Source organism: Aquarana catesbeiana, linkage group LG01 (genome assembly GCF_042186555.1).
Source record: "Aquarana catesbeiana isolate 2022-GZ linkage group LG01, ASM4218655v1, whole genome shotgun sequence".
Lineage (NCBI taxonomy): Eukaryota > Metazoa > Chordata > Amphibia > Anura > Ranidae > Aquarana > Aquarana catesbeiana.
In genome coordinates, this window is record NC_133324.1 from 777,355,368 (window position 1) to 777,499,546 (window position 144,179).

A 144,179-nucleotide genomic window follows, 5' to 3' on the forward strand; every position below is an offset into this window, starting at 1 on the left:
TTAAATCTTTATGCTGCTAGCAGTAGTAAATAGATAGGAAGGCATATTATATTTACTTTTTTTACATCTCTGTCTTATTTCCTGGTTCCCATGCCTAGGCAAATGATGTCATACATTCCAGGGGTCTTCAGGAGGGGAGGAGGGGATTTCTCAGCTAAGCACACCCTCTTGCCTTCATGTCTGAGCTAAGGGCAGATGGATACCAGGAAGTAAAAGCTACATGAATAATTTGAAGGAAGAAAAAATAATCATAAAAACCTGACTGAGTTCAACCTCAATATGAAAAAGTGTAATGTATCCCTAAATAGATATATGTATGTAAGAGACCCAGCAAAATAGCCTCACACATGTAACAATTAAGGAAAATAACTTTATTGAACAACTAGAACCTACAGCATACAAAAACCTACTATCTAACTAATAAAATCATAATTGGCCATTTATTAAAGACCCAACCATGCCAGCTGCGGTGAAATTGTTTAAGCACCCCCCCAAAAAAAAGGGGGAACAATATTGTGTAATTAAAAAAGTACATAGGTATGTACAGTATACCCAAAAGAAGAGGAATGCCACTCTAGACAAGAGTTCCATGGAACACACGCCCTATTGAGGCAAACAGGTGCAGACTCTGCGATGGATCAAAGAGCAAGAAAAAATCCTGGACGGACACCGATACGACACATTTATTGTGAGATATAAAATCCAAAACAGTCAGTCCATGCTTTGCAGAGGCAATAGCAATACGTGTTTCACACCGTAAGTTAGTGCTTAATCATAGCTATGATTAAGCACTGTTTTGGATTTTATATATCCTGGATGCTTTGGTAGGATGTGTTCAGGGACCAACTTGTGGCTGGATGTCATTCAAAGTTCATTAAGGAATCCTCTATTAGAATTTAGAGTGAGACCAACTCAAATATAAACAGTGTTGATGGGCCACTACATGTGGCGGAATGGCAATTATAACCAACCCCCATATAAGCAGCGTGGATCCAGAGTGAATGTTTACAGTTGTTACATGTAAAATACAGTATTTTCTATGTTCTGTACAAGTTAGCTCCAGTTATTGTTCATGTTATGATATACTCAGAAGCCCGGATATGTTTTATGGAAGACTGAATGTATTAAATAAACACTCTACCTCCCAGAATACAAAACACAGCAAAATATCATAGTACAGTAATAGCATAGGCATACATTTAGAAACTAAGGATCATGGATAAATTATACTAGGCACATGGGAGAAATGTGTGATCTGCACACCATAGATTACTTACATTTGAGCCTAGGACTGGGATTGATTTCTGGAACAGGTGCATCCAAACTACTAGCTCCTGTGCAGAGCCTGGTGAGCCTCAAGAACACAGCACTCAGCCTGGAAAGTCTCTGAAAACCTCCATGTAATCCATGCAATTAAGGGAGAAAGGCTGGTGCCATGGAAGTTGTCTAAAACATCGTTTGATTATAGCATGTGAACAACAGTCAAAAAACAACGCGTTTAGGCCTTAATCATGGGGATCATGAGCCATGATTAAGGCCTGATGGCTGAAACACGTTAGATTTTTTTTATTGTTGTTCACATGCTACAGTAAAACTATGTTTAAGCCAACTTCCATGGCACCAGCCTTTCTCCCTTTTTTGCATGGGATTGATTTCTACAGCCAACATACAACAGAAATTTTAAAATTATCAAAATCTATGCAGTGCAGAGGTCTGTCTAATTTAACTTTGTTCTTTTACTTGGTAACTACAGTTCATGAACATAAGAATAGATGGGGATATGAACTAACCAGTAACCAACCTAATATGCTTATTTTTTCTGGATAGCCAACCTGTAGTTACTGACCCAATCTGACTATAAATCTGATGCTTTTCCTATCGATCACCTGTAAAGAGGATGCCAAAATACCTACCCAACCTCACAGAAACAGGGTTAGCCCATTCAGGTGAAGAAAACAGTTTTTTTTTCTGAAAGACTATTATAGCCTCACATTTAAATTTGTTAACCTAAAATGAACGTATAGCCAAAATTTTGTTTCATTTTGGATAGAGTAGAGTAGGGTTAAAACGCCAGTCAAGTTTGTGTCCCCATTGGGGAAGTTGACACCCTCTATTTGTCATGGTGACCAACTTTCACTGAGACAGAAAGCACTGGGAGGTTGAAATTTTTCAGTTGTTACCAAGACACTTGTTGCTGTGACAGCTGTCAATGAGGGAAATATCTTTTTCTCACTTTGGAGAGATTTGCTCACTTTCTTTTGCATCTCCAGGGCAAAAAGTGAGGTGAAATCTCCCCAATGTTACAAAGACAGTAGAATATAAACTGGCAAGGGTTTTAACTTTTTCCCACTCATCCAAAACGGAAAAACAAATTTGACTTTACATGCACTATAAAACCCAACTCTGATTACTCGGTCATGCTACACTGTACCCAAACCAATTTTTTTAATTTTTATCTTTTTTTCTCACAAACATAGCTTTCTTTTGGTGGTATTTAATCACCGCTGTTTTTTTTATTAAGCGAAAAAAGAGAGAAATTTTTGAAAAAAAACACTTTTTTTTAGTTTCTATTGTAACATTTTGCAAATAAGTAATTTTTCTTCATAAATTTGGGACAAAATGTATACTGCTACATATCTTTAGTAAAAATAACCCAAATTAGTGTATATTATTTGGTCTCTGTGAAAGTTATAGAATCTACAAGCTATGGTGCAAATCATTGAAAAATGATCACATCTGATCACACCTGATGTACTGAAGGCCTATCTCATTTCTTGAGGCCCTAACAAGCCAGGAAAGTACAAATACCCCCCAAATTACCCCTTTTTGGAAAGCAGACATTCCAATGTATTTAGTAAGAGGCATGATGGGCTTTTTGAAGTTGTAATTTTTTTCCACAATTCTTGGAATTTTTTTTATCACACAATTGTCATAATAACAAGTTATTTCTCTCACACAGCACATGCATACTTGCAATGACACCCCAAAATACATTCTGCTACTCCTGAGTATAGTGATACCACATGTGTGAGATTTTTACACAGCCTGGCCACATACAGAGGTTTAACATCCAACTAGCACCATCTGGCTTTTTACGAACATAAATTGCACATCTCATTTGATGACAACCTATCACACTTTTGAAGGCCCTGGAGCACCAGGTCAATGGAAATGTCCACAAAATGATCCCATTTTGGAAAGCTAACACCCCAACGTATAATCTATGAGGCATAAAGAGTCTTTTGAACTGTTCATTTTTTTCCAGTAGTTTTTGGAATATGTGGGAAAAAAATGAAAACGCATTTTTTTAACACAAAGTTGTCCATTTATAAGATATTTCCAACACATAGCATGTACATAGCAAAACTGACACCCCAAAATACATTCTGCTACTCCTCCCGAGTATGGCGATACCACATGTGTGAGACTTTTACACAGCCTGGCCACATAGAGAGGCCCAACATTGAAGTAGCACCGTCAGGCGTTCTACATGCATAAATTACACATCTCATTTCTCAACCACCTATTACAGTTTTGAAGACCCTGGAGCACCAGGACAATCTAAATGCCCACAATATGACCCCTATTTGGAAATCTAACACCCCATTGTATAATCTATGAGGCATAATGAGTCTTTTGAACGGTTCATTTTTTTCCAGATGTTTTTGGAAACTGTGGGAAAAAAATTAAAACGCATTTTTTTTTACACAAAGTTGTCCATTTATAAGATATGTCCAACACACAGCATGTACATAGCAAAAAGGACACCCCAAAATACATTCTGCTACTCCTCCTGAGTATGGCGATACCAAATGTGTGAGACTTTTACATAGCCTGGCTACATACAGAGGCCCAACATCCAAGTAGCACTGTCAGTTGTTCTAGAAGCATACATTACACACAGAAATTCCTGCCAACCTATCACATTGTTGAAGGCCCTTCATATTTCTAACACATAGCATGTACTGTACATACCAATTACAAACCAAAATACATTCTGCTGAGTAAAGGGTGGATGTACACATCTTTCCTATCCCTCGACTTCACAGCCAACACTTCCTCGTTCCTCAAGCTTGTCGATTCCCCCCTTTGAATGGTTGTGGTGACAAGACGCTGTGGGAAGCCCTTTCGGTTTTTCCTTGTTGTACCACAGGCCAAAGTTTTTTTTTAGATTTAGGTGGTGGAGAAGAGGCAAACTAGTGTAATAGTTGTCCATGTAAATATGATATCCCTTTTGGAGGAGTGGGAATGCCAACTCCCAAACAATTTTTCCACTTATTCCCATGTACGAGGGACAGTCAGGGGGCTGGAGCTGGGAATCTTTGCCTTCGTACACGCGGAATGAGTGCACATAACCGGTGGCGCTTTCACAGAGCTTGTTAAGCTTCAGGCCGTACCTTGCCTTTTACTGGGGATAGATTTAGGTGGTGGAGAAGAGGCAAACTAGTGTAATAGTTGTCCATGTAAATATGATACCCCTTTTGGAGGAGTGGGAATGCCAACTCCCAAACAATTTTTCCACTTATTCCCATGTACGAGGGACACTCAGGGGGCTGGAGCTGGGAATCTTTGCCTTCGTACACGCGGAATGAGTGCACATAACCGGTGGCGCTTTCACAGAGCTTGTTAAGCTTTAAGCCGTACCTTGCCTTTTACTGGGGATATATTGATTGATTCCCAGCCAGCCTGTGAAATGCACCAGGGATTCGTCCACAGATATGTTTTTGTCAGGGATATAAAGTTAGGCAAACGTCCCGGAAAAAAATTAATTAGGGGCTAACTTTATATAGTTTGTCAAAGTTTGGGTGATTTCGGGGGGGGGCACTGTGAGTTGTCACTGAAATGCAGGTAGCGCATTATAATTTCGTATCGGGACCTGGACACGGCCGATGAAAAAATTGGCATATGGTGGATGGGTTTGGTCGACCAATACTTATGCATTTCATTTTTTTTGTAAGCCCCATGTAGGCCTAAAAACAATTTAAGTTCCACCACTGTTAGGGGGTCTCCATTCAAAAGAGCGGGCATAGCTGGAGCTGGGGTTGGTTGCAATGAATTGTTTGGGCAAAGAGATTGGTTTGGTCCATGATGCCTTGAATCAATTCATCAGGGAAAAATAAATTTAAAGAATCCATTTGGGAAAAACCTGCAGTGTTAACCTGCACACCTGGCTGTGCTGTAAAAGGGGGGATCGTGGCTGACCCTGTGGTAGAAGGCAGCCACAATGGGTTTGCCAAGGCATCTGGAAGCTGGGTTTGGGCCCTAATTCTTTGGCGTGCACTTGTACTGGGCCTTTCCTCCTGGGGTCTAGCAGCACTTGTACTGGGCCCCTCCTCCTGGGGTCTACCGCCATTGGCACTGCTGGTAGCTGCCTGGTGTTCAGACCGTCGTCTTTTTGGATGGAGTGCTTCCTCCTCTGATTCGGATCCTGATGTGCTGCCTTCAGGGGGCTCATATTCCGAACCAGAATCGGAATCAGAACTGAGAGGGGAGAGCTCCCCGTTGCTCTCATCGGTCAGACTGAGTTTTTGGTATGCCTCTTCTGGGGTGTACAGCTTTCTGGACATAGTGGCTGACTGGCTGTATGTACCTTGGTGGCAGGGACCCTGGTGGCAGGTGGTGGGGTGACGGGTACTCTGGTGAGGTGACAGGTATTATGGTGGCAGGTACTCTGGTGGCAGGTGGTGAGGTGGCGGGTACTCTGCTGACAGGTACTCTGGTGGCAGGTGGTGAGGTGGTGGGTGCTCAGGTGAGGTGGCGGGCACTCTGGTGGCAGGTATCTGGTGGCAGGTGGTGAGGTGGCAGGTACTCTAGTGGCAGGTACTCTGGTGGCAGGTACTCTGGTGGCCGGTGGTGAGGTGGCGGGTACTCTGGTGGCAGGTACTCTGGTGGCAGGTGGTGAGGTGGCAAGTACTCTGGTGGCAGGTACTCTGGTGGCAGGTGGTGAGGTGGCGGGTAATCCTGATGGACAGGTACTCCTGATGGACAGGTACTCTAGATGAGAGGTACTAAATGACAGGTACTAGATGACAGGTACTCTTTATTTAAGGGGGGCAATCTGGGCACAGTAGTACATATGTGTATAGTACAATGTGTAACTCACTGTTAGGTGATCTCCTGCTCACACTGGATCGGTGTGTGAAGAGGAGAACCCAGCAACAGTGGTTACACACAGTGTTCTGGTTACATTAGTGACCGGCTGTGATTGGAGAAAGCCGGTCACGTGGTAAAGAGCCATTTCATTGGCTATACTGATTGGGGCTGAGCTGTATCCAAGGGAAAAGTCTCAGCCCCGATCGCCACTCTGCGTGCCACTGGAGGCACGCGCGGGCACCGTGCATGCCGCTTCATAATGCCGCTCTGCATAGTGACAGGTCTGCCGCTCCCGAAGCTCCGCTGCCTACCACCCGCTTCCACTGCTGCTCCAATGCCCCCATCAGGGAATGGCTGTGTCCCGAGGGACACGACAGAACCACCCCAGGGGCCCGCAGTAGCGGCGGAAAGCCGAGGCCGTCATATGACGCCCACCCAGGATGGGAGCTCCCATCTGTGGGCGTCATTTGACTATGGCTGGGTATTGAAGCGGTTAAGCACTTCAGCCCCAGAAGATTTGGCTGCTTAATGACCAGACCATTTTTTGTGATACAGCACTGCGTCGATTTAACTGATAATTGCGCGGTTGTGCGACACTGTACCCAAACAAAATTGACGTCCTTTTTTTCCCACAAATAGAGCTTTCTTTTGGTGATATTTGATAATCTGCGTTTTTTATTTTTTGCGCTATAAACAAAAAAAGAGCGACAATAAAAAAAAACACAATATTTTCAACTTTTTGCTATAATAAATATCCCCAATTTTTTTTAAAAAAGCTAATTTTTTCCTCAGTTTAGGCTGATATGTATTCTTCTACATATTTTTGGTAATAAAAATCTCAATAAGCGTATATTGATTGGTTTGTGCAAAAGTTTTAGCGTCTACAAAACTTTGGGAAAGATTTATGGCTTTTTATATGGCATTTTTATTATTATTATTTTCATACTAGTAATGGCAGTGATCTGCGATTTTTATCAGGACTACAACATTATGGCAGACAGACCGGATACTTTTGACACATTTTTGGGACCATTGACATTTATTCAACGATCAGTGCTAAAAAAAATGCACTGATTACTGTGTAAATGCCACTGGCAGGGAAGAAGTTAACACTAGGGGGCAATCAAGGGGTTAACTGTGTTCCCTTGTGTGTGTTCTAACTGTGGGGGGGGGTGGGAGTTACTGGAGGAAATGACAGATCATTGTTTCTAGCTAGTAGGAGCAGACGATCTGTCTCTCATCTCCTTACAGAACAGGGATTTGTGTGTTTACACACACATGTCCCTGTTCTGGCTCTCGTGCCCACGATTGTGCATGGCCAGCAGTAATCCCGACCACCAGCCACACGCATTGGCACCCCCTCAGTGCAGCGGGTGCGTGCCTGCTATCCCCGCGTAAAGGGCCGCCGCACAGCTACGGTGGCTCGTGAGAACGTGCCGACCTGCCGCAGTATAATGACAGCAGCTGGTTGGCAAGCTGTTAATCTGGTGTTCATATTGCTTAGCCAGTATGGACTGCAGGGATTCTAATTGGCCAGTACCATCACATGGACGGTTCTGAGCAATCAGAAGCCATCTAGCTTATACTGTCAGTACTGCGAGGGGAGGAAAGAAACCCGCCAGGATTTCAAATCCCTGGATTGGTGAAGTCGATTTTTGAGTGTTAATTTCTGACATTTCTCACTTATTAATGAATTCATGGTAGAAATGTCAAAATAGTAGAAATGTCAAATAAGTGGAAGAAGTCAATACTGATTAAAGAAAAAAAAAAAACACTGATGTTGTTGTTTTTGACAGAATCATTTTACAGAGTGTTAAACCTGGTCTGGATTCATTAACCACTTCCGGACTGCCGCACGCCGATATACGTCCTTACTTTGAAGGAGGATATCATTGTTATGGCAGCAGCTAGCTGCCATAACCCCGGTATCCTCTTGTTCGGCCGGCGGTCCGCTTCACGATAAAAGTGGTCTCTGCTGTGGATTCGCTGTGAGATCACTTTCATTGGTGGCGGGAGAGGGGCGCCCCTCCCGCTGCAGTACGGTGCCCTCTGCCGCTTACCGGAGCCGTCGGCAGCAGCAGAGGCGATCGGGTCCTTCTACCGGCTGGACATGGAGATGAGTGAGGGGAAGGTGGCCCCCACCCATCTCCATGACATTGCAGGGTGGAAGTGACGTCAAAATGTCACTTGCGCCCATAGCTCTTAAAGGGACAATTTTTTAATTATTTTTTTATATGACAAATTACTTTTTTTAATTGCAATTTGGTGTAAATATGAGATCTGAGGTCTTTTTGACCCCAGATCTCATATTTAAGAGGTCCTGCCATGCTTATTTTTCTATTACAAGGGATTTTTACATTCCTTGTAATAGGAATAAAAGTGACACATTTTTTTTTTTAAACAGTGTAAAAATAAAAATAAAAGGTAAAATAAATAAGAAAAAAAAATTCCTGCTGAGCTTGCGTGCAGAAGCGAACGCATACGTGAGTAGCGCCCACATATGAAAACGGGGTTCAAACTACACATGTGAGGTATCGTCGCGATCAAAAGAGCGAGAGTAATAATTCTATGCCTAAACCTCCTCTGTAACTCAAAACATGCAACCTGTAGAATTTTTTTAACGTAGCCAATGAGATTTTTAAGTGTAAAAGTTTGTCGCCATTCCACAAGCAGGCGCAATTTTGAAGCGCGACATGTTGGGTATCAATTTACTCGGCGTAACATTATCTTTCACAATATAAAAAGAAATTGGGCTAGCTTTACTGTTGTCTTATTTTTTAATTCAAAAAGGTGTATTTTTTCCAAAAAAAAGTGCGCTTGTAAGACCGTTGCACCAATACGGTGTGACAGAAAGTATTACCATGGCCGCCATTTTATTCTCTAGGGCAGTGATGGTGAACCTTGGCACCCCAGATGTTTTGGAACTACATTTTCCATGATGCTCATGTACTCTGCAGTGTAGTGGAGCATCATGGGAAATGTAGTTCCAAAACATCTGGGGTGCCAAGGTTCGCCATCACTGCTCTAGGGTGTTAGAAAAAATGTATAATGTTTGGGGGTTATAAGTAATTTTCTAGCAAAAAAAACTGTTTTTAACTTGTAAACAACGCATCTAAAAAAGAGGCTCGGTCCTTAAGTGGTTAAAATACAGTATCCCTAAATGTGTTGTTTTCTCAGATAAGCAATGTAAGTACCTGCATTTGAGTCAGCCTCTTGGAGTCCCTGTAGAGCAGAGCTCAGACTAAGGGTGGGGGAAGCATGGAACAAGTCTGTTGTCTTGAATTCCAAAGAAAGTGCTAATATAAGGAGAGAGCAGAGTGAAAGAGAAAGGAGCTTATCAGTTTGCTGCTTTTCCTTTCACCATCTTGTCACAGGGTGGTAGTGGGGTGGAGACCTACAGCAGAAAAGAATCAGGTCTCTTGGCCTTCTAGACAGGGCTGTGCTTTAGGGCAAGGCTCTGTAAATCTGGATCCAAAATATTAATCCTGTGGCAGGGAAAACAGCTCCTTTATATAAATTTTATCAGCATATTTAGCTTAAGTTTGCCTGGAATTCAGCTATCAAACATGCCATATTCATACCTTAATAGTTACATTGGAAAAATACAAATAGAATAAAAAATAATTAGCATGCAAGGTGCACTGAACATATATGTTTTATATGATTTAGCACAAATTTCAGTCTGGCATTAGTAAATAGCTGGCAATAGATGCATTTAAAATTGATAATATTGCTATATTTTTACAGCTGAGACTGATTTATTTTAATGTTTGCTGTTACATTCCTTTTTATTTCCATTACAACTGAATTATGTTCAGGATTTCCAGTTCATACTTATGCAGAGCTCATTAATATTTGCTTCCTAAATCCATGCTACAAGAATGAAAAGATGTTTCAAAGTTGTGGGATTTGCACTTGACACAAATCACACCAAAGATGGACAAAATATGTCTGGCATCTTTATTACATGGATTATTATCATGAACATAGTTGACATTGCCAAATTAATTTCACTTAAGGCAGTAAAGTGGTCTTGAACTCTAGTACTGTAGGTGAAAAGCTTACGCATTATCAGCTAAAATATTCATGCCTTACTATTGTACTTCTTTAGAGCTATTACAATTAAGCAACATGTCACATATAAATAACAAATGCTTCAGTTACCGGAATTGCTGTAAATAAAACAAAAAAAAAATTCAACTGAGCTTACGGTAGTTCTAAAGGTTTAAACAATCAAACATATATTTTTTGCCATCATGCACATAAAGGACTGACTCATTAAAGACAACAATATAACTTTCCACAACAATATATTGATTTGAATCATTGCTATACACAAGCACAATTTTAATCTAAATTAACCATAACATTAATGTACTATAGTTTTATGACATCTACATCCCTTACTATGAAAAAATGTAAACTCCTGTTCTCTTTCTTCAAAACAATATCCATATAGACAGAAGGGACTGTTCACTTAATAAAGTGAATCATTACTTTTGCAAGTGTATGTTCACTGGGCTTAGCAGATGATCCAAAGCCATGTTATTTAACATTATCAGTCATGGTTGGATGATGGAAAGGAAAACATCTTTTAATAACTTAGCTCAGTGAACACTTTGTCAAGTTAACAGTCTATTTTCCCTTAGTTAAGCAATCCCAATGATTTGAATTTCTACTCATGTGTATACTGTCCCCTCTTTCTCATCACATCATAGTTGAGTAGGTCTGGGTCAACTAAGAGAACTCAGCTACCATGATACCATTATGACAATAGGAGTCCCCCTTTGGCTTTATGTAAACTGTGTAAACTGTGTGTGTCTTCTGTCAATCAGCATCATGTAGTAGGAGTGACACAGAAACATAATTTTAGAATTGCCAGGAAAATAGGATGAACCCAATAGATCATCATATTGTTTTCTTTATACTCAATTTTGTTAGACTGAAATTAAGTTTTATTTTGTTTCTTTATATTATGGTCAGGACTAAAAGCTACAAAACACTTAGTTATGTGACTATATGATGTTGCATATGAATATGAATATGCTGTAGGGGTGCTGTAGGGGTGCTTTAGGCTCTTCTGTCTCCTTACCACATGCTGTAAAAACCCTGATCAAACCCTCCATTCAAGGTTTTAGTCAGGCGGCGCAAGCTAAACTTAGGAACTGCCGTCTCTTTAGCTTCAGGAGGTCAGGGTGTTCTGGTGCACAGAGAGTACAGTATGTGACCAGCTGGTGTGTAAAATCACCAAGACAGCTTTAAAGTGTATAAGCAGTAGGGATGAGCTTCGAGTCGAACGTAAATTCGACTCGAACATCGGCCGTTTGACAGTTCGTCAAATTACGAACATTATGGGCCATTCGCGCCAAATTCAAGTGGCACGTCACGGCCCATAATTCACTGCGGCATCGCAGTGCATTGCTGACTGATGATTGGCCAAGCATGCACTATGACCCGCATGCTTTGGCCAATCATAGTGCGGTAAGAAAGGAGAGCCATAATTGGCCAAAAGCAGGGTGGCTTTGGCCAATTATGCCTCAGGGGATTTAGTACACGCCCCACACTATATAAGGCCATCTGGAATCCGGCCTTGTGTAGTGTGTTCCGGCGTGCTGAGAGAGAGAGAGACAGAGAGACAGTGTCATTTCATTTGAGTTAGATAGAGCAGGCAGGCGAGTCAGTTAGCTGCAGTCAGTGTATTTAGTATATATATGCATCCCAGGTGCTGTATATATATATATATATATATATATATATATATATATATATATATATATATATATATATATATACTGTATTTAGTTTAGCTAGATCCATTCCTGTTATTCTCTTCCTAATATACTTACAGGCGGGCAGCTGCAGTATTTTCAGTCAGTGTACTGTATCTTGTGCACAGTGTGCAACTAAAGCTAATTGCAGACAATTGCTGGTGTTCTCTTCCTAATAATACCACAGGCAGGCAGCTGCAGTATTTTCAGTCAGTGTACTGTATCCTGTGCACAGTGTGCAGCTAAAGCTAACTGCAGACAATTGCTGGTGTTCTCTTCCTAATAATACCACAGGCAGGCAGCTGCAGGATTTTCAGTCAGTGTACTGTATCCTGTGCACAGTGTGCAACCAAAGCTAACTGCAGACAATTGCTGATGTTCTCTTCCTAATAACACCTCAGGCGGGCAGCTGCAGTATTTTCAGTCAGTGTACTGTATCCTGTGCACAGTGTGCAACTAAATATAACTGCAGACAATTGCTGGTATTCTCTTCCTAATAATACCACAGGCAGGCAGCTGCAGTATTTTCAGTCAGTGTACTGTATTCTATGCACAGTGGGCAACTTAAAGCGGAGTTCCACACAAAAATGGAACTCCCGCTTTTCGGAACCCTCCCCCCCTCTGGTGTCACATTTGGCACCTTTCAGGGGGGAGGGGGGTGCAGATACCTGTCTAAGACGGGAGTCTGTCCACGGGAGTCTATGCCTCTTCCTGTCCCTCCACGCTGTCTCCTGGGAAACACACAGGTCCCAGGAGATAGCGGGGACCAGTTACGATGCGCAGCACGACTCGCGCATATGCAGTAGGGAACGGGAAGTGAAGCCGCAATGCTTCACTTCCTGATTCCCTCACCTAGGATGGCGACGGCAGCTGCCAGGAATCGAGCGGGTTATCGGCGTCGGCTGCCGACATCGCTGGACCCTGGGACAGGTAAGTGGCCATGTATTAAAAGTCAGCAGTTGCAGTATTTGTAGCTGCTGGCTTTTAATATTTTTTTTTTAGTTGATGTAGGTGGACTCCCTCTTTAAGCTAACTGCAGACAATTGCTGGTGTTCTCTTCCTAATAATACCACAGGCAGGCAGTTGATTCAGCTAGCTGCAGTATATTAGTGTACTGTATACTGGGCACAGTGTGCAGCTAAAGCTCACTACAGGCAATTCCTGTTGTTTTCTTCCTAATAATACTACAGGCAGGCAGGCGATTCAGCTAGCTGCAGTATAATCAGTATATACAGTGGGGACGGAAAGTATTCAGACCCCCGTAAAATTTTCACTCTTTGTTATATTGCAGCCATTTGCTAAAATCATTTAAGTTTGTTTGTTTCCTCATTAATGTACACACAGCACCCCATATTGACAGAAAAACACAGAATTGTTAACATTTTTGCAGATTAATAAAAAAATTAAAAAATGAATTAAATAAAAAAGAAAAACTGAAATATCACATGGTCCTAAGTATTCAGACCCTTTGCTGTGACACTCATATAATTAACTGAGGTGCTGCCCATTTCTTCTGATCATCCTTGAGATGGCTCTACACCTTCATTTGAGTCCAGCTGTGTTTGATTATACTGATTGGACTTGATTAGAAAAGCCACACACCTGTCTATATAAGACCTTACAGCTCACAGTGCATGTCAGAGCAAATGAGAATCATGAGGTCAAACGAACTGCCTGAAGAGCTCAGAGACAGAATTGTGGCCAAGGTTACAAAAAAAAATTCTGCTACACTTAAGGTTCCTAAGAGCACAGTGGCCTCCATAATCCTTTAATGGAAGACGTTTGGGGCGACCAGAACCCTTCCTAGAGCTGGCCGTCCGGCCAAACTTAGCTATCGGGGGAGAAGAGCCTTGGTGAGAGAGGTAAAGAAGAACCCAAAGATCACTGTGGCTGAGCTCCAGAGATGCAGTCGGGAGATGGGAGAAAGTTGTAGAAAGTCAACCATCACTGCAGCCCTCCACCAGTCAGGGCTTCATGGCAGAGTGGCCCAACAGAAGCCTCTCCTCAGTGCAAGACACATGAAAGCCAGCATGGAGTTTGCTAAAAAACACCTGAAGGACTCTAAGATGGTGAGAAATAAGATTCTCTGGTCTGATGAGACCAAGATAGAATATTTTGGCCTTAATTCTAAGTGGTATATGTGGAGAAAATCAGGCACTGCTCATCACCTGTCCATTACAGTCCCAACAGTGAAGCATGGTGGTGGCAGCATCATGCTGTGGGGGTGTTTTTCAGCTGCAGGCTCAGGATGACTGGTTGCAATTGAGGGAAATATGAATGCAGCCAAGTACAGGGAAATCCTGGATGAAAACCTTCTCCAGAGTGCTCAGGACCTCAGACTGGGCGGAAGGTTTACCTTCCAACAAGAAAATGACCCTAAGCACACAGCTAAAATAAGGAAGGAGGGGCTTCACAACAACTCCGTGACTGTTCTTGAATGGCCCAGCCAGAGCCCTGACTTAAACCCAATTGAGCATCTCTGGAGAGACCTAAAAATGGCTGTACACCAACGTTTACCAGAACTGGACAGAACTGGAGAGGATCTGCAAGGGGGAATGGCAGAGGATACCCAAATCCAGGTGTGAAAAACTTGTTGCATCTTTCCCAAAGAGGCACATGGCTGTATTAGATCAAAAGGGTGCTTCTACTAAATACTGAGCAAAGGGTCTGAATACTTAGGACCATGTGATATTTCAGTTTTTCTTTTTTAATAAATCTGCAAAAATGTCAACAATTCTGTGTTTTTCTGTCAATATGGGGTGCTGTGTGTACATTAATGAGGAAAAAAAATGAACTAATGATTTTAGTGAATGGCTGCAATATAACAAAGAGTGAAAAATTTAAGGGGGTCTGAATAGTTTCCGTCCCCACTGTATATACATCCTAGCTTTGTGCAGCTACATCTCACTGCAGGTCATTCCTTGTGTACATATTCCAATACATCAAAGACAGTATGTCTGCAAGGCCAACAAGGAGAGGCAGACAGTCACAGGCCAATAAAAGAGGGCAGCAGGCTCTGTGTTTAGAGCAAACAGTGCTGGTCGCGGACACAGTGCATCCTCATCAGCACGTGGCCACGGGGCACGCTTGTCCTTTTTCTCAGCAGCTGGCCGTGTTGAGCCACAACATGCCGAAGAGTTGGTAGGGTGGATGACCAAGCCATCCTCATCCTCCTCATCCTCTGTCACCCAGGCTACCTTGGCTGCCAATGCAGGTGCCAAAGCAGCCTATTCCTTGGACTCAAGGTCATCATCAGTTACTCCTTCCCTAGCCCCACCAGGGGAGTCCCCCGAACTGCTCGACCACAGTGTCGGGTACATGCTGCAGGAGGATGCGCAGCATTTTGAAGGCTCCGATGATGGTACCCAGCTTGAGGAAGGCAGTAACATGAGCCCAGAGAGAGAGATTGCCCAAGAAGGACAACAAACTGGCAGTCATGTTCCCCAGCTGCAGCATACTGCCAGGTTTGCTCCAGTGACGAGGAGGGAGGGGATGATGAGCTCACTGACTCTACGGTACACCAATGTCCAATTCTAGCAGGCAGATTTCCCTGCCCCAGTTGCTCCACCGGCGAAAGAAGTTCACTCCCAGCCATCTACATGCCCAGTGGTTGAATGCTAGCTTGGCAAAATTGCTAGCACTTTAACAGCTGCCTTTTCAGTTGGTAGACTCTGCCCCTTTCCGTGAGTTTGTGAAATGTGCGGTACTTCAGTGGCAGGTTCCCAAACACCACTTTTTTCACGGAAGGCGATTCCGGCTCTCTATCAGCATGTGGAAGGCAATGTCCATGCCTCGCTGGACAGGGCAGTCAGCGGTAAGGTGCATATTACCGCTGACTCATGGTCCAGCAGGCATGGACAGGGATGATACCTATCTTTCACCGCGCACTGTGTGACTCTGCTGGCAGCTGGGAAGGATGCAGGACAATGTACAGTAGTGTTGGAGGTTGTTCCGCCACACGCCTCCAAAATTCTACTAGTGGTGATTCTGCCACACCTCTCTCCTCCACCCCTTCCTCTTCTTCTTCCTCCATGGCTTCTTCCTGTGCTGATTTGTCCTCGGAACCAGTGGTGCTCTGTAGGCATTCAAGGGGCTACGCAAGCATGCAGGCAAAAAGGTGCCATGCGGTGCTTGAGCTGGTGTGCTTGGGGGAGAGGAGCCACACTGGGGCAGAGATTCTGTCAGCTCTGCAGGGGCAGGCTCAGAGTTGGCTGACACCACACCAGCTTAACCCAGGAATGATGGTTTGCGACAATGGCACCAATCTCCTCTCCGCCCTCCGACAGGGACAACTGACCCATGTGCCCTGTTTGGCTCACATCCTTAACTTGGTGGTGCAGCGGTTCTTGGGCAGGTACCCGGGCTTACAGGATGTCCTGAGGCAGGCCAGGAAAGTCTGTGTGCATTTCTGCCAGTCATATAATGCCAGTGCTCGGCTGGCTGACCTCCAAAAGGAATTTAACCTGCCCAAGATCCGCCTAATCTGTGACATACCCACCAGGTGGAACTCAACGTTGGCCATGCTGCAGTGGCTGCACACGCAGCAGAGGGCCATCAATGAGTACCTGTGTGACTATGGCACCAGAACAGGGTCAGGGGAGCTTGTTTTTTTTTCCCAAGCCAGTGGGCCATGATCAGGGATGCATGCACTGTCCTGTCACCATTTGAGGAGGCCACGAGGATGGTGAGAAGTGACAGTGCATGCATCAGTGACACTGTCCCTCTTGTCCACCTGTTGGAGCACACGCTGCATGGAATAATTGATAGGGAAATTGAGGGAGAACAGAGACAGGAAAAGGAGGACTTCCTTACCTTTCAAGGCCCCTGTCACGGAACGCCCCACACTCCGCTTGAGTGCTTCCGTCATATACCGCTTCCTAAGTTCTGGAACACGAGTCCAATGGATCTGGCCATAGGAACCCCAAGAACTAGACAACACCAGTCTTGGAGTACATCAGAACTGTCTTTTATTTTTAGATTTCACAGACCTTTATACAGCAGGGATGACTGAAAGCTAACCTAATTAACATGAGCTAATTTACTACAAAATGTACCCAGACCAGATGACAGTCTTGTAGGCACCGGGCTTCACACATTAATATAAACACAATAGCTGGAGCTAATTACAACTAACAATACAAACAACAATCTCCCCCCTCCTCAGCCCAGACCATTCGTCTATTAGCCAGTGCTGGTGGCTAATGTGATCAGCTCTCTCAATTAACATAAACAACAATGGGTGAAAAGACTCTTAGAGCCACACTAAACACATTATAGCAGAATTGATGACATTAGCATTTAACAGTACGAGTCCCAATGGTATAAATCAGTCACCATTCTAATATGGCATATAAAGGGTTCCAGAGTCTGTGTGTTTTGGGGGGACATGGAGCTGAATCCATAGTAACATCAACCCCAGGGTCCCCAGGCATACAGCTCACAGAGAGCACCATTCCCCCAAATGCTAGGGCCCATAATCGGTGGGCAACAGGCTTGCATACAGTCCTCTCCAACAGCCTCCGTCCCGGCCAGGTCCGTGACATTTCTCCCCTTTCGGCAGGAGACTAACACAGGAGGAGACCCCAGACGGGTTGACTCCGAAGTTAGTAAACAGCTCCAGTCCTCTACTGCCTGTACCCACACCGTACCCCAAATAAATTATTCCAAACAGAGTATCACTCACCCAGCCAACCTCTGTGTCATGCTGTTGGGGATCGGGGCCCACTGCCCAGCATCCCTGGGGTATACAGGTGGAGACTGAAGTCCCATCCACCTTCACAGGAAATCCATCCTCTGTTAGTTGAGGGCAGAGTCCAGCAGTCCTCGGCCCTGTTGCCAGCCCTTCTGCTGGAAACTCCACACCATCTGTTCCGGCTAACTGTTGGAGAGGGAGGCCGACTGCCCCGCCTCCCTGGAACTCTGTAGTTGTTGCTGGTGCTGGGCAGAGGTTGGTAGCACTCTGCCCTGTTGCCAGCACTTCTGCTGGGGACTCCGCATCCTCTGCTCCAGCTAACTGTTGGGGCAGGCAGCTGGCTTCCTCCCCTCCCAAACTGTGTAGCTGCCATTGGGGAGGTGAGCCGGCTGCTTCCTTTTCCATTCCCTCATCTGGCTGCTGGGACGACATGTCGATGGTACTGTCTCCCAGGTACACGGATCTTTGCTGGGGAGGAAAGCCCACTTCCTCCACCCTGGCCAACTGTTGGGGAGGGACAACACACACCTCCTCTCCCTTCTCCCCCTGTATCTGCTGCTGGGAAGTGATTGCCATCTTCTCACCCTGAGCCTCCACAATTGCTGCAGATGTGGGGCAGAGGTCTTGGACCCTCTGTCCGGTTGCCAGCACTTCTGCTGGAGAAGTTTGTTTTAACTCCATAGATGCTGCTGGCAGAAAATCACATGTCCCTGTCAGTGTTGTGGGAGAAAGGCCGACTACCTCTTCTCTCAGGAATGCCGAAGCCACTGTTGGTGCTGGGCAGAACACAGTGAACTTTGGCCCTGATAGCAGCTCTTCTGCTGGAGGCTCATCAGGTTGTTCTTCCTCAGCAGAAAAGTCTATCAAATCCCATGTCTCTGCAACTGATGTCGGGGAATAGGGGTTCACCATCTCCTGTCCATGGAACCCAGAAGATGTTATCATTTCTGGACAGAGGTTAGCAGAGCTCTGCCCTGTTGTCAGCACTTCAGGTTTGGGGACGGCAATCTCCGGATTTTCCACTGCCGATTCTCTGGCAAGCTGCTGACCTTGTTCTAGCAGTTTCCTGTATGCCCTTTCCAGATGCTGTTCCTTCCTTAGCAAATGGTCCAGATCAGGTTTGAGCTCTGAGACCCCTGCAAGACCGAGCATAGACTCTCTATAGTCTCTCATGTCCTCAAAGTCAGGTTCCCCTTCATCGCCAAACATAAAAAGATCTGTAAGGTTCTCCCACAGCAATCCAGGGCCGCCAAAGTCATATCCCTCCGGAGAGCATTCTGTTGTCTCCCCTAAATATCCCTCCTCTGCGTGCCATTGCAGAGCCCGATATCGATTGTCCAGCTCTATCTCCTGCTGGACCAACCTGTCCAACTCAGTCACCCATTGCTCCTGGGGCTGCTCTCCCAGGAATGCCATCCGCAATGCCCGTTGGTCACTGGCCCGTTGCTCTTGGGTTGGAAAGCACTTGCCCTGTTTTATACCAGCGAGATGGAGGGCTGCAATCCAGAGCTCCACCCGAATCAGCTGCCTGAGCTCCAGGTATTCATCCTCAGACACAGTCCAGGTGTACGTTGAAAGGATGATCCGCAGCAGCCCCGGGAATTCTGATGCCAGGTCCATATCTCCGCTGGGGTGACTGAAGTCTGCTATGCTGATCTTGGATCCAGTTGGAGGTTTGGATGTCCCAGACTTCAGACTTCAGGAAGCTTTCCCGCTGCTTGCCACCAATGTCACGGAACGCCCCACACTCCGCTTGAGTGCTTCCGTCATATACCGCTTCCTAAGTTCTGGAACACGAGTCCAATGGATCTGGCCATAGGAACCCCAAGAACTAGACAACACCAGTCTTGGAGTACATCAGAACTGTCTTTTATTTTTAGATTTCACAGACCTTTATACAGCAGGGATGACTGAAAGCTAACCTAATTAACATGAGCTAATTTACTACAAAATGTACCCAGACCAGATGACAGTCTTGTAGGCACCGGGCTTCACACATTAATATAAACACAATAGCTGGAGCTAATTACAACTAACAATACAAACAACAATCTCCCCCCTCCTCAGCCCAGACCATTCGTCTATTAGCCAGTGCTGGTGGCTAATGTGATCAGCTCTCTCAATTAACATAAACAACAATGGGTGAAAAGACTCTTAGAGCCACACTAAACACATTATAGCAGAATTGATGACATTAGCATTTAACAGTACGAGTCCCAATGGTATAAATCAGTCACCATTCTAATATGGCATATAAAGGGTTCCAGAGTCTGTGTGTTTTGGGGGGACATGGAGCTGAATCCATAGTAACATCAACCCCAGGGTCCCCAGGCATACAGCTCACAGAGAGCACCATTCCCCCAAATGCTAGGGCCCATAATCGGTGGGCAACAGGCTTGCATACAGTCCTCTCCAACAGCCTCCGTCCCGGCCAGGTCCGTGACAGCCCCCTTTATCCAGACAGTGTTCCTGCATTCCCACCGATCACACAGGAAGAGGATGAGGAGGAGGAGGATTGTGTCAGCACAGAGGTGGAGCCTGGCACTCAGCATCAGCAGCAGTCTTCAAGGGATCATTTACAGTCCGAAGAAACCCATGGACTTGTACCTGACTGGGAGGTGGTGGCTGCGGATCATGTCGTCCTTAGTGACCCAGAGGACTCCGGACCGAATGCCTCAGCAAACCTACGCAGTATGGCCTCCCTGATCCTGCAAAGCCTGTGGAAGGATCCTCGTATTTGTGGTATCAAGGAGAGGGATCATTACAGGCTGGCAACCCTCCTTTATCCACATTACAAGGGTAAGGTTGCGGACCTTATCTTGCCGTTGCAGAGGGAGCAGTGAATGAAACATCTTTAGGAGGCCTTGCAGAAAGGTTTGTGCAATGCGTTTCCAGAGCCTGGGAGGTTACAATTTCCTGGTCCTCCTGGACAACGTGTTGCTGAGGCTTCGGTCAGTCACAGAAGGAGCGGTGGAAAAGGTGGCCGTCTGACCGATGCGTTCAGACAAATTTTTAGTCCGCAGCCCCAAGGTATGATCGTTTCCAGCAACCATCGCCAGCGTCTGATTCACATGGTGCAGGAATACCTAGGGGCAAGATTAGACTTGGACACCTTTCCCACCGAAAATCCTTTGGGTTACTGGGTCTTGAAGATGGATCACTGGCCAGAGCTTGCACAGTATGCAATTGAGCTACTGGCCTGTCCTGCATCCAACGTTCTTTCGGAATGCACATTCAGTGCTGCTGGAGGCTTTGTATACCGATCACAGGGTGTGCCTGTCCACCAAATCGGTCGATTGGCTGACCTTCATAAAAATGAATCAATCTTGGATCACCAGCTACCAAGCACCTGATGCTGATGTAACCGAATAATTTTTTTTTAATGTGAGATCCCTTCAAGACTGCCTATGCTGATGCTGAGTGACTATCCTGTTATGCTGAGTGACTATCCTCTTCCTCCTCAATGTTCATGCTGATAGCTTGTAAGAACATTTTTGGTTCTGGGCACCGCCACCAGTGGCTAAGGCCCAATTTTTCTGCCCCTGTTTAGCAGGGGCGTGTAATTACAGTTTTGGTGCAATACTTTGCAGCAGGGCTCATTCCTGTGCTCCAACTAGAGTATCTGTGAGGGGTTGCAGTATTGTGGCACCAGCTGCAGTGCCTAAGGTCCAATTTTCAGCCCCTGTTTAACAGGAGCGTGTAATTACAATTTCTGATGTAATACTTTGCAGCAGGGCTCATTCCTGCACTACAACTAGAGTATCTGTGAGGGGTTGCAGTGTTGTGGAACCAGCACCAGTGCCTTAGGCCCAATTTCTCAGCCCCTGTTTAACAGGGGCATGTAATTACAATTCTTGATCTAATATTTCACAGCAGGGCCCATTCCTGCACCCACCAAGAGTAACTGTGAGGCCTTACAGTGTTGTGGCAACACCACCACACCGTCCACCACCAAAGGCCCAATTTTTCTGAGCCTGTTCAACAGGGGCATGTAATTACTATTCTTGATCTAATATTTCACAGCAGGGCCCATTGCTGTGCCCACCAAGAGTAACTGTGAGGGTTTACAGTGTTGTGGCAACACCAACACCTAAGGCTCAAATTTCTGCAGAGTATATAGGGCAGGCCCCTACTTTCAAACATCCAACTTACAAATGACTCCTACTTGCAAAACGGAAGGAGTCAACAGGAAGTGAGAGGAAATCTACCTCTAGGAAGGGAAATTCTCTCCTTGTTTCACTAAAAACCCCAAATTTTCAAAATCCAAGATTTTTTGGCTGGAGCTATACCAAAAAAATGTAACAGTTCAAAATTACAAACAGATTCTACTTAAGAACAAACCTACAGTCCCTGTCTTGTTTGCACCACCTGTATACTGCTGTTCAGAGTATATAGGGCCTGGGGGCCCCACGCCTTTCCTTTTTGTTATTTGGGTGCCCTTTGGGGTTCCCCGTAATATCCATACAAGACCCAAAGGGGCTGGTAATGGGCTGGGGGGTTCTCAATGGTTTTCATCTATATTGCCGTGACCAGACATGACATTAAAGCCGCAAGCAGTTTCAAATGACTTTTTTTCCTTTAGAAATGTCATTTTGAGCAGGGACTGTTCTAAACACGGGAAACACGCACCACTTTATGGGCATACTATAGACACCCCCCCAGGCACGATATTTAAAGGAATATTTCACTTTTATTTTTTCACTTTACCCACTTGACCACTGGGCACTTAAACCCCCTTCCTAACCAGACCAATTTTCAGCTTTCGGTGCTCTCACACTTTGAATGACAATTACTCAGTCATACAATACTGTACCCATATGAAATTTTTGTCCTTTTTTTTTCACACAAATAGAGCTTTCTTTTGGTGGTATTTAATCACCGTTGGGTTTTTTATTTTTTGCGCTATAAAAGAAAAAAGACTGAAAATTTGGTAAAAAAATGAATTTTTCTTTGTTTCTGTTATAAAATTTAGCAAATTAGTAATTTTTCTTCGTAAATTTTGGCCAAAATTTTTACTGCTACATATCTTTGGTAAAAATAAGTACAACTTGGTGTATATTATTTGGTCTTTGTGAATGTTAGAGAGTCCAAATGCTATGGTGCCAATATCTGAAAATTGATCACACCTGAAGTACTGACGGCCTATCTAATTTCTTGAGACCCTAACATGCCAGAAAAGTACAAATACCCCCCAAATGAACCCTATTTGGAAAGAAGACATTCCAAGGTATTTAGAAAGATGCATGGTGAGTTTTTTTGAAATTGTCATCTTTTCCCACAATTCTTTGCAAAATCAAGATTTTTTTTTCTTTTTTTTTTCACAAAATTGTCATATTAGAAGGTTATTTCTCGGGGGGGCGTGGCCAGCGCGGCATGTGAGCAGACGCTTAGTCACAGAGCTCCCACAGTTACCCTGAATTGATCCGGTTTCCAGCACTAATTCCGACCCAAAAGCTACTTACCAGCCCTGGGAAAGCCCCGCTACATTCCACACTTGCTCCGGTCCGTGCAGAGGGTATGATGACCCGAGGACAGAAGGGAGAAGGATCGAGGATGGATCAGCAAAATGGCGCTGCTCCGCCATCAGCACAGAAGCGTGGCGCTGATAAAACGAAAGAGGCACAGAACAAACAGCAGAAAAGCCTGAAGGACGGCTCCGCTGAACACCCTAAGGACATGAGGTACTATACCCAGAAACTTAATGATAAATCCGGCCTGCTGGCAGCTCAGTCTCACTGTGATTTTGGTATACACAATGATCCTGATGAGGAGGAGGGGGAGAGAACACAGGGGGCAGGCACCATTATAACACAGGAAGACATTAACAGCGGTGTAGCTGAGGAGCCTGATGAATGTGAGGAGGAGGAGGGGGGTGAACAGCCTACACTTGCAGCTATACTGAGAGCGGTGAACAAATGCACAGCCTCTGTCAATAACTTGCAGGCACGATTTGGGGGCTTAAAAGAGGAGGTTAGTCTCCTTAGACAAGACATCCAGAAGATCCGAGAACGGACCACTGCAGCAGAAAGCAGAATAAGTGAAATAGAGGATAAGCTTCCCCATATGATCAGAGAATCCCAAGCTACCACACGATTAGCAAGAGCCACTGACACACGTGCTGAGGATTTTGAAAACCGCCTCAGACGCAATAACGTGCGCATTGTGGGATTTCCTGAGAAAGCAGAGGGCCGTGATCCCACGCAGTTTATAGAACAATGGATGACGGATGTGTTTGGCAAGGATGCCTTTACCCACCTATATGCTGTGGAATGGGCGCACAGAGTACCCACCAGTCCCCTCCCCCCAGGGCGTCCCACAAAGGTTTGTCATTTACTTTGACATGTTGGAGTCCTGGATTACAAAGCAAGTGGGCCCTTCTACGTGTTGAGCTGTTACAGGTGCCTAACCTGGCTCAGAAGAGGCCCCCATGTTTGTTTGACGCACCGTTGTGCGTCTTGGGTTTTTCTTCTTCTATACAGATTTACTCCGGAACTGTAAAGCTAAGTTGTCATGCGGGTGAAGACATGGCCTTTTTTCTCTCCCTCAAGATACTCACTTATCCAGCATTCCCACCCAGATGTCACATAGCAGCCCCCCTACCTCCTTCCTGTGAACAGGGGAGGAGTAAGCAGTGGGTTACTTATACCAACCATTTTTTGTTCAATCCGAGATGACAACAGTAACTGTGCTTTCATGGAACGTCAGAGGGTTACATGACCCCCTGAAGAGGACAATGGTATCATCGTTACTTCGGAAACATCTCCCGGCTATCTGCGCCTTGCAGGAGACCCACCTCACCAAGGACTCATTGTCTTGTATTGGTTTTCGTTGGGTGGGTAAGGCATACCATTCCACTCATACCTCATACTCTCGTGGTGTGAGTGTGTTGGTGAATAGCTCCATAGAATATGAGGAGCTAGGCTCCGAAATTGATCAAGAAGGGAGATATGTGTTCCTTTTGTGTAGGTTATCTACTCCTAAATGTATATTAGCCTTTGTGTATGTGCCTCCTCCGTATAACAACCAAGTAGTGAGAGCCCTGCTAGCATACCAAGTTAAATATCCTGAGGTTCCACTGTATGCCTTCGGGGACTTCAATAACTACACTGATCCATTTCTAGACAAGCACCCACCAGCAGCGAGTGGGCGGGGTGGGGGCCGTACAGCACTCAGTAGGTTTATGGAGGAGGTGGGATGGAAAGACCCTTGGAGAGCAGGGAATCCAGAGGTGCGTCAGTTCTCCTGTTTCTCCAAGGGCCACTCCTCTCTATCAAGGATAGACCTTTGCCTGTGTTCGGGGGTAGCGGACCGATACATCTTGAAAGTGACATATGCTATTAGAAGTGCATCTGATCATTCACCACTGATTGTGACCCTAGAGGTGCGTCCTCCTTCCACGACGGCTAAGGCTCCGTGGAAGATGAATGCATTTTGGCTGAATCTCTTCCCTTTCCATGAGCAAATAGAACTCCATATTGCAGAGTACTGGCGGATTCATGCCAATGAAGCTTCATCTGCTTTATCCTGGGAGGCCTTTAAGGCCGTCCTTCGAAGCATTTTTATCGCTGAAATCCAAGCAGTTAAAAGGAAAACACATGCTCAGAGGGAGGGAATAGAACATATGGCAGAGGAATTAGAGGGACGATTTATTGCTGATCCAACCCAAGCTAATAAAGATGCATGGCTTTCGGCACAAGAGGCGCTATATAAGGTCACATCATCTACAGCGGAGAGAAAGAGGTTTTTTCAAAAAACTGCACACTATGAGGAGGGAGAGCACACTGGTCGCCTGTTAGCAACTATTGCCCACTCCCATCAGACCTCTCCTTCGATTGGAGCACTACGCTCTCACCGGGGAGGACTAACCAATAGCCCAGACCAGATCCTAGCAGAATTGGTGAGATTCTACTCCTCCTTATACCAATCTAAACAAACACACTCACAGGACTTGCTCACTGAATACTTAGATGAAATCCAGCTGCCCGGTTTATCTGAGGCATCTCGTACTGAGTTGGATGACCCTATCACTATTGATGAACTACAGGTGGCAACCAGTTTGTTCCCCAACTCTAAAGCTCCGGGGGACGATGGGCTCCCCATTGAAGTTTACAAACAATATGGGGAATGTATACTTCCACACCTGCTGAAGGTATTTAATGCAGCAAAACAAAGTGGCGACCTCCCCCAGTCAATGACCAGAGCAAGCATAGTCCTGATATTAAAGCCCAACAAAGACCCACTGGACCCGGGATCGTATCGACCGATCTCGCTTTTACAAACTGATGTGAAGATTCTCGCCACTGGCGTTGCGTCTGAACAAAGTCATATCCACCATAATACATTCAGACCAATCCGGCTTCATGCCCCAGAAATCGACTGCGATAAATTTGTGCAGACTTTTTCTCAATATCCAATCCCAGTCAGATAATAGGGGTGATAGAGCCCTGCTTTCCCTGGACGCCCATAAGGCGTTTGATAGCGTCGAATGGGACTACCTATGGGCAGTAATGAGGAAGTCTGGGATTGGAGATAACTACATTAAATGGGTACAATTATTATACTCTTCCCCGGTGGCAGTTATTAGAGAGGGGGGACGGATTTCCGCACCCTTCAATTTATACAGAGATACGAGACAGGGCTGCCCCCTGTCTCCCCTCTTATTTGCCTTGGCCATAGAGCCTTTAGCTTCTATGATACGCAGTAACCCCTTAATACAGGGGTTTCGATACGGAGATGTCCAGGAGAAAGTTATCATGTATGTTGATGACACCATGCTGCTTCTTGGAGATACATCAGCGTCATTGTCGGAGGCAATGAGAGTCATTGGCCGATTCGGGCAGTACTCGGGTCTAGTTATCAATTGGACCAAGTCCTCCCTGCTATTGTTAGATCGTGAGCTATCCTCCTCTCAAAACAGTATACTGGACATCCCAGTATCGACGTCTCTTAAGTACTTAGGCATACAAGTCACTCCCCGTGTGTTAGAATATGTTAACTTAAACCTAACCCCTCTTATTAATCGTTGTGAGCGGGTCAAAGTATGGAGCAAATTGAAGCTATCACAAGTAGGTAGGATCAATCTAATAAAAATGATCCTTATGCCCCAATTCTTATATATACTCCACAACTCCCCAATGGTCATTACTTTAAAAAAGTTCAGAATTATTAACTCACTCTTCCGATCATTTATATGGCTATCAAAACCACCCAGAATTAAACTTGAGCAACTCCAGCGTCCCAAGGACGACGGTGGCCTAGCGCTGCCTAATCCTTGGGTATATTATTTAGCCGCCCAGTTACAACACATTGCTAGAGTTCTGAGGCCTACACAGGAAATAGAATTAAATCTGCGGGACTCCTCGACCCAGCTACTTCGCTTCACAGTCATGTGTGGGGCCCTGGATGGGCTGGAGGCGCTGCAATATAACAAATCCAACAAATTTTTTCCAACTTATGCTCTTATGCAAAAGACTTGGAACAAGGCCAGGATGCTACAGAAAGTACAAGGGTATACTAAATATAGCCCAATTTGGGAAAATAATCACTACATGGAAATAGCAAAAATACCATATGGAGTGAAATGGAAGCGGTACGGGGTATCACACATGACACATATATTTCAAGATAGCAAGCTGAGATCCTTTTTGGAGCTCAGGGAGGCCGCTCTCCATGAACTTCTATTACCAACAACTTAAACATGCGATAGATGCCCAGGGAGGTCCAGATATTTGGACTCTAGAACTCGCACCCGTCTTTAACTTCATCCTTGAAATAAATACATATAAAGGGTTCATATCGGACTGCTACGCTATGCTTCTGAATTTGGTTCTGGGGGACTCGCCATTGAAGGTTATGGTCAGGTGGGAGCAGGATGTTGGCACATTTGAGGAGGAACAGTGGGACGAGGCTCTGCAGGCGGTCCCCTTGTGCTCATTGAATGCTGCTCAAAAACTGTCCCAGTTGTATATACTTTCCAGGGTACATTATACACCGGCTAGACTTGTCCGTATGGGGGTTGGTACAGATCCCACATGTATAAGATGTCGCAGAGACCACGGAGATCTTATTCATCTCCTCTGGAGATGCCCCAAACTCCATTTATATTGGAAAACTGTACTGGATACCATTAATATGGTCTTCCAGGTACAGATACCATTAGACCCCAAACCATGCCTGTTAGGGATAATAGATGACTTATTGACAGGAGACATCCTTAAGCAAGCCATCAACAGAACTTTGTTTCAGGCACGTATGCTAATTCTTAGACATTGGAAATCTGAAGACCCTCCTACAAAGCAGGAGTGGATCATACAAATGGGGAACACTATCCGCTTGGAAAAAATTATCTTTCAACACAGGGGAACATCAAAAAAATGTGAGAAACTTTGGGCACAGTGGCTGGAGGTCCCTGGACTTGCGCCAGTAGAACTAGTGATTGACCATTTATTTTAGAGAATCTGTTAATTGTGCTGTTGCAAACAAATAAGAATAAGCGATTGTATTGTGTTTTACTGAAGATATAGGTGCGCAGGTGGTGGAGTAATGGGAGGGATTAAACATTCTAATATGATTTACTGGAAAAGTATGGGGGAGAAGTGATGCAATATTTATTGTCTTCATGTCTGATTGTACCGCCATTTTGTATACTGACATATGTGTTCCGGAACTGTATCTTTGCTGAAATAAAAACCTTTTTGTTTGAGAAACAAAAAAAAAAAAAGGTTATTTCTCACACACAGCATATGCATACAACAAATTACACCCCAAAATACATTCTGCTATTACTCCCGAGTATGGTGATACCACATGTGTGAGACTTTTACACAGCGTAGCCACATACAGAGGTCCAACATGCACGGAGCACCTCCAGGCTTTCTGGAGGACCCAGGCCAATTCTTATATTTCTCTCCTACATGTAAAAATTTATTTGCTAGAAAATTACATAGAACCCCAAAACATTATATATATTTTTTTTAGCAAAGACCCTAGAGAATACAATGGCAGTTGTTGCAACTTTTTATCTCGCATGGTATTTGCGCAGTAATTTTTCGAACGAGTTTTTTTGGGAAAAAAAAACAGTTTTGTGCTTTAAAAAAAAATAAAACAGTAAAGTTAGCCCAATGTTTTTGCATAATGTGAAAGATGAAGTTACGCCGAGTAAATAGATACCTAACATGTCACCTTTCAAAATTGCACACTCTCATGGAATGGTGCCAAACGTCGTTACTTAAAAATCTCCATAGGTGACGCTTTAAAAATTTTTATTGGTTACTTTATTTATTTTAGTTTGATACTTTTTCCCCCCAAAAAAAATGTTTGATCACTTTTATTTCTATTACAAGGAATGTAAACATCCTTGTAATAGGAATATGGCATGACAGGTCCTCTTTACAGTGAGATATGGGGTCAATAAGACCTCACATCTCACCTCTAGGCTGGGAAGCCTGAAATAAAAAAAAAAAAAAAAACGATCTTGGCTTCGATCGTAGCGGTGAGTCGGTAGAAGCACCGGAGGGTGGCGGGAAGGGGGGGCGCCCCCTCTTGCCTCCCATAACAACGATCAAGCAGTGGAACAGCTGCTATGATCATTCTTATGGTATAGGAAATTGCTGGCTGAAAAAGCTGATATCTGAATGATGCCTGTAGCTGCACCCATCATTCAGATATCCCCGCTCAAAGTCAAGGACGTCATATGACTGTGGGCGGGAACTGGTTAAAAATTGCGGAGTATTGCGGTGTATTGCAGAGTATTGCGGAGTAGTGCAGGGTATATTGCTGGGTATATTGCAGAGTATTGCTGGGCATATTACAGAGTATTGCGGGGTATATTGCAGAGTAGTGCCGGGTATATTGCAGAGTAGTGCCGTGTATATTGCAGAGTAGTGCGGGGTATAATGCAGAGTATTGCGGGGTATTATGCAGAGTATTGCGGGGTATTATGCAGAGTATTGCAGGGTATTATGCAGAGTATTGCAGGGTATAATGCAGAGTATTGCGGGGTATAATGCAGAGTATTGCGGGGTATTATGCAGAGTATTGCGGGGTATTATGCAGAGTATTGCGGGGTATATTGCAGGGATGGCTGAGCATGGAGGGATGGATGGATGTGACTGCAATTGTCACTGAGCACCGCTGTGGGCACTACACATGCAGCCCACAGCGGTGCTGCCATCCCACGGACGTCCACCCAGAACTAGCCGACCGTGCTGCAGCCGTCTTCCGGCTATGGCCCGGTCGGCAAGTGGTTAAGCATCATTAAAATCACTGCTCCCGAAAAAAAACGTCCGTTTTTAAAACTTCTTTTTGCATTGATACATGTACCCTGGGGCAGGACCCGGGTCCCCAAACCCTATTAAGGACAATAACTTGGATATTAGCCTTTAAAATTTGCACTTTTGATTTCCCAAGTTCGCGTCCCATAGACTTAATGGGGTTCGAAAGTTTGCGTGAACTTTCGGTCCGTTCGATTGTTCTGATGCGAACCGAACCGGGGGGGGGGGTGTTCGGCTCATCCCTAATAAGCAGTAATTAAGCTATAAAAGTTCTTAAAGTCTATAATATGCATAAAATCCATATTTCATAGCGCTTAATGGGTATAGCTTAATTTATCGGCAGCCGGCAGAATCCATCGCTCATCTCCATCCTGCAGGCACCGCAAGGCAACCGCTGGAAGATGAAATAGATGGATATGGATGCCCTGTAAGAACCAGGAAGTACACACCAGCCAGGGCTTGCATAACCTTCCTGATTTCTACAGGGCGTCCATATCCATGACAGAGATGAGCGGCGGATACTGCCAATTTTTGATGAGCGATTTCACACCTTGTATCTTGTGAGTGCTTTTAACTGTTGTGAAAAAACTGTTTTATAATAATACTGCATATAGGTGGCACTTACCCCTTTCTTCACTTTGTCTCTTTAGCTTGTAGTTATCAAAGAATTATTTTGTATATATAAGCAACCCATATAAAACACCAGTTTAAAAACGTATAAACTTTAAACATGGAAATATTGACCCAAAAGTTTCTCTTTAAGGCTGGGTTAACACTGAAGCACAGAGCGGCTCACAGCAGGGGTCCGGTGTGTCCCTGTTCACCACTAAGGTCCAATTTCAGTCCAAATTTTTGGCTGAATTCAGACCTGAAATGGACAAAAAGATGCACAGGACTCCTGTGCAATTTGCACCAGAGTTGCTTTGAAGATGTGTGAACCAACTCCATAGAGAGCTGGTCACAATCTTCTGGCATGGGAATTGGATGCGTGTGAACCCAGCCTTAAGGATATTTATAGGTGAGCATTAAAGCAGTTTTTTTTGGAAGAAAGGAAGAATGAAGTAACAAAGTGACAAAACCCTATTTAAATCTAAACTATATCACATTCCCTCTCTGTCCTATGACCTAAGCTAACAAGGTTGTGTACCACTTATCTGTCAGCAGTTTTGCACTTCCTCCAGCCTCAGTGTCCACACAGCCATGGCTGCTATCAAACTGTAGCAACCATGTTGCTTGCCACCATGTTTTCATCCATGTACCGACAGCTGATATGCTTGGCAACTGTTAGGTAAGTATAACACAATTTTTATCATGATTTTATTTCAAAGAAAGTCCTAGATTAGTGAAGCTGTGAAAAAGAATCAGATAAAGTACCACTTTAATGCCGTTTAGCTTTGCAGTTTCAACCATTTTTGTAATTTGGTAATATGCTCACACAGCCTCCAGATCCTTGTTTTTATGAAGCAGGGGAAGACGATGAACTTTGAATAATAGGGCTTTCATAAAAATCAAAAGTTTTCTATGCAAAAATAGATTTTCTGTCTACATATAACCTGGATGAAGCATAATATAGAAACGTGTTATGCAGAAGCATTTTTAAAATATATACATTTTTATATTTTTGTTTTGTGGGAGACATATTGATTCTTTATATGGACAGACAGAAAAGAGGTATAAATCAAGTGGTGTAGTGGTTAAAGCGTCAGGTGTGTTTTTCCACTGATGTACACTTTTGAAGATAACAATTTGATTTTTACGCAAAAGATAGGTTGGGTCCACTTCCAATGCCCCTTGCATTGGTCCTGTGTGGAATTTTTAAGGGGGAGGAGGGACAGGCGGACAATTGTAGATACACGTTCTTTTATTGGTGGAAATTTTTTTTATACGGAAACTGGCACAAATCTTATGGTAATACTACAAAGAGAACTTATAGTCATAAGGCACTCTTTTAGATATTGGGGAGGCAGATCCTTGAAAGGGTACGGCCTTCCGGGCACATGGGAGTTATTCATTTTGCTTATTTTGCTACTTTTTTTTTTTCCTAAGAAAACTAAAATAATTGGTCCTTCTGAGAGGGTATTGGAGGGAGCCCCACATACTTTATTCCATAAGTTAATTCTTGAAGTAGGGCTGAGGGATCTTTCGCAGTTATGCCATCCCACAGCCCGACTTTTTCTTGTTATTAACGTACTCACTCTACACTCTGGAGCATAGATTTTTCTTGTTATTAACGTACTCACTCTACACTCTGGAGCATAGATTTTTCTTGTTATTAACGTACTCACTCTACACTCTCGAGGAAAGATTTATCATTGGGCAATGATTGTCTCTTGTCATTAGTTAATTAATATAAGCTATATATTCAGGGGGCTATTGGATCATTCTCCCCTCATTCTGTAATTGGTATTGGTGGGATAGAGGGGGGGAGTGGAAAGTGAACCCTTTTTGGTTAGAGCTAATCATCACACCAAAAGAGATTAAATGAAGGGATTTAATGGAGTTTCTGGACTTTAATAGGTCCTCTGCTTCTCCAGGGATGGCATGGGACTCCATTAAAGCTTTTCCTAGGATGTTTTAATAAAGCAAAGATGAAGAAAACTTCTAAATCTAGATCTGGAACTGGTAGTCATGAATGAGGTAATGCTATCAGAAAAACTTTATATAGAGGATCTGTTCCATATAACTTAGCCAGGTGGCCCAAGAGGCAGAAGGGCTATCAAACATTATATTTAACAAAGGCCAAAAATAAGACATTTTTTATGAAACAAAGGTACTACGAGTAGGGGAAGGGACAGAACATATGTTTGCCTTAATGGCAAGGATTCAAACCACCTCTACATTTATATCTACTATTATGTCATGACCAGGCAGGGTTAGTACATGTTCCCCAGAAATAGTGGATACCTTTAACCACTTGACCTCCAGAAGATTTACCCCCCTTCCTGACCAGGCACTGGGTTACTTTAACTGACAATTGCATGGTCAGGCAACGCAGTAGCAAAATAAAATGAATGTCCTTTGTTTTACCACAAATACAGCTTTCTTTTGGTGGTATTTGATCACCTATGTGGTTTTATCTTTTACGCTATAAACGAAAAGAAAACTGAAAATTTTGAAAAAATTTTTTTTTTTACTTTCTGCTATAAAACCTATCCAATAAAATAATTGACAGAAATCGAATTTCTTTATCAGTTTAGGCCAATATGTATTCTGCTACATATTTTTGGTAAAAATAAATAAATAAAATAAGCGTATATTGATTGGTTTGCACAAAAGTTATCAAAGTTATCATCTACAAACGATAGAACATTTTTATTTATTGATTTATTTTTACTAGTAATGGCGGCAATCAGCGCCTTATAGCGGGACTGTGATATTGCGGCAGACAGTTGGACACTAACTGACACTTATGCAGGATATGCAGGATGCGCAGGCGCGCTGCGTCAAGTTCAGTTGGTGTATTTGATGGCATTATTTTAGTGTGTGATATGCAGGACACGCAGACACACTGCGTCAAGTTCAATTGGAGTAAATGATGGCATTCTTTTAGTGTGTGATATGCAGCAAGCAAGGCGCACTGCATCAAGATCAGTTGGAGTATTTGATGGCATTCTTTTAGTGTATGATACGAAGGCTGTGAATGCCGCGCAGGCGCGCTGCGTCAAGTTCAGTTGGAGTATTTGATAGCATTCTTTTAGTGTTTTTAAATGAAGGATGCACAAGCATGCTACGTCAAGTTCCGTTGGAGTATTTGATGGCATTCTTTTAGTGTGTGAAATGCAGGATGCGCAGGTGCACTGCATCAAGTTCAGTTGAGGTATTTAATGGCACTCTTTTAGTGTGTGATATGTAGGACGTGCAGGCACACTGCATCAAGTTCAGTTGGAGTATTTGATGGCATTCATTTAGTGTGTAAAGCGAAGGACGTGCAGGCGCACTGCGTCGGCCAGAGCAGTTGGTCTCTTTGATGCCTTTGACGTGACAATCTTACGTTCAATGTTCAGATTGCGTGCGAAGACCCACATCCCCTGAACTGGCAAGATAATGTACGGAACAAAATGTGCATATGTATGCGAGCGTGAACATAGTTCTGAAAATACATTGTTCTGTAAATACATTGAACATAGTTCTGCAAATACATTGTTCCCAGTTCATCATGTTCATTGCTTTGAATCTCGTATGATAAAACCCTGTATTTTTGCTTAACTGTCCATGTATCTCCTTTGGTTTATGTGTGAGATGGTTGGAAGATGTGACAGGGGATGTTAGTGTTCCCGCGCATGTGCACTGCTGTCATATCATTGGAGTATTTTATGGAATGATTTTCATGTGTTATATGAAGGCCATGCAGGCGCGGTGTGGCGGCAAGAGCAGTTGGTCTATTTGATGGCTTTTGCTTGAGAAGCTGACATGCAGAAGAAAGCCTTGTGCACGTGCTCGCCCATGCACAGTACACACAGTTGGAGTTTTTGACAGGTTGGAGATTATGACAGAACACTAGCGTCTCCAGCCATTACTTCTGCTGAAACCACACGGGTGGATGTCTCCATATGCAGCAGTAAAGGGTAGGTTTTCACTCTTGATTAGGAATCCACGTACTTCTTGTCCTTTGTAGACAAAATTCCTCTTTATATTGTAACATCGATGTTATACATTTTAGGCTAAGTCCCCGGAGGCCATGTAGTAGAACTAAAACGGTAGCATCATGGTAACTATACCTATGGGAATATCTCTATAATGCATAAGTATTTATTTACTACCCACTGCTGTACCTTCATAAGCCAGTTTTTACTGATTTTAAAGTTGCAAAAGACCTGTCACCCTTGTGTAATCGTTTCCAACATTATATCTAGTAAGTATATACTTTCTAAGTATCCTTTGGTTCACAGAGAAGTGAGATAAAATGATATTTAGCATATTTTGGTGCTTGTCTTTGTTCTTCCCCTTTTTTAGCCTGGTCAATATGCATCTCCTGTGATCCCACTAAGCTCCAATACTAGGTTGAATGGTGGCAAATCAATTTTAAACCTCTTTTTGAATTAGTAGATTACTTGGGGTAAGCATGTGAATGAAACATCCTGAATGTAATATTTCTCTGATACAATGAATACTTATGTTGTATGTTTTTTCAATAGAATTGCATAACTCACCATGAGCAAACACATGCCCTGAAGAAGCCCAAAGGGCGAAACATCTCAGGATCTTGCCACCCATGCCAAACAGGAACTGTATGAAATTACCTATTAAATGTTAAGACATAGATTGTTTTGTACCTTTTGCTGACATAGACTATAATAACAATTCTTAATTACATTCATAATAAATAATGAATATTCTCTTGTACATTTTCTATCATACTTGATGTGAGGCTCCAGTAATGTGTTAGGTTCATACCAAGCAAGTAAAGCTGAATAAGAATGAGTATTTATTAGTTAACATTGCATAGTTATATTAGAGGCTGAATATTCATATTTATGAACTGCGACTGATTACCTTTAAGTTATGATTTTTTTAATTAGACTGAAGGTTTATGTTAAAATCATACCATGTATTTTTTCCAAGTCTGGAAGAATTTGTACATTGATGCTTTAGAGGGGTAAATTTATCCATAAGAAAATCTTTGGGAAATATGAAAATACTTTGAAGAAGTCATCAGAGTACTAGTAGACCCTGCAATTATTTCTGAATGATAACAGAGGTTTGCGTGCTGTATTTTTCACAATAGTAAACAAATAGAAGGGACTGGGTCTACTGACAAAGATATTCCAAGATGGAAACTATCCTGCCTCCTAATGAGTGTCTTCAGCTGCTGTAGGTGCTCAATATTAAGATCCTTTCACATGGGCATTCCAGTCAGATCTGCCTGTTTTTTCAGGTGGATCTGAATAGAAGCTTAATGTTAGTCTTTGGTCAGTCTGATGTAAGCGAACATGCATTCGTTTACATCCAATTATGTCATAGTCCATCTAGGTCTGAAAAAAATGTGGGGAAGGTTTCCTTCCTTTCTGGATTCTGAGGTAAAAGATACAAATGGATGCAAGCCTTTTTTATCTTTCTGCCCACAGACCTACCATTGGTTCATTAAGCTCTGCATCTTGTAATGGAGATAAAAACTGAATGGACATGAATGTGTTTTTGTAAAAGAACCCTTATTGCAAGCAATGCTTGAAAACTGGATTTCTTTCTTCTAAGGCCTCATGCACACAGGATGTTTAAAAAACACCAGCGCTGCTGCCAGGAAAAAGCAGCGCTAAAAACACGCTATTATGCCCGTACACACGGTCGGACATTGATCGGACATTCCGACAACAAAATCCTAGGATTTTTTCCAATGGATGTTGGCTCAAACTTGTCTTGCATACACATGGTCACACAAAGTTGTCGGAAAATCTGATCATTCTGAACGCGGTGACGTAAAACACGTACGTCGGGACTATAAACGGGGCAGTAGCCAATAGCTTTCATCTCCTCTTTATTTATTCTGAGCATGCGTGGCACTTTGTGCGTCGGATTTGTGTACACATGATCGGAAATTTTATAGCCTGCTCTCAAACTTTATGTGTCGGAAAATCCGATGGAAAATGTGTGATGGAGCCTACACATGGTCGGAATTTCCGACAACAAGGTCCTATCACACATTTTCCGTTGGAAAATCCGACCGTGTGTACAGGGCATAAGCCTTCATGGTCATTTTTTCGCATTTTTTTGCGGTATCGTTTTTTGGCTTTTTTTTCAGTAAAAAACTCCCTTTCATGTAAAAACGCCTAAAAACACCAAATGCAGCTAAATGCAGCTAACAGCTCCTTACAGCATTTAGGCATATTTAGCAGCATTTAGGGATGTTTTGGGATGTTTTTCGTTGTTACAGCTCAACAGCCTCTGATCCTGGACGCACAGGTTGACGTTTTTTTTACTGCCCCTAAACACTTATGCCTCCAAACGCCTCTGACAGTTTATGTGTGCATTGACACATAGGCTAACATGGAGGGGCATTTAGAGGCAGTTAAAAATAGTCAGACGTCCCTAGCAGCAGCTGTAAAAATGTCCTGGGTGCATAAGCCCTTATTAGCAGGCTGTTTATAATCAGCCCAATATTCATTAACAGTGAAGTCTTTTGGTACGTAAAAAAGTTATGTGTAGTGTTGATGAGGTGTTTGAGTATGACCATCGTTAGAACAATTGTCATATTGTGCTGTAGGAACACAAGATAACATGAAGAGCTGAAACACCTTCCAGTCTCCATGGCAGATGACAGAATGATGAGATTGTAAAAGTAACATTTAGACACATGTGGTGTGATGGAGATAAAGGTTAGCTTAAGTGCTTTAGAATTATTTTGTGCTGAAATAGCCAGATGATGGCTTATCAAAAGATTCTGAATGGTAAGCACTAGACAATTGTTGTAAAGTGCTGGCTCACAGATATCACATAAAAAAAACAACAAGCAATCCTTTACAAAACATAGATACACTAAAGAAAATCTCCAAACATTTGAAAAAGATACATTCAAGTTATAAGACGAAATGTGTATGGAGTATGAAAATACATAAGATCGATCTAACCTTTAGGGTCAGTACACCCATTGTATATGCCATGGTCAGCTTGTCCTAATGGAATTTGAACTTTCTATATGAGTGCAGCTGGACCTCCAAGTGAAATCTTCATGAATAAGGGAAAAAAACATGCACTTAGAATATTATCTATTGCCTTTTTGCACTTCCCATCTGCTGACCTTTGTGTGATAGACTTATTTATGTTCAAAACTGAACTTATAAAAAAAATGACTCTCAGAATGAATGAATGAATCTCAGAAAAAAAAAAAAACAGAGCAGATTTCAAGACAAACAGTTTCAATACATATATTTAATAATAATTTAATTATGTACAGGCCACCTTGGAATTTACACATATCTTCCACACTTCTTTATCTCTAGCTTTTTCATTAGACATTGGGGTTGATTTGCTAAAGCAGTAGTGAATGTTTACTGGCTCAGTAAATTAAATTAAACAGTTTTAAATTCAGACAATGATGTGTTGAAAAAACAATTTTTTTAAAAATATTTCCTTTCTTCGTGATTGGGTATTCAAAGTGAAGGCAGGTTACACTTTGCAAAGTTCATCTCACCTAAGCCAGGCCTGCTTTGTAGTACAAAACACATGTACTGTATATTATTTGTAAAGATGGTGATGGTGCTAATGTTGCTGCTTTGTCCTGCTGTGTTGTGATACTTCTATACCCAAGAAACACCTATTTTTGGAGTGATTTTGTTATTTCAATTTTATTATAAGCCTTGGCTTTTTCTTGAATGATCAATTTTGTAGTTCTGTTCTATTATCTGCCAGGTATTTACTAATGTCAATGGATTTTTGCACAGCAAGAATGTTATTTTTATGCTGGGTTGTTTGTACTTTTGATTCTGTAGTATAACTGACTTTTAGATCTGCTCTGTGGATAGGTTTGTAACTTTATACATTTTGAATAATAACCACAAGGTGGGGGACCATTATATTGCAGGAATCTGTTTACATAATACCTTACATTCTTACCATAAAAAATTACATCCTTACCTCTACTACAAAATGTGTAGGCTTCTCCAAATGGTCTTCAGCATTACATTTTTATTCTTTCCTGGTTGTTGTTTGAAGCTATTTTACCTGGAAAATAAATCTGCCTTTTCAAATATATTCCTGCAGGTATAGCCTGCAGGTATAGCCTGCAGGTCTGCGAATTTTAAACCTTTGCAATACTTTTTACAATGCGTTCTTTCCCTGTCAAAAGGTATTTTTTTCAAAATAATTATATCCTTTTAAAAAATGAAAGGCTGACAAATACTTCAGACTTTGCAAATATTTCCTGTAAGTCGCTGCACTATGCCAAAAGATATTTTTCCCAATGTACAGTAGGTGGATCTCTACCTTGTCTCCAAGAGTAAACATCTTATTACATACTTATGCTGTTGCTGCAATATGCTAAATTATCTTCAGTTATCTTCAAAAGGTTTTTTGCACTGTCTCCATGGTTCAGCTTCAGTTTCAAAATAAAAAGTATGAAAATACGCTTTAAAGGGATATTATTGTATATATTATATAAATACATATTTGAGTTATTATTGTAATAATTTATCTGAGAGCAAATTTTGATGAGACTTTTACTGTTTTACTTACTATTCCATGATTCTGATTTACTAAAGTAGTTGGGAATCATCATTCTAAAAAATGTAGCTGTATTCACTTTAAATACCTATTCATGAGCGCAGTGAAATAAATAAACAAATAGGAATTTGCTTTTCTCACAATTAGATACAAACAAATCTTCACTCCATTTATTGAGTAAATATTTTTACCCTTTAATAAATAAGCCTATATACCTTTGATATTGCAGTTCATATACAAATTTTTAAATGTTCCCTCTCGTGGCCACTACCTGTTTTAAGTTTTTACTTAACAAGGTAAAACTGTGTTCATTTTATTCATCCAATTGTGCAAAGTAAAACCTGTTCACAATATTCTTCTTCACACGATTCGATATTCAAAGTAAAGATTCACTACTCTTCTAGTAAACTATGCCCTAGACTTGCAGTGAGAAAAATGAGCAGTGGAAAGCAACCAGTAATAGAGCTTGCATATAGAATGAGCAACAATAGCTGTCCTGTATACATTTATATTTACAATCTATGAACAAGAATAAGGTTTTTTAAAACAGTAATACTTACTAATAACATCATTAAAATCCATTAGATCTCTTTTACATATGTATCTAATATAAATTAAATTGTTAATAGCTGAATGAATGAATGAATGAGTGATTTGTAAAGCGCTGCAAATGTGAACTGAATCGCCTCAAGGCCCCCCTTTAATATTTGCAAATCAATAAACAAATCTGCTCATATATCACAAAATGTTGAAAAATCACAACTGTAACAATATCAGAGCTTCCCTATAAGAAAATAAAACATATGGGATTGCACGCAGCCCACACCCCAAAGAAAGTTTTATATTTATCGGCGTATAACACACACCGACGTATAACACGCACCCCAAGTTTAGGAGGGAATTTTAAGGAAAAAAACTTTTAGGAGGGAAGTTTAAGGAAAAAAACTTACATTTAAATGCCCATCAATGCAGCCTTATCGGTGTCCATCTGCAGCCTTTTCAGTGTCATTGCAGCCTTTTCAGTGTCAGTGCAGCCTTGCCCCAGTGCAGCCTTGCCCCAGCGTCCATTGCAGCCTTGTCAGTGCAGCTTTGCCCCAGTGCAGCCTTGCCCCAGTGGTAATTGCAGCCTTGTCAGTGCAGCTTTGCCCCAGTGCAGCCTTGCCCCAGTGATCATTGCAGCCTTGTCACTGCAGCCTTGTCAGTGCAGCTTTGCCCCAGTGCAGCCTTGCCCCAGTGGTCATTGCAGCCTTGTCAGTGCAGCTTTGCCCCAGTGCAGCCTTGCCCCAGTGGTCAGTGCAGCCTTGTCATTGCAGCCTTGCCCCAGTGTCCATTGCAGCCTTGCCCCCAGTGTCCATTACAGGTTTGGACAGATTTAAATATGCCGCAGAGATTGCAGGGACTCGGCGGTGCGAGCGCCTTGAGATCACAGGGACTGGGCGGAGCAGAGATACACATAGCCGAGTGTACTCGGCTCTTCTCGGCGCCGCTCACAGTCACACCCAGTCCCGCCCTATGATGGACATAACACAGGTCCAATGGTGGGACTGGGTGTGACTGTGAGCAGAGCCAAGAAGAGCTGAGTACACTCGGCTATGTGTATGTCGGCGGCGATCGCTCCGCTCCGCTCACAATCAGCGGGGATCGGCGTATAACACACACCCACGATTTCCCCTGATTTTAAGGGGAAAAAAGTGCATGTTATACACCAATAAATACGGTAATTATTAAAAAATATTCCCTAAAATACAACCTGAATAAGAAAAAACACACGGAACAACATATTGGCATAAGTAATGGCCACGGCACTTTATTGGTTTGCATTAATCATAAAAATTTCAAAAATTATTTTATTCAACCATAAATATTCAAGTAAAATTAAATCTATCTAAAAGCTCAGTTATTAGAACTCGAGCCATAATAATTAAAATAACATTAAATGTCCCCACAAGCCGACCTAACCCAAAACCGCAGCCATTTCGATACAATTCTGCAAACCAAGATTAAAAAGGTCAATACCAATTTCTGACAAATGTATTCCATCTTGGCGATAAAAACCCTTGAATGTTGCCTTCTAAATCTAAATGTCGATAAGAAAAACCACTAATGGCAGGTAAAAACTTGGAAATTGCTCAATCAACTCTTTTTCTGATTTTCTCCATGACTTTACTATGTCCTGCCGAAAACCAGTACAATCTCGGCACACAAACTCAGAAAAAATAATAGTAGTATTAGAGGAAATCAACTTAAAACTTTGCAGATCCTGTTTGATCAGGAAAATCAAATCTAATGTTCTGAGCTTGCATAAATCATTTCCTGCTACATGAATGATTAAAATATTAGGCAAAGGCCATACATCAGCTAAATGAGCTAACACATTAAACAGTTGACACCATCGAAGACCTCTAATGTCTTTCCATAAAACAATAAATTCATCCTGTGGCATCGATAAATTTTCAGTGTAAATACGCTGTGCAGCTATTTTCCTTGCCCAATAAATGTAGGAGTGTCCCACGATCCAGACATATTTCTTGACTCCTAAAGAGATCAAATAAATAAATTAGGATGGATGTACATTTTAAAACAATCGAAATCCCACCTACCTATTTTTTTAATGTCATCATTGGACATACCACTCTGCACCACTCTGCGCCGCCACTGATGCTGCTCCACTTCGAAAGGAATGTGAAGTAAACTTAAATTCCTTTAAAACCAAACTACCAAGACATTTTTTCAAGACAGCATTAAACTGAAAAATAGTAAGCGGGCTACCATCCATATGCAACAAAAATAGACCTGAAATCTGAGGGCGCATAGCCGCATATTGTTGCAGCGTAATTAATGGGCAAATACTCCTTTTCACACAAGGAGAGAGAACTAACCACTGACCTTTACCTAATTGATCTGTCTTAGATCTATTTATAAAAATCCTAATGGTGTCAACTTCAAAAACAATGTGATCTCTTTGTATACCAGATGAACTAGATCTGTTTGGAGGAATTAATTCCGAAATCCTCAATGCCCCAAAAAAGGAAAGAACAAAAGCGGTTCTAAAAAGTAATGCTTCAAAATTGGAAAAACAAATATAAGCGGTACTCAAACAGATCTTTTCTAAAGTTTCTAAGGAAATAGGTCTCCTGTCATCCTGTCATGGAATATACCTTTCTCTCCTATAACCTTTTAAGGTCTGCTTAACAGAAAAATAACTATTGCAAGCAGGTATATTTTGTAAACGACAAAAGAAAGAAATACCGGCCAAAAGCTTAACTATATGGCTAGGGGCATAATTCTGACTCATTAAGGATTCCAAAAATAATAAAATAAAATTTTCGGATGGAAACAAAGATAAATTCTCCTTTGCAAACAAAACTTTTCCAATTTCACCCAAGCTCTTGAATATTCTTTCCAAGTCTGCGAGGCTACCGAAGTCTTAATTGCACGAGTGACTAAATTCAAATCAGATCCCATAGATGTACTAGGCAAGTATGACTCTCCAAATCTGCACTGGGAAGAAGCTGGCGAAAACGACTCATCTAAAGGCGAAAGAGTGAGTCAGCTATGATGTTACCTACACCTGGAGTAAATTGCGCCTTTATCCATATGTTCCATTTCAAACATAAAAAGACTAAATGACACAATAACTTAATAACATGCAATGATTTGGAAGATAAACAGTTAACTGCGAATAGCACACCCTTATTATCAGTCGTAATAAGGATTCGCTTGTTCACAAAAAACCTACCCCAAATTTCAAATGCAGCTACCACCGGAAAAAGTTCAAGTAATACTATATTTTTTGTCAAATCTCTGGATATCCAAGCTTCTAGCCAGGTGCCACAACACCAGTGCTCCTTCCAGATTGCTGGAAAACCTTTAGAGCCTGCTGCGTCTGTAAAAAGATGAAAATCTGTTGCAAAAACAAAATTATCCTGAAAAAGGGAACACCCGTTATATTCATCTAAAAAATTTTTCCCATACCATTAAATCTTCTTTAAGAGATTCTGTTAAACGAATGTGAGAAAATGGTGATTTTAAACCTGCTTTTGAAAGATATAAACGTCTAGAAAATATACGGCCTACTGGCATTACCATGTGAAAGCTAACAATCCCAACAAGGACATTTCTTTTAAAAGAACTTTTGCACTGGTAGTCTAAATTCAAGAAAACCAGTATATATAAGAATACCCAAAAATTCAATAGCTGTACATGGAAGAACAGTATTTTTAACAGCTAAGGGAACTCCAAAAAACTCTGCCATATCTTTAAAAGTATTTAATAAATTCAAACAAAATTTGGAATCTTTTGGGCCTATAAATAAAAAATCGTCCAGATAATGGACAATACCCTCCCAATTTGACTGAACGGACAGCACCCAATGTAAAAATTAGGAAACTTCTTCAAATATGAACATGAAAGTGCACACCCCATCGGGAGACACTTATCGAAAAAATAAAAACCTTCAAAGAAAAATCCTAGCGAATTAAATGCTTCAGGCGCAATAGGTAAAAGCCTGAAAGCAGATTTAATGTCTGCCTTAGCTAATAAGGCCCCATGTCCCACTGATCTAATTTTGTCAATCGCATCTTCAAAAGAAGCATACGAATCATCTATATCATCATTTAATGACTTTCCAGTGGGAAACGATAAGTGATGAATTAATCTGAAAGTGTTCGGTTCTTTTTTGGGGACTAGGCCTAACAGTAATATCCTAAAATTTGTAAAAGGAGGAGACGTAAATGGACCAGCAATTCTACCTTCAGCTGATTCATTCTGTAATTTTTTCCAAACTATATCTTTTGACTTATAAACCGATTTTAAATTCTTTACTAATGAACAATCTGTACCTTGAAATGATGGTAACAGGAAACCTGAATAAAATCTGTGCATTAGAAAACTAGCTTTCTCCCTGTTTGGGTATCTGCCTAACCACTGGAAGCATATTTACCAGTTTCACGGAGTGTGTGCTTTTGTTAGTATAATCTCTTTGTGACTGTAAGGCCATGTTCCTTCTATAACATTTAATGACTGGGTGTGACCCAGTGCAAAAGGAACACTCATGTTGGTATATACAAGCAGCGTTCCACTTACACTGTGATTCGTTATAGGAAAAACAAAAACCTTTCTTATAAGCTGCTGAGACATTACTTACTGTATGTTGTCTGAATGTAGGAGGTTTCTGTGGGGTGAGTAAATTGAGCCATAAACCTACATCTTTCATACCAAGCTTAAGTGTAGGATGAATAGCCAATTTTTGCCGGAATGATTCATCATATTGGAACCATCTCATACCCCCAAAATTTCTATATGCCTCTAAAACCTGTTCAAGGTGTTGAAACAAACCTCCACATAATTCAGGTTTTCTTTCCGTTAAAACGCTGGCAAAAATACAGTATCCTTGCAACCAGTTAAAGAAAGATCTGGGAACAAATTTGCGCTCATCCTGTTTATCATCAGATTTTTTATCCTGATGAAAAGAAAAATCTTTTGCGGACGGGAGAAGCGACATAACATCAATAAATTCTCCTTTCCAGATTTTTTCTTTTAAAGAATTCGATAAATGAAACCCTAAATGAGAAATCTCGCAAGGCATAACTTCTTTAAAAAATGCCTCAGGAACTGTATTTTTATTGCCAGCTGAATTAACTGACTGCACATAATTTGTTACTACCTCTGCAACCCCTGTATGAATAACAGAGGAATTAACATCAGACTGTATTATCCACAATATTTGTAGCAGAAGTCAAAATTGCAAAAACGTTTACTAAAGAGGTTACAGAAACAATCAAATCAGTTAACATATTCACACTAGTTGCCTTGCCTGAAACTACAGGAGAATAATTTCCTACAGCAGCCTGTGACACAATAGGCAGGGCAGCGCTGCTTTCATGAATAGTTGATGAGAGAACTCTACTGCCTCCAGTGGCGACTGCTGGGCACAGCAGCTCCCTGTCTCCCTCAGATCTGATGTTCTCTGACTGCCTAGCAACCACTACAGGCGTAGATTGACGTGCGGCCCGCCCTTCTGGTAAGCGCAGCCTGGATTTTCTACACACGCTACTGCTCAGTGGAGGGGAGTAGCCTCTGCGCTTCTTCCTAGCGTGTTTCCCGGAGCCCGTCTCCAGTGCCACTTCTTGTACTGCTCTGGACCCACCTCAGAGCTCACCTCACACCGAGCGCCCTGCATCACAGCTGATGTGCTTCCAGCTGAGCTCTTCTGGACCTCTCCTTGACACGCAGATGCCGCCACTCTTCTCTCTGGCAGCCAGCTCCTCAGTCTCTGGCGCCAAACATCGCGGTCTTCAGCGGGGGGTTCCGGCGACACTCCTCCAGGTAATTCTTCCACCTGTTCCTCTTCATCTTCTGCTAGGGGACCGGCTTCTTCTTCCTCCGCTAGCACCAGGCACCTCCGCAGCCAGTCATCTCCCCCGCCGCTCTCCGCTCTCTCTTCCTGAGGAGAGTTTTCATGGTCAAGCCTAAAGAGATGTATTATAGCTATTTTGCTAAGGCTTGACCAACTGTGAAAATTCCTGTCTGTCATGAAAGACGTTCTGCTAGTTCAGCCGTCGGCGGAAGATCAGTTAACAGAGCTACTGTCAGTAGAGCAAGAGGACGCGTTCGGAGGCGCGTTGACGCGAACAGACGCATGCGGGTGCGCGCTAATACGAGCGGGTGTACCGTTATCCCTTACCATTAGTGCCAGAACTTTTTCAGAGGCTGGAGTCTGCAGTAGTGTTTTCTAAGTTAGATTTGGTGCCTACAATCTTGTCCGCATTCGCAAGGGAGACGAATGGAAGACTGCTTTCCCTACCCGGTTTGGGCACTTCGAATATTTAGTCATGCCTTTTGGACTTTGTAATGCTCCTGCTACATTTCAGCATTTTGTAAATGACATTTTCAGAGACTACCTTGACCTGTTTGTTGTTATTTATCTAGATGACATTCTAATCTTCTCTTCCTCCCTAGTTGAACACCGTGAACATGTCAGAAACGTTTTGACCCGACTTCGCCTGCACGGCCTTTACGCCAAGCCTGAGAAATGTGTCTTCGAGCAGGAGAGTATTCAGTTCCTTGGTCTTATTATCTCAGTGGAAGGCATCAAAATGGACCCTCAGAAGGTCTCCGCCATTTTGGACTGGCCCGCTCCTACTGACAAAAGAGGGATTCAACGTTTCGTGGGATTTGCAAATTTTTATAGAAAATTCATCAAGGGATTCTCCACCATCATTTCTCCCATTACAAGATTAACCCAACAGGGCCTCAAGTTCCACTGGTCTACGGAAGCTCAGATGGCCTTTACTACACTGAAGGATCTGTTTGTCTCGGCCTCAGTTTTAAAACATCCTGATTCCATGTTGCCCTACATCCTGGAGGTGGACGCCTCGGAGATAGCGGTCGGCGCAGTACTCTCCCAAAGACAGGGGCCTAGGGCTCTTCTGCACCCAGTCGCATTTTTTTCCCGTAAATTATCGGAAGCAGAAAGGAACTATGACGTGGGTGATCGAGAATTGTTAGCGATCAAAGCTGCGCTGGAGGAATGGCGATACCTGTTAGAGGGAGCAGCCCACCCGATTCTTGTTTATACAGATCACAAGAATCTAGAATATTTAAAGACTGCCAAGAGGTTGAAACCACGACAGGCCAGATGGGCACTGTTCTTTACTAGATTTTCTTTCCATATTACCTACCGTCCCGGGTCAAAGAATATCAAGCCTGACGCTCTGTCACGGATGTACAGTGATTCAGAAGCACCTTCTCCGCCAGATACCATCTTGTCCTCAGGGAACTTTCTGTTACTCCAAAGGGATCTACTGTCACAGATCAAGCAAGCCTCCAGAAACGTTTCCACTCCACCTGATACAATCCTACAGGCCAGAGATGATCTTCTGTGGTTTAAGGATAAGATCTTCGTGCCTCAGGAGGCGCGAACGGCAGCTCTTAGTTCTTGCCATGACCATATGTTAGCCGGCCATTTCGGAGTACATAAAACATCTGAACTTCTTCAGCGCACGTTCTGGTGGCCATCATTAAGAAAGGACTGCAAGGACTACATGGAAGCATGTGTCACCTGTATCCAAAATAAAGGCAGCAAATCTAAAGCCTGGGGCCTGTTAAAACCACTATCTGTCCCGGAGAAGCCATGGAGGATGATCTCCATGGATTTTATTGTCGAGTTGCCACCTTCTGAAAGCTACACTACGATCTTCGTAATAGTGGATAGACTATCCAAGATGGCACATTTCCTACCAATGAAAGGTACCCCTACTGCTGCTGAAACTGCCAGGACATTCATTAAGGAGGTGGTGAGGCTTCATGGCATCCCTGCCAATATTACTTCTGATCGGGGGGTACAATTCACCTCCAGGTTCTGGAGAGCTCTTTGTGAATCCCTGAAAATTGATCTTGCCTTCTCTTCTGCCTATCACCCCCAAACAAATGGCCAGACAGAGAGAACTAATCAGACGCTGGAGCAGTATCTGCGCTGTTTTTCCTCGTTTTCTCAGGATGATTGGGCTCCGCTTCTTCCCCTTGCCGAATTTGCATACAACAACTTTGTTCATTCCGCTACAAAACAAACACCATTTTTTGCAAATTATGGGTTCCATCCTCTGTTCTTGTCCACTAACATTCTGGAGTGTCCAGTACCAGCTGTGCAAGAAAACCTAAACTTCTTTGAATCAAATAATAAGCTTCTGCAAGAGACTATGGCAAGGACCCAGGACTATAACAAAGAGGTGTTTGACAAGAAGAGAAGGGGGGAGCTTGATCTTAAACCTGGAGATTTGGTTTGGTTATCCACTTTGAATTTAAGATTGGCTTGTCCTTCCAAAAAATTGGGTCCCAAGTTCATGGGTCCTTTTCCAGTGACAAGCAAAAATTAATAATGTGGCCTACGAACTAAAGCTACCAGAATCATTCCGGATTCATCCGGTCTTTCATGTTGCCCTACTCAAACCTGCAGTTCCTGATCCTTTTGTCAACCGGATGGTCAATCCCCCTGAGCCCGTGATCATTGATGGAGAAACCTAATATGAGGTTGAGTCCATTCTGGATTGTAGGAAGAGACGTAATCAAGTCCAGTTCTTGGTAAAATGGAAGGGGTATGGGCCTGAGGAAAACTCCTGGGAGCCGGAGTCCAACATCCATGCTAGGAGGTTGATTCTTGCCTTTAAAAGATCTCATCCAAGTAAGATGGCACAGTTGGGCATCCGGAGGCTGCCCCTTGGGGGGGGGCAATGTCATGAAAGACGTTCTGCTAGTTCAGCCGTCGGCGGAAGATCGGTTAACAGAGCTACTGTCAGTAGAGCAAGAGGACGCGTTCGGAGGCGCGTTGACGCGAACGGACGGATGCGGGTGCGCGCTAATATGAGCGGGTGTACGTGGGTACACGATGAGACGAACGGGCACGTACGATCGGTACTCGGGCGTGCACGTGTGCACGCGGCGGCGCACAGACGTGCAGTGTGACAGCCTTTGGCGCCATTAGGCTTATTTAAGGGTACCTGTCAGCATGATTCCTTGCTGTCCGGTCTACAGCGTTTCCTGTGACCCTAAGCTTCCAGTATACCTGTTTACCTGATTCCTGTTACCTCGTTCCTGACTTCTCCTGTTTGCTGCCTGTCTCCGACCTCGGCTTGTCTGACGATTCTCCTGCCTCATCCTTGCCGACCCAGTCCGTGCCCTGACTACTCTCCTGATTCTGTTTTGTACCTGCTCTGCTTGCCTGTGTTTGACCCGGCCTGTCTGACTTTGCTAGTGCTTCAGTTGTACTACAGAACACCTCCCTGCTGCCTGCTTGTTCGTGGGTTCCTGCTAGCTACAGTGCTTCTCTATCCAGTCAACAGTTCCAGTGTTCCTGCCAAGAGTTCCGGTTCTTCTACCAGTTGTTCCAGTGCTTCAGTTGTACTACAGAACACCTCCCTGTTGCCTGTTGTTCCTGAGTTCCTGCCAGTGGATCCAGTGTTCCTGTCAGTCCTCCTGCTGCTTCACCAGAGGTCCGGATCAACTCTACACCTGCCACTTACCAAGCACTTGTGGCCCCCTGTGCTCCTGAGTCCCTGTCTTCTCTATCAGGGGCTCTCGAACCAGAGGCACACGAGAGGCTACTCCTTGCATTCTGGGCTCCACCACCAGGTACGTGACACTGTCAAACAAGCTTATTTATAGGGGATCTAAGGTTTTCCAGAAGCTTCCAAAGCTTTTAATTGGTTAAAATTATTCTCCTCATAACTTTTAAAGTGACAGTAACCTAAATACCTATCATGTAATACCTGACCTAAAATTTATGAAATTTGAGCGGGAAGGAGACGGGGCTGTGGCAAGCCATGAAGGCAGGCCCAAATACCTGTTCCCTCCTTTTACACTCTATGCCTATTGGGAGTGCTCTTCTGACTAACCAAAAAAGTTATTTCTGAAACACTGATATCCCTTAGAAAATTATCATTTAGCGGTATATACTTCTAAAAGTGCATTCAGACCAAAAACTGATGTACAAATACTAATGTGTGAACTAAAAAAGAGACTTTACACTCCATGATTTGTCTTTAAAAGTTAATTTTTATTATGAGAAAATCTCAAAAGATCTGATGTGAAACAGGTTAAAGGAATGGATTGAGATAATTATGGATGAAATGAGTTTTAAAAAGATTGTCTATTCTTTTGGACTGTATCCCTCATAAAACAAAGAAAATTTCATTGCTGCTCGACATGAGAACTTAGGTACAGGAATAGATATTACCTTGATGTTTGTATGCTGTAGTTATTTGAGCTGCATTGGTTTTCTAATACATAATTAAAAAAACAGCAATGCCTATAAACATTCCTGATACAAAGTTGATCTACAACAAGGACAAATACTACATTTTTTGTAAGTAGGTCATTCAAAAGTTATTGTGTCTAGAACCATTCCCTATCTGTCATTGTTGTTAACTACATCTCTAAGACTGTCGGGTCTTTAAAAACATGCGGATTCCCATTACAGCATCAGCAACCATTTCAAATCAAGCCCTCCTCCAAACCTCTTAGCTAGAACACTCACCTACTTGTAGCATGATAAATTAATTTTCTTTAGCCACCTCACTTAGGCTACTTAGTCTGGCTCCGCTATGGCTGGGAGCTCTAATTAGATGCTATGCTACCAAAAGCTGTATCAGTAATGATGTCAGATGAACGGAGGTCACATGACAGTAGACTGCTTGAAGAGAAACATTGTAATGCTTGTACTCTGGCTTCTTTATAGCTAGTTTGCAATATATGTTAGCAGCCAATTGTTACTAGAACTACTGACCTTCTACATTAGCCTTTTAACACTTTTGAAATATGTATATCAAACATTATATGTAGTACAGTTTTCAGATAAAGTGATGATGCAATGCTGCAATTGTAATATATATATATATATATATATATATATATATATATATATATATATATATACTGCAATTCAATTATCTTAATATGGTAGTATATACACTTTTCTCATCCTGGGAAAACAGATAATATGCAAATTAACAGCTTTAACTGTTGATGTCTAACCACGTAATGTCTGCTCTGTCCTATCTGTGTGTCAAAATAACTGACTGCTGTCTATTAAAATATGGAAGAGAGCAGGGAAATCTTGGTATATTACTAATATGCCTAACATGAGTGGTCACATTGGCCATCTTAAAATCCACTCTGCCAAAGATTTACCTGTGTGCAAAAAAAAAAAAAATTACTGTATCCAATCCAGCACATGAGGTACAGTATATAGGCTGATATCCCTAGTGCAAGAATGTTCACAATAATGTAACCCTAGAAAGAGTTTTTAAATTAGGAGGAGGCACAAAGCAATGAAATTACACTTTCAGATTTTATTCTTTATAAATAATACAATTTTTGGGGATATTTTCTATTTAATCCAGTGTTTTTTTTTAAATTTAACTTTTATCATGTGAATATGTAAGGGCCACATTAACTAGCCAAATTCCCGGCACTCATATTTGGGGAATCATGGAAGATTCTTTTGAGATGGGTGCCGCATGTTTTTGGCACCCATCTTAATGCTTATGCCTGATGGTGAAGGGCATAGAGACTGATATCAAAATACCGTGTTGTGACACTCTTGGTAGACAAAAAACAACCCCTATGTCTGATGTATTGAGTATAATTTCAGCAGTGGCGGCTAGTGTTTTTTGGTGGGTGGCAAACAATCCATCCACCGGTTGGTCCGGTCACGTATGGCCCCCCTCGGACACCTCGGTCGGCTGGCCGGGTCACGGAGGTCACAGGCGGGACCCCCCCATTCAGCCAGTCAGTCGAGAGCCCCGTACTTACCCCATCTCACTGGAAGCGCTCCTCTTGGCGGCCAATCCAATCTCCTTTCGGCCAATCGGGTGACGGGTCTCATGACCCACTTCCTGATTGGCTGGGAGGAGAATCAGTGTCACAATAGCGAATATTCATTCATTATTGTTACACAACTGGGTGGGCATCGGGAGCAGTGCTCTGCACCCCGAGCCCACCCTTTTTTAACCACTTAAGGACCGAGCCTCTTTTTGAGATGTTTTTTTTTTCTATTTTAGTTAAAAATAGTTTTTTTTGCTAGAAAATTACTTAGAACCCGCAAACATTATACATTTTTTTCTAACACCCTAGAGAATAAAATGGAGGTCGTTGCAATACTTTCTGTCACACCGTATTTGCGCACTGGCCTTACAAGCGCACTTTTTTTGGAAAAAATACACTTTTTTTAATTAAAATAAGACAACAGTAAAGTTAACCCAATTTTTTTTATATTGTGAAAGATAATGTTACGCCGAGTAAATTGATACCCAACATGTCACCCTTAAAAAAATGTGGGCGGAAGTGACGTTTTGACGTCGCTTCCTCCCTGCATCATTATGGAGAAGGGTGGGGGCCATCTTCTCCTCACTTGATTCCATTCCCAGCCAGGGTGAAGATCCGGTAGCGGTGGAGGGCACTGGAACACGACGGGAGGGGGGGGGCCCTATCCCGCCGCCAATAAAAGTGATCTTGTGGCAAATCCGCTGCAGAGACCACTCTTATCAGAAACCGGACTGCTGGCCGAACACGAGGATAATGGGGTTATGGCAGCTAGCTGTTGCCAAAACAATAATATTCCCCATCAAAGTTAGGACATATATCGGTGTGCAGCGGTCCAGAAGTGGTTAAAGCCTATTAGAGCCTCTGGCTCTATTCACGTACTTCAAAAAAAAAATCCTGATTGGAATCCATGATCTATATGCAGGGATGCATGGATAGGGGATGGAACCCATGCGTCTCTAATGGATGGGTCGCCACTGCATTTTAGTGATAAGAAATGCATTTTATTGATTTAAAAACCACAGGTCATGAAAAACTTCAATCTCAAACATGAAGGATAAATGTCTTCATTATTTCCTGAGTAATATTGGGGGATTGTTAGCTCAGTGGTAGTAGCTTTTTCAGTGAGTCCACATCAGTCTGAACTGTTGTTTTAAGACTTACCAGCCCACTTTTAGTAAACAAACGTACAGTTCAGCAGAAAACAACTGCCAATGCATGGGGTTTTTGCCATCCAATACAGATAACAATGGTGAGCCACCTGGCTCTCTCTTCAGCAGCACTGCCACTTGGGTCTCAAATTCAAACCTACTGGTTGGTCCCTGGCTATTGAGTGAGGCACACCTGTCTTCTAATGGGAGCTCATTATAAGGGCTGTGTGCAACTGCTCTAACAACCTGCTGGTCTCCTACAAGACCTGAAAACTGGGTCGGTGTTTTCTTCCCTCTCAAAGCACTTAGAAAGCTCCAAACTCCAGAGCTCAATTCGGGAATACCAAAACCCAGAGAAAGCTGTAAAAACAGTCAAAAAATAGTCCCTTTTTCCTTCTTTTACACAGTGACAGGGCCTCACACTGTCACACCTGTTACATCTAACATACTGTACCTACTAATATCTGAAGATGTTTTCCTTCCCAATATTGTACAATATACAGTAAGACCCCTTTCACACTGAATGTTCTGGCCGTTAGCACTAAAGCACCACTCATTTTAGTGGCGCTTTTGCGCAGTTTAAGCTGCGCTTTTGAGCTGCTTTTTGGCCTCTAGCGGGGGGCTTTTAACCCCAAAAAAGGAATAAAAACTCCAGTTTTGCAGCAATTTGAAAGAGCCGCCCATTCATTCCAATTCATCCGCCCCAAAGATGCTGCTTGCAGGACTTTTCATAACATCCCACAAGCGCACCACCGCAGTGTGAAAAGTCACACTGGAATGAATGGCAGGTGGTTTTCAGGCGCTTAGCTAAAGCTCCTAAAAATTGCCCCAGTGTGAAAGGGGTTTTAGTTATTGTAATTAATTGTACTTATATTTATATGTTTTTACTTATTTTGTCCTTGAATAAACAAATGAATATCAAGAAATTAATATCACATAAAAAACTGGTAAGTATTTAGATATCTGTGCTCAATACAAGAAGGAGAACTTCACCTAAGGATTTTTTTATAGAAAGCTGCAGCCGCTATAATTTTCTGGCTCACTGATTTTCCCAGAAGTCGACACTAAGACACAAGTCAGATTTCAGGCATCCCCTGCAACAAAAATGTTATTTTTGGTGAGGCACTCCCAATAGGAACACATCTAAAGGGATGCAAGCCCAGCAGCTTTCCTCATTAGAGCTTTTCAGGTGCAGCAGCTGATTGATAATTATGAAACCACTCCTATTAGATGCACTTTCCCACATAGGCACAGACAAACACACAGGGATTTCTTCAAAATAAAAAAAGGTAGAAATCTGCAACAAAGTCTGTTAAAATCCTTGTAATGTACATAGATCACCCAGGGGGGAAAGTTTTTTCTCAAAAAAAGTGGAGTTACTCTTTAAAGTATATGTAAGCCATTTCAACACACAATACGAAGGCATTGTTTACTTTTGTCAACACCCTGAGGAATTATCTTACAATTTTTCTTTCCATTATCATAACATACCACCAAAGTACAAAGCATATTCAATTTTCCCATGCCTGATGATCACGGCGACACTAAATGTAAGTACATTATTTGTTGTTTATAGTGGGGGTCATAAACAATAGTGTGCATTTTGCATTTTATCCTACCTAAAACACACTGTCACTGACCTTTACCTGTGACTCTGACTTTTGACCCTGAACTTGATCCTAACCCCAAGACTGACCCTGTCATTTATTTTTCCACAGACTTTTTTAAATTTGCTCCTTTAGCAAGGAGAAAGAGAATTAATGTATATTTTTCTCCACTGAAGAGGAGAAAATATAGGGGCAGCCTGTACAGTTACTGATTACTGTGATAGTCAATTACACATTTTCACAGCAATTATGTGTTTGAGAGCTGGTCATCCCAGCTCTTGATTGTTAGCACAAGACCTGGAGCTGTCAGTGACAGCTTGATCCCCATGCTTGGAGTGTGCTATTCAGCATGCTTCTAGCATAAACACAGGTATGCACATATGCAGCCCCACTAAAGAAGGCCCATGCATATCCCTGTGTGCTCTTTGACAAGGGATTAAAGAAATGGCAGTTTTTTAACAGCTGAAGGTCTGCCGTATATCAATTTTACTGCTACAATGCAGCACCTCTGCGTATATATACGTGATCCGGCTCTTCCAGGTAGGGGATGCACATGTGCGCCGCCAGAGGCTCACTCCTGCTGTGATCACACAGAGCGGGAGCCCAACGGTGGGTACCATGGATTTGATGTCGACCAGCATCTGCCCATCATCCAGCAGAGAGGCAGAACCACGGTCTCACTATGTAAACAAGGCAGATTGCTGTTCTGTCAGGAGGGAAGGCATGGATCCTGTGTCTCTGCAAAGCAGAGACTTGGATCCATGGCTTCCCCTAGTGAAAGCACCTCCATTAGTTTAGAAAAACACAGGATAGGCACATAGTTAACCCTTTAATCACCCTTGATGTCAACCCCTTCCCAGCTTGTGTCATTAGTACAGTGATGCTGCGTACACATGATCGCACATTCCGACAACAATCCATGTTTTTTTTTTCGACGGATGTTGGCTCAAACTTGTCTTGCATACACACGGTCACACAAATGTTGTCGGAAATTCTGAACGTCAAGAATGCGGTGACGTACAACACGTACAACGGCACTATAAAAGGGAAGTTCAATACCAAGTGCACCACCCTTTGGGCTCCTTCTGCTAATCTCATGTTTATCTTGCGTTAGTAGAAGTGTGGTGAGAGACAATTCACGCTTTTCAGCCTCGTGCTTTTCAGATCGTTATTGCTCTTCAGTTTGTGCTTGTGGGTTCGTATCTAGTTTTCAGTGCGTGTAGTCAGTTCGCATTTGTTTTTCAGTGCGTATTTTATAGTACGTATTTGATTTTCAGTGTGTTCTTGTCCGCTCGTTTCTGATTTTCAGCTTGCTCTTCTCAGGCCTTTCTGTTTTACAGTGCTTTCTGTTAGTTTTTTCTGACCAGCCGACCATTTTGAAGCCATGAGTACCCTCACCCCGGACCAGAGGGTTTTTAACTACCGGCTGGCCAGATCCAAAAGAATGGTGGAGAACGCTTTCGGGATAATGGCCAGCCGGTTCCACCTATTCCTTATGGCAATTAGCACTGTGGAATATAAACTTAATCATATAATCCTTGCATGCTGCATTCTCCACAACTATTTAAGGAGAAATTCAATGAACTATGTGGCCTCAGTTGGGCCTGAGGCCGGATTTCAAGAAGAAACCCTGACGGTGCTTGAAGCTGGCCGTCCTGGCTTGCCCCCCAAAGCGCCCGCGAAGTAAGACAGAAGTATGTTGAGTACTTTGTGGGTAGGGGGGCCATTGATATTCCAGAAAATGTTTAAGAAACATTTTAAAAATAAATATTTTAGTTAAACTGAAATAAGATTTCCTTTGATTTACTGCTTGTGTTTCTTTTAGCTGTCTCCTAGGTTATCCAATGGGCTTTTCTTTTTGGCCATTTTCTTTAATAGTGTAATTTATTTGATACATGAGGTGACAATCTCTTCTTCAGCGGACTATTATGTGGTGGGTCTGCTACACACACACCTTGCTTTTGTTGTTAATGTATGTAATGCATTACTGATAAAAATATTCATCATTTTCAGCACCATTAATTAATTTTTGGGAGTCACAAAAATGGCCTGATTGTTGCAAATTATAAAGCAGTTAGGAGTTATTTACTGTGGGAGTTATTTACTAAAGGAAAATCCACTTTGCACTCCAAGTGCACTACAAAAGTGCACTTGAAACTGCACTGAAAGCACACTTGTAGTGCAAAGTGGATTTGCCTTTAGTTAATAACCCCCATTGTCACTGTAAACACCAACTTAGTCCAAAAACTGCTATTGAGCATTGAAATAAGAAGCCACACATTGTTGAGTAGAAAACATTTTACTCTGTGCACATTCACATGTGCATTAGAAAAGGGTTTTTGAACAATCCAACATATTTTTATAATAACATTTTTGTTTTTTACAGTACAAATAGCCTTTTTTTGTGTTAAACAGGCATGTTTAAAACAATAAAACACTACACAACTCGGGAACTTACAAAGTTCAACTTTGATAATTTGAAGGCAATATCAGACATTAGTATATTCAAACTGTGTTGATATTGCCTTCATCAGATGGGGTGAAAGCCAAATTTTGAAGGAGCACACAAATTGAGATTCAAAATGGGGATTTCCCTCCTGATCCCATGCCTAATGTCAACATGTGCTAGCTCCCATTATGAGGAATCAATAGAAGTGTTTCGGGGTGAAACCCCTTCCTCTCAGCTACTTGAGTTGCAAGGAAGGGGTTGCACGCACAAAACGCATACATTGATATCCCGTGATGGCAGATAACACATGTTGACACACTGTGTGCATCTTCAAAATTTGGCTTTCAATATACTTAAAAAAAGATTCAAACATTTTAAAAATATCACCAAATGGAAGATTTTAGGTGTGTTTTAGATTCTGCCTAAAACATCAATTATGTTTTTCTGTCTTTTTTCAACATCATTGATGTCTTCCTTGATCTTCTGTAAATCCCAATTGCACACCATGATCTCCCCGATGAGGACGTGTGCACTTGCACTTGTGAAATGAGTTTCTTCTTCCACAACATCCACATCACCTAAAATAAAAAAACACACCATATATTATAAATATGCAGGCATACATCTATTACCTGAAGCTGTGGTCTCAGACACTCACCTGTTGTTGGCACTATTTTGCCCACTTCATAAACCTCTCCTTCCTCCACATCCTCTGGTTGTGGTGTTGGTATTTCCCCTTCTTTAGGAGGTGGGGGGTTCCTGGTGTCCCTTGATGTCCTGAGTCTTTTCTCCCCTATGTGAATAAAAAAAGGTATACTTAGCACACAGATATTTGAGGACAGAAATAGGAATATGAAACATTGCTTGGAAGTGTCGTACAATTGTCTTTTTGGGCAGCGTTCCAAGCTGAAGACATTTTTTTTCCCTTTCTAAAGCTGGAATACTTACCTTTTTTGTACAATTTTCACACATGAAGACACTCCTAGTATCCACTGGAGCACCTGTGTGGAACACCCTAAAAGGTTTGTTCTGGTGTCCCACACTAGTGCTCCTGCGTCCAGATGTGTAAACAGCTGCTGAGTGTTCTCTCCTTACACTGAATCAAGTTTACATTTTCATTCTAGTTACAAACCCATCTAGACAACAATGTGCTAAACTTCTTTGAATACAAATTGGCCTGAACAAATGTAGTTAACCTGTATCTGCCAAAAACATCGTATTAGTGGGCGAACGAATGATGTTTACTGCGAACAATTACTGTGCGCACTAACCTGAAAGTTGCCATTTTAAACTGTAGAACAGTAAAGAAAAACACATGGAGCAGCACGAACGTAATAATAATAATAGAAACACAGGGCAAATATTACTTTTTAGAATCAGTTTCCTGATCTTTTTGTACTGATCCTGCTCCCTCAATTTCAGGTCTGACCATCGTTTCCTCAGTTGATCCTTGGATTGCTGTACCCAAAATTCTTCTGCAGACTTTTCACAACTTTAGCCATGATCTTGGCCTTTCTCACATTTGGGTTTGGGTAAGGTCCATGCTTCCCATCATAGTTGGCCCTCTTCAAGATGTCCACCATGTCCACCATCTCAACAAAGGACATATTTGAGGCCTTAAATCTCCTCCGGGATCGGGACATTCGTGGCTCCGGGCTTTCTTCATTGCTGCTCTCCTCTGCATGCACTTGCTCTTTCTCCGTCATGTGCTCTCCCACTGCCCCGAAAGAGAAGGGGCGGGGAATAGACTAGAAAGAACGTCAGGGGCGGGTGGAGTTTCATGCATGCACAATGTATATAAAGCGTAACACATGCATTGTAAGTATGATCTATGAGAGGAGGAAGGAGTATCGGAAGTGCAGATCGTTAGAACAAAGGTACAATTAGATTGAGGCATATATTGGGACAAGAATAGGAGAGTTTCGCCTGACATTAGGGTTTGTCTTGTGTTGTGTCTTGCAGAGAAAATGAATCTATTCAATGAGGAGGACTTTATCCCCATATTCATTGATATGTACAGGGAGCTGCCCTGTCTGTGGCAGGTAAACCACCCCTTTTATAACAATAAAACAAAGAGGAAGGCAGCGCTGGATCAATTGCTGTAATTTGTGAAGCCGGTGATCCCCACGGCAGACATCCCCTATTTGAAGGCCCTAATTGGTGGCATGAGGAGCACTTATAATAGGGAGTGCAAGAAGGTCCAGGATTCCCAGAGATCAGGAGTTGCAGCAGATGACATTTATGTACCCAGGCTGTGGTACTATGACAGACTGCTTTTTCTGTCAGGCCAGACTGAACCCAGGCCAGCACTCTCCAGTCTTCCTTCAAGATTTCCTTCCACCTCACATGAGGCTTCTGATGTCCAACCTGGGCCTTCCAGCCAGGAAGAAGTGGAGGAACCCAGCTTGAGCCAGGTATAGCATTGTTTAACATATTTCTATTCAAATAATTAATGATGTTAACTAGATGTTATTATTGATCAGTAATTTCTGATTTTACAAAGTGTTTTACATATCAATAGACAGTAGTGGCCACAAATGATTGGGACAAGAATGAAAAATGCTGGGGTCAGAATGATAGTCTTTTATATTTATCAACATTCAATTTCCAACAGTCATTGTGTGTGACTGATGAACCAAAAACTAAAACTATGTCCCTTTTTCATACACAGGAAAGTCTCAGCCAGGAGGAGGCTGTGGAAAGTGGTAGCCAGGAGGTGGTGGGGGTAAGTGGCAGCCAGGAGGTGGCCCGAATCCCAGGTCCCTCCCCTTCCGCCTTCAAAAAAAAGTCCCAGGAAGAGGAGTAACCAAATCAAGATGACTATGCCTACATGGCAGCCTGCAAAATGCAGAAAATGGAGGAGGGACAATGCCTCTTATATGAGGAAGTTATGTTACAAGCCCTAAATAAGGGGTTGAGGGGTCAACTCACAAGCCAAAGCCATGTTTGTGAGTTCAACCATGGTTCAACTCACAAGCCAAAGCCATGTTTGTGAGTTCAACTACAACACCAGAGCCACAGCCTGGAAGCAAGTGTGGAAGGAAGCATGGAAGGAAGACAAGAAAGTGATGGCCTGGGTTCAGTCTGGTCTGACAAAAGATGCAGGCTGTTGCAAGACCACAGACTGGGGACAGATATGTCATCTGCTGCTGTTCCTGATCTCTTGTAGTCCTGGACCGGATTGTGTTCACTATTATAAGGACTCCTCAGGCCACCAATTTTGACTGTAAAATAATTGATGTCTGCCCTGGGGTACAAAGGCTTCGCAAATTTCACCAGTTTCTCCAGCGTTGCCTTTCTCTTTATTTTGTTATGACCCATAATAAATGGCTATTTATTTTTCACAAATACTTGCCTATATGTTTTACTTCAAAAAGGACAGTGTGTTTGTGAGTAGGCAGGTACATTTCAAAAATACAATGTCAAATTAACAAGGGACACCAACACCAACCTCCTTGAGGTTAAAAAATACAAGATAATAATGGTGTTGTGGTAACTTGACACAAAACGAAAGAAAAAACTATGGAGAGCACTATAAAAAAAAAAAACAGGAGATCTGGATAAAAAAAAAAAACCACTATAAACAAAAATTCTAAACATTATTATGGAGATCTGACGAAAAAAAAAAAATATTCAAGAGATCACAAGAAATAATAAAGAAATCAGGTTGTCAGAACTCTGTGTGAATGTCAGCAGCAAAACAAGTTCATTATTCTAGCATTATAAAGAAGAAGAGAATGCACTGCATTAAAAGATTTTAAAATTTTCAGCGTGACGAATGTGCTATCTCCATTACAAATGCTAGTTTTACCAGAACGAGCGCTTCCGTCTCATACTTGATTCAGAGCATGCGCGGAACTTTGTGCATTGGAATTGTGTACACACAAACAGAATTTACGAGAACTGATTTTGTTGTTGGAAAATTTGAGATCCAGATCTCAAATTTTGTTTGTCGGAAATTCCGACCGAAAATGTCTGATGGAGCCTACACACGGTCAGAATTGCCGACAACAAGCTCCCATCAAACATTTCCTGTCGGAAAATCAGACCGTGTGTACGCGGCATAACAATGCATATTTTTTAGCACTCATCACTGTATTAGTGTCACTGATCCCCAAAAAGTGTCAGTTAGTGTCAGAATGTCCGCTGCAATATTGCAGTCCCCGCTACAAGTGGCTGATCACCGCCATTACTAGTAAATAAATAAATAAAAATATCCCTTAGTTTGTAGATGCTATAACTTTTGCACAAACCAATCAATATACCAATCATTTTTTTTACCAAAAATTTGTAGCAGAATACATATTGCCTAAATTCATGAAGGAATTTGATTTTTTACATTACTAATTGGATGTTTTATAGCAGAAAGTAAAAAATATAGTTTCTTTTTTGTTTTCAAAATTGTCGGCCTTTTTTGTTTATAGAACAAAAAAATAAAAAAATGCAGAGGTGATCAAATACCACCAAAAGAAAGCTCCATTTGTGGGAAAAAAGGACATTTTATTTTTTAGATCTTCTGGAGGTCAAGTGGTTGAATAAAACAGTGCTTTTGCATTAAATATCATTAAGTTAAGGTTTATGGCTACTTTAAAATCTAAAAACATACTGTATGAAGTATACATATTGTAAAGAGAAAAAAAATCATAAGCCAACCTACAGACTATCTTCAATGTGCCATGCTTATTTTCATAGAACTGGATTCCTGCATTTGGTTTATATGGAGAGAATCCTTATCTACTTGTTTTATATGACTCCCACTCTATCCACTTTCAGACAATCCCTCAAAACTCATCTCTTCATAGAGGCCTATCCTGCCCCCACCTAACAAATGTACATTTATTTTGTCCATCAGCCCATCCCCCACATCCATGGGCGTCCACAAGAGAGGGCAAGGGGGGTCAAGTGCCCCCCGTTATCGGCAAGGTGACAGTGCGGGCAGTGCTGGCTAAACTGTCCCCGATAGCAAATGAACATGCACATCAGTACACAGTCACAGATCATTGCCCAAGTCAGACCTAAAGTGCCCTTGCAGAGCTGCAGGGGGTGCCAAGTGCTGGAACGCTCCCTGCGCTCCTACACTCAGCTGAGTAGACATCAGTTCTAGTTCCCGCCTCTGACATGATGTCATTCACAGGACGGGACGGGAAGAGAGAGAGGCACCATGAGGGAGTGTGCATGTTGCTGGAATTAGGTAAGTGTGCAATGGCAGACAGAGGAGAATTACAATATATGTTGCTTAACAGTGTAATGTTGCAGTGAATCCTTTCCAGTGCACAGGACTGCTTAATGACTTGGGAACTGTGGTGTGTTTTGTGATTGGGGGTTAATTAAGCCATTAGCCAGTAATATGCAGCATGAAGGGGTTAATGTACTGACACTGGCCACTAATTCAGCACTAGGCATTAATGAACACTGCCGTTGATCTCTAATGCATTAGTGGCAAGTAGCAGTTAATTAACCCCTTTGTGCTGCATTAGTGGCCAGTGTCAGTGTTAACCTATTCCTGCTGCAATACAAAGGGGTAATTAACACTGCCACTGGCCACTACTGCATCAATAGCAGTGTTCATTAACCCCTTGAGCTGAATCAGTGGCCAATGTCAGTGTTAATTATCTCCTTCATGCTGCATGGCTTTAAATTAGCATATCACCAATGACCATCTATGCTGGGGCTAATATTGCAGCTACTGCACCAACACTGGGGATTATTATTGCAGAAACTGACACCAACGCTGGGGATTATTATTGCAGAAACTGACACCAGTACTGGCGGTTATTATTGCGGAAACTGAGACCAATGCTGGAGATTATTATTGCAGAAACTGACACCAATACCGGCGGTTATTATTGCAAAAACTGACACCAATACTGGCGGTTATTATTGCGGAAACTGACACCAATACTGGGGATTTTTGTTGCAGAAACTGACACCAACACTGGGGATTAATATTGCAGAAACTGACACCAATACTGGGGATTACTATTGCAGAAACTGATACCAATGCTGGGGATTATTAATGCAGAACCTGACACCAATGCTGGGGATTATTATTGCAGAAAATGACACCAATGCTGGGGATTATTATTGCGAAACTGACACCAATGCTGGGGATTATTATTGCAGAAACTGACACCAATACTGGGAATTATATTTGCAGAAACTGACACCAATGCTGGGGATTAATATTGCAGAAACTGACACCAATGCTGGGGAATAATATTGCAGAAACTGACACCAATAATGGTGGTTTTTAATGCAAAAACTAACACCAGGTCAACCACATCCACTGGTAAACTAGCGGAGGCTTCAACAACAGTTCCCACATCTTGGCCAGTGCAAAACCAGGTACACTCTCCTCCTCTCCAAAATGCGGCAGTGGAAGGGGGGGGTTATCACGCTTTATGTGATAATGACTAAGCCCCTCCCCTTCATGACATTATTGAAAAGGGCCGAGCATGGGTGACCTTAAAATGATGCCCCCTCCCCGAAAAAAGTTCTGCGGACGCCCATGCCCACAACTATTACCTTTTGTATCTCTTGACCCTCCCTCTTAGTTTGTAAGCTCTAAGGAGCAGGGCCCACTGATTCCTCCTGTATGAAATTGTATTGTAACTGTACTGTCTGCCCTTATGTTGTAAAGCATTGCACAAATCCTGTATAACAATAATAATAATAATAATATGCAAACATTTTGGTAATATGATGCTTTTTTTATTTCTAGAAAGCAAGACCTAATTCATCTTTTCTTAATTAATTAATAATTCTTTGACTATATATAATATACTGTAACATGTTTTTTAGAAATTCTAATTAATTCTAAATGCATCATGATGATAACTTTAGTTCTGTTTAGCCCTTGGTCTGATAGTAACAGCTGTTGCATGAAACCTGGATAAAAGTTAACTCACAAGCATTATGAAACAGCTTTTAAATTACCGAAGGCCTTAATTATGTTTATTCTTTAGAATTTCTTAGCAAGCAATGCCATTTGATTTAACAAGCTACTTGCACACATACCGAAAGGGTATTTTGATTTGTAATGATACATGTGGTTCATAACATGCAACACAAACAGGGGCACAGATCAACAGCTTTTAATAAACAGTAGAGAGGTCACCAACTGCTGTAAATCAAGAGAAAAGCAAACATTATGAGGTCATGTTTGAAATTCAGAGTGCTGTTATTTACATATCCACAAAAACTGTGTCATTGGGAATCAAGATAGTAACATTTATAAAAGTAAAGATACATATATATATATATATATATATATATATATATATATATATATATATATATATATATATATATATATATATATATATATATATATATATATATATATTACAGTATCTCACAAAAGTGAGTACACCCCTCACATTTTTGTAAATATTTTATTATATCTTTTAATGTGACAACACTGAAGAAATTACACTTTGCTTTGCTACAATGTAAAGTAGTGAGTGTACAGCTTGTATAACAGTGTAAATTTGCTGTCCCCTCAAAATAACTCAACACACAGCCATTAATGTCTAAAACACCTGCAAGAAAAGTGAGAACACCCCTAAGTGAAAATATCCAAATTGGGCCCAAAAGTGTCAATATTTTGTGTGGCCACCATTATTTTCCAGCACTGCCTTGACCCTCTTGGGCAGAGCAGAGCTTTACAGGTTGCCACTGGAGTCCTCTTCCACTCCTCCATGTTGACATAACGGAGCTGGTGGATGTTAGAGAACTTTCATTCCTCCACCTTCCATTTGAGGATGCCCCACAGATGCTCAATAGGGTTTAAGTCTGGAGACTAGGGATGAGCCGAACACCCCCCTGTTCGGTTCGCACCAGAACATGCGAACAGGAAAAAAGTTCGTTCGAACATGCGAACACCGTTAAAGTCTATGGGACACGAACATGAATAATCATAAGTGCTAATTTTCAAGGCTTATATGCAAGTTATTGTCATAAAAAGTGTTTGGGGACCCGGGTCCTGCCCCAGGGGACATGGATCAATGCAAAAAAAGTTTTAAAAACGGCCGTTTTTTCAGGAGCAGTGATTTTAATAATGCTTAAAGTCAAACAATAAAAGTGTAATATCCCTTTAAATTTCGTACCTGGGGGGTGTCTATAGTGTGCCTGTAAAGGGGCGCATGTTTCCTGTGTTTAGAACAGTCTGACAGCAAAATGACATTTTGAAGGAAAAAACTCATTTAAAACTACCCGCGGCTATTGCATTGCCGACAATACACATAGAAGTTCATTGATAAAAACGGCATGGGAATTCCCCAAAGGGGAACCCCGAACCAAAATTAAAAAAAAAAAATGACATGGGGGTCCCCCTAAATTCCATACCAGGCCCTTCAGGTCTGGTATGGATATTAAGGGGAACCTCGGCCAAAATTAAAAAAAAAAAATGACGTGGGGTTCCCCCTAAATTCCATACCAGACCCTTCAGGTCTGGTATGGATTTTAAGGGGAACCCCGCGCCAAAAAAAAAAAAAAAAACGGCGTGGGGTCCCCCCAAAAATCCATACCAGACCCTTATCCGAGCACGCAACCTGGCAGGCCGCAGGAAAAGAGGGGGGGACGAGAGTGCGGCCCCCCCTCCCTCCTGAACCGTACCAGGCCACATGCCCTCAACATTGGGAGGGTGCTTTGGGGTAGCCCCCCAAAACACCTTGTCCCCATGTTGATGAGGACAAGGGCCTCATCCCCACAACCCTGGCCGGTGGTTGTGGGGGTCTGCAGGCGGGGGGCTTATCGGAATCTGGAAGCCCCCTTTAACAAGGTGACCCCCAGATCCCGGCCCCCCCCCTGTGTGAAATGGTAAGGGGGTACATAAGTACCCCTACCATTTCACGAAAAAAGTGTCAAAAATGTTAAAAATGACAAGAGACAGTTTTTGACAATTCCTTTATTTAAATGCTTCTTCTTTCTTCTATCTTCCTTCATCTTCTGGTTCTTCTGGCTCTTCTGGTTCTTCTGGTTCTTCCTCCGGCGTTCTCGTCCAGCATCTCCTCCGCGGCGTCTTCTGTCTTCTTCTCCTCGGGCCGCTCCGCACCCATGGCATGGGGGGGAGGCTCCCGCTCTTCTCTTCTTCTCTTCTTCTTTTCTTCTTTTCTTCTTTTCTTCTCTTCTTCTCTTCTTCTTCATTTTCTTCTCCGGGCCGCTCCGCAATCCATGCTGGCATGGAGGGAGGCTCCCGCTGTGTGACGGCGCTCCTCGTCTGACAGTTCTTAAATAACGGGGGGGCGGGGCCACCCGGTGACCCCGCCCCCCTCTGACGCACGGTGACTTGACGGGACTTCCCTGTGACGTCACGGGGAATGCCACAGGGAAGTCCCGTCAAGTCACCGTGCGTCAGAGGGGGGCGGGGTCACCGGGTGGCCCCGCCCCCCCGTTATTTAAGAACTGTCAGACGAGGAGCGCCGTCACACAGCGGGAGCCTCCCTCCATGCCAGCATGGATTGCGGAGCGGCCCGGAGAAGAAAATGAAGAAGAAGAGAAGAAGAGAAGAAAAGAAGAAAAGAAGAGAAGAAGAGAAGAGCGGGAGCCTCCCCCCCATGCCATGGGTGCGGAGCGGCCCGAGGAGAAGAAGACAGAAGACGCCGCGGAGGAGATGCTGGACGAGAACGCCGGAGGAAGAACCAGAAGAGCCAGAAGAACCAGAAGATGAAGGAAGATAGAAGAAAGAAGAAGCATTTAAATAAAGGAATTGTCCAAAACTGTCTCTTGTCATTTTTAACATTTTTGACATTTTTTTCGTGAAATGGTAGGGGTACTTATGTACCCCCTTACCATTTCACACAGGGGGGGGCCGGGATCTGGGGGTCACCTTGTTAAAGGGGGCTTCCAGATTCCGATAAGCCCCCCGCCCGCAGACCCCCACAACCACCGGCCAGGGTTGTGGGGATGAGGCCCTTGTCCTCATCAACATGGGGACAAGGTGTTTTGGGGGGCTACCCCAAAGCACCCTCCCAATGTTGAGGGCATGTGGCCTCGTACGGTTCAGGAGGGAGGGGGGGCCGCACTCTTGTCCCCCCCTCTTTTCCTGCGGCCTGCCAGGTTGCGTGCTCGGATAAGGGTCTGGTATGGATTTTTGGGGGGACCCCACGCCGTTTTTTTTTTTTTTTTTGGCGCGGGGTTCCCCTTAAAATCCATACCAGACCTGAAGGGTCTGGTATGGAATTTAGGGGGAACCCCACGTCATTTTTTTTTTTAAATTTTGGCCGGGGTTCCCCTTAATATCCATACCAGACCTGAAGGGCCTGGTATGGAATTTAGGGGGACCCCCACGTCATTTTTTTTTTTTAATTTTGGTTCGGGGTTCCCCTTTGGGGAATTCCCATGCCGTTTTTATCAATGAACTTCTATGTGTATTGTCGGCAATGCAATAGCCGCGGGTAGTTTTAAATGAGTTTTTTCCTTCAAAATGTCATTTTGCTGTCAGACTGTTCTAAACACAGGAAACATGCGCCCCTTTACGGGCACACTATAGACACCCCCCAGGTACGAAATTTAAAGGGATATTACACTTTTATTGATTGACTTTAAGTATTATTAAAATCACTGCTCCTGAAAAAACGGCCGTTTTTAAAACTTTTTTTTGCATTGATCCATGTCCCCTGGGGCAGGACCCAGGTCCCCAAACACTTTTTATGACAATAACTTGCATATTAGCCTTTAAAATTAGCACTTTTGATTTCTCCCATAGACTTTTAAAGGGTGTTCCGCGGCATTCGAATTTGCCGCGAACACCCCAAATTGTTCGCTGTTCGGTGAACTTGCGAACAGCCAATGTTCGAGTCGAACATGAGTTCGACTCGAACTCGAAGCTCATCCCTACTGGAGACATGCTTTCCAAGTCCATCACTTTTACCCTCAGCTTCTTTAGGCAGTGTTCTTCTTGGAGGTGTGTTTGGGGTCGTTATCATGTTTGAATACTGCCCTGCAGCCCAGTCTCTGATGGGAGGGGATCATGTTCTGCTTTAGTATGTCACAGTACATGTTGGTATTCATGGTTCCCTCAATGAACTGTAGCTCCCCAGTGCCGGCAGCACTCATGCAGCCCCAGACCATGACACTCCCACCACCATGCTTGACTGTAGGCAAGACACACTTGTCTTTATACTCCTCACCTGGTTGCTGCCACACACGCTTGACACCATCTGAACCAAGTAAGTTTATCTTGGTCTCATCAGACCACAGGACATGGTTCCAGTAATCCATGTCCTTAGTCTGCTTGTCTTTAGCCTTTCTTGTGCATCATCTTTAGAAGAGGCGTCCTTCTGGGATGACAGCCATGCAGACCAAATTGATGCAGTGTGCGGCGTATGGTCTGAGCACTGACAGGCTGACCCCCACCCCTTCAACCTCTGCAGCCATGACGGCAGCACTCATATGTCTATTCCCAAAGACAACCTCTGGATATGACGTTGAGCATGTGCACTCAACTTCTTTGGTTGACCACGGCGAGGCCTGTTCTGAGTGGAACCTGTCCTGTTAAACCGCTGTATGGTCTTGGCCACCGTGCTGCAGCTCAGAGTTTCAGGGTCTTGGCAATCTTTTTTAATTTAAGTTGATTTATATTTCGCTCAGATGAGTAAAATGCAGTTTTCTGTGCTTTGTTCTTTATAAATAAAACTTTACGGTTTTAAACAGAAAACAAATCTTGAAATATAATTGCATTTATTTTGCTGTTGAATTTATATGCACTTTAGTATGATTTTATACGAGTATAAGAAGATAAGTGATAGTTGCTGAAAGTTTACTATCCAGTATTTAGGCTCACCGCACTTGTCATCCAGCGCTCAGGCACCTTCTTCTTATTAGGAACCAATTACACTTATTAAAGTCTTTGCAGGTGGCACAAGTTAGATCATTCAGAATCCTGAAAAAAAAAAACGATTTACACACACATCTTAATTAAACAGCCAACCATGCACAAACCCACCCAAATACATCAAACTTTTAATGTAAAGCCTTCATTGTTTTAGTACCTGTCTTAAATAAAAACAGATGCATTTGTAAATACTTTCTGGTTACGCAAATAAGATGTTTTATTGATGGCATATTTTGAATGGAAATAGGAATTTAATTGTTCTTCAATTTGAACAGTTGCGGAATTATAAAATGTTTGCATATATTCAAATGCAAGCTTTAAGTGAACTATTGCATTCATGTTTTTAGGTATAGAAACAAAAGAGGTCATCTTAAAGTGAAACTGTGCACTGCCTATGCTGTTCTGTACCCCTTTCCCTGCCCTATAATGTTTGCCTGTCAGTGAGAATGTGAAATGCCAAATATTTCTGGGTAGGGGAAGCATGCTGTTTTCTCCACTGACTCCCACACTACTGTGCTGAGTAAGTAGCTCCTTTCTAAAATATTTGACTTGTTCTTGTACCAAAAACAAAGTGGCCCTTTATCACATTGTTTTACAATTTTTATACTGAATTAAAAAATAGAAAGTGACAAAAACACACACAAAAAGGGGAAAACACATATACAAAGAATGCTAAATAAAATAAATGAATGTACCCCCCCAACGAAAAAAAACTCTTTAAATAAAGAAAATGTTTTTTTCAAAAACAAATTTTGCCTAAGCAGTTTAGCGGGCGAACAGACAATTTCTGCTTTGGTAACAGTGTAATTGGAGTTTTCAATGTGCTTTTCAGGAGGCAAATGGGGCAGAAGGAAGATGAGAAAAATTAGCATAATCAATGGGCAAGTAAGTAAACTTTAGCTTTCCCCCCTGTGTACAAAGAATAGATCCTGATTTACATAAATAGTCTTATAAATATATGTTTTAAAACGGGATTCCGGCGGTAAAAAAACCAAACACTGTAGCTGCTGACTTTAAATAAGTACTTACCAGTCCTGGGTGCCCGAGATGTCGGCCGCCCGAGGCCGACCTGTCCCTCGGCTCTCGGGTCCCGGCACCACCATCCTAGGTAAGGGAAACAGGCAGTGGAGCCTTGCGGCTTCACTGCCAGTTTCCTACTGCGCACGCGCGAGCGGCGCGGCGCTCTGTGAATGGCCCTGTGGTGTTCTGGGAACAAACACAATTCCCAGAAGACAACGGGGCCACTCACCGAGGAGCAGAACACGCCACGGAAAAGGCAGAGGTGCATTAGGAAGACTGCCTAGCAACAAGGGTTTAGGTAAGTTTAAATTTTTTTTTTTAATGTTTTTTTTTATTTTTTTTAGGATTTTTGGTGAATTTTTTTTTTTCAGGGTGGCCCTCCACTTTAAAATATTTTATAACTTTTTCATGCATAGGTAATAACCACATTAGTATCACATTAGTACATGAAGATTTCTATATCTGCTCATCACTCTCACTTCTCAACAGGCATCCTAGTGCTGCACATTGTTTATTTCTTGTTGGACCTTTACTTCACTGCAAATTCATCAGCCAATAAAGATCTGAAACATCAACAATGCTACTGTTAACCACAGACAATGTGATCTTTACCTAGGCTTCATATGAGGGGGGGGTCTCAAGAGTAACATTTTTTTAATAGCCAGAAAGGTGGACTTTTAAAAAAATGGGAAAGCTGCCATGTGCTCTACTGATTCACGCTATTTTTTTTAGTTTAAATGTAATATTTTCATGAAAAATTTGAATTTTAATAATACGTATGCTTTAATGAGTCATAAATAAAAATACATGTCTCCTCGCTTCTCTTTCTGTCCATTTGTATTTCTTTAATACAATTTTGCTATTGATTTAACACGTGTGTCATTTAGTTTAACAGTTTTATTACTTTGAGATTTCATTTCATGATAAACCTGCTCTTTTCAGCTTTGGAGTGGAAATGTGGAGACAAATTTTGCAATATATTTTTTTATTCTAGCTTTTAGTCAAATCTCAGTTGATGTTTTGATATTTAAAAAATTGCCTTGAATACTATTTATATAAAAATGTTTACAAATCTAGTAGTACAGTTACCAAAATATTATTAACAAAATAAAAATTTCTCTTTCATTTTATAACTGATCTTTACATTTTTTTAAAAAGTCCACATGGGCAGTGCAGTTCACAATACAATACAATACATACTATTTTATGGGGGTTTTGTCTTGCTTATGCCTACATATAATTAAATTGTGATGGACTGAAACTTTTATAGTGGAATACACTATCTAATTTCTGTTGTGCAAACCTTTTGCTTTAATAGATTTTATTATACCTGTGACTGCTAATGCAGCATAAAAGGTTACATCTTTAGTATTGATTTTCGGTTTCATACTTTTTCTATTTGTTATACAGAATGCCTGTCTGATGTCACTAAAAATTGTATTTGCGGGCAACTTTATATTAAGTACAGTATATACTTTATGTGTAACCTTTGTTTTTATAATATTTTAATTAACATGTTGGTTTAGTGAGCACTGTCATCTTTTTATACTGTATATACTATTGTTTTTATAAGTTGAGGGAAGGTTAAGTTTACCAATGCACAAGAGATTGTATTGGTTTCACTTTATAATGTTTAATTTCTTTTCATATTTTGTAGGCACTTGCTTTGATTTTAAATGTAAATTTCCCATTTTTATTAAAGCCATCATATCCTCTTTTCTCAGTATAAACATTTTTTGTTGTACGAGGTTGTCATATCAGAAGTTCCATGGACTGTCTGGAATGTGTGATGGAGGCAAGAGTGGTTTGTTCAAAGATAACCTGCATACCAGTTGCACACTGGATTTATTAACTAAATAATGTCTGATACTCTTGGTGTGAAAGGTCTTCCATAAAACCAAATTCCTTTCTTCTGTTTCTGACCTTGCTGACCTCACTAAGCTACTCTTCAGCATGATGACACTGAACAACAGGTATTCCAATAGATGAAGTGAGCAACAGTAACACAATGTCACTTAGAGCCATGCATCAGTGAAGCATGTCTGAAGATTGACATTTATAAAAATACAAGCTAGTGTAAGAGGATTTCCAAGCTATAATCAGCTGTTTAATATGTCTTTCCACATTATTATTTTTTTTTTAATAAACAAAATTACATTTTTTATTTTACAAATTGCTAAAATACTCTCTGTGACTTGATAATAATGATTTAACATAATCACGTACCGTATAGTATACATGGGCCAGCACAAAGGTACTCCGAATAAAGGAGACAAAACAATATTCACAATTTAAACATATTTATTAAATTGAATTATATGGCCACAGTATTATCCATGGGGGGCTAAATTGAACATTACAAATTTAAATAAATATAAAGCCACCTTGGCTAAAATACATTTAAACAAAAATAAGCGGTGTCCATCCAGCCAATGCTGGACGACTACTCCCCCATTCGGACAACATCATGACTTTCTGAATCTAGGGAGGGCGGGTGGGCGCTGCTGTCTGGTCCAACGGTCAGTGAGAATACCTCACCAGGCCCTTTTATAGGCTTCCTCCGCCCGGGCTTTAACACCGCCAGATTTGACCAATCAGCTGCTCCGCTTTTGCACCAATCCCAAGGCTGTTGCTGCCCAGGGATACTGCAGCAACCCCTGGCAACCTGTAAAATAAAACAAGACAGGAGACTGCTGATCTCCTTTGAGCTATCCCATGGCTAAAATACATTTAAACAAAAATAAGCCATGTCCATCCAGCCAATGCTGGACGACTACTCCCCACCCGCCGAGGCCAGCTGCGAAGCTACTGGCTGAGGCCCCCCCTCCACCGTGGCTGACTCAATCAGATTTTGCAAACCCATATTGAATATGTCTAAACCTATTAATGATAGATGAACCATATCCTCTCGAAATAAACCTGGCACAAAACCTTCCAATTCGGAAAGGCGAAAGGATAATCCACCAGACAAAATGAGAAATCTGTGGATTGTTCTATTAAGACATCTCCTAATTCTATCCAAATAGAATAAATTACCATAAGGTGACCACAAAAGGTGCGGGATCATCTCCAAAAACACCAATACGGCAGATGGGAACATTAGTTTCATAGCACACATATCCCTTTTCATTTCACACATTAATTCCCATGTTCCCATCTTGCCTAAATCATTTGCCCCAGCATGAATCACTAAAATTTGAGGGGAAGGCCATATACTTGCCAAATAACCTAATTGTTTTCCGAGGTCCCGCCACCTTAAGCCCCTAACACCTGACCATAAAACTACAAATGATTCATTGTCCAGATCTAAATTGGTGGAGTAGGTCCTAGTTCCGGCATGTTCGGCAGCCCAGAAAATGTAGGAGTGTCCTACTATCCAAACAACTGTGTTGGAGAGATCTGAAAAATAAAAGTCACATGGTTAGCAAATCCGGTCGGACATACAGTTTATACCTGTCGCTATCCCAACGACATATCTTCATCAACTTTTCTTCTGGGAAACCCAAAAAATCAAATGTAGTGGCTGCACCAATTCTAAATGAAAACTGAAATTGTAATGAAATTCTAAATCAAAAATTTGAGAGGTTTAGGCGTTTCAAGCAAGAGGCCAGCACAGCCGAAAAATTGGTACCTGGTCAAAGAAGATAGGTCTTGGTGAATAAAAAATGAATCCATAGAACAAGATCTAACTGACATATACCTTGAGACATGTAGAACCGGACAAATTGTCCGAGTATTGGAACTAGACAAAGAAAACCACTGACCATTACCTGATGGCCGAGACTTAGACCTACAAAGAAAGAGATTAACGGACCCTTGGTGTAATAAAACATGAGAACTATGGAGAAAAGACAGGGACCTACGTTTCTTGGCCGTAAATTCCCCAATCGTAAGGGCACCAAAAAAGGCGACTGAGAAAGAAGCTCTGAAAAGAAGAAGCTCAAATTCTGAGGAACATGCTTCTTGTAAAATTCCGAGAAGATCCAATAACAATGAGACTGAAATGGGGCACCTACTATCCTGTGAAGGGTTTAACCTCCTGAAACCCTTTAGAACTTGGTTAACCTGAAAAAATTCAGTAAGAGCAGGTAACCCTGCGAATTTTGGAAAAAATTATACACCCGCTAAAATCTTGCTAAGAGACGCTGGGCTGAGGTGTGACTGTATTAATGAGGAAGTAAATGACAAAGAAACATAAGAGGACACGTTCAACTCGTCCAGACCTAAACCTTGACAAAAGGAAGACCATCTGGACCACAAAAGCCTATAATCTGACCATGTCTTCTGTGCCACCAAATTTCTGAGGCTGGAAAGAATCAGTTCTGAACTAAGCCCCAGAGGAAGTCTGGGCAAGGAGAGCCATGCTGATCTGCTGTTGGAGCCAATTCCCAAAATTTCTTGAACTGTGAACGAGACAAGGCGTCGGCAATGTTTTTTCATATACCAGCTATGTGTTCAGCCTCCAACCAAATATTAAAACGCATACAGTGAAGGACAAGAAAACATAGCAGCTTAATCACAGATTCAGATTTAGAGGATAACGTATTAACGGCAAAGAAAACACCTTTGTTATCAGTGTGAACTTTGATTCTACGATTCATGAATACATCCTTCCAAATTACTAAAGAAACTATGACTGGGAATAATTCCAGAAGGACGAGGTTCTGAAGAACATCCTTCTACAACCATTCCTCGTGCTATTTGCTAGCACACCAATGACCATTCAGAAATGCTCCAAAGTCCGACGACCTGGGCGCATCCGTAAAGAATTCCAGTTGATTGTTATCAATAAATTCTTGCTGCCATATTGCTGAACCGTTAAAATTGCACAGAAAGGCATCCCAAATCCTAAGGTCTTCCTTAATACCCTTGGAAATACGAATATGGGAATAAGGGTTCCTGAGACCCCTAATGGCCAGTGAGAATCTGCGAGAGAATACTGTAGCCATAGGAATAATTCTAGCTGTAAATGCAAAAAGACCCAGTAATGATTGAGCGTCCTTCAGAAGGACCTTCCTCCTTTATAGAAAAGACGAGATCAATGAACAATCATTTTCTAAATCTTGGGAAATGGCAGTCTAAACTCCATAGCAGCTGAATCTATGGTAATTCTAAGAAAATCGATAGAAGTCGATGGAAGGACTGTTTTTTCATGTGCAAGAGGAATGCCAAAGTATTCGCACAAATTGAAAAACATCTGTAGGGATTCTAAACAGGAAGGGGAGCCACCTGGGCCAATAAATAAAAAATCATCCAGATAATGGAGAAAACCTCCTTGGGGTAACATTTCTGACAAAACCCAGTGTAAAAAGGTGGAGAATGCTTCAAAGTAAAAACAAGACAATGAGAACCTCATGGGCAAACATTTGTCAAAGTAAAATTGGCCCATAAATTGAAAACCTAATGAGTTGACACCCTGAGGGTGAACTGGAAGAAGCCAAAAGGCCGATTTAATATCAGCTTTTGCTAACAGTGAGCCTTGGTTGAAATGTCGTAACATAACCAAAGCATCATCAAATGAAGCATAGCACACTGGGGCTTCCACATCAGAGACTTCATTGTTTAATGACAAGTCTAAGGGATAAGAAAGGTGGTGTATCATACAATAACACCCGCTTTCCTTTTTTGGAACTATACCTAGCGGAGAAAGCCGAAAGTCCAGAATTGGAGGAAAAGAAAAGGGGCCTGCAATCTTGCCATCCGCCAGTTCCTTGGAGATTTTATCCTGAACCACAGAAGCATATGTATGAGCAGATTTCAAATTTTTGACTATAGTGCAACCCACTCCCTTAAATGATGGCACCAAAAAACCTTCCTTGAACCCTTCAATTAGCAGAGCCGCCATCCTGCGATCGGGGGAGCGTTCTAACCATGGAAGCATTCTTGCTGGCTTCACTGGAGTCAGTGCCTTTCCCATGAGCGTCCCTGGGAAGTGGTTGAAAAGAGGATGCAGCAGATTTAGGAAAACACCTACTGGCCACGTGGTTGCCATTACAATGGGAGCATTCGTGCTTATACCTGCAATTTGTGAGGAATCTGCATTGACTGTCATTAAAGGCAAAGCAAAAGCCTTTCCGAAACATATTTTTAGGACTAGATGTTAATCTAGGAGTGAACTGGGGTCTAGGTGGTAACATAAGATTTAACCACAAACCCACGTCTTTTGACCCCCAATGTAATGAGGGGTGAACTGCTAATTTTTGACGGAAATTCTCATCATATGTGTACCATGCAGATCCTCCAAAATGGTGAAAAGCCTCTGCAATTATATCCACATGCTGGAAAAAACCTGAACATTTTCCAGGGAAGCATTCCCCCATGTCTGCTGCATAAATACAAAAGGCCTGCAACCAATTCTGGAAGGTTTTTGGGATAGCCCTCCTCCTATCCTCCTCAGACCTATCGCCTGGTTGCTTGTCTGGTTTATACAAAAATTCCTTTGAAGCAGGTAAAAGTGATAATATGTCAAGAAATTTTCCTCTCCAAATTTTTTGCTTTACCGCCTTAGGCAAATGAAAGCCTAATGGTGACAATACACATGGCAGGGGCTCTTTAAAGAAGGATTCCCTGACCGTTAAAGCTGATGGTCTAAGAAGCAAGGGGGGTTTAACCAGTAGTGAGGGGTTAATAACTTTAGATTGGGGTAGAATTTCTTTATCTTCATCCTGCAAAGCAGGTTCACACAAACCTTGCCAAACTGAACCAACATCATTCATAAATTCTGAGCATTGTATATTATCTACAGCACCATAAGAATGTACCCCTGAGTGTAATATATCCATGTCACCATAAACCGTATTATCAGCACCAGTGACCTGTGCCCTCTGATATTTTTTAGCAGCAGCACCACTCAGCTGTATATCATGCTCTGCACCAGTAACCTGTGCCCCTGAAAATTCACCAATATTCATTCTTTTTGATTGCAAAGCATCTCCTGTACCAGAAACCTGTGTTCCTTGTGTTTTCATAACCTTATTAGCACCACTAGCATGTGCTATCTTGAATTTTTGTAACACTGTAGATAACGAATCAACTAAGCATGAAAATTCAGACACATGAGGTAACATGTATTTCTCACCCTCAGTAACTGCTATTGTATGCTCACTCACTTCAGCTGAAGGTTGAGTAGCTTTGCTTTTCCTCTTATGAGGTGCACTCTGCGAGACTGTACCGTCGGCTCCCTCCCAGCCTGTCGGCCGAGGAGAAGCAGCTGTTCTAAGACGCTTCTTCTTCCTCCCCAGCTGTCGTCTCGTTCCGCCCCTGACTGGGGCCGACTTTTCCTTCGCTTCAGGGGGTGTGGACGAAGGTGGAGCCGAGTCACTCTCCTCCTCCAGGCACCGCATTAGCCATTCCTCACCGCCTTCACTCTCCGCCCTCTCTAACAGGTGGCGTAGGAGAGACTCGCGGCTGCTAGGAGAACGGCGCTTCATACTGCAGGGAGCTCCACTGCTGTCTGGTCCAACGGTCAGTGAGAATACCTCACCAGGCCCTTTTATAGGCTTCCTCCACGCGGGCTTTAATACCGCTGACCAATCAGCTGTTCCGCTTTTGCACCAATCCCATGGCTGTTGCTGCCCAGGGATACTGCAACAACCCCTGGCAACCTGTAAAATAAAATAAGACAGGAGACTGTGGATCTCCTTTGAGCTATCCAATGGTGGTCCAGCATATTGCTGTGACCTTTCATACATAAACACTTGTTCTGTAGCTATCATATATCACTAACAAAGTGCAGAATACCTTATTACTTTGATGCTGACTTTACTTCCTACTGTATATATTCTTGTGAGATTACAGATAACCTTCAACAGGGATAGGTAGGAGGGAGATTGTTAACTTAACCTACAGGATCCAGTGGCGGCTGGTGAAGTTTTAGGATGGGGGCGCCAGGCCCCGCCCTTCCTTTTTGATCCCTCCCACTTGGTGAAAATGGGCGTGGTTTCAGCAAAATAGTGGGCGTGGCTCTAAGGTGGTTTGGTTAGTGTCTGAGATGAACGAGGGATGGAGGGAGAGGGAGAGAGGGATGGAGGGACAACAGGCCCAGATCCTACACAACAATAGAAATATGTGTATTCTAGAAAGTTTTTTGCAGCAGCATGTGTCACCACCAAATTGCAGCAGCATGTGTCACCAAATTGTAGCAGCATGTGTCACCAAATTCCAGCATGTGTCACCAAATTGCAGCAGCACGTGTCACCAAATTGCAGCATGTGTCACCAAATTGCAGCAGCATGTGTCACCAAATTGCAGTGTGTGTCACCAAATTGCAGCAGCATGTGTCACCAAACTGCAGCATGTGTCACCAAATTGCAGCAGCGTGTCACCAAATTGCAGCGTGTGTCACCAAATTGCAGCAGCATATGTCACCAAATTGCAGCGTGTGTCACCAAATTGCAGCATGTGTCACCAAATTGCGGCAGCATTTGTCACCAAATTGCAGCAGCATGTTTTACCAAATTGCAGCATGTGTCACCAAATTGCAGCTTGCAGCATGTGTCACCAAATTGCAGCATGTGTCACCAAATTCCAGCAGCGTGTGTCACCAAATTGCAGCGTGTGTCACCAAATTGCAGCAGCGTGTGTCACCAAATTGCAGCGTGTGTCACCAAATTACAGAATGTGCCACCAAATTGCAGCAGCGTGTGTCACCAAATTGCAGCAGCATGTGTCACCAAATTGCAGCAGCGTGTGTCACCAAATTACAGCTTGTGCCACCAAATTACAGCGTGTGTCACCAAATTGCAGCATGTGTCACCAAATTGAAGCATGTGTTACCAAATTGCAGCATGTGTCACCATCAAACCCCCCTCCCCCGGTTACTTACCTTGCTGTGTTCTGTCCTCTCCAGCGGTGTCTCCTGGAGAGCTCCATTGTTCTCATACTTCCTGCTTCTCTCTCCTGGGCGCAATTGGAGAGAAACAGGAAGTGACATCATACTCAGATGTCAATCAAACCGCCCGGCCATAGTAATAGATACTAGTGCCGGGCGGAAGCTATTCGGCACTTCAGAAAGCAACGCAAGGCAGGCTAAATGCCCGAAAAATGAAGTGCCATGTATGCAATCTCGTGATTGCATAGACGTGGCACTTCCCATAAGTGCACTGTGTCCGGCGTCGCATTGTATCCAGCGTCCGAACACAGTGCACTTAAGGACCTTTTTTTTAAGGGCCAGCTTTAAAAAAAATTTTTTTTTTTTACATTTTTTTTGTGACTGCCTGGAGGGGGGGCGGCGCCCAGGTGCCCCCTATGGACGGGCTGCCACTGATAGCTTTGAACAATTAAGGGTTTATTTATAAAGGTCTCAGCATTTGCACAAAAGTCAGGAATACCGGTAATGTTTGTAATGTGTGAAATATCAGTTTCTACATCTTGCAGGGCAAATGCAACATTCCCTTGCATTCAGTCCTAAGAGAAAAAAGCCTTAGATAAAATAGACTAAAAGTATAGGCTAAGAACAGAAGAGGAAATAATATTAGAGGCAGGGGTGTATTGCACAAGGGGTGTAGTTACAAAAAAAATAATGGCAGAGCTATATATTCTGCGAAATTGCATGTATATTTATTTTGTTGGGCAAAAATAAATGCAATTGGCATGTTTTTTCTGTAGTTCTAAAGCTTTTCATCTATAGAATGAATCAGGAAAAACATTATGGCCAATAGCCGGAGCTGGCGAACGGTTAAACATTCTCTTCCAGTATGTATTTTTAACTCAAAAATATATCTTCTTTTGCTCTCGGCCTCCTAAATATCTCAAAATTCCTTCTTTTGTTTTTTTTTTTTGCTGCTATGATCCAACATCCTGTAAGCGGGTGACTGCCTTTGTTCTCCATAGTCCCACTATATGTAGGAACATTGCCACCCTCTCTTGCTCATTCCTCTCGTGCACACTATGGGATTTGTAGTGTGCACTGCTAGTTCCAAACAAATGAAAGTGAGGGGGGAAAAGGAGAGATTTGGTAGAGATAGACAATCACAGTCTGCTTAAACTAATAACACACAAAGAAATAAATGTTACCATGGTTTTATTGAACACACCATGTAAACATTCACAGTGCAGGTGGAAAAAGTATGTGAACCCTTGGATTTAATAACTGTTTGAACCTCCTTTGGCAGCAATAATTTCAACCAAACGTTTCCTGTAGTTGCAGATCAGACGCGCAGGAATAATTCTTGACCATTCCTCTTTACAGAACTGTTTCAGTTCAGCAATATTCTTGGGATGTCTGGTGTGAATCGCTTTCTTGAGGTCATGCCACAGCATCACAGGACTCTGAGGTCAGGACTCTGACTGGGTCACTCCAGAAGGCATATTTTCTTCTGCTTAAGTCATGTCGGGTCATGGCAATATGGATGAAAATCAGTGAGACAAACGGCATGGGTACCCCCCAGTCCATTACCAGGCCCTTTGGGTCTTGTATGGATATTAAGGGGAACCCCGCACCCAAATTAAAATAAGGAAAGGTGTGGGGCCACCAGGCCCTATATACTCTGAACAGCAGTATACAGGCGGTGCAAACAAGACAGGGACTGTAGGTTTGTTGTTAAGTAGAATCTGTTTGTAATTTTGAACATTTTTAACGTGTTTAGCTCCAGCCAAAAAATCTTTTCTAAGCTTTTTGGAAAACCTAGGGAAGGGTTATCACCCCTGTGACATTTGTTTTGCTGTCTTTCCTCCTCTTCAGAAGATTTCACCTCACTTTTTTGTCCCAATGAAAAATGTTTTTTGAAAATTTGGGTTTTTTTGTGGAACAAGGATTGGAAAGCATCAGTGGAAAGGAGAAATTGTTTTCCCATATTAACTCTTACAGGAGAGAATTTCCCTTCCTAGGGGTAGATTTCATCTCACTTCCTGTTGTCTCCTTCCGTTTGCAAGTAGGAGTCGTTTGTAAGTTAGATGTTTGAAAGTAGGGTCCTGCCCTATATACTCAGCAGAAATTTGGGCCTTAGGTGTTGCTGTGGCCACAACACTGTAAGCCCTCACAGGGCCCTGCTGTGAAATATTAGATCAAGAATTGTAATTACATGCCCCTGTTGAACAGGAGCTGAAAAATTAGGCCTTAGGCACTGGTGCTGGTGCCACAACACTGCAACCCCTCACAGACACTCTAGTTGGAACGCAGGAACGAGCCCTGCTGCAAAGTATTGCTTCAAAAATTGTAATTACACGCCCCTGTTAGACAGGGGCAGAAAAATTGGGCCTTAGGCACTGGTGCTGGTGCCACAACACTGCAACCCCTCACAGACACTCTAGTTGGAACGCAGGAACGAGCCCTGCTGCAAAGTATTGCATCAAAAATTGTAATTACACGCCCCTGTTAGACAGGGGCAGAAAAATTGGGCCTTAGGCACTGGTGCTGGTGCCACAACACTGCAACCCCTCACAGACACTCTAGTTGGAACGCAGGAACGAGCCCTGCTGCAAAGTATTGCATAAAAAATTGTAATTACACGCCCCTGTTAGACAGGGGCAGAAAAATTGGGCCTTAGGCACTGGTGCTGGTGCCACAACACTGCAACCCCTCACAGACACTCTAGTTGGAATGCAGGAACGAGCCCTGCTGCAAAGTATTACATCAAAAATTGTAATTACACGCCCCTGTTAAACAGGGGCTGAAAAATTGTGCCTTAGGCACTGGTGGTGGCGCCCAGAACCAAAAATGTTCTTACAAGCTATCAGCGTGATGATTGAGGAGGAAGAGGATAATTACTCAGGGTTAGTCACTCAGCATCAGCATAGGCAGTCTTTGAAGGGATCTGAGATTTCAAAAAAAATTATTCGGTTACATCAGCATCAGGTGCTTGGTAGCTGGTGGTGATCCAAGACTCATTCATTTTTATGAAGGTCAGCCGATCGACCGAGTCGGTGGACAGACGCACCCTGTGATCGGTTACCACGCCTCCAGCAGCACTGAATGTGCGTTCCGAAAGAACGCTGGATGCAGGACAGGCCAGTAGCTTAATTGCATACTGTGCAAGCTCTGGCCAGTGATCCATCCTCAAGACCCAGTAACCCAGAGGATTTTCGGTGGGAAAGGTGTCCAAGTCTGATCTTGCCCCTAGGTATTCCTGCACCATGTAAAACAGACGCTGGCGATGGTTGCTGGAACCGATCATACCTTGGGGCTGCGGACCAAAAAATTGTCTGAACGCATCGGTCAGACGGCCACCTTCTCCACCGCTCCTTCTTTGACTGACCGAAGCCTCAGCAACACGTTGTCCAGAAACAGGAGTTTGTAACCTCCCAGTCTCTGGGAACGCGTTGCACAGACCTTTCTGCAAGGCCTCCCGAAGATGTTTCATCCTCTGCTCCCTCTGCGATGGCAAGATAAGGTCCGCAACCTTACCCTTGTAACGTGGATCAAGGAGGGTTGCCAGCCAGTATTGGTCCTTCTCCTTGATACCACGAATACGAGGATCCTTACGCAGGCTTTGCAGGATCAGGGAGGCCATGCAGCGTAGGTTTGCTGAGGCATTCGGTCCGGAGTCCTCTGGGTCACTAAGGACAACAACGTCCGCAGCCACCTCCTCCCAGCCACTTACAAGTCCATGTGTTCCTTGGGACTGATCCCTTAAAGACTGCTGCTGATGCTGAGTGCCAGGCTCCACCTCCATACTGACACAATCTTCCTCCTCCTCCTCCTCCTCCTCGTCCTCTTCCTGTGTGATCGGCGGGCACGCAGGAACACTGTCTGGATAAAGGGGGCCTTGAGAGCTAAGGAAGTCCTCCTCTTCCTGCCTCTGTTCTGCCTCAAGTGCCCTGTCCATTATTCCACGCAGCGTGTGCTCCAACAGGTGGACAAGGGGGACAGTGTCACTGATGCATGCACTGTCAGTGCTCACCATCCTCGTGGCCTCCTCGAATGGTGACAGGACAGTGCATGCATCCCTGATCATGGCCCACTGGCGTGGGGAAAAAAAACCAAGCTCCCCTGACCCTGTCCTGGTGCCATAGTTGCACAGGTACTCATTGTTGGCCCTCTGCTGCGTGTGCAGCCGCTGCAGCATGGCCAACGTTGAGTTCCACCTGGTGGGCATGTCACAGATTAGGCGGTTCTTGGGCAGGTTAAACTCCTTTTGGAGGTCCGTCAGCCGAGCACTGGCATTATATGACCGGCGGAAATGCACACAGACTTTCCTGGCCTGCCTCAGGACATCCTGTAAGCCCGGGTACCTGCCCAAGAACCGCTGCACCACCAAGTTAAGGACGTGAGCCAAACAGGGCACATGGGTCATTTGTCCCTGTCGGAGGGCAGAGAGGAGGTTGGTGCCATTGTCGCAAACCACCATTCCTGCCTTAAGTTGGCGTGGCGTCAACCACCTCTGAACCTGCCCCTGCAGAGCTGACAGAACCTCTGCCCCAGTGTGGCTCCTGTCCCCCAAGCACACCAGCTCAAGCACCGCATGGCATCTTTTGGCCTGCGTACTTGCGTAGCCCCTTGAACGCCTACGGAGCACCGCTGGTTCCGAGGAAGAGGCCATGGAGGAAGAAGAAGAGGAGGGGGTGGAGGAGAGAGGTGTGTCACAATCAGCATTTTGGAGGCGTGGTGGCGGAACAACCTCCAACACTACTGCACCTTGTCCTGCATCCTTCCCAGCTGCCAGCAGAGTCACCCAATGCGCCGTGAAACTTAGGTAACGTCCCTGTCCATGCCTGCTGGACCATGAGTCAGCGGTAATATGCACCTTACCGCTGACCGCCCTGTCCAGCGAGGCATGGACATTGCCTTCCACATGCCGGTAGAGAGCCGGAATCGCCTTCCGTGAGAAAAAGTGGCGTTTGGGTACCTGCCACTGAGGAACCGCACATTTCACAAACTCACGGAAGGGGGCAGAGTCTACCAACTGAAAAGGCAGCAGTTGAAGTGCTAGCAATTTTGCCAAGCTAGCATTCAACCGCTGGGCATGTGGATGGCTGGGAGCAAACTTCTTTCGGCGGTGCAGCAGCTGGGGCAGGGAAATTTGCCTGGTACAATCTGACGTCGGTGTACCAGAAGCAGATTGCCCACAAGTACTTGGCTGTGACACACCTAATTCTACACCTTCATTCCTCTCACTGCAGATCTCAGAGAGGACTGAAGGTCTAGTGGGGTTGGAAATCTCAGCTGATGAGGAGCAAGGAGAGATCCTCTTTGTTCTTTGGTGTGGGTCTTTTAGATACGCTTGCCAACGAACTGCATGGCAGGTCAACATATGTCTGGTCAAGCATGTGGTACCCAAGCGGGAGATGTTTTGGCCACGCGAGATACGCTTGAGACATATGTTGCAAATAGCAGCGGTGCGATCTGATGCACTCGTCTCAAAAAAGGCCCACACCAAAGAACTTTTTGAATAACGCGCAGAGACTGCAGCGCCCTGCACATGTGGAGCTTTGGGGTGTGATGCAGTCAATGTGCTGCCCTTAGGCTGGCCCCTGGAGGGCATCCTGCCTCGTTGGTGATGTGCCGCCGCCTCCTCCTCCTCCTCCTCCTCCTCCTCTCTCCTATCAGGCACCCACGTTGAGTCAGTGACCTCATCATCCCCTCCCTCCTCATCACTGGAGCAAACCTGGCAGTATGCTGCAGCAGGGGGAGCATGACTGCCAGATTGCTGTCCTTCTTGGGCACCCCCTTTGTCCGTGCTCATGTTACTGCCTTCATCGAGCTCAGTATCGTCATCAGAGCCTTCCAAACGCTGGGCATCCTCCTGGAGCATGTACCCAACACTGTGGTCAAACAGTTCGAGGGAATCCTCATGAGGACATGGTGGAGCTAGGGAAGGAGTCACTGATGACATTGAGCTGAGGGAAGAGGCCGCTGCTTTGCCAGACAAAGCACCCTGGGCATGGGTGAGAGAGGATGAGGAGGATGAGGACGGCTTGGTCATCCACTCGACCAAGTCTTCCGCATGTTGCGGCTCAACACGGCCAGCTGCCGAAAAAAAGGCCAAGCGTGTCCCATGGCCACGTGCTGATGAGGATGCACCGTCTCCACGACCAGCACTAGACACAGAGCCTGCTTGCCCTCTCTTATTGGCTTGTGACTGTCTGCCTCTCCTTCTTGGCCTTCCAGACATACTAATGGCCTGTAGCTGCACTAAGCTGGGATAGAACACCTGTAATTTTCTTCAGGTAGCTTTATATACTGTAACCAGACAAGCCTGCCTGTCAGTAGGAAGATAACAGGAACGGATCTAGCTGAACACTGTGAGCAGGACGCACTGTACTAAATGTAAATAGTCTAGCTGCCTGACCGTGGTACTAATAGGATCAAATAGAACACCTGTAATTTTCTTCAGGTAGCTTTATATACTGTAACCAGACAAGCCTGCCTGTCAGTAGGAAGATAACAGGAACGGATCTAGCTGTACACTGTGAGCAGGACGCACTGTACTAAATGTAAATAGTCTAGCTGCCTGACCGTGGTACTAATAGGATCAAATAGAACACCTGTAATTTTCTTCAGGTAGCTTTATATACTGTAACCAGACAAGCCTGCCTGTCAGTAGGAAGATAACAGGAACGGATCTAGCTGAACACTGTGAGCAGGACGCACTGTACTAAATGTAAATAGTCTAGCTGCCTGACCGTGGTACTAATAGGATCAAATAGAACACCTGTAATTTTCTTCAGGTAGCTTTATATACTGTAACCAGACAAGCCTGCCTGTCAGTAGGAAGATAACAGGAACGGATCTAGCTGAACACTGTGAGCAGGACGCACTGCACTAAATGTAAATAGTCTAGAAGATAACAGGAACGGATCTAGCTGAACACTGTGAGCAGGACGCACTGCACTAAATGTAAATAGTCTAGAAGATAACAGGAACGGATCTAGCTGAACACTGTGAGCAGGACGCACTGCACTAAATGTAAATAGTCTAGAAGATAACAGGAACGGATCTAGCTGAACACTGTGAGCAGGACGCACTGCACTAAATGTAAATAGTCTAGAAGGTAACAGGAACGGATCTAGCTGAACACTGTGAGCAGGACGCACTGCACTAAATGTAAATAGTCTAGAAGATAACAGGAACGGATCTAGCTGAACACTGTGAGCAGGACGCACTGCACTAAATGTAAATAGCAGGAACGGATCTAGCTGAACACTGTGAGCAGGACGCACTGCACTAAATGTAAATAGTCTAGAAGATAACAGGAACGGATCTAGCTGAACACTGTGAGCAGGACGCACTGCACTAAATGTAAATAGCAGGAACGGCTCTAGCTGAACACTGTGAGCAGGACGCACTGCACTAAATGTAAATAGCAGGAACAGATCTAGCTGAACACTGTGAGCAGGACGCACTGCACTAAATGTAAATAACAGGAACGGATCTAGCTGAACACTGTGAGCAGGACGCACTGCACTAAATGTAAATAGTCTAGAAGATAACAGGAACGGATCTAGCTGAACACTGTGAGCAGGACGCACTGCACTAAATGTAAATAGTCTAGAAGATAACAGGAACGGATCTAGCTGAACACTGTGAGCAGGACGCACTGCACTAAATGTAAATAGTCTAGAAGATAACAGGAACGGATCTAGCTGAACACTGTGAGCAGGACGCACTGCACTAAATGTAAATAGTCTAGAAGATAACAGGAACAGATCTAGCTGAACACTGTGAGCAGGATGCACTGCACTAAATGTAAATAGTCTAGAAGATAACAGGAACGGATCTAGCTGAACACTGTGAGCAGGACGCACTGCACTAAATGTAAATAGCAGGAACGGATCTAGCTGAACACTGTGAGCAGGACGCACTGCACTAAATGTAAATAGTCTAGAAGATAACAGGAACGGATCTAGCTGAACACTGTGAGCAGGATGCACTGCACTAAATGTAAATAGCAGGAACGGCTCTAGCTGAACACTGTGAGCAGGACGCACTGCACTAAATGTAAATAGCAGGAACGGATCTAGCTGAACACTGTGAGCAGGACGCACTGCACTAAATGTAAATAACAGGAACGGATCTAGCTGAACACTGTGAGCAGGACGCACTGCACTAAATGTAAATAGTCTAGAAGATAACAGGAACGGATCTAGCTGAACACTGTGAGCAGGACGCACTGCACTAAATGTAAATAGCAGGAACGGATCTAGCTGAACACTGTGAGCAGGACGCACTGCACTAAATGTAAATAGCAGGAACGGATCTAGCTGAACACTGTGAGCAGGACGCACTGCACTAAATGTAAATAACAGGAACGGATCTAGCTGAACACTGTGAGCAGGACGCACTGCACTAAATGTAAATAGCAGGAACGGATCTAGCTGAACACTGTGAGCAGGACGCACTGCACTAAATGTAAATAGCAGGAACGGATCTAGCTGAACACTGTGAGCAGGACGCACTGCACTAAATGTAAATTGCAGGAACGGATCTAGCTGAACACTGTGAGCAGGACGCACTGCACTAAATGTAAATAGTCTAGAAGATAACAGGAACGGATCTAGCTGAACACTGTGAGCAGGACGCACTGCACTAAATGTAAATAGCAGGAACGGATCTAGTTGAACACTGTGAGCAGGACTCACTGCATTAAATGTAAATAGTCTAGATAGAAGATAACAGGAACGGATCTAGCTAAACTGAATACAGTGTATATATATATATATGCAACACCTGGGATGCATATATATACACAATACACTGTAAGTGCAGCTAACTGACTGACTGTTCTGCCTAATCTATCTAACTCAAATCAAATGACACTGTCTCTCTCTCTCTCTATCTCTCAGCACACCGGAACACACACTACACAGGGCTGCCGTGCAGGCGGCCTTATATAGTGTGGGGTGTGTACTAAATCCCCTGAGCCATAATTGGCCAAAGCCACCCTGGCTTTGGCCAATTACAGCTCTCTCTACTGACGGCGCTGTGATTGGCCAAGCATGCGGGTCATAGTGCATGCTTGGCCAATCATCAGCCAGCAATGCACTGCGATGCCGCTGTGAATTATGGGCCGTGACGCGCCACACGAATTTAGCGCGTACGGCCCATATCGTTCGCAATTCGGCGAACGGGCGAACAGCCGATGTTCGAGTTGAACATGGGTTCGACTCGAACACGAAGCTCATCCCTAGTCTGAATACTTAGGACCATGTGATATTTCAGTTTTTCTTTTTTAATAAATCTGCAAAAATGTCAACAATTCTGTGTTTTTCTGTCAATATGGGGTGCTATGTGTACATTAATGAGGAAAAAAAATGAACTTAAATGATTTTAGCGAATGGCTGCATTATAACAAAAAATGAAACATTTAAAGGGGTCTAAATACTTTCATTCCCCACTGTATGCTCTCATTTTTATATCAGGGTTAAAAACTGGCTGGTCTCTATCTCTGAGATTAGGGCTAATTAAAAGACTTACATATTGTCCAGTGAGTCTGTACAATAATCCTGGCTTTTGTCTCTGAAAACATACTTTTCAATTTTTATTTCATAAAAAACTGTTGGGTCTCTCCCTCTTAAATTGTGGCCTAGTAAAAAGGTTTACATACTGCACATTGGGTCTGCAAAATATTTCTGCCTTTTGTCCCTGAAATAGTACACTCTCTTTTTTCTTTACAAAGTAGTTTGTTAGCAGAATCAGAAAAGAGGTTTACATCCAATGTACAATAAAACAAATTGTCAAATGTAAGCATGTTGCATTGTACAAATGGTAAACAAAAGGAGATTTCAAGATAAAACCTGCCTGGTCTTCTCCCTTTTAATATGCTGCCTTATAAAAATGCTTACGCGCTGTGAATTGAGTCTGTACAATGGTATAAATATAAAGGAAAAAGGTTCTCTATCCTATATGCCCACATCTTCAAATACATGTAAAACAAAAAACTTCCTGTAGCAATGGATTTTTCTGGGCATGTAGAAAATGGTACTACAAAGTAAAATCATAAAATCATAAAGTGTATTATACAAATATTAAAATATGTATATACCGTGTTTCCCAGAAAATAAGACCTACCCCGAAAATAAACCCTAGTTTAAAAGTGTTGTAAAATCCTAAAATGCACTTTATTGCAGTGTTACCATATATACTGTGAACTGTGTGCCGTTTGTTACTGTGATGTATGTGTGATTAATGCCTTCTGTTTGGTGCCGCATGGAGCTCAGATTATCCCCCGCTGCTCTCTTTCTCTTTTCCCAGCTGTCAGGGGGGATCTCGCCCCCCTCTGCAGTGCTCAGAGTGGGGAAGGAAGCTTTGGCGGACCATGTAAGCCCCGAGCAGCGCTCAGCTAATCCCCGCTGCTCTCCTCTTCGCCTCTTCTGCCAGAGGTAGATCTCAGGCTTGCACCAGAAAATTAAGGTCAGTGCAGGAACAGAGGATCGGAGGGTCACGGCACTGTAACAGTGTGTTTATCACAGATAGATTGCAGAGACATGCATGGTTTGCATTGTGTAATATGGTGCCTTTTGGTATTTTTTACACCCACTTTTACTCAGTTCCACTGGCTTGACAGGTAGGGAGGGAGATGGGGAGAGAAGGCAGAACATATCAAGCCCTACCCCAAAAATAAGCCCTACTGGGTCTTTTGTTGCCAAAATTAATATAATATAAGACCCAGGCTTATATTCTCAAATCCAGAAGAGGACAGCCAAGGAACATGGATAGTAGTCCAAAAAGAGCAAAATACTCATGCAAGAATTAAAATCAGTTTTGGTCTAGAGTCCAATCCGCCATCCATAGAGGGGATGCAACAGCATGCCCAGATACTTGACCGCAACAGCAATATATGTATTCCAAGTTAGTAAAACCGTACATATCATCACTACTTTGTGTATCCAGGTGGATTATAACACTTTTTAAAGGACAAATTGGGCTTTCATTTAATAGTAAATGGTAATGGATATTTCCTGATTTTTTTTTTATCAAAGGAAAACTGGCCCAAAATAATTAAAAAAAAATATTTTTTTAAATGTAGCTGTATATTCCTTGCTACTACCATAACCATCCACCAAAGAAAAACCCTAAATAAATTCTCCATCCCCTGATGATTGCAGCGATACCACATACAGTATTCACCCCCCTTGACTTTTTACCTATTTTGTTACATTACAGCCTTTAATTCAATGTTTTTTTAATCTGAATTATATGTAATTGATCAGAACACAATAGTCTAAGTTGGTGAAGTAAAATTAGAAAAATATATACATAAAACTATTTTTCAGAAATAGAAAACTGATAATTGGCATGTGCGTATGTATTCACCCCCTTTGTTATGAAGCCCATAAAAAGCTCCTGTGCAACCGATTACCTTCAGAAGTCACATAATTTGTGAAATGATGTCTACCTGTGTGCAATCTAAGTGTCACATGATCTGCCATTACATATATACACCTTTTTGAAAGGCCCCAGAGGCTGCAACACCTAAGCAAGAGGCATCACTAACCAAACACTGCTATGAAGACCAAGGACCTCTCCAAATAAGTAAGGGACAATGTTGTTGAGAAGTACAAGTCAGGGTTAGGATACTAAAAAAAATCAAAATCTTTGATGATCCCTAGGAGCACCATCAAATCATAACCAAATGGAAAGAACATGGCACAACAGCAAACCTGCCAAGAGACGGTCGCACACCAAAACTCACAGACCAGGCAAGGAGGGCATTAATCAGAGAGGCAGCACAGAGACCTAAGGTAGCCCTGGAGGAGCTGCAGAGTTCCACAGCAGAGACTGGAATATCTGTACATAGGACAACAATAAGCCATATGCTCCAAAGAGTTGGGATTTATGGCAGAGTGGCCAGAAGAAAGCCATTACTTTCAGCAATAAACAAAATGGCACATTTTGAGTTTGCGAAAAGGCACGTGGGAGACTCCCAAAATGTATGGAGGAAGGTGCTCTGGTCTGATAAGACTAAAATTGAACGTTTTGGCCATCAAAGAAAACGCTATGTCTGGTGCAAACCCAACACATCACATCACCCAAAGAACACCATCCACACAGTGAAACCTGGTGGTGACAGCATCATGCTGTGGGGATGTTTTTCAGCAGTTGGGACTGGGAAACTGGTCAGAATTGATGGAAAGATGGATGGTGCTAAATACAGGGATATTCTTGAGCAAAACCAGTACCACTCTGTGTGTGATTTGAAGCTAAGATGGAGGTTCATCTTCCAGCAGGACAATGACCCCAAACACTCTGCTAAAGCAACACTTGAGTGGTTTAAGGGGAACATGTAAATGTGTTGGAATGACTAATGCCGCATACACACGATCGGACTTTACGGCATACTTGGTTGGCATACCGGATTTCGTCAGACAATTCGATCGTGTGTGGGCTCCAGCGGACTTTGTTTTCTCAAAAGTTTGACGAACTTAGATTTGAAACATGTTTCAAATCTGTCCAACGGACTTGAGTCCGGTCGAAAAGTCCGCTCGTCTGTATGCTAGTCCGACGGACAAAAACCGACGCTAGGGCAGCTATTGGCTACTGACTATGAACTTCCTTGTTTTAGTTTGTGTGTAGGCAAGTCCGTTCATTCGGAAAGCCTGTCGTAAAGTCCATCAAAAAGTGTGCCGGACAAAGTCTGCCGTAAAGTCCGCTCGTGTGTATGCGGCATTAGTCAAAGCCCAGACCTCAATCCAATAGAAAATCTGTGGTCAGACTTAAAGATTGCTGTTCACAAGTGCAAACCATCCAACTTGAAGGTGCTGGAGTTTTGCACGGAAGATAGGGCAAAAATCCCAGTGGTAAGGTGTGGCAAGCTCATAGAGACTTATTCAAAGCGACTTTGAAAATGCAAAAGGTGGCTCTACAAAGTGAAATGACTTCAGGGAGATGAATAGTTATGCACATTGACTTTTTCTGTTATTTTGTCCTATTTGTTGTTTGCTTCACAATAAAAAAAAAACATCTTCAAAGTTTTGGGCATGTTCTGTAAATTAAATGATGCAAATCCTCAAACAATCCATGTTAATTCCAGGTTGTGAGGCAACAAAACACGAAAAATGCCAAGGGGGTGAATACTTTTGCAAGGCAGTGTATGTGTATATTAGTTTGTACCCATAGTACAGCCCAAAAACAATAGTGCACATTTTGCTTTTTTTTTTAATCCTACCCAAAACATACTGACACTGATACTAATTTTAAACAAAAATCCTGTAAAAAAAATACTAACCCTGACCTTTGACCCTGACTTTGACCCAAACTCTACCCCTGGCACTGACCTAGATCAAACCTTGTTCTAGGTTTTATTTGTATTTTTTTGTTTTAGTATTTTAATAATTATTATTATTTTATTTTATACACGCACCTTTTTTTCTCTGCAGGGAAAGAGAGATACCATGTATCTCTCTCCTTCATTCACACAAAGAGAAAACAAGGGGGCAGGCTTTTCACAGTGACTGATTATTGTGATAGCCAGATATCAGAGGCTATCCCAGTGATCAAGTGACATGGAATTGGGAGTCCCGGGTCCCAATTGTTAGTACGGGGCCTGGGGCTCTCTGTAAGACCCGGGTCTCTGTGCTGGGAGAGCCCCAGCACAAAGACAGATATGCAAATATGCACCCCATGGAAAAAAGCCCAGTCCAGTGGAGCCGCATATTTGCGTACCCTCGACATGAAGGAATTAATAATCAAGAATCCAAATAAGATCTGGTCTGGAGTTTAATCCTGCCATCCACAGAGGGGATTCAACAGCATGCCAAAATCCTGAAAGTGGTTGTAAACCCTCACATATCCCTAGTGAAGTGAATAGCCTCAGGTAATACACAGAGACAAATCAAATCTTCCTACATAAGTTTTATATATCTGCTGTCTTCCCCTTTCTGCACCCTTTAAAAAGTGCTGATCTTGTTAAATATCTTTCTTCATCTTTCAGCAGTACATAGGGGTGGGTGGGGAGTTTTTTACTTACACTGTTTGAGAGCTGATTGGAGGAAAGGGACACACCCTGTCCACATAGGCAGACTAGCGAAGGAACATGCAGAGCTGTCTCTGAATAGACAAGCTCCCTGCTTATCTCCCTCTAAGCTCCCTCCCAGACACAAATTTTGAGCTCATGTTATCTCATGTGTCGGAAAACTTCCCAGTAGTGAGTCATACTGGTAACAAAGGAATGAAGCACCATAGAGAAACGAAACTTAGAGCTTTGGTGAGAGATAACTAAACACTACAGAAATATGTGCTTAGTTCAATTTTCATGATGGGGTCAAAAATGAAAGTCACAAAAACACCCTATTTAAAGCAAAGACTCCACCCTCCCTCATTATGCTCCACAGGGTTAATGTCCAATACAAAGATGTCTTTAAATTTTGTTGAATCCTAATTGGGGGAGTGAGTACATTATTTCTGGCTCTTTACTCTGAAATAGAGCCTTTTAATTTTCAATTCATGATAAAACTTGCCTTGTCTCTCCTGCTTAAATTGCAGCCTGCTAAAGCTGTCTACATAGTACGCATAGAGTCTCTACAATATTCTTGCATTTTTTCTGTGAAATAATATACTATCATTTTGATTTTAAAACATGCCTGGTCTCTGCCTCTAAAAATGTGGTCTATTAACCGTTTCCTGACCATGTCACACAGATATACTGTGCCCGTCTCAAGCTCCGTGAGTCTGACCGCGGGTCCCGCAGACTCGATGTCCGTGGGGATACCCGCGATCATCTCACGGAGAGGAAGAACGGGGAGATGCTAATGTAAACAAGCATCTCCCCGTTCTGCCTAGTGACACTGTCACTGATCATAGCTCCCTGTGATGGGGAGCTATGATCAGTGATGTATCACACACAGCCCCCCCCACAGTTAGAAACACTCCCTAGGACACACTTAACCCTTCCCTAGCCCCCTAGTGGTTAACCCCTTCACTGCCAGTGTCATTTTTACAGTAATCTGCAATTTCATTGCACTGACTGCTGTAAAAATGACAATGGTCCCAAAAATGTGTCAAAATGTCCGATGTATCTGCCATAATGTCGTAGTCATGATAAAATTTGCAGATCTCCACCATTACTAATAAAAAAAAATATTAATAAAAATGCCATAAAACTAACCCCTATTTTGTAGACGCTATAACTTTTGTGCAAAGCAATCAATAAACGCTTATTGCGATTTTTTACCAAAAATATGTAGAAGAATACGTATCGACTTAAACTGAGAAAAAAATGTTTTTTTATATATTTTTTGGGGGATATTTATTATAGCAAAAAGTAAACAATAATGCGTTTTTTTCAAAATCGTCGCTTTATTTTTGTTTATAGCGCATAAAATAAAAAGCGCAGAGATGATCAAATACCACCAAAAGAAAGCTCTATTTGTGGGAAAAAAAGGATGTCAATTTTGTTTGAGAGCCACGTTGCACGACCGCACAATTGTCAGTTAAAGCGACGCAGTGCCGAATCGCAAAAAGGTCTCTGGTCTTTGGCCAGCGAAATGGTCCGGGGCTTAAGTGGTTAAAGCAAAACAGTGCCAAATTGTAAAAAGTGCTCTGGTCAGGAAGGGGGTAAGATCTTCCAGGGCTGAAGTGGTTAAAGCCACTCACATAGTGTTCATGGAGTCTCTACGATATTTCTAGATTTTCCTTGAAATAGTACACTCTAATTTAGATTTTTTTTAATTAAAACCTGTCTAGTCTCTCCCTCTGGAACTGCAGACTACTAAATCTGATTGCTATTGTGCAAGGAGTCTGTACAATATATCTTGCTTTTTGCTGTGAAATACAAGGGGTCTTCAAAAAGTTTCCACACTTTTATATTTTCATTGGAAACAGTGAGGGCAGGAGAAGTAGTAATTGGTTGTGTCTGAGAGTGTCATGTGACTAGTCTGTCTGGCAAGCTGACTGACTTTGCAGTTTAGTATAAGAGTTGTCACGCTGTGGTGAAAATAGCTGTGAAACTTATTTAAAAAGTGCGTACACTTTTTGAAGAACCCTCGTGATAAGCTCTAATTTTGATTTCCTGATTAAAACCTGTTTTGTTTACTACCTCCACTGGTCAATTCAAGACTACAACTGCTGGACAAAAAAAAAATAGTTTTAGCAGCCAAAACTACCTTGTGATGTATTTGCATTTCATTTCTTCATTTATGTAATACCAACATTTTGTATAACTTTTATAGATGGCAATAACCTACCTACATCTGTCCAGCAACAACAGATATAAAAACATTAACAATATATACTTTTTTCAAACTTTTTATACATTTTTGCGTAATACAAGAATAAAATGTGGGCTTGGCTTTTAAATGTATTATGGCTTCTTCAGATAATGTAAGTACCCAGCAGTCCTAAAGTTTGGAAGATTCTTTCATATCTGTTTTACCCCTTTCTACTCTCCATATAAACAGTCCCTGGCACAATGTCTCATTTCAAGAATAAGTTAATAAGTTATAAGGCTCCATTCACACTAGCGCGTTTTTTGATGCATTTTGCATTTTGCAGAAATGCACGGGAATTTTTTAACATGGGATCCTATGGAACATGTTCACATCAATGCCTTTTTATACCTCTGCGTTTTTGGAAAGGGTCAGGGACTTTTTTTCATGCAAAATGCAGCGTTTTGCATGTAAGGCTCGATTCACACCTATGCATGTTGCTTTTGAGCGTTTTTGGAGGTTTTTTTTTCATGCTTGCCACGTTTTTGAGCCGCGTTTTTGCCGCGTTTTTGCGGCGTTTTTGCTGCGTTTTTGCCACGATTTGCGTTTTGCGTTTTTTTTTTTTTTTTTTTTTTTTTCATTTTTTTTTACAGTCTTAAAAAAAAATTACAAAAAAAAAAAAAATAAAAAAAAAAACGGCAAAAACGCACCAAAAACGCACCAAAAACGCATCAAAAACGCTGCAAAAACGGTGCACTTGCGTTTTTGATGCTTGTCCATTGAAAACCATTACATGCAAAACGCTGCTTTTTGCATGAAAAAAAGTCCCCGACCCTTTCCAAAAACGCAGAGATACAAAAAAGCATTGATGTGAACATGTTCCATAGGAACCCATGTTAAAAAATTCCCGTGCATTTCTGCAAAATGCAAAATGCATCAAAAAACGCGCTAGTGTGAATGGGGCCTTATAGAATTCAATGGGCATGCAAGAAAAATGCAAGTCCATAATTTTAGATGCGTTTTTGATGCGTTTTTGATGCGTTTTGCATTTTGCTTTTTTTGAATCACCATGTGATCAAACACCTGCCCTTTAAAAATAAACTACCTAGGATGCCTTGAGAACCAGCAAATCCCAGTTTGGACTATAGCAAAAATGGTGAGAACTGAACATCTTATCAGCCTGGTGAGGCCAAGAACATATCTGTATTAGGGATGAGCTTCGTGTTCGAGTCGAACCCATGTTCGACTCGAACATCGGCTGTTCGATCGTTCGCCGAATTGCGAACGTTATGGGCCGTTCGCGCTAAATTCGTGTGGCGCGTCACGGCCCATAATTCACTGCGGCATCGCAGTGCATTGCTGGCTGATGATTGGCCAAGCATGCACTATGACCCGCATGCTTGGCCAATCACAGCGCCGTCAGTAGAGAGAGCTGTAATTGGCCAAAGCCAGGGCGGCTTTGGCCAATTATGGCTCAGGGGATTTAGTACACACCCCACACTATATAAGGCCGCCTGCACGGCGGCCCTGTGTAGTGTGTGTTCCGGTGTGCTGAGAGATAGAGAGAGAGAGAGAGACAGTGTCATTTGATTTGAGTTAGATAGATTAGGCAGAACAGTCAGTCAGTTAGCTGCACTTACAGTGTATTGTGTATATATATGCATCCCAGGTGTTGCATATATATATATACACTGTATTCAGTTTAGCTAGATCCGTTCCTGTTATCTTCTATCTAGACTATTTACATTTAATGCAGTGCGTCCTGCTCACAGTGTTCAGCTAGATCCGTTCCTGCTATTTACATTTAGTGCAGTGCGTCCTGCTCACAGTGTTCAGCTAGATCCGTTCCTGTTATCTTCTAGACTATTTACATTTAGTGCAGTGCGTCCTGCTCACAGTGTTCAGCTAGATCCGTTCCTGCAATTTACATTTAGTGCAGTGCGTCCTGCTCACAGTGTTCAGCTAGATCCGTTCCTGCTATTTACATTTAGTGCAGTGCGTCCTGCTCACAGTGTTCAGCTAGATCCGTTCCTGCTATTTACATTTAGTGCAGTGCGTCCTGCTCACAGTGTTCAGCTAGATCCGTTCCTGTTATTTACATTTAGTGCAGTGCGTCCTGCTCACAGTGTTCAGCTAGATCCGTTCCTGCTATTTACATTTAGTGCAGTGCGTCCTGCTCACAGTGTTCAGCTAGATCCGTTCCTGCTATTTACATTTAGTGCAGTGCGTCCTGCTCACAGTGTTCAGCTAGATCCGTTCCTGCTATTTACATTTAGTGCAGTGCGTCCTGCTCACAGTGTTCAGCTAGATCCGTTCCTGTTATCTTCTAGACTATTTACATTTAGTGCAGTGCGTCCTGCTCACAGTGTTCAGCTAGATCCGTTCCTGCTATTTACATTTAGTGCAGTGCGTCCTGCTCACAGTGTTCAGCTAGAGCCGTTCCTGCTATTTACATTTAGTGCAGTGCGTCCTGCTCACAGTGTTCAGCTAGATCCGTTCCTGTTATCTTCTAGACTATTTACATTTAGTGCAGTGCGTCCTGCTCACAGTGTTCAGCTAGATCCGTTCCTGCTATTTACATTTAGTGCAGTGCATCCTGCTCACAGTGTTCAGCTAGATCCGTTCCTGTTATCTTCTAGACTATTTACATTTAGTGCAGTGCGTCCTGCTCACAGTGTTCAGCTAGATCCGTTCCTGTTATCTTCTAGACTATTTACATTTAGTGCAGTGCGTCCTGCTCACAGTGTTCAGCTAGATCCGTTCCTGTTATCTTCTAGACTATTTACATTTAGTGCAGTGCGTCCTGCTCACAGTGTTCAGCTAGATCCGTTCCTGTTATCTTCTAGACTATTTACATTTAGTGCAGTGCGTCCTGCTCACAGTGTTCAGCTAGATCCGTTCCTGTTAAATTCCTACTGACAGGCAGGCTTGTCTGGTTACAGTATATAAAGCTACCTGAAGAAAATTACAGGTGTTCTATTTGATCCTATTAGTACCACGGTCAGGCAGCTAGACTATTTACATTTAGTACAGTGCGTCCTGCTCACAGTGTTCAGCTAGATCCGTTCCTGTTATCTTCCTACTGACAGGCAGGCTTGTCTGGTTACAGTATATAAAGCTACCTGAAGAAAATTACAGGTGTTCTATTTGATCCTATTAGTACAACGGTCAGGCAGCTAGACTATTTACATTTAGTACAGTGCGTCCTGCTCACAGTGTACAGCTAGATCCGTTCCTGTTATCTTCCTACTGACAGGCAGGCTTGTCTGGTTACAGTATATAAAGCTACCTGAAGAAAATTACAGGTGTTCTATTTGATCCTATTAGTACCACGGTCAGGCAGCTAGACTATTTACATTTAGTACAGTGCGTCCTGCTCACAGTGTTCAGCTAGATCCGTTCCTGTTATCTTCCTACTGACAGGCAGGCTTGTCTGGTTACAGTATATAAAGCTACTTGAAGAAAATTACAGGTGTTCTATCCCAGCTTAGTGCAGCTACAGGCCATTAGTATGTCTGGAAGGCCAAGAAGGAGAGGCAGACAGTCACAAGCCAATAAGAGAGGGCAAGCAGGCTCTGTGTCTAGTGCTGGTCGTGGAGACGGTGCATCCTCATCAGCACGTGGCCATGGGACACGCTTGGTCTTTTTTTCGGCAGCTGGCCGTGTTGAGCCGCAACATGCGGAAGACTTGGTCGAGTGGATGACCAAGCCGTCCTCATCCTCCTCATCCTCTCTCACCCATGCCCAGGGTGCTTTGTCTGGCAAAGCAGCGGCCTCTTCCCTCAGCTCAATGTCATCAGTGACTCCTTCCCTAGCTCCACCATGTCCTCATGAGGATTCCCTCGAACTGTTTGACCACAGTGTTGGGTACATGCTCCAGGAGGATGCCCAGCGTTTGGAAGGCTCTGATGACGATACTGAGCTCGATGAAGGCAGTAACATGAGCACGGACAGAGGGGGTGCCCAAGAAGGACAGCAATCTGGCAGTCATGCTCCCCCTGCTGCAGCATACTGCCAGGTTTGCTCCAGTGATGAGGAGGGAGGGGATGATGAGGTCACTGACTCAACGTGGGTGCCTGATAGGAGAGAGGAGGAGGAGGAGGAGGAGGAGGAGGCGGCGGCACATCACCAACGAAGCAGGATGCCCTCCAGGGGCCAGCCTAAGGGCAGCACATTGACTGCATCACACCCCAAAGCTCCACATGTGCAGGGCGCTGCAGTCTCTGCGCGTTATTCAAAAAGTTCTTTGGTGTGGGCCTTTTTTGAGATGAGTGCATCAGATCGCACCGCTGCTATTTGCAACATATGTCTCAAGCGTATCTCGCGTGGCCAAAACATCTCCCGCTTGGGTACCACATGCTTGACCAGACATATGTTGACCTGCCATGCAGTTCGTTGGCAAGCGTATCTAAAAGACCCACACCAAAGAACAAAGAGGATCTCTCCTTGCTCCTCATCAGCTGAGATTTCCAACCCCACTAGACCTTCAGTCCTCTCTGAGACCTGCAGTGAGAGGAATGAAGGTGTAGAATTAGGTGTGTCACAGCCAAGTACTTGTGGGCAATCTGCTTTTGGTACACCGACGTCAGATTGTACCAGGCAAATTTCCCTGCCCCAGCTGCTGCACCGCCAAAAGAAGTTTGCTCCCAGCCATCCACATGCCCAGCGGTTGAATGCTAGCTTGGCAAAATTGCTAGCACTTCAACTGCTGCCTTTTCAGTTGGTAGACTCTGCCCCCTTCCGTGAGTTTGTGGAATGTGCGGTTCCTCAGTGGCAGGTACCCAAACGCCACTTTTTCTCACGGAAGGCGATTCCGGCTCTCTACCGGCATGTGGAAGGCAATGTCCATGCCTCGCTGGACAGGGCGGTCAGCGGTAAGGTGCATATTACCGCTGACTCATGGTCCAGCAGGCATGGACAGGGACGTTACCTAAGTTTCATGGCGCATTGGGTGACTCTGCTGGCAGCTGGGAAGGATGCAGGACAAGGTGCAGTAGTGTTGGAGGTTGTTCCGCCACCACGCCTCCAAAATGCTGATTGTGACACACCTCTCTCCTCCACCCCCTCCTCTTCTTCTTCCTCCATGGCCTCTTCCTCGGAACCAGCGGTGCTCCGTAGGCGTTCAAGGGGCTACGCAAGTACGCAGGCCAAAAGATGCCATGCGGTGCTTGAGCTGGTGTGCTTGGGGGACAGGAGCCACACTGGGGCAGAGGTTCTGTCAGCTCTGCAGGGGCAGGTTCAGAAGTGGTTGACGCCACGCCAACTTAAGGCAGGAATGGTGGTTTGCGACAATGGCACCAACCTCCTCTCTGCCCTCCGACAGGGACAAATGACCCATGTGCCCTGTTTGGCTCACGTCCTTAACTTGGTGGTGCAGCGGTTCTTGGGCAGGTACCCGGGCTTACAGGATGTCCTGAGGCAGGCCAGGAAAGTCTGTGTGCATTTCCGCCGGTCATATAATGCCAGTGCTCGGCTGACGGACCTCCAAAAGGAGTTTAACCTGCCCAAGAACCGCCTAATCTGTGACATGCCCACCAGGTGGAACTCAACGTTGGCCATGCTGCAGCGGCTGCACACGCAGCAGAGGGCCATCAATGAGTACCTGTGCGACTATGGCACCAGGACAGGGTCAGGGGAGCTTGGTTTTTTTTCCCCACGCCAGTGGGCCATGATCAGGGATGCATGCACTGTCCTGTCACCATTCGAGGAGGCCACGAGGATGGTGAGCACTGACAGTGCATGCATCAGTGACACTGTCCCCCTTGTCCACCTGTTGGAGCACACGCTGCGTGGAATAATGGACAGGGCACTTGAGGCAGAACAGAGGCAGGAAGAGGAGGACTTCCTTAGCTCTCAAGGCCCCCTTTATCCAGACAGTGTTCCTGCGTGCCCGCCGATCACACAGGAAGAGGACGAGGAGGAAGAGGAGGAGGAGGAAGATTGTGTCAGTATGGAGGTGGAGCCTGGCACTCAGCATCAGCAGCAGTCTTTAAGGGATCAGTCCCAAGAAACACATGGACTTGTACGTGGCTGGGAGGAGGTGGCTGCGGACCATGTCGTTCTTAGTGACCCAGAGGACTCCGGACCGAATGCCTCAGCAAACCTACGCTGCATGGCCTCCCTGATCCTGCAAAGCCTGCGTAAGGATCCTCGTATTCGTGGTATCAAGGAGAAGGACCAATACTGGCTGGCAACCCTCCTTGATCCACGTTACAAGGGTAAGGTTGCGGACCTTATCTTGCCATCGCAGAGGGAGCAGAGGATGAAACATCTTCGGGAGGCCTTGCAGAAAGGTCTGTGCAACGCGTTCCCAGAGACTGGGAGGTTACAAACTCCTGTTTCTGGACTACGTGTTGCTGAGGCTTCGGTCAGTCAAAGAAGGAGTGGTGGAGAAGGTGGCCGTCTGACCGATGCGTTCAGACAATTTTTTGGTCCGCAGCCCCAAGGTATGATCGGTTCCAGCAACCATCGCCAGCGTCTGTTTTACATGGTGCAGGAATACCTAGGGGCAAGAACAGACTTGGACACCTTTCCCACCGAAAATCCTCTGGGTTACTGGGTCTTGAGGATGGATCACTGGCCAGAGCTTGCACAGTATGCAATTGAGCTACTGGCCTGTCCTGCATCCAGCGTTCTTTCGGAACGCACATTCAGTGCTGCTGGAGGCGTGGTAACCGATCACAGGGTGCGTCTGTCCACCGACTCGGTCGATCGGCTGACCTTCATAAAAATGAATGAGTCTTGGATCACCACCAGCTACCAAGCACCTGATGCTGATGTAACCGAATAATTTTTTTTGAAATCTCAGATCCCTTCAAAGACTGCCTATGCTGATGCTGAGTGACTATCCCTGAGTAATTATCCTCTTCCTCCTCAATCATCACGCTGATAGCTTGTAAGAACATTTTTGGTTCTGGGCGCCACCACCAGTGCCTAAGGCACAATTTTTCAGCCCCTGTTTAACAGGGGCGTGTAATTACAATTTTTGATGTAATACTTTGCAGCAGGTCTCGTTCCTGCATTCCAACTAGAGTGTCTGTGAGGGGTTGCAGTGTTGTGGCACCAGCACCAGTGCCTAAGGCCCAATTTTTCTGCCCCTGTCTAACAGGGGCGTGTAATTACAATTTTTGATGCAATACTTTGCAGCAGGGCTCGTTCCTGCGTTCCAACTAGAGTGTCTGTGAGGGGTTGCAGTGTTGTGGCACCAGCACCAGTGCCTAAGGCCCAATTTTTCTGCCCCTGTCTAACAGGGGCGTGTAATTACAATTTTTGATGCAATACTTTGCAGCAGGGCTCGTTCCTGCGTTCCAACTAGAGTGTCTGTGAGGGGTTGCAGTGTTGTGGCACCAGCACCAGTGCCTAAGGCCCAATTTTTCTGCCCCTGTCTAACAGGGGCGTGTAATTACAATTTTTGAAGCAATACTTTGCAGCAGGGCTCGTTCCTGCGTTCCAACTAGAGTGTCTGTGAGGGGTTGCAGTGTTGTGGCACCAGCACCAGTGCCTAAGGCCTAATTTTTCAGCTCCTGTTCAACAGGGGCATGTAATTACAATTCTTGATCTAATATTTCACAGCAGGGCCCTGTGAGGGCTTACAGTGTTGTGGCCACAGCAACACCTAAGGCCCAAATTTCTGCTGAGTATATAGGGCAGGACCCTACTTTCAAACATCTAACTTACAAACGACTCCTATTTGCAAACGGAAGGAGACAACAGGAAGTGAGATGAAATCTACCCCTTGGAAGGGAAATTCTCTCCTGTAAGAGTTAATATGGGAAAACAATTTCTCCTTTCCACTGATGCTTTCCAAACCTTGTTCCACAAAAAAACCCAAATTTTCAAAAAACATTTTTCATTGGGACAAAAAAGTGAGGTGAAATCTTCTGAAGAGGAGGAAAGACAGCAAAACAAATGTCACAGGGGTGATAACCCTTCCCTATGTTTTCCAAAAAGCTTAGAAAAGATTTTTTGGCTGGAGCTAAACACGTTAAAAATGTTCAAAATTACAAACAGATTCTACTTAACAACAAACCTACAGTCCCTGTCTTGTTTGCACCGCCTGTATACTGCTGTTCAGAGTATATAGAGCCTGGTGGCCCCACACCTTTCCTTATTTTAATTTGGGTGCGGGGTTCCCCTTAATATCCATACAAGACCCAAAGGGCCTGATAATGGACTGGGGGGTACCCATGCCGTTTGTCTCACTGATTTTCATCCATATTGCCATGACCCGACATGACATTAAACCCGCAAGCAGTTTTAAATGAGATTTTTTCCTTTAAAAATGACATTTGGTGCAGGGACTGTTCTAAACATGGGAAACACGCGTCACTTTACAGGCATACTATAGACACCCCCCAGGTACGATATTTAAAGGAATATTTCACTTTTTTTTTTTTTACTTTAAGCATCATTAAAATCACTGCTCCCGAAAAAACTGCCGTTTTTAAAAGTTTTTTTTGCATTGATACATGTCCCCTGGGGTAGGACCCGGGTCCCCAAACCCTTTTTAGGACAATACCATGCAAATTAGCCTTTAAAATGAGCACTTTTGATTTCGAACGTTCGAGTCCCATAGACGTCAATGGGGTTCTAACGTTCGTGCGAACTTTCGGTCCGTTCGCGGGTTCTGGTGCGAACCGAACCGGGGGGGTGTTCGGCTCATCCCTAATCTGTATACTCCTTCTGATCCCCAACACAAGGATCGTAGAAAACGGGACCAGGGGTGGCTTGAAATTGCCAAGGAGCTTTATCCACAATGGGATCTTTTCTCCAAGAAACAAGCAGACCTCAAATGTAAGTAATATAGAAAAAGTTTACACACACTTGTTAAACTTTGAGTTTTCAGTGATGTTGAAAAATTAGACAAAGAGAAATCATTGCTAGAACTTTTTAAACCTTAATGTGACCTATAAACTGTACAAACTCAACAGAAAACTTACTAAAATCTTTTATTGGGTAGTCAATATAAGAAACTCAAATAATGTTGTTTTATAAGTGTGCACATCCTCTTCTAACTGGGGATGCAGCTGTGTTCAGAATTAAGCTATCACATTCAAAATCATGTTAAGGAGTCAGTCCACACCTGCCATCATGTGCCTCTGACTAACCCCAAACAAACTTCTGCATTAATTAAAGATGGAACAAGTTCATCAATTATATATGTTTGTTTCATTTTTAAACATCACATAAACCTGACATTTTACCAGGGGTCTGTAGACTATTAGATCCACTGTAATTATGTATGTGTTCATGTGCATGATCCAAACATTTTTGACAGTTTAGGTTTTTAAAATTATTTAGTTATCTAAATACATGTATTTAAATTAGCTACATTTTTAGGATGGAGTTAGTGGAGTTCTGCTTTAGATTTTGGCCAATATCCCTAAAATTGTGCCAATTTCCCTCAAATTGGGTAACATTTCCCTCAAATTGGGTAAAATTTCTATAAAATTGGGTTAAATTTCCATAAAATTGGGTAAAATTTCCCTCAAATTGTGTAACATTTCCATAAAATTGGGTTAAATTTCCCTCAAATTGTGTAAAATTTCCATAAAATTGGGTTAAATTTCCCTCAAATTGGGTTAAATTTCCCACAAATTGTGTAAAATTTCCCTCAAATTGGGTAAAATTTCTATAAAATTGGGTTAAATTCCATAAAATTGGGTAAAATTTCCCTCAAATTGTGTAAAATTTCCATAAAATTGGGTAAAATTTCCCTCAAATTGGGTTAAATTTCCCTCAAATTGGGTAAAATTTCCCTCAAATTGGGTAAAATTTCTATAAAATTGGGTTAAATTCCATAAAATTGGGTAAAATTTCCCTCAAATTGTGTAAAATTTCCCTCAAATTGGGTAAAATTTCCCTCAAATTGGGTTAAATTTCCCTCAAATTGGGTAAAATTTCTATAAAATTGGGTTAAATTTCCATAAAATTGGGTAAAATTTCCCTCAAATTGTGTAAAATTTACATAAAATTGGGTTAAATTTCCCTCAAATTGGGTTAAATTTCCCTCAAATTGGGTTAAATTTCCATAAAATTGGGTTAAATTTCCCTCAAATTGGGTAAAATTTCCATAAAATTGGGTTAAATTTCCCTCAAATTGGGTAAAATTTCTATAAAATTGGGTTAAATTTCCATAAAATTGGGTAAAATTTCCCTCAAATTGGGTAAAATTTCCATAAAATTGGGTTAAATTTCCCTCAAATTGGGTAAAATTTCTATAAAATTGGGTTAAATTTCCTTAAAATTGGGTAAAATTTACCTCAAATTGTGTAAAATTTCCATAAAATTGGGTTAAATTTCCCTCAAATTGGGTAAAATTTCTATAAAATTGGGTTAAATTTCCATAAAATTGGGTAAAATTTCCCTCAAATTGGGTTAAATGTCCATAAAATTGGGTAAAATTTCCCTCAAATTGGGTAAAATTTCCCTCAAATTGGGTTAAATTTCCCTCAAATTGGGTAAAATTTCTATAAAATTGGGTTAAATTTCCATAAAATTGGGTAACATTTCCCTGAAATTGGGTAAAATTTCCATAAAATGGGCTTAAATTTCCCTCAAATTGGGTAAAATTTCCCTCAAATTGGGTAAAATTTCTATAAAATTGGTCCAAATTTGTTTGGAATTATTCTGAATTTTTTTTTCTTATTCTCAATTTCATTAAACTCTGCCTAATTTCTAAAAAATAAAAATAGAAAAGAATAGCAAATAAATTAACTGAGAATGTAATAAAATATAAAGCCTATAACCGTTATTATCTTTCTATTTATTTTTTCTGCGTTTATTAGCGTTTTACTGCGTTTGCGTCTAGAAGTGTCTGTAGAGCACAGAATGGAATTTAGCAACTCAACTTTGGGGACCCGAGATATTGGTCCACAAAGTGAGATTGCAAAATGTCAAGCACTTCTGCAGCAGAGAATGACATTTTCCGACCTGACTTTGGGGCCCCATATCTCAGGGTCACTTGGGGCTAGGAACCCCAACTTTGGATATGTTGTAGTGTTATTTCCACTGTGTTAGCAAACCAAATTTGTGGTTCCTTGAACCAAGTGGCCCCAAGATATAGGGCCTCAAAATGGGGTCGTAAAATTTCATTCTCTGCTTCAGTTTAGCATCATATTTCTGTGTTTTCTGGTATAAAAAATAGTGTTCTTTCAAGGCCTCATGCACACAGGATGTTAAATTAACGTTATGAAAACGCCAGTAGCTTAGCAATGTTTTATTTTTTTGCAACGTTTTAGCAATAGCGTTTATTAGCGTTTTTAGCGTTTTTGCAGTTAATTTTTTTGTGAGCGTTTTAAGCGTTTTAAGAGTTTTAAGCGTTTGTGAACGTTTTTGGGCATTTGTGAACGTTTTTGAGCGTTTGTGAATGTTTTTGAGCGTTTGTGAATGTTTTTGAGCGTTTGCGAACGTTTTGAACGTTCTATGCGTTTGTGAGCGTTTCTAAGCGTTCCCGACCATTTTGAACGTTTTATGCGTTTATGAGCGTTTCTAAGCGTTCCTGACCGTTTTGAGCGTTCTAAGCGTTTGCGAGCGTTTCAAAGCGTTTGAAGAGCTTTTTTTCAGTTTTTTGTCCGTTTTGAGCATTTGTGAGCGTTTTTATATGTTTGAACGTTTATGGTCCGGGTTTTTTTTACACCTTAAAAACGCCTATGCCATTTGCATCTCAAAAATGCCTAGGTAGGCATAAAGCCATAGACTAACATAGACAGGCGTTTTAAAGCTGGCCAAAAGGCAAGAAAAACATTGTGTACATGGACACATAGGATAATATTGAATGAGTTCAGGGGCAGTTGGAAAAACTGTGCAACTGCCTCTGAATGCACGTTTAACCACTTGAGCCCCGGACCATTATGCTGCCTAAGGACCAGAGGTCTTTTTCCAATTTGGCACTGCGTCGCTTTAACTGCTAATTGCGCGGTTATGCAATGCTGTACCCAAACGAAATTTGCGTCCTTTTCTTCCCACAAATAGAGCTTTCTTTTGATGGTATTTGATCACTTCTGCAGTTTTTATTTTTTGCGCTATAAACGGAAAAAGACCGAAAATTTTGAAAAAAAATGATATTTTCTACTTTTTGTTATAAAAAAAATCCAATAAACTCAATTTTAGTCATACATTTAGGCCAAAATGTATTCGGCCACATGTCTTTGGTAAAAAAAATGTCAATAAGCGTATATTTATTGGTTTGCGCAAAAGTTATAGCGTCTACAAACTAGGGTACATTTTCTGGAATTTACACAGCTTTTAGTTTATGACTGCCTATGTCATTTCTTGAGGTGCTAAAATGGCAGGGCAGTACAAAACCCCCCCAAATGACCCCATTTTGGAAAGTAGACACCCCAAGGAAATTGCTGATAGGCATGTTGAACCCATTGAATATTTATTTTTTTTGTCCCAAGTGATTGAATAATGACAAAAAAAAAAAAAAAAATAAATATTTACAAAAAGTTGTCACTAAATGATATATTGCTCACACAGGCCATGGGCCTATGTGGAATTGCACCCCAAAATATATTCAGCTGCTTCTCCTGAGTACGGGGATACCACATGTGTGGGACTTTTTGGGAGCCTAGCCGCGTATGGGACCCCGAAAACCAATCACCGCCTTCAGGATTTCTAAGGGTGTAACTTGTTGATTTCACTCTTCACTGCCTATCACAGTTTCGGAGGCCATGGAATGCCCAGGTGGCACAACCCCCCCCCAAATGACCCCATTTTGGAAAGTAGACACCCCAAGCTATTTGCTGAGAGGCATATTGAGTCCATGGAATATTTTATATTTTGACACAAGTTGCGGGAAAGTGACACTTTTTTTTTTTTTTTTTTTTTTTTTGCACAAAGTTGTCACTAAATGATATATTGCTCACACAGGCCATGGGCCTATGTGGAATTGCACCCCAAAATACATTTAGCTGCTTCTCCTGAGTATGGGGATACCACATGTGTGGGACTTTTTGGGAGCCTAGCCGCGTACGGGGCCCCGAAAACCAATCACCGCCTTCAGCGTTTTTAAGGGAGTGAATTTTTGATTTTACTCTTCACTGCCTAACACCGTTTCGGAGGCCATGGAATGCCCAGGTGGCACAAACCCCCCCCAAATGACCCCATTTTGGAAAGTAGACACCCCAAGCTATTTGCTGAGAGGCATGGTGAGTATTTTGCAGCTCTCATTTGTTTTTGAAAATGAAGAAAGACAAGAAAAAACTTTTTTTTTTTTTCTTTTTTCAAATTTCAAAACTTTGTGACAAAAAGTGAGGTCTGCAAAATACTCACTATACCTCTCAGCAAATAGCTTGGGGTGTCTACTTTCCAAAATGGGGTCATTTGGGGGGGTTTTGTGCCACCTGGGCATTCCATGGCCTCCGAAACTGTGATAGGCAGTGAAGAGTGAAATCAAAAATTCACGCCCCTTAGAAAGCCTGAAGGCGGTGATTGGTTTTCGGGGTCCCGTACACGGCTAGGCTCCCAAAAAGTCTCACACATGTGGTATCCCCGTACTCAGGAGAAGCAGCAGAATGTATTTTGGGGTGTAATTTCACATATTCCCATGGCATGTTTGAGCAATATATCATTTAGTGACAACTTTGTGCAAAAAAAAAAAAAAAAAAAAAAAAATTTGTCTCTTTCCCGCAACTTGTGTCGCAATATAAAATATTCCATGGACTCGACATGCCTCTCAGCAAATAGCTTGGGGTGTCTACTTTCCAAAATGGGGTCATTTGGGGGGGTTTTGAACTGTCCTGGCATTTTATGCACAACATTTAGAAGCTTATGTCACACATCACCCACTCTTCTAACCACTTGAAGACAAAGCCCTTTCTGACACTTATTTTTTACATGAAAAAGTTTTTTTTTTTTTGCAAGAAAATTACTTTGAACCCCCAAACATTATATATTTTTTTAAAGCAAATGCCCTACAGATTAAAATGGTGGGTGTTTCATTTTTTTTTTTCACACAGTATTTGCGCAGCGATTTTTCAAACGCATTTTTTGGGGAAAAAACACACTTTTTTAAATTTTAATGCACTAAAACACACTATATTGCCCAAATGTTTGATGAAATAAAAAAGATGATCTTAGACCGAGTACATGGATACCAAACATGACATGCTTTACAATTGCGCACAAACGTGCAGTGGCAACAAAATAAATACATTTTTAAAAGCCTTTAAAAGCCTTTACAGGTTACCACTTTAGATCTACAGAGGAGGTCTACTGCAAAAATTACTGCCCTCGATCTGACCTTCGCGGCGATACCTCACATGCATGGTGCAATTGCTGTTTACGTTTGACGACAGACCGCCGCTTGCGTTCGCCTTAGCGCAAGAGCAGGGGGCGACAGGGGTGCTTTTTTTTTTTTTTTTTTTTTCTTTATTATTTTTTTGCTTTTTTATCTTATTTTTAAACTGTTCCTTTCATTTTTTTTTTTTTTAAATCATTTTTATTGTTATCTCGGGGAATGTAAATATCCCCTATGATAGCAATAGGTAGTGACAGGTACTCTTTTTTGAAAAAATTGGGGTCTATTAGACCCTAGATCTCTCCTCTGCCCTCAAAGCATCTGACCACACCAAGATCGGTGTGATAAAATGCTTCCCCAATTTCCCAATGGCGCTATTTACATCCGGCGAAATCTAAGTCATAAAATGCTCGTAGCTTCCGGTTTCTTAGGCCATAGAGATGTTTGGAGCCACTCTTGTCTCTGATCAGCTCTATGGTCAGCTGGCTGAATCACCGGCTGCATTCTCAGGTTCCCTGTTGAGACAGGAGAGCCAGAGAAAAACACGGAAGACGGTGGGGGGGGGGGGGCATTCCCTCCCACGGCTTGTAAAGGCAGTCTAGAGGCTAATTAGCCGCTAGGATTGCTTTTACATGAAAGCCGACCGCTGGCTGAAAAGAATGATACCAAGATGATACCTAAACCTGCAGGCATCATTCTGGTATAACCACTCAAAGTTGTGAATGGCGTACCTGAAGACAAAAAAATGGTTAACAATAAAGCACAGTAAACAATAAAGTATAAATAATTACATACCTGAAAAACAAACATGATAAAACATAATAACAATAACAATAACAATAACAATAAAACACTGCAGAATAGAATACAGTAAAAAAAGAGCAGAACAATAGAGAGAGAGAATAGAGAGAGAGAACAATAAAACGACAACTATTTTTTTTATTTTATATATATATTTTTTTTTTTTACACTTTTTTTGTAACTAACTTTTATAACTGTAACCGGTTCCAGGTTCGGGTCTCTCAAAATGCGATGGCATCTTGGGAGACCCTGTGAAAGTGTGCCTAGTCTGTGCAATGCTGTACCCTACGCTAATACTCAACTAGTGTATGGTAGCGTTCAAAACATTCACCAATGCAAAGACCAGGATTGTCAGGACAGAAGGGACAATAATAGCGGGTGTCACGCCTATATCCGCGTTTGCTGCAGACACAACATCTTTTTGGGGGGGGTTCGTTGGGTAGGGGTACTCGGGAGCACATAAAAATGCCTCTCATGCAGCCGACTGCATTTCGTTGGGGGATGTGAATGGGGGAAGTACGGGCGCTGCAGAAGTGGTGGGTTCCCAATTAGGATTGGCGAATGCAGCAGGAAGGGCACTATGGGCACGACGGGCCTGTGTTTGTCTTTTTGGTGGCAGCGGGACACTACTTGTGCTTGTCACCTCACCAGCTTGAACTGCACTTATGGGACTCGCCACGTCACCAAGTGTTACTGCAGTGCTGGTTTGACTACGACCGGGGTGTACTAGGCCGCTGGTGCTTGCCAGTTCAATAAAAAGCTTCCAAAAAAACTGTTAGCGATCGCAGGGATCAGGCCTGACTCTGCGAACGCTGCAGTTATGCGTTTAGTGTTTTGTAAGTGACAGTGATCGATCGATACTGCACTTGGGTGGGCTGGACTGGGCCGGGCGGAGGGGCAAAACGCAGGTGCTAGCAGGTATCTGGGTTGATCCCGCTAACACTGCGTTTTTGGGAACCCTAAACTGCTGGGGACGCTAGTATAGATCTAATCTGATCGGATCAGATATTGATCCGTTCAGATACTATACCACTAAAGGAGGCGTATGCTGCGTGCGTGGGTGTTAGCGGTACTGGCGCTAACCTGACGCTGCCTGGGGCCGGTGCTTGCTAGTTCACCAAAATGCTACCAAAAAAACTGTTAGCGATCGCAGGGATCAGGCCTGACTCTGCGAACGCTGCAGTTATGCGTTTAGTGCCTTGTAAGTGTCAGTGATCGATCGATACTGCACTTGGGTGGGCTGGGCTGGGCCGGGCGGAGGGGCACAACGCAGGTGCTAGCAGGTATCTGGGCTGATCCCGCTAACACTGCGTTTTTGGGAACCCTAAACTGCTGGGGACGCTAGTATAGATCTGATCGGATCAGATATTGATCCGATCAGATACTATACCACTAAGGGAGGTGTACGGTGCGTGCGTGGGTGTTAGCGGTACTGGCGCTAACCTGACGCTGCCTGGTGCTTGCTTGCCAGTTCACCAAAATGCTACCAAAAAAACTGTTAGCGATCGCAGGGATCAGGCCTGACTCTGCGAACGCTGCAGTTATGCGTTTAGTGTTTTGTAAGTGACAGTGATCGATCGATACTGCACTTGGGTGGGCTGGGCGGAGGGGCAAAACGCAGGTGCTAGCGGGTATCTGGGCTGATCCCGCTAACACTGTGTTTTTGGGAACCCTAAACTGCTGGGGACGCTAGTATAGATCTGATCAGATCAGATATTGATCCGATCAGATACTATACCACTAAGGGAGGCGCATGCTGCGTGCGTGGGTGTTAGCGGTACTGGCGCTAATCTGACGCTGCCTGGGGCGACGCATATCACCGCCGGGCGATCAGGGGGCTAAACCTTTATTAGGTAATAAACGGCGGGTGCCCTGACACTATAAAAAATAAACGAACTAACCTGCGTCACCCGTAACGGTTATACGGTGATCAGTGGTGAAAGGGTTAACTAGGGGGCAATCAAGGGGTTAAAACATTTATTAGGAAGTATATGGGGGTCCCTGTCACTATAAAACGCTGACGGCGAACCTAAATATTTACCTCACTAACTAGCGTCACCAGTGACACTAATACAGCGATCAGAAAAATGATCGCTTAGCAACACTGGTGACAGGGGGTGATCAAGGGGTTAAAACTTTATTAGGGGGGGTTAGGGGGGTACCCTAGACCTAAAGGGGGGTAATATTCACTGCCCTACCACAGTAACTGTCACAAACTGACACTATGCAGTAATCAGAAAAAAAAAAAAAAAAAAAAAAAACCTGCTGGTGTCAGTTTGTGACAGGGGGGGGGGGGTGATTGGGGGGGGATCGGGGGGCGATCGGGGGGGGGATCGGGGTGTTTTGTATGCCTGGCATGTTCTACTGTGTGTGTGTAGTGTTGTGCACTCACATTGATGTCTTCTCCCCTCGGCGCTGGAACGGAAAATACCGAGCCGAGGGGAGATGACATCATTTCCTTTGCTGCTGTTTAGCATACAGCAGCAAAGGAGTGTTCCCATTGGCCGGCGGCGATCGCGAGGGGGGGGCCACGAACGGATGGCCTCCCCCTCATCTCGGATCGCCGGGGAACAGAACGGGACCGCTTCGGGCACCGGGGGGGGGTCCGATCGGACCCCCCACCCGCGAGAGGCAAATCACGTACATGTACGTGATTTTGCCTGCCCGTGCCGCCTTGCCGACGTAAATCGGCGTTAGGCGGTCCTTAAGTGGTTAACAGCGCCTCATGGGCATGAGGCCTAATGTTCATTTAATAAAATTATTACCCAAAAAATTTGACAAATTAGGATATTTGTTTTTAATAGTATCTTAATGTCAGATACACATTTTTCAATGCCTAAAAAAAGTACAGCATAGGTTGCAAAATTTGACAAACATAAGCTTCAAAAAAACACACATTCACAATGTTTAGAAGATCTGTTAAATTTGGTCTATCTAGGTTATTGCATCTAGCTGCCATGGCAGCTGACCTTCTGGAGACATGAAATATGAACAGAAAGTTTCACATAAAGCAGCACCACTCCTGCTGCCCCGAGTGGATGTCATTTCAGCTCTTGTCATGGCCTGATTGGCAAGGGTGTCCTCTAATTGGAAACCGTCATGCTCTCGAATAAAATTATGGAGAGCACAAATAGCTTTCACTGCCTGTATAGCGTGTTGCATCTTTAGATATATTGGTGTGTGCAACAAACGCCATTTGTTGGCCAGTATGCCAAAAGCACATTCAACAACTCTCCTGGCCCGAGTGAGTCTGTAATTGAACACTCTTTTTTCTTGGCTCAAAGAGTGGCTTGAATAGGGTCTGAGAAGGTGTTCCCCTAGCGCAAAAGCTTCATCAGCCACAAACACATACGGCATTGCAGGCACAATCGTTCCAGGGAGTGGTGTATTGGCTGGTAGTCCCAGCCTATTTTCTTGCAGAAGATGCCCTAAGGTTGAGTGGGTAAATATACTAGAGTCTGAGCTTCTGCCATAGGACCCTATATCAACATATATAAAACGGTAATTGGCATCTGCCATTGCAAAAAGCACAAAAGAAAAATATTTTTTATAGTTATAAAAGCTGCTGCCACTGCCTACTGGCTTCTGGATGCGTATATGTTTTCCGTCAATAGCACCCACGCAATTTGAGAAATTGCACTGCTGCCAGAAGATATCTGCTATCTTTGCCCATTCATCAGTTGTAGGTTTCGGGAAGACAACCTCTTTAAGAACGTCCCAAATGATGGAGCACATGTCCCGGATTAGGTAGCTAGCAGTTGATTTCCCAGTCAAGAACTGAAAATGTAAACTAGAAATGGAGTGTCCAGTTGCCAGGTATCTGAAATTAAAACAAAAATATGTTTTCATTGTTTTGCAGTAAAAGCTTTGCAAACCAGATGGCGGAGCGCAAAGGATAGTTTTAATAGTCATTTGAAAAAGGAACGGAGTATGAGAAGTGGTTCAGCTGCAATGTCTTTCACACCATACTCCTATGCCAAAGACCTTGAGTTTTTGAGACCCATTCTGGAGATGCGAAGGTAATTTTTTTAAAAAGGGTATTATGATTCTGTGTTTCTGTGCAATTATTACCCGCACACCCTAAAAACAATGGTCTGTTTTGTTGTGATTTGCAGCACAGACACCTGCTGGGAGGATGAACCTGCAGAAGAAGAATCATCAGCACAAACACAGGAGCCTACAAACCCACAATCTCCAAATCAGGAAATGGCTGAGATAGCTGGAGAAGAGGAACAGGAGGAGGGGGCTGCTGCACCATTGCGCACTACTAAGAGGGGGGGTGCCACCAAACGGCAAAATCAGAAAGAGTCAGAGAAAATGTACAGTTTTTTAAAGGATCTGTCAGATCGTTTTACAGGGCAATTGTCTCTATCACAACAATTTGCCAATACCCTGGTGCCCTATTTTGATCAGGTGCCCGATGCAATGAAAATGGATATGCAAATTTCTGTCATGCAGACCATCAAATCATATATCCCCAGTCCCCAAAATATTTACCAGACAGACAGAAGTCTTCCAATGCAACCAACACAGACAACCAATTATGCTTCTTTCCAAAATCACCCTTTATATTACCAGATGCCTAGGCAACAAAGTTACAGAGCAGAAAATCCTTACCCATCTAGACCAACACTTCGACGGCTTGACCACCACCAACCTCCTCTACCTCTACCATCTGCACTTGGGCCACCAGGATCAGGTTTTGGAGCACCAGATGTGGGCAATAGGGGTCCACCTTACCATTTCCAAAATGCCCCAAGTCTTGCTCAGGACCAGCAGTATGGAGAAAGTGCTCCTTGTTTGTCATCCCAGCAACCTGAATCATGCCAAGACCCATTTACTTATCATACTTTATAATTTGAAATGCTAGTTATGTTTTTGTTATATTTTTAAAAAAACATATGGTGGAAACCTAACTGAACTCATTTGTATATTGAAATTGGGATGAGCCTAATACTTCGTTACTTATTTTGTTATCTGAACATTGTTATTTTGAAAGAATGAAGCAATTCTACACATTATATGTTTGTGTTCAAAATTACAATTAAAATCATAATTAAATTATTTTGCGGAAATATAAACTTTGTGTGCCTGTTCATTTGATTAACACTTTGTGTGTTAAAGTCTAAAAGCAAAAAGTTAACATTTACCTTAATGTAATAATTAGCCTTTCAACTGGTGGAATACAGTCCCTGAAAGATGTGTTCTGACGTTGCAGCTTGCTGCTGAGTAAACCAAGCAAAGCATCAAAACTGTGTGGGCAAAAAAGGACATTGAGAAAACCACAAGCACAATGTCACCTAGACAAGCACCTACATTGAGCCTATTTAGTCATTAGATTTCACTTAAAAAATTTGTTTAGGGGTTAAGACTAACCCTAACCCTACTTTAAATCCTAACCCTAACCCTACTTTAAATCCTAACCCTAACCCGACTTTAAATCCTAACCCTAAATATACTTTAAATCCTAACCCTAAATATACTTTAAATCCTAACCCTAAATATACTTTAAATCCTAACCCTAAATATACTTTAAATCCTAACCCTAACCCTAGTTTAAATCCTAACCCTAACCCGACTTTGAAACCTAACCTAACTCTAAACCAGAGTAGGGCTAGCTAATGGTACTAAATCAAGAACTCACCTTTTAATAGACATCCGTGTGTAATCCATAAACTTGTCTTCATGGGCTCGGAGGTCGTTGTAAATTATCCAGAATTGCCCTCTCTGCTCCCTATTGGCAATCACTGGATGCACCCAAAATCTTCGTTTTCTCCTTTGTTCTTCTTCTTCAGCTTCCTCTTCAAGCAAAACTGCAGCAGTAGCTGTGGCTACTGCTAGAAAAAAGGACATTGAAGCCAGGATAATCTAAGCACCAAAAGACAGAAAGACTAGGGAGGAAGCAGGAAGTACTAATGTCAGCTGACATTCTGTGAAATAAGCAGTGATGTTTTCCAATTGGTTCTTTATAAAACGCATAATGAAAACCGCAAAACGCAAAACGCGGCAAAAACGCATCAAAAACGCCGCAAAACGCGTCAAAAACGCATGTTAAAAAACGCGGCAAGCATGACAAAAAAACCTCCAAAAACGCTCAAAAGCAACATGCATAGGTGTGAATCGAGCCTAAGACTGTGCCATATTTTACTATATTTAGATCTGCAGTTGTTATGGTGCTGCACATATGATCAGTCCTCAAATGACACTAACCATTTGAGGACGTGAATGGTCAGTTGAGAGCTTACACTGGCAGCTGTGACAGTTATCACAGAGGCATGCCTTGAAAGTAAGTACACATTGCACATGCGCTACCAGGCAGAGTATAAATGAAAATACTGCAAAAGCACAACAGTTAAATCTGTGAGTTTATTTAAGGCCTCGTCCACACCATGATGCAGGTTTTTCTGCACACGTTCTGCAAGGGCACAAAACAAAATTATGTCCTGTTCACACCACACCGTGCAGATTTTTTCTGCGTGGGAATCTGCAACATGTATGCAGTTTTCTGCATGGAAAAAAACTGACGACATCTACATTGGTGTGAACAGGGCACATAACTGATGCGCATGAAAACTGATGTCAACGTACATGAAAACCGATGCAAACTGATGTGAAACTAATGTCTCAGCAAGTGAAATCTGCACAGTTTCCTCTTCAGGTCCCATCAGCTTTTATACATGTATGGTGTGAACGAGCCCTAATAATCATTCTATCCTTTGACAGCCAGCAGTTGACATATCACATGGCTCCTGACTTTTAATGCCAGGTGTCACTGACAGCCAGGATCCTCACTTATAATCTAGAGCCATTTAGAATGAGAAGGATAGCACAAGCATATGGGCACAACAACATGGGCATGCGGTTGCCCCTCCCTTTCATAATTTAAAAAATATATGTTCACATAATTTATAGGGTAATACCACTTTAAATATGCAAAAATGGAAATAGGTGGAAAACGTATCTAACAAAATGGCTGCAAATGTGAATGTGAGTCCTAATTTTGCAGCAGTATGGTCGAGTAATACAAATAATATGAATAGACTTTAAGTTGGAAGTAGCACTAATTATGTGGCAAACTCTAATGCAGAATACACACGGGCGGACTTTTCAGCATCAAAAGTCCGACGGACTTTTGACGGACTTCCCACGGACTTTCGAACGAACGGACTTGCCTACACACGATCACACCAAAGTCCGATGGATTTGTACGTGATGACATACGACTGGACTAAAATAAGGAAGTTGATAGCCAGTAGCCAATAGCTGCCCTAACGTTGGTTTTCGTCCATCGGACTAGCATACAGACGAGCGGACTTTTCGATAGGAACTGGGTCCGGCGGAGTTCCAACGTAAAGATTTGAAACATGTTCCAAATCTAAAGTCCGTCAGATTTTCGACAGAAACAGTCTGCTGAAGGTCCGATGAAGCCCACACACGGTCAGATTGTCCACCGGACTCGGTCCGTAAGACCAGCCCGGTCGAAAAGTCCGCTCATGTGTACGCAGCATTATTGTTTAAATTCTGTAGTAGAAATTCCTGTTTCCTCTAGCATTTCTCGGTCTAATTCATCTGTTCCTGAAACATGTATGAAAGAAGCGCTACCGTGTGATTTCCGCCACTGGGAAATCATCTTTCCAATCAAACAAAAGAAAAAATATGGAAGGGTGAGTTTGTATATATATTGTCACTATTGCCATCTTCCAAAGATTTTATAGCAAAATCTGAAAGAAAACTTGAAGAAAAAAGTGAAGATGATAGGCATAGACCAGTGGTGAGATCTTTCCATAACTGGCTTTAGACATTCACAATTTATGCAAGCGTTCTGGGTGAGAAGCACCCAGAATTCTGTTGTGGACTTTTTCAGCACCTGGAACATGTATTGGAGGCATACAAGAAATTTGGAGGATTAGGATGGTATAATTATGATGATCATTCAGACAGAAACTGTCTATTTATCCAGCTTTAAAGTGGGGTATGAAAGACGTGGGGCTATGGCTTAATTTAATATTGCCACAAAAATCTACATTTTCTAAATCACACACAGCCCCCCCACAGTTAGAATCACTCCCTAGGACACACTTAACCCCTATAGCGCCACCTAGTGGTTAACCCCTTCACTGCCAGTCACATTTTCACAGTAATCAATGCATCGCACTGATCGCTGTATAAATTTGAATGGTCCCAAAATCATGCCAAAAGTGTCCGATCTGTCCACCATAATGTCGCAGTCATGATAAAAATTGCTGATCGCCACTATTACTAATTAAAGAAATTATTAATAAAAATGCCTTAAAACTATCCCCTATTTTGTAAACGCTATAACTTTTGCGTAAACCAATCAATAAACGCTTATTGCGATTTTTTTTACCAAAAATATGTAGACGAATACGTATCGGCCTAAACTGAGGAAAAAAAAGGTTTTTTATATATTTTTTGGGGATATTTATTATAGCGAAAAGCAAAAAAGAATGTGTTTTTTTCAAAATTGTCGCTATTATTTTGTTTATAGCGCAAAAAATAAAAACCGCAGCGGTGATTAAATGCCACCAAAAGAAAGCTCTATTTGTGGGAAAAAAAGGACATCAATTTTGTTTGAGAGCCACGTCGCATGACCGCGCAATTGTCAGTTAAAGCGACGCAGTGCCGAATCGCAAAAAGTGCTCTGGTCTTTGGCCAGCCAAATGGTCCGGGGCTTAAGTGGTTAAAAAAAAGAACGTTTTATTTAAAGAACTACAGTCGGTATTAGGTTTATTAGCCTTTGCGTCTCCCATAATGCCAGTGGGTAGGGCCTTTTCGCGTCTACTTTATCTGGCCATCTCAGGCATCAAATCCCCGTTTGCGCATGTTAGGCTAACTTCTGAGCTAAAAGAAGATTTTCCAAGATAATTTCATATTTCTGCAGATTTTGAGCTTTTTACAGATGCAGCAGGGTCTTGTTGCTTCTCGGCAGTATGGAAGACGCATTGGTGCTGCGGTAAATGGCCTTCTATATGGGTAAAATTAAATGCTACAAAGAACATAGTTCTTCTAAAGTTATTTCCGTTAGCAGTGGTGCTTGAAATTTGGGGTAAGCAATTTGCCAATAAAAGGATTCTAATACAAACTGATAATAAAGGTGTATTGTACGCAGTGAATTGCTTATTATCAAAATCATTATTAGTGATTAACCACTTGACAACTGGGCACTTAAACCCCCTTCCTAACCAGACCAATTTTCAGCTTTTGGTGCTCTCACATTTTGAATGACAATTACTCAGTCATGCAACACTGTATCTTTATGAAATTTTTGTCCTTTTTTTCACACAAATAGAGCTTTCTTTTGGTGGTATTTAATCACTGCTGGGTTCTTTATTTTTTGCGCCGTAAAAGAAAAAAGACCGAAAAATCTGTAAAAAAATACATTTTTCTTCATTTCTGTTATAATATTTTGCAAATTAGTAATTTTTCTTCATATATTTTGGCCAAAATTTATACCGCTACATATCTTTGGTAAAAATAACCCAAATCGGTGGATATTATTCGGTCTTTTTGAAAGTTATAGAGTCCAAAAGCTATGGTGCGAATATCTGAAAATTGATCACACCTGAAGTACTGACGGCCTATCTCATTTCTTGAGACCCTAACATGCCAGAAAAGTACAAATACCCCCCAAATGACCCCTTTTTGGAAAGAAGACATTCCAAGGTATTTAGAAAGATGCATGGTGAGTTTTTTGAAGTTGTCATTTTTTCCCACAATTCTTTGCAAAATCAAGGTTTTTTTTTTACTTTTTTTTTTTTCCACAAAATTGTCATATTAGCAGGGTATTTCTCACAGACCGCATATGCATACCACAAATTACACCCCAAAACACATTCTGCTATTACTCCCGAGTATGGTGATACCACATGTGTGAGACTTTTACACAGCCTGGCCACATACAGAGGCCCAACATGCAGGGAGCACCTTCAGGCGTTCTGGAGCACCCAGGCCAATTCTGACATTTCTCTCCTACATGTAAAAATCAGCATTTATTTAGCTAGAAAATTACTTAGAACCCCAAAACATTATATATGTTTTTTTAGCAAAGACCCTAGAGAATACAATGGCGGTCGTTGCAACTTTTTATCTCGCACGGTATTTGCGCAGCAATTTTTTTAACGCGTTTTTTTTGGAAAAAAAAAACTGTTTTGTGCTTTACAAAAACCAAAACAGTAAATTTAGCCCAATGTTTTTGCATAATGTGAAAGATAAAGTTACGCTGAGTAAATAGATACCCAACATGTCACCCTTCAAAATTGCACGCGCTTGTGGAATGGCGCCAAACTTTGCTACTCAAAAATCCCCATAGGCGACGCTTTAAAATTTTTTACTGGTTACATGTTTTGAGTTACAGAGGAGGTCTAGGGCCAAAATTATTGCTCTCGCTCTACCGATCGCAGCGATACCTCACATCTGTGGTTTGAACACCGTTTTCATATGTGGGCGGGACTTACGTATGCGTTCGCTTCTGCATGCGAGCACACAGGGACAGGGGCGCTTTAAAAATTTTTTTTTTTTTTTTTATTGTTCATTTTACTTTATTTATTTTAGTTTGATGCTTTTTTCCAAAAAAAAAAAAAATTTTTGACCACTTTTATTCCTATTACAAGGAATATAAACATCCTTGTAATAGGAATATGGCATGACAGGTTGACAGGTCCTCTTTACAGTGAGATATAGGGTCAATAAGACCCCACATCTCACCTCTAGGCTGGGAAGCCTGAAATTAAAAAAAAAAAAAAAAAAAAAAGATCCTGGCTTCGATCATAGCGGTGAGTCGGTAGAAGCACCACAAGGCGGCGGGAAGGGGGGACGTCCCCTCTCGCCTCCCGTAAGAACGATCAAGCAGTGGAACAGCCGCTATGATCATTCTCATGGTGTAGGGAATCGCCGGCTGAAAAAGCTGATATCTGAATGATGCCTGTAGCTGCAACCATCATTCAGATATCTCCGCACAAAGTCAAGGACGTTGTATGACGGCCGGCGGGCGGGAAGTGGTTAAAACGCTTTTTTTTTTTTAACACAAAGTTGTCCATTTTTACAATATTTCTACCACATAACATGTACATACCAAAAATGACACCCCAAAATAGATTCTCCTGCTCCTCCTGAGTACGGCGATACCCCATGTGTGAGACTTCCACAGCCTGGCCACATACAGAGGGCGAGTACAGCTGAGCATGGCTCAGCATGGCAGGGTATGGCGGGGTATTGCGAGGTATGGCGGGGTATGGCGGGGTATGGCGGGGTATGGCGGGGGCATGGCAGAGTATGGCGGGGGCATGGCAGAGTATGGCGGGGCATGGCAGAGTATGGCGGGGGCATGGCAGAGTATTGCACAGCATTGCAGAGTATTGTGGGGGTATTGCAGAGTATTGCACAGCATTGCAGAGTATTGTGGGGGCATTGCAGAGTATTGCACAGCATTGCAGAGTATTGTGGGGGTATTGCAGAGTATTGCACAGCATTGCATAGTAGTGGGGATGGCTGAGCATGGATGGATGGATGGATGTCTCTGTGCAGCGCTGTGGGCACTACACATACAGCCCACAGCACTGTAGACATCCATCCATCCCCCTTCCCGCTCACTGTGTACCGATCGGTACACAGGAGGGGAGGAGAGGAACCGGCGTCATCAGATGACGCCGGTCTGTTTACATGTGATAGTACGTCCTCCCAGAGTTATCCAACCGCCCTGCAGCCGTCATTCGGCTATGGGCCGGTTGGTAAGTGGTTAAATTACTTAGACATTTGGTATTCCTATGTTTACATCACAACATATGGTTAAAAGCTAAACAGGTTAACAGTGCTAAAACTCTGGCAGGAGTATAATTTTTTCTAAAATGCAAGGTCTGCCTAGTTGTACATCTTTTTTCTCTGCACAACAAGCTCTGAAAGGTTACAGGAAGAGCCATTATACCGCGGATAATAGGAGACCTCTTTTTGGAGCATTACAAATCTCAGAACTGCTTCCAAATAATCAATTAGGTCGTGCTGGTCTTTTGCTATAGCATGTGAAAGTCATGGATGAAGGGATTCAATTGTTTATCCCATTGTCTAAGACAGATAGGATTGGTAGAGGTAAGTGCATTAATCAACATACATGTGGTGATGAAATGATATGCCCATTAGTCCTGGTAAAGAATTACATTCACATTAGCCTCAGGCGGGTGGTCATTTTCTTCCTCATGCAGATATTCTCCTATGACTAGGTACCAGTTTACTTTTGTTTTGAAAGGTTGCATGAAGGGTTTAGGATTACAACACTTGAGAGTTACGTCCCGATCTTTTCGTATCAGGTCAGCTACGGAGGCTGCAAGAATTGGACTTGACGACTCCATCAAACAAAGGTTGGGCAGATGGGAATCTCAATGTTTTAAAATTTATGTGAGACCTGACCTTTCTTTTTAAATTCCAGGAGATAGAAGAATTGTTTGGATTCTAGGACACTCATTTAGTTACTGAGCGTTTGAAAGAGCTGCACTACGTTGCTACACATCTAATCTGTCCTTGGATTATGCTAATTTTCAAGTATTCTGGAAAGGCATCAGGGGTCTACGCTGGGCTAATTTGTCTTTTCATATTTGCAGGTTGTTTGAAGTTTGGCCAACTCCTGATATTGTAATCATCCACCTTGGGGGGAATGATCTGGGTAATGTCAACATCCTGCATCTCATGTATAAAATGAAGTGGGATTTACACAGTTTCACTATGTCATCACTATGTCATCCCCAAATACTAGATTCATTTTTTTTAGAAATTGTTCTCAGACTTTTGTGGTTAAGCAATCCTAACTTTAAAAATTTGGAAAAGATTAGACCTAGAATAAAAAAACAATGGAAGAATGTATGCCTATTATAGGTGGATTTTCATACAGACACCTAGATCTTAAAGGAGGCTTTAGTGGCAGATCAAATGAAGTGCACTTATCTGAGGTAGGGCTGGATATCTTTAATTTAGGGTTACAGTCTAGTATTGAGTTGGCCGGGGTCTTGGGGTGGGGCCAGACTTGAAGATGCAAGTCCAGCATTCGGGGACTGGCATTTATGATTTATGGGATTTGTGCTTAAGTCGTTTTATGGCTGAGCAAAGTTATATTTTGCAGATTAATAAAGTTCAAGGAAATTTATTAATAAATAATATATTTATATGAAGCTGGTTTTCATTGAAAATTGTATTTAAAACCATTTAGTTATTTATATGGTAAATTTAAGATTATAAACAAATGGAGAAAGTGCAATCTGCATTCCCATGAGAAGGAGGGCACAAGCATATGGGCACGACAACATGGATATGCAGTTGCCCCTCCCTTTAATAATTAAAAAAAAAAAAAAAAAAATATATATATATATATATATATATATATATATATATATATATATATATATATATATATATCTCCACATAATTTATATGGTACCACTGTAAATATGCAAAAATAGAAATAGGTGGAAAACGGGATTCAGGAGACTGGGATATGCATCACGGGACCTCTGGGAAATTCTGGGAAGCTACGTGATGCAACTGGAAAATTCTAGAAGCGGGGCTTATTATAAATAGGACCCCATTCTGAGGTAACCGCCAGTGGGTCTGTCACAGCTGAAGGAGCTCCCCAACCCCCCCTCCCTTGTCGCAAGATACGTTTGTGTGGTTCGTCACCCTTTTATGGAAAGGGGGGGCTGGTATGCATGATTTATGAGATTTGTGCTCGAGTTGTTTTATGGCTGAGCAAAGTTATATTTTGCAGATTAATAAAGTTCAAGAAAATGTATTAATAAATAATATATTTATATGAAGTTGTTGTTCATTGAAATTTTTATTTAAAACCAATAAATGTGCTGCGGCCATAATTTTGTCACTCAATGGTGTCTGTGTTATTTATTTTGTAAATTTAAGCTAGATTATAAACAGAGGGAGAAAGTGCAATGTGCATTCCCATGGTTTGCATCTGTTCATAGTAATCACATGCCAGATGGAGAAAAAAATACCTTCTGACTGTAAGTAAACATCGCCACCTTCAAACTTCTGTGTTCATCTGCAGTGCTATACATTTAATAGTGTACTGTATCTGTGCACATCTGTCAGTCTTTAATACAAACATAGCATTTTTTCAAGTAAAATAATGAACTAACTAAAAAGCTTATATGTCCCTAAAATATGTAAAACATTTATTTAGGTTTTATTATTGTTAAAATGAAACTATAGGCAAAATAAACAATGACAACTTATCACTAGTATGTTGATTGTGCTGGTAAGTCTATTGTTTTGCAACTTTCTTAAACCACTTCCAGTCAAGGCCAATTCCGAATTTTTTTACATATTGTACATGTTAAAAATATGCATTTGCATTGTTTTGCTAGAAAATTACTTACACCCCCCAAATATTAAATATTGTCTGAAAGCAAAGGCCATGGAGCATAAAATGGTAGCTGTTGCAATTTTTTATGTTGCATGATATTTGCACAGCCATTTATCAAATGCAAATTTTCAGGAAAAATATATACTTGCACTTTGAAAATAGATACTAAAAATGCCAAGATTTAAAACTTTACACGCCCCTGAAATGGGACAAACTATGGTACATAAAAATCTCCATAGGCGATGCTTCAAAAGTCTTTACAGGTTACAAGTTTGGAGTTAAACAGGAAGTCTGGTGCTAGAAGTACTGCTCTCATTCTGATGTTCACATGTGTGATGCAATCACTGTTTATATATTCATGCATATGAGGTTTTTGCATTTGCACGTGAGCACCGGGGGAGGTAAGTGTGCTTTAATTTTTTTAATTTTTTTTTATTTACACTTTTGTTTTTGTTTTTGTTCAACTTTATTCTTATCAAAAGGGATGAACAACATCCCTTATGATAGCATGGGCAATGACATACTCGTTATTGATTATTATTATTATACAGGATTTATATAGCGCCGGCAGTTTATGCAGCACTTTACAACATTAGTGCAGACAGCATAATTACAATACAATTCGATACAGGGGGGTATCAGAGAGCCCTGCTCATTAGAGCTTACAATCTAGGAGGGAGGGTCAAGTTATGCAAAAGGGTAATAGCTGTGGGGGATGAGCTAATGGAGAAAATAATACAGTTGTTAGATGGAGGCAGGATAGGCTTCTCTGAAGAGGAAAGTTTTCAGGGATCGCCTAAAAGTGGATACGTTTGGAGACAGTCTGACAGATTGGGGTAGCGAATTCCAGAGGATGGGCGAGGCTCGGGAGAAGTCCTGGAGGTGGATATGGGAGGAGGTGATGAGGGAGCTAGAGAGCAGGAGGTCTTGGGAGGAACGAAGAGGGCAAATAGGTTGGTATTGTGAGACTAGGCTAGTGATGTAGCTGGGGGCAGAGTTGTGGAAGGCTTTGTAACTTATTGTTAGTATTTTGAATTTAATTAGTTGGGCAAGTGGCAGCCAATGGAGGGATTGGCAGAGAGGGGTAGCAGACACTGAGCGGTTTGTAAGGTGGATGAGTCTGGCAGCAGCATTCATGATGGACTGAAGGGGGATAGTCTTTTAAAGGTAAGCCAATGAGGAGGGAGTTGCAGTAGTCAAAGCGAGAGATAACCAGGGAGTAAATCAGGAGCTTTGTGGTTTCATTGGTTAGAAAGGGACGTAGTTTAGAGATATTGCCGAGGTTGAGGCGGCAAGCTTTGGAAAGTAATTGGATGTGGGGCTGAAAGGAGAGTTCAGAGTCCAGGATAACACCTAGCATGCTGACATGTGGGGATGGGTGGATGGTTATGCCATTGCTCTTGACAGATAAGTCAGGGGAAGAGGCACGCGGGGGAGGAAATATTATAAGTTCGGTTTTAGACAAGTTGAGTTTGAGGAAGTGGTGTGACATCCATACACATATGTTATGTTAGTGATGCGTGAGGAGACTGATGGAGTGAGTTGAGGGGTGGAAAGATAGATTTGTGTGTCGTCAGCGTAGAAATGATATTGAAAGCCATGAGAGGCTATCAGCTGACCCAGGGAAGAGGTGTAGATTGAAAATAAAAGAGGTCCAAGAACAGAACCTTGGGGGACCCCGACAGAGAAGGGAAGAGGAGTGGAGGAAGTAGAATTTTAAGTGACACTGAAGGTGCGTTGGGATAGGTAGGATGAGAGGCACTGAAGAGCACAGTCACGGAGACCAAGGGAGTAAAGTTTTTTGAGGAGGAGGGGGTGGTCAACCGTGTCAAAGGCAGCTGAAAGGTCCAGAAGTAGGAGTACAGAATAGTGTCCATTGGTTTTTGCAGTTAGTAGGTCATTTGTGAGTTTTAAAAGAGCAGTTTCTGTGGAGTGTTAAGGGCAAAATCCAGATTGAAGGGGATCAAGAAGGTTATTCTTAATGAGGTGGTCACTCAGTTGGTTGTAAACCAGGCGTTCAAGGAGTTTATAGGAAAAGGGGAGCAAGGAGATAGGGCGTAGGTTGTTAAGATTGGTGGGGTCCAAGGACAGGTTTTTAAGTATGGGGGTGACCAGGTCTTTCAGACCCCTGATTTCTCCTCTGCCCTCCAAGAAACCTGAACAAACTGAGATCAATCTGATTGGCTGCGTGTCTGGCCGGTACAGGCCGTTAAGCAATACATGTCACTTTCAGCTTCATTTGTCACAGAGGAAGGGCTATGGGCTACAGTATGTCTGCAGCTGACCTGACTGAGTGTAGTGGTCCCAGGCTCTCAAGTGGAATGGCGGCTGGAGGGGCTCCTTTCCATGCCCTGTAAAAGAGATCAGGCAGCTAACTGTATAGCCACTCAAATCACTTTTTTTTTTTTTTTTTTTTTCCATAAAAGATTTTTATTTAGGCAATTGTACATACAGCTTTTACAATCTGTGATACATATGTATAAAGTACAAGAGAAGAGGCTTCCATGTTTCACACAAGTAAATAAAACAAGCATAATTTTACATCTTAAGTCATGGAAAATCGAGTACTTTGTTTTTAAATTTTTGTCCCTTAGAGAGTCTTGCATTTATATTCGGTATAGTTGGATTTTGAGATAGAGATGCTCCTTTAAATATCATTTAGAGCATTTGACTTAGTTTAGCTTTGCTCAAGATAGCGTGTCTCCAAGGGCTTATTTGGTATCGGATGGTTAATTATGGTGTTTGTATGATTTTCCCTTTTAGTCATCTTATGACATTTTGCTCAAAGAAAACTTCCCGTTTGTGGTGTTTAAAGAGGGGGTTGAAATGTTAAGAAACGGGATAATATGATTAAGTGTACTATTAGAAAAGGGGATAGTGGGGTAGGTGGGGAGGAAGGGTGGGGGGGGTGAGGGCTGCTCTTCTATTGAATGCTTTATCTTCCCTCCTGCACAATGGTAGGAGGGAGTACTGTGGGATCCAGTAATAGGGGGGGATCTGAGTTATTGCACTTTATGTTGGGAATAAAGATTTATAATAATCCTTCATTTTGAAGTGGTTCCAGCAGGCCCAAGTGGTTGTGAATTTTTGTATACGCTCTTGAGCTATAGAAATCAGTTCTTCCATTTCTGCTATCTTGGATATTTTCTGTAACCATTCCCTGATTGTGGGTATGTCTGTTGTTCTCCAGTGGGTTGGAATGCAAAGTCTTGCAGCATTGACCATATGCATGGCCAGGGATTTAAAGTACTCGTGTTTGGGAAGTGTAGTATGATGCAATAGATATTGGGCAGGGGTGTAGTTTAAGGTGTATGTAGAGACTTGTTCTATGATGGAGTGGACCTCCCTCCAGAAAATTTGGATGGAGTCGCACTCCCACCAAATGTGTAACATGGAACCTACTGCTTTTTTACATCTCCAACACACATCAGGTATAGATGGAGAGAATTTGTGCAATCGCGATGGGGTCCTATACCACTTAGTTATGATTTTGTAGCCATTTTCTTGTATCGCTACATTCATTGATCCTTTGTGTGCGTAAGAGTATATGGTTTCCCAGTCATCTTCTGTCAGTGGGAGTTGTAGGTTTGTGTCCCATGAATATCGTGGGATTTCAGAAAGTTTTGTTGTGTCATTGTCATGGAGCATTGAGTAGATTTAAGAGATGATATGTCTCTGAGGGGAGTCGCTTGAGCAGAGGTGTTCGAATGTTGTTAATTTTCTAGTCCATTTTGCGGTAGCGCTTTTAGATGTTAAACAATGTCTTATTTGTCTGTAGGACCAGAAAGGGAACGTATTTGGATGAAATTCTGATTTCAGGTCTTGATATGAACGTATAGTGCCTTTGTCAAAAAATCCGTGGGCCCTTATCTCTTTATGTGGCCATTCAGTTTGTAGGAATTTCAGGGTTTCCCCAGGTGGAAATTCTGGGTTTCCTCGTAGTGGAGTAAGAGGACCTATATGTGTGGATAATTTATGCACTGTTATGGCCTTATTAAAGGCCACTAGAGTGGGATATATAAGGGGGTGTGTCTTAAGGGACTGAGGCCATAGTCTCGGGTGAAGCCAGGGGAGAATATGAGTGGAGGTGTGGGTATAAAGGTGTTCTATTGTCACCCATGCTTTTTCTATATTATGTATCTTCCAGTCCACAATCCTGACCAGATGGCATGCCATGTGGTATTTGTATAAGTCAGGAAGGCCAATTCCCCCTCTAAGTTTCGGGAGGGTTAATCATGTATATTTTATGCGTGGAGATTTTTTGTTCCAAAGAAAGTCTGTGCACATACTTTTGTATTTGGCAAAAAAGGAGGGGGGTAAGTGTATAGGGATTGCTTGCATGAGGTATAAGAGGCGGGGAAGAGCAATCATTTTTATTAAGGCTGCGCAGCCGAACCAGGAAATGTTTAAGTTGGTCCATTCTTTAAAGTTTGTTTGAAGTTTAGTTAGTGCTTTTGCGTGATTGTGATTATACAGGTCTGATGTTCGTTCAGTATTCCTAGATATGTAATGGCTTCTTTTTCCCAATGAAATGGGAAGTGTAGTTGGGCATGGGATACTTCTTGCGGGGTAAGAGATACGTTCAAGGCATTGGATTTGGTATAGTTAATTTTTAGGTTAGATTAGGTTAGATAATTCTCCGAAATGTTTTAAGTCTCTCAGTAAGTTGGGTAGGGAGATTCGAGGTTCTTGGAGGGTAAGTAGAATGTCATCCGCGAAAGCGGCTACTTTAAACTCTTTATGTGCGATGGGTATTCCTTTAATATCTGAGTTGTTGCGTATTTTATTCAGTAGGGGTTCTAATGTCAAGACATAGATCAGTGGGGAGAGTGGGCATCCCTGGCGGGTACCGTTGCTTATCGAGAAGGCATTTGACAGGAGGCCATTGACTCTTACCCTGGCTGAGGGGTTAGTATATAATGCGTTGATATGTGTAAACATGCGGGGCTTGAGTCCTATGCCCTTGAGGACCTCCTGCATGTAGTCCCAGGCCACCCTGTCAAACGCCTTCTCAGCATCCAGGGATAGGAGAAAGCCCCTGGTTCCAGAAGTGGCTAGCCAATGTTGTATATTTAAGGTACGGATAGTGTTATCCCTGGCCTCTCTTCCCGGGATAAACCCAACTTGATCAGGGGATATGAGACCAGGGATAAATGGTAGTAGCCTGTTTGCTAGCATTTTGGCGTATAGTTTGATATCTACATTCAGTAGAGAAATCGGTCTATAGTTCGGGGCTTGTGTGTGGTCCTTGCCTTCCTTTGGTATGAGGGTTATGTGTGCTTCTAATAGTCTGCTCGTTGATGTGTGTGAGTCTGCGAGGGAGTTAAAGGATTTAAGCATTTCTGGAATCAAAATATCTTGGAAGCTTTTGTAATATATTAATGGAAAACCATCTGGGCCTGGGCTCTTGCCTACGCTCATCTGTTTGATTGCTAGTAGGAGTTCCTCTGAGGACAGGGGCCCTTCCATGGATTCTGCTTGTTGAGGGGTGATAGGTTTGGGGCAGAACTGTGTTAAAAATTCCTTTAGTTGGGACTTTCGGTCGTCCTGTTTTGGTTTAGGGTCGATATGTTGGTTTATGTTATACAGTTTAGAGTAATATTTTTCGAAGTGTTTGGCTATATCTGCATTTTTGGAGAGTAGAGTGTTATGTTTATCTCGAATCATGTGGATTCTAGAGGGTGCTTTGGTTGCTTGGACTGCCCGAGCGAGCAGTCTCCCGCTCTTGTTGCTGTGTTCATAGAACACTTTCTGTTGTAGGATATATCTCCTCCTGGTACGTTTTCCTAATATGTCTAGTAATGCAGAGCGAGTTTGTAGTAGTTCCTGTAATGTGTTTAGTGATGTTGTTTGTTTGTGTGTAGCTTCTAATCGGTTTATGGTCTGGATTAGAGATCTAATTTGTTCCTGACGTCTCCTTTTGATAGTGGAAGTGAGTGTAATGATTTCCCCCCTTAGTACACACTTATGTGCTTCCCATATGGTGATTGGTGCGATGTCAGGGGTGTTGTTTTCTCTGAAATAGTTTTTTATGCGGGAGTGTAGCTGGGTCAAATTGTCAGGGTCCTGAAGTAGTGCGGGGTTCATTCGCCATGTTTTGGTAATTTCTCTTCGGGGAAAGTGAGTGTTACTGAGATAGGGTGGTGGTCTGATAGAAACATTGGTTCAATAGTCGCCTGTGTGAGTAAGGGTAAATCATTTTGCGATAGAAATAGATAGTCTATCCTAGAATATTTTTGGTGTGGGGCTGAATAGAATGTATAGTCCTTATCAGATGGGTACATAGTGCGCCATGTATCATGAAGGGTAAGGTTTTGTAATTGAAGTTTCATTTGGCGTAGGGCCCGGTATGTAAGTGTGGATGTACCTGTGGACGTGTCGAGGCTGGGATTTAATGGTACATTAAAGTCGCCTCCTAATAGCAATAAACCTGTTTGGAAATTTTGTAGAAGGTCACATATTTTTTTGACAAAGGACACCTGGTGTTCGTTTGGGCAGTAAATGTTAGCTATGGTGATGGGTTTGGCTGCGAATGTTCCTTTTATGAATATAAATCTGCCCTCCGGGTCAGCTAATGTGTCTGTCACTTGGAAGTCGGCTTGTTTAGAGATGATAATTGAGACTCCTTTTGTTTTGGATTCCTGGTTGGTGGAGTGAAAGACTTGTTTATAGATGTGATTTTGCAATTTTGGTATGGCGTTAGTTCTGAAATGTGTCTCCTGCAGTAGGATAAAGTGTGCTTTGTGTTTTGTCAGAGCTGCCAGGACTTGTGACCTCTTTTCTGGTAGGTTTAGGCCTTTAACGTTAAGGGATAAGCATTTTAATGAGATTTGCATCTTACTGGTTCTCGGCTTTGAAAGCATTTTAAGAGTCTATAGGGAGAGGGGAGGTGTATATGTGTGGTTTGGAAGAGCAGCCCTCACGAGGAACTAGGGTAGTAAGGGTAATAGGTGGAGTTATCGAAGAGATAGATGACCAGAGGGGTAAGGGGTAAAGGGGGTTCAGATCGTATGTTTATCTGTTATTTCCCCACGGATTGTAGCCTGGGGTATGAGAAAGTATCAGCTTGCACAGTCGTGAATAATCCACGCTCTGTGTATGAATTTTTACCGGAGGTGGTTAACGGAAAACCTAGCCACCTAGTTACAAGGGATTCCGGAGTGTCAGTTAGGGTCCAATAGGACTACTGTGGTGGGACAATAAACCTGAAAGGTGATCAGAGGTGTCGGCACACTTAAGGACTAGTAAGGTATAATAATGTGTCTTCACGTGTGTTGCAATGGGGTAATACAGAGATGAAGTTGAGATAAAGTTCACTATGTGGTGAAAGCCGTAGTTGTTGTAAGGGGGATATTTGTAATTGGTAAGCCCATTGATTATGATTAAGATTAATCTATACAGATCACCTGTTGCTTAGGTGAATTTTAAGGATCTGGGTCTATGATCAAGACTTCTTTAAGTGTGTACATTTCTTCTCATTCAAATCTTACTAAAACAAATAAAACAAATATAACAAATAAACATAGCCAACAGTGTTAACTATAACCTTAGGGTATACCCCATGTTAGATGTGAGTTCCTCTTGTCTAATTACTTCCCGTCTCAGCTCTCGGGCCTCGCCCCCCACAGTAGGGGAGAAAGTCCCTCGAAGCCAAGAGGGGTTGTCCTTTCATAGTGTTGAGGGATCAGCCCCAATCAAGGGGTCGTCTCCTCCACCACTATTTTGCATCCTAGTATTGATCGTTTTCTGTTATATTGCATCGCGAGTTTTAAGTAAACAAAAGGAAAAAAAAAAAGGGGGAAAAGAAACACATACTAGAAAAAAAAAAAAAAAAAACCCATATCTATTCAAGGAACGGATTTAAATGTTTGCTATGAGTTTATCATATAACTATTTCCGCTTTAAGGAATAGGTTATTCGTTAAATTTTTTCAGAAGCTAAACCTTTTACCTATCCCCATTAATTTGTGGTGATAGTATTTGCTCAGGATATAGTCTCTTCATTACAATGAAGGTTCGGCCTGAGTAAGTTGCATAGGGGTGTCTGTGAGCAAGTTGTATTGGCTATTAGCATGATAAGACTCGCCATATCTATTAAAAATTCCCTGTGCCTGTTTACCCCTCGATACGGTTCCCGGGCTCCGCTCCCCCAAAGTAGGGAGGCGGATCCCACGGATCCACGAGCGGTTAGCATAGCATAGTGGGGAAGGGTCAGTCTGCAATAAATGGACTGGTCCCCCCTCCTCTATTTTGCAGCCTAGGACTGATTATTATCTGTTACAGCGAGACAAATGGGAGAAAAAATTTGAAAAACATAAAAAGGAAAAATGCAAAAAGATAAAAGCGGCAAAAACAAGAGGTTATATAGGACCACTTCCATCGAGGCAGTTAAAAAAAAAAAAAAATCCTCTTCCTTGCTCCACTTGGGATATGTATTTCCTACCACTGTAGGGGGTCGGTTAACTGTTGAGTCAATCAAAAATTAAAACTTTTACCTTTCCCGTTAACTTGTGGCAAAAGAGTTTTGGGCAAGTTATGTGGTAATTAGCCTCTGTGTGTCTTTGGAGATTCAGTCCAGTGGAGTTGAAGAAATGTGTTTGTATTCGTTATGCAATTGGTACTTTTCTGGATAGAACACCGTATCTCAGTTGGTAGTTTGATTCTGAAGAAATTCTGTCATCTTACACATAGAAAGAGTCAGGCATACACAGTATATAACACTGGGGTATGGTGAGCACTAGATTAGTCATCTCTGTAGTTCCTGCGTGGTGTGTCAGCGCGGTTCATGGCATGTGGTGGTACATCTCGACGTGAAAAGCGTTCTCCCGGGGATGTGGGGTCCAGTCTTCGGCGTCTGGATCTGTGACGCTGTGCCTTTGATGAAGTATTGTAGGATACTGCCTTCCAAGGTTCCGATGGGAAGTAGAAGGAGTACCATTCCGGTAGATCGATCGCAGGGATGTCGAGCTGTTCACAGAACATGGGGAGGTCTTCTGGTGTTCTGAGGAGTGCGGTGCAACCTCTGGTGGTGGCTGCGAGGCAAAATGGGAACTTCCATCTGTATTGTATGTTACGTGCCCGTAGCGTTTCCAGCAGGGGGCGCAGTGTGCGTCTGTTTTGTAATGTTATCTGAGATAGGTCTTGAAACAATTTAATGTCTGCGCCATTGTATAGAATGCGGCCTCTATCTCTCGCCTTTCTAAGAATCTCCTCTTTAAGCGGAAAGTTTACTAGACAGCACACTATGTCCCGTGGGGGTTCTGTGTCCCGGGGGGGTGGTCTTAGTGCACGATGGATTCTCTCCATATCAATGGGGGTATCAGCCGGCCGTTCAAGGAGTTCATTGAATATAGTGCAAACTGTCTGAGTCAGTGCAGATGGATCTATGCCCTCAGGGACCCCCCTTACTCTGATATTATGTCTGCGTCCTCTGTTGTCGAGGTCTTCCACTTGTCTGTGTAGTTCAAAGATATGTGGGAGATGCAAATCATGTGCTTTTTGTACTTGCCTTATTGCAGCTGCCTGCATTTGAGATGATTCCTCCACTTTGCATTGACTGGATGTCCGTTTTCAGATCTGATATGGCAGTTGTTAGGGTATGTTTTATGTCCAGAGCGACCCTCTGCAGGTCTCTTTGCAGATCCAGTAGGGATGGGATTGCTGATGTTGCGCCGTGGATGTCCGCCGACGCGATCACGGAGGAACTAAGCGAGGCCGGGGATGAGGCCTTGGATGTCTGTGAGGCCTGTGTCTCCTCGTGGAGGGTTGCGGCCTTTGAGCGAAAGATGTCCGGGATGTTGTTGCTTAGCTGTGTCCCGGATTGCTTCTCTGCCTCCTTGGTGGAGCGGGGTGCCGAGGTGCTTCTATTCGGCTTACCCATGGCTTAATCTGGCTGGTGGTGATGGTAGAAGAGGCTAAATTCGTCCTCAGTGTGCCGGAGCTCTCCTCTCAAGCGGCCATCTCCAATCCCGTCCAAGCCACGCCCCCTCAAATCACTTTTATATGAAAGCCCCATTGCAGGATGCAAATTTTGATACCACCCAGCAATGGACAACGGGTGCTTACATTGGTTGACTTTTATTTATATATCTAAATCCTTTATCCCAAAGGAAAAAAAACAAAAAGATAGCTATAGCTGGTTAAAAAAAAGTGTTTGAATTAGATTTTATATTGTTAGTCACTAGCCCACCTAACACTACCCTATCCAGAGGTTTACAATACTGCTGTCCAAGGGTGACTACTCTTCCATGAATACAGTGGAGGAGTGAGTGTTTCCACCCTAGGACAGAAAGTATGTTACTGAATAGATCACCTGGTGAAAATAGGAAGGAAAATTGCCTAAAAAAGAAAACTAATGCTACCAAACCTAAGGGAAAAAAAATATTTAAAGTAGCAGTACACAAACAATGATCAAAAAAAATACATATGATCAAATCTAATAAAAAAATAAAAAATATCAAACAGAAAGAACATTTGATGAATAAACTAGCTATAAATAAAGTGTTTTTTTTTATTTTTTTAATGATCTATACAATTTGCAAATTCCTCTGTCAAGACTATCATCTAGAGATGCCAGCTTTTGCAATGATCAGTCATACCTACATGTACAACTTTCTCATACATTGAAAGAGCAGTATTGTGGGGGTGATGTACAGTAAATGAGTACACCCCTCACATTTTTGTAAATATTTTATTTTATCTTTTCATGTGACAACACTGAAGAAATGACACTTTGCTACAATGTAAAGTAGTGAGTGTACAGCTTGTATAACAGTGTAAATTTGCTGTCCCCTCAAAATAACTCAACACACAGCCATTAATGTCTAAACTGCTAGTAACAAAAGTGAGTACACCCCTAAGTGAAAATGTCCAAATCGGGCCCAGTTAGTAATTTTCCCTCCCCAGTGTCATGTTACTCGTTAGTGTTACAAGGTCTTAGGTGTGAATGGGGATCAGGTGTGTTCAATTTGGAGTTATTGCTCTCACTCTCTCATACTGGTCACTGGAAGTTCAACATGGCAAAGAACTCTCTGAGGATCTGAAAAAAGAATTGCCGCTCTACATAAAGATGGCCTAGGCTATAAGAAGATTGCCAAGACCTTGAAACTGAGCTGCAGCACGGTGACCAAGTCCATACAGCTGTTTAACAGGACATGTTCCACTCAGAACAGGCCTTCGCCATGACCGACCAAAGAAGTTGAGTGTACATGCTCAGCGTCATATCCAGAGGTTGTCTTTGGGAAAGAGACATATGAGTGCTACCAGCATTGCTGCAGAGGTTGAAGGGATGGGGGGCCAGCCTGCCAGTGCTCAGACCATACACCGCACACTGCATCAAATTGGTCTGCATGGCTGTCATCCCAGAAGGAAGCCTCTTCTAAAGATGATGCACAAGAAAGCCTGCAAATAGTTTGCTGAAGACAGGCATACTAAGAACATGGATTACTGCAACCATGTCCTGTGGTCTGATGAGACCAAGATAAAATTATTTGGTTCAGATGGGGTCAAGCGTGTGTGGCTGGAACCAGGTGAGGAGTACAAAGACAAGTATGTCTTGCCTACAGTCAAGCATGGTGGTGGGAGTGTCATGGTCTGGGCCTGCATGAGTGCTGCTGGCACTGGGGAGCTACAGTTCACTGAGGGAACCATAAAGGCCAACATGTACTGTGACATACTGAAGCAGAGCATGATCCCTTCTCTTCTGAGACTGGGCCGCAGGGCATTATTCCAACATGATAATGGCCCCAAACACACCTCCAAGACGACCACTGCCTTGCTAAAGAAGCTGAGGGTAAAGGTGATGGACTAGCCAAGCATGTCCTCAGACCTAAACCCTATTGAGCATCTGTGGGGCATCCTCAAACGGAAGGTGGAGGAGCACAAGGTCTCTAACATCCACCAGTTTCGTGATGTCCTCAGGGAGGAGTGGAAGAGGACTCCAGTGGCAACCTGTGAAGATCTGGTGAACTCCATGCCCAAGAGGGTTAAGGCAGTGCTGGAAAATAATGGTGGCCACACAAAATGTTGACACTTTGGGCCCAATTTGGATATTTTCACTTAGGGGTGTACTCACTTTTGTTGCCAGAGATTTAGACATTAATGGCTGTGTGTTGAGTTATTTTAAGGGGACAGCAAATTTACACTGTTATACAAGCTGTATACTCACTACTTTACATTGTAGCAAAGTGTAATTTCTTCAGTGTTGTCACATGAAAAGATATAATAAAATATTTACAAAAATGCAAGGGGTGTACTCACTTTTGTGAGATACTGTATATCAGTATTGCTTACTCAAATTCCTGCAACATTTCGTAACAGAATTAAGCTGGACCCCACTGGCCACAATGTAATTCCAACCATATCCCCAGTTCTGCAGAACAGTGTTTTTTTCTGAAATCTAGTCCATTTATGTGAACAGGTCTGGCACAGTTTTAGGAAAATCAGCACTGTAGGTTAGTTGTGTTTCAGTATGATGTTACTCATGCCGTCTGGCTGAAAGCAGCTATGATGTATTGTACAGATTACAATGATTAGGAAGACATTTTGTCTTTTAGAAACAGAACATCATGTATCTAGTTTGTGTGTTAATATCTGGCCCTGATTCATCAACCTGCAATGGCACTTACAGTAAGCTCTGCCAAATAGTAATGAGTGAAATTAAATGACAATAATATAAAATCAGCAACCAACAAATATCGGCCTACTTAGGGTGCTTTAAAGTGTTTTTAAAACTAAAGTTAAATTCTGTAGCTTTTTTAATTTAGTTGGTGTTGGCTCCTTGTGATCTATAAATAAAATAGTACACATCCTCCTAATTAGTTAACACTAACCACAGGGTGAGCTTTCTGGGTATCATTGTTGAGCCAGTGTGTGCCCATAGCTGTAAATTGAGGCTCATGTGCCTAAAGGATTGGGATTATTCGCAGGTTTCTATGGAGGAAAATAAGGTCCTGGCTTCAGTGACATCCGCCAACCTTTGTGCTCAGAGTTAAAAAGGAGAGTTACCAATTACATAATTGCTTTGAATAAAGTGATGGAAATAAGGTATTTAAAATATGTTTTGTGCAGTTTATCAGTTTATGAGGTTTGAGGGAGGTATTCATTGTTCAGCAGACCAAGGGTTAACAGATACTTTGAGTGTTATTGCAAAAAAAAAACAAAACTGTATTGCTTCTGGACAATTTTATACTGCTGTATCCTCTGCAGTACCTTAATTTTTTTATTTAGAAATTCTTTATGTCATTACTAATTGGTAAACAAAAATAATTAGTGTGTCTTACCATTTACTGGAGAGTGCAAAATCTGGTGCAGCTCTGCATAGAAACCAATCAGCTTTCATTTTTTTTTTTTTTGTCAAAGCTTAATTGAACAAGCTGAAGTTAGAATCTGATTGGCTTCACAGTGTGGTTCTTAGGCCTTTATACATTATGATTACGACCTGTGGCCATGCAAGATATGCTTGTTTCTCTGTATTCCTCAACCTATGTAGCACGTCATGTACGCTCGTTCTTATGTTTTAGACGTTCAATACATTTTCCATGGAAAAGAAAAAAGAAGCTGATTGGCTACCATGCACAGCTGCACCAGATTTGTCACTCACCAGCTTTATTAAATCAGCCCCAAAGTGCCACAAAGTTTATACAATGAGCTGTAAAAAAAAATAAAAATTTGTTGTTTCTTTTTTCTCAACAAAAATGGTGATTCTGCCACACGCCTTGGATTGTTTAAGGAAAGTCAGCTGGTATTTTCTCATCAAACTCTTCATCTTTGTCAGGCAAAGAGGTAATGTCTGCTTTGACAGTCCAAAAATTTAATGAGCTTTGATCTGCTTGGCCTCAATGCGATCACCACAACAAAGTAAGTTGGATAAAAGACATTTTGCTTTGGCATCCACATCAATCCTCTTTAGATCTAGAGTTCCATTTGGTTTGAGCAAAACATTGTTTTTAACCAAAGCAGTGCCATAGCAAAATCATTCCATCGGTATACACATCTGTGGCAATATAAAAAGGCTGCCCTGCCTTTGATTCAGGAGATATGATCGCTTGAAAGTGTTTCACTTACAGCCTTGCCATCCCTGTCCACATGTTTTCTTAAAGTAGTGAATTGGTGGTGCTGTAATCTTGAGGTAATGGTCAGTGACAGCTTAATGCTCGAATTATTTTGTAAATATTATACCTATAATGTTCATCTGTGGCATCTGGATGTTTGGTAGATGGCTTCCGGGCACCAAGGAATTTCGGTAACACCATGTTTGTTAAAACAGGGGAGGGGTGGCCTTATGAAAAAAATAAAAATAAAAAAATAATTAATGAAATAGATTAAAAAAGCTAATGTGTAAATAGTAAAAACCATTAAAACATAAAAAATAGTAGTGAAGGGTGGGAAAATGGCTGGGTCTGGACCAATGTTTTTGTCTCTGAGCAAACAATCAAAGCTTAGTTCTCTGCCCTTTCTATCTTGTTTAAAGACTGTTGACTTCTCACTCTGTATAATAAGACCTAATCTGTGTCACAGATCAGCAGTAAAATATATCTACTACTTGTGGTTTTATTAGCACATTTTCTTCCAGCACTGGGAAGTATAGGAGTCACCAGGGCTGGCCCAAGACATTGTGCTGCCTGGGTCCAAGAATGAAATGCTGCTACCCCCACCACCCCCAAAAAAGATTACGCTCACCAAAAGGTCCCCATGTCCATAATTTTATATCATGACAATTAAAACTAAAATTACATTTACCAGAAAGTCAGATTTACACGCACCAGTGGTGGTGGTGGTGGTGGGGGTTCAGTCGGAGGCAGCTGTGGTGATGGGTTCAGACAGAGGCAGCAGTGGTGGGGGGGTCAGTCCGAGGCAGCAGTCGTGGGGGGGTTCAGTCCGAGGCAGTAGTGGTGGTGGGGTGGGTTCAGTCAGAGGCAGATGCGGAGGTGGGGGGGTTCAGTCAGAGACAGATGTGGTGGTTTTGGGGGGATTCAGTCAGAGGCAGATGTGGTTGTGCGGGGGGTTCAGTCAGAGACAGAGATAGTGGAGGCAGCGGTGGTGGTGCGGGGGGTTCAGACAGAAGCAGTGGTGGTGAGGTTGGGTATCAGTGGCACTGGCGCTTACTTGCTCTCAGTGTCAGTTGTGCCTCCAGTGATGCCTCTTCCAACATGGGATTTCCATGCACAGCAAAAAGCTCCTCCCATTCACACTGTTGGCCGTCAGCTGGTTAGCTGACTTTCTCCTGCAGTTTCCACCTTCTGTCCCAACATGGCATCTGTCTGCAGCAATGGGGGGAGCCGCGGATAGGAATGCGCGGGCGGTCCGCTGTGTGGATATGGCAGCGAGTGCTATGCAGAGTTCTGTCACCTGGGGGAGGGGAGAGGAGAGAACATTGATCAATTGGGCACCACACAGGAACCACAGGTAACATATATAAGCTAGATGGCATGAGGATCTCATTAAGATCCCATGCAACTACTAAGATGGACAGATACCATTACTAGTTGGCTAAAGTGAGTAACAATTCAACCTGATTGCTGTGCCTGAATATTTAGGCAGTCAGGATAGGTTACCCTTACCAGTATTCAATCAAACCTAATTTACATTCATCTCTCCTGGCTTCTTTCCATAAGAAACTATGTCCTTTTTGCTTTTCCAATCCTGATATTATCCTTCATTACAATCTGAAGGCTCACTCCAACTATATAAAAAATTAAAGGTAAATTATGTCACTTGCAATCTTTTTCACTTTAATTCACTTTTTGCTTCACTTGTAACCCTTTTTTTGTTTTGACTGCTTTTATTAGCACATTTAAATTATCTTTCACTTTTTTCATACAATCACAATCTAATGCCGCGTACACACGAGCGGACTTTTCGACAGACTAGGTCCGACGGTCTTTCCGACGGACTTTGTAGCATAGGTGCACCGGACTTACAAACAGACGAACTTGGACACACATGATCACTCCAAAAGTCTGATGGTTTTTAACGCGTCGACGTACAGCACGTAAGACGGGACTAGATGAAGGACGTTACACCACCTTTTGGGCTCCTTCTGCTAATCTCATGTTTACCACGTGTTAGTAGAAGTTTGGTTAGAGACGCTTCGCGCTTTTCAGACTTCAGCTTATTTCGATCGTTTTCTGTGGCTCAGTTTGTGCTTGTGAGGTTTGTATCTGGTTTTCAGTGTGTGTTGGTCAGTTCGTAACCTGTATAGCAGGCCGTTCTGGTCCACTCGTTCCTGATCTTCAGGTTGCTCTTCATAGGCCTTGCTGTTCTTCAGTGCGTTTGTTTAAGTTTGTTTGAACAGCCGACCGTTTTGAAGCCATGGTGCATGGACGTAATCGTTCTCGAGTTCGTGCTGCGTGGGGGCTTGGTGTTGGGGTTCATACTTTGACCCAAGCTCAGTCCATGAACAGGGCGAGGAGGAGTTCATGGACGAAGAATTGGCTGCGCCAGCGTGACCAATTCTCGCACATGCCTTTGCTCCGTGAGATCCGTGAGAATAATCCTGAGGATTTCAGGAATTATATCAGGATGATTTTCAATGTCTGCTGGCTATGCTGACCCCTTATATCAGCAGGCAGGATACCTGCATGAGGCAAGCCATGACTGCGGAGCTGAGGCTAGATGACATGTTACGTTACTTGGCGACTGGGAGAAGCCTTCAGGACCTTAAGTTCCCCCCAGGCTCTGGAGATCATTATCCCAGAGACCTGTTCTGCCATAATTCAGGTCCTGCAGAAGGACTATATGAAGGTAAGTTTTTTATCCTTTAACATTACATGATATGTCTTTAATGTTCGCTAATGTATTGTATTAATTTCATCATTACCTAATTACCATGTTAGGAATATTCTGTGAATGTCCCCTTTATCTTCATGCATGCATGTTTTTTTTTGGTAAATCATTTTTGCCCTACATGCATATTTTCCTTCACTAACCTCCTCACCATGCAATCCTGGGCCCATATACACCTATAGTCTAGTCCCTTTAACAATGTATATTGTCAGCTCCATTGTACTGCTTTACCCTCCCCCACCCCCTCAAATGTCTCCAAATGTCATGTGTGGACTTCTACTAAATTAGAACCCCCCACCCCCTCAAATGTCTCCAAATGTCATGTGTGGTCTTCTACTAAATTAGAACCCCCCCACCCCCTCAAATGTCTCCAAATGTCATGTGTGGTCTTCTACTAAATTGGCACCACCCACCCCCTCAAATGTCTCCAAATGTCATGTGTGGTCTTCTACTAAATTAGAACCCTCCCCCACCCCCTCAAATGTCTCCAAATGTCATGTGTGGTCTTCTACTAAATTAGAACCCCCACCCCCTCAAATGTCTCCAAATGTCATGTGTAGTCTTCTACTAAATTAGAACCCCCCTCCCCCTCAAATGTCTCCAAATGTCATGTGTGGTCTTCTACTAAATTAGAACCCTCCCCCACCCCCCCACATACAAATTGATCAATGGGCCATCAGAGGGGATGAGTAATCTTATAAGTGGATGTATATGGTGTAATGACTGTGCTTAGGACAATATATAGGTATGCAGCCCCCCTAAAGAAGCTCCCCTAGGGGTACTTCAAAGATAAATGAATAAGTAAATGGAGTAATGGCGCTCCCTATAGTTGGTTGTAGTGGGCGTAAGTGAGTATAAGAGTAAAGGCTAATTACATGGTAAAGGAGGACCAATATGCTGGCTCCACAGTGGGGGGTCCCCAACCTAATTGCAGGTTTATATATATATAAACCAAGTGTGCTGTTGCATGTGCAATCTCTCCACAGTGAGTAGTTAATTATACTGATGATAATAACACTAATATGTGTAAGCACCCAAAATTATGCACTCATTGTGTGTAGAATTGTACCATAAATAGTATCCCTATGAGTACCGAAAAGTGACTCACATATGTATACCCCTATCAGCATACGTGCAAAAATTAGTGATAAATAGGCAATACACCTCAGTGATTATAGTTCATAAAGTTATTCAAAATTACTTAATTAATAGTCCATAATAAAAAAAACACAAACTTAATTAATAGTCCATATATAAATAGTCTTCAACACAGTGAAAAGAGTATTCAGAAATGTGACTTGAGTGCTCTCAGTATCCTGGTGACTCAGTGCTCCCCCTCAAGGGTCCCCACTCACCGGATCCAATCACCCCTAAGGGCAATGCGCATATAAATATGGCCTCTACGATCTCCTTATAAGCGTGGTCACTGGGGTTCCCGGGTTAGTCTTCAGCATTCATAAGGAAGTGGAACTCGATCACTCCAAACGGAAAAAATAGTGCACTCCCATAGTGTAGTAATTAAATTAAAATTTATTGCAACATAAAAAGTCTTCCAGTAAAAAAACTACTACAGTCCAGCACCACTGGCTATAGTAATTCAGCAGCAAGGTACCAAAGAGAAAAAGTACCAAAAGGCTAACTTACTTCGAATTAGACATAGCTAACACAGTGCTACCCCAAAGTATATAAAAAAAGAAAAATATATATAGAACCGACAGCCTGTAGCGCAAGGCGGAAGAAAGATCGACTGTTTGCACTCCACCTGCGCTCCACCGGCCTAGATACAGGAAATGACGTCGCTGAGGATGTCTATGATGAAACGCGCATGACTGCGCCGTGCACGCAACGTCATTTCCTGTATCTAGGCCGGTGGAGCGCAGGTGGAGTGCAAACACTTGATCTTTCTTCCGCCTTGCGCTACAGGCTGTCGGTTCTATATATATTTTTCTTTTTTTTATATACTTTGGGGTAGCACTGTGTTAGCTATGTCTAACTTGGAGTAAGTTACCCTTTACCAGCTATACTGCTGTGAAAGAATGTTTTTGTGTAATCTGCTAGCAAAGTTATGTTTAAAAGTACTTATATATTTTTTTTCTTGTTTGACTTCCCAGTTTCCTTCCACGCCACAGGAATGGCAGACTGTGGCCTCCCAGTTCGCTGACCATTGAGACTTTCCCAACTGTGCAGGGGCGATGGATGGGAAGCATGTTCGCATTGTGCCACCACCCCATTCTGGGTCTTACTACTTTAATTATAAGGGGTTTAATAGTGTAGTATTTATGGTGGTGGTATCGACACAATTGGATTTTATGTTCGTGGATGTGGGGAAGAATGGCCGGATGTCAGATGGAGGAGTCTTCGCACAGACCGAGTTGTGCCAGCGTCTCCAGACTGGTGGCCTGGGATTGCCACCTGATGCTGAGAATGTTGAGGGACTCCCCTCTGTATTCATCGCAGATGAAGCCTTCGCTCTTGGCGAGCACCTGATGAGGCCTTTCCCCCAAAGGTCCCTCACTCTGGAGAGGAGGGTATTTAACTACCGGCTGGCCAGTGCGAGAAGAGTTGTGAAGAATGTACTTCAGGATTATGGCCAGCCGATTCCGTTTGTTCCTCTCGGCCATCAATATGGCGGACTATAAAATCAATTATCTCATCATGTCTTGTTGCATTCTACATAATTTTTTAAGAAGACATTCTCAAACATATCTCACTTCTGTTGGGCCTGAGGCAGGACTTAGTGCCGAATCTGCACTCACAGGCCTGGATACTGGCTGTACTGGCTTGGCCACCCAAACCGCCCGTCAAGTGTGGGACAGATATGTCAATTATTTTAATGGTAGGGGGGCCATTGCAATGCCAGAACATCTTTAAAATTTAAACTAATGAAAGAAAAATATTTTGGATCAAATCTCTTGTTTTTATCCTCGTTTGATTTTATTTTTGGCTGTCTCCTAGTGCACTTGTAGTGGCAAGTGCATTTCCCTTTAGTCAATAAGGCCCTTTGTCATTGTAAACACAAAAAAAATTACAAAACTGTAGTGGCAAGTGCATTTCCCTTTAGTCAATAAGGCCCTTTGTCATTGTAAACACAAAAAAAATTACAAAACTGGTATTGAGTATTGAAAGAAGAAGCCACACACATTGTTGTAGTAAAAACATTTTACTGTGCACACATTCAAAGGTGCATTTTTTGAAAACGTCATTTAAATTTTTATTATTTTTATCATTTTTTTTGTTTTTTTATCAATCTAATTTTTTTTTTTGCTATTTTATGCATATTTTAAAAAAAATATTTGTTTATACAACTTTGTTTTTTACAACAGGGTTTTTTCTCACATAATAAAAAAACACAACTCACAACATGTCAAAAAATGTGCTGGTGATGTCACCCATGTATAAGCAAAATTTAGCAGATGCACACAAATTGTGAGTCCAAATGGGTAAAGTGCTATCTCCCATCATGGGGCCATCAATGGACATGTTTTGTGAGTGCAATCTCTTCCTCTCACAAACTAGCATTATGAGGAAGGGGTTGCAAACACAAAACAAGTACATTGAGATCCCTTGATGGCAGATAACACATGATGACACAC